Here is a 144,179-nt window from a genome sequence, read left to right on the forward strand (position 1 = left end):
AAAGCACATCGTTTGTTTCATTTCAAAGCCATTGTGGTGGTGAATAGAGGCCACAATATGAAAATTCTGTCAATGTCCCAATATTTATGCACCTGACTGTATATGAAAGCATACCACCCAACATTTTGGTTGTTAAATTTGGGGCTCTTGCACAAGGCAAAAAGGTCACATGCCACGGTGGGGATAATCCCGGCACTCCGGCAGTCACCTAAACAGACACAGCGTGCATGTGCGTGGCATCCATTCTCCTTCACCGGCATGGAGCCGTATTCAATTTGAGCGGACCCGCGATACTTTTCCGCCTCCCGGACTTTTCGCCTACTTCGCAGGCGGAAAAGTATCGCGCGCGTGCCCGCGTATCGCCTTATTCAATTTGAAAAGTACGCGAAAACGGGACCCGGCGAAACTTAAACAAGCGGAAAGTCCTGTCAGATTTGGGGAAATCAGCCTGACACCCCTCAAAAGATGCTCTGACATGGGGGTTAGCTATGGTTACCCCCGATTTGGCTTGCTGAAGGTATTTGGTGTTTTTAAACGGGCTCAATAGCTGCTAAATGGCGTTTTTGTATAAGTGGTGAAGAATAGTATTCAGGAGGGGTTTTTTTTACAGAAAATAACTTCTCAGCAAATTTAGGGTACTTGAACATGTAAGCCAACATATTTAAAAATTGCTAAAGTTCAGTTTTGAAAAACGTGAAAAATCCACCTGCAATTAAAAAAAAAAAACACCTGGGGCATACTTGGGGACCTTGGGGTGTACTTGTGTTTTTTTTTTTAAATTGACACAGTTTACCTTTGGGGGACTGTCTGGGCTGCACGGGGGTTCCCTCAATGTTACACCCCAAAACCCCAATTCTGCACTTTTTTTCGCCTATTACATTGCATTGACTTTCCGCCTAGGCGGAAAGTCTTTCAAATCGAATACGCCGATAATTTTCCGCCTGGCGAAATGACATCGGCGAAACTTTTTTGCCGATTCCGGCTTTTCGCTCCAAATTGAATACGGGCCATTGTTGGGAAGTGTTTGCCAGGGGCTGCAAGTAAAGGCTTGGCGGGCCACCTGTTACACATCATCACTGTTGGAGAAGTTGCCCATAGTGACCAATACACCCCCCCTCTCCTCTCCTCCCCCCAATGACTGGATGACTACAAATGGAGCAAACTGGGGCCCTGCATACTTCCTGGTAGCTGCCCACTTCCCCAGGACTAGCCACCTTTAGAGCTGTGGGAGATTTTCTGCAATGAACAAGTGCATTTGAACAAGACGGCTGGCAAATAACCTGCTTTGTATGTACACATCTTTTTACTTATAACTGTATTTATCTGTTTACCACAAGACCATTTGCACTAGGTGTTACTATCTAGCCCAATTTGTCAGTTGCAATCAAATGTAATTATATACAGACATGTACTGGATCTATGTGTTGATTATGATAGGGTTATCAACAAGTGATAGCTGTATTATTCACCAGCTGTATATTCTGCCAGCTGTATTGTAGAGTGAATCAAATAAACCTTGTGAGCAGAGGGCCCCGCCGATGAGCAGGATGTTGCTGTACCTCGCCGGCAAGGCACGTAATGATAAATACCAATGGCATATTCCTTTGTATCACTGCAATACTAAACTAAATATGCCAATGGTATTTAGGTTCATTGTTAAAATGGGGCCTTCACTTACAGGGAGACTTCAGAGATTAACAAATCAATTCTGAACTTCCCCAGGCATCCTAGCTGTTGCACATTGCAGTTTTATACATATAGAAGATAGAGACCCCTTCAGCAATACAAAGTCAATGAACACATTTTCTTCTCATTTCAAGATCACAGGAGTCTGAAAATCTCTAATTTAGAAACCTACAAGAAAAATAAAGAGGGGAGGAGAAATAGTGAATAGACAGATTTTAAAATAGAATAGCTTGCCATTGGGATGTAGGGACAGCTGGAATAGCAGAGATGCTGTCAGAACAGATATATAGGGTCACGCCTGCAATCTATGTTAGGCACAGCAAAAATATAACCGGATGCTCTGCGATATATAGAGAAACAAGGAAATAAAGAACACACGAGAGTTTGTTTTATAAAATTTTATTACAGTATGATACCCCTGAGAAAGGCAGCCAACAACACACACAAAGATGATTCCTAGTAAATCCTTTAGGGGTGTCTAGTCACCTCGGTTTGTAACAGCTCAGCTCATACAGTCTGACCCAGCAGGAAAAGAAGCCAACAAGAATCATCCTTCGGAAAATAATAATGAGAGGAAATAGAAAAATAAAACTATCACCCAATATGGGAGAAGAGAAAAGGAGTCAGACAAGGAAATATTGATTGTAACAGCACAAACGGACGTTTTGCATAACTGACAATTGTACAACCAGATATGAAGTTTCTTACAATATGAGAATACACAGGGTTGGCTATACAGGGAGACACGCAGAACTGCTTAGCGTCAGATTAGAGTCTTTTCTTTAAGGCAGCTACAGACCACATCAGAGACAGCCTGAGCACAACACAATGTAACTGTTCCACTTCAGGTATGTATACTGTCTGTGTGAGTAGCATGGGCACCAGTGGAGAAAGCTTGTAGCCACTTGGTAACTGTCTCTACTATTACAAGCAGTGGCAGCATAAACCTCCTACAACACACTACTCACAAAGCTTTCCACTGACATAGCAAAGATGTGTGTATACTCATTGCTTAGAAAGAACTGCCTCCTTGTAGGCAAAACGCAACTTCCTCCATGCTTCATCCTGACCTATAATTACCTGCAGCTGGAGATTGTATATATATGCAGGCAGCTTGCAGCTCACTGTGCAGGACTCAAGAGTCTATGTACTAAGAATTGGAGGGCGATAAAGTGGACGCAGATAAAGTACCAACCATTCAGCTCCGGTCACTTTACAGGCTGTGTTTGAAAAATGACAGTTGCCACTTTATCTCTCTCTCCAAGGCTTAGTACATAGGGGGGTCACAATCCTTCTAATCCTTTTCAACATCAAATAGGTGTGCTCCATTCTGAAAAGGTAGTCTAGGATTATGTCCTGTGTTATAAATGCCTGCCTGCATTCAGCGTGTTTCAGCTCCCAGCTTCAGGTAATGGTGTGGTTCAAGGTAAGACCTCCCCCCTTACACCTCCTAAACAGAGGACAAATACATAAAGGGGTTTTGCCCATAAGTGAACACTCCTTAATAAGGAATATTAGATTTCTAAAAGCTTCTATTTCACTTCTACATTTTACTTTGTTTCTATCAGCCTAACATCTGCCATTTAGCACAGAAACATGAATGCTGCTGCAATGTAACACTCCAGACGTTTCCTGCTTACATCATGCTTTATACTGCATGTCATCCTGCCAGCTACATCCAGGCAACACAGTTTCTCCAGTGCCTCAAACAAACAACAACACACTAGAAAAGCCAGATTTGTCATAGCAGAGAATGTGCAAATTCTGCCACAGAAGTGGTTCCGAGGTTTAAAAAAACCATAAAAATAAAATTGCATTAAACAAAAATAATCAGAATAGCCAACCCCATATTTCACTTCATATGTATTACAAAGTAAAAGATTAAAAAAAAAATTATAACATAGCTAAAACACATTTATTGCACTTGCAACACATTAAAATATCAGCAAACCCACGTGTTCATGTGTTTAACACTTTATGGTAGGTTACCAAGCAACATAAAAAGCACCAGATTTACTACTGACTGTTCCCAAACAATGCAGTGGTCACGATAGGTTTTGCAAATGGATAACAAAATCAGTGCTCAGTCAGGTACATGACAAACCCACAACTGCAACATTTAGTTTACGGCACTTAAAGTCTTTGGTATGAAATACTGTAATCTGATAAAGAACACATTTTGGTGCTTGGAACATAGCCCTAAAAAACCCAAAATAAAACAATAAGTTACAGTCCTTGTGCTTCTGTAACCAAGCCCTAAGCCCACCCAGGTTTCCCCAATGTTGTAGGAGTCCATTGCGAAGCACTTGTCCCGAGTCTTCAGTCTCTCTGAAGTGGCAGACATAGAGCTCTCTAAGCAGCGCTAAGCACTTCCCCTTGAAGTCTGTTTGCAAACCACCTAAATATACTGCTAGAGTCGCCAGCGCAGACAGATTAGCGTCGTCCTTTAAATACATTACAAAATAATTTGCCCTGCCCTCATTTATTTCTACAGGGGACAGTCTCTATTAATGTGCACAGCAGTTAGGAGTTTACATCCAAGATGTTATGACAATGTAACTTTATAGACTATATGCACCCGCGAAGAGAACAAAAAAAAAAAAAAAACCAGCACACGTGTGTGGAAAAGTCTTGGTTTTCTTATATGCAGTTTAGAATTATTAGCTCTGTATTTGATCCATTTTGAAAGAAAAAAAAAAATTTTTTTTTTTTTCGGCACAAAGATTTCATTTCAACTGTACACAGATTATGTCTTCAATGCAGCGCTACCTCAGCGACTGTCAGCTCATGGAGTACAGGAAGCTCAAGCATAACCAATGTGCCTATGTCACAAGAAACCCCCCACCCCTTGCCATTTTCCTACATAATTTGCATAAAACTGCATACACATTATGTGCTAAAAAGCTCAATAAGTTAACAACTTTGTTTTAAAAATACCATTTTCAACTCATTTTAACTTCAAACATCTGCTCTCCCCATACACAATTTTTACATGGGTCCACAGTTTTGGACATATACAGTCTTTTAGATTTCTCTGAGAGTCCCAGTTATATCTGAGCAAAGGAGAACCAACGCTGTACACAGTGAGGCAGCAATCCACAATGTCTGTATTCTGCTTCTCGCCTCTCCGAAGGCAACGGTGAAACAAAAACAACAAAAAAAGAAATCTGGGTAATCTAAAATCAGGTGATAACCAGCACCAAAAAAGTGGTTTAGACCAGGATGAACGAACACATGTTCCTCCCACATTCTTGTTTTGGACTATCTGAAGATTGAAGTTATGATTTTTAATTTTGTCTTAAGAGTCCTCACCATCGACCTCAAAATAGTTTGCCTTCATTGGAAGCCCAGCTGATTCAGCCACAATGTCCCTGTAGCAATGGGGCCTTTCACAACACCCAGAAACATTTTTGAAAACCGTGTGACATTTTGTCTCCCTCCCTCCCAGACTTTGTAGTGTCCACTTGAAAGATGAGTCACGACTGTTATTTCACCTTCCCTTTTGGAGATTGTTTGGCAGTGCAAGGGACGAGGCTGTATGCTCAGTCTAGGCCTCAGAGGCAGCCTGAGGTTTGAGTTCAGCTTTTTCCATAGCGGTTCCATAGGGCAAGGATCGTTTAAAGAAGCCAAGCTGTGTGGACACAAACAATACATAACTTATGTATATAAAGGCAACAACACAGATAACAAAATCACAACCAGGCACCAAATTTGCAAAAACTCCCCAAATGACCACTCAAAGCTACAAATAAGCAAATCTCTATCAAATTCCCCCCCCCACCCTGTGGTTAAGGGAAATTACTTAACACATGGAAACAACAGCATCTGGTTTGAATAGACAAAGTTTGATGTTGCAGATTTAGTTATCTTCGTTATACAGATGCTGTGGTGACAAGTGTCTACAGGAGTTACCCACTCTGCTTCTACATTACCTCCTTCACCTTCTACCATGTATGTAGCTTTATTTCCTGCCTCCCTTCAGTGTGTTCTTTGTTCATACATCAATGATTGGGCAGATAGGTGTATTTCCCATGTGTTTTTGCATCTTAGTTTGCATATATTGTACTAGGTAAGTTTTTGGAGCAAAGGAATTAGTATACAAGCATAATGATGGCATGGGGCAAGTCACTAGTACCTGTCTTTTGCCTTTTTAACCCTAGTTTCTGTACTTTTTTCCTCATTTTTGCAGCTTAGTACGCTTATAGTGTACTAGGTACTTAGAATTAGTGTTTTGGTGGAGCAAAGTTTTAAAGTCCATGCTATTTGGCGCAATTTGAGGATAGGTGTATGTGGTCACCAATGTACAGTGCCTTGCAAAAGTATTCACCCCCTTTGCATTTTTCATGTTTTGTTGCGTCACAACCTGGAATTAAAATGGATTGTTTGAAGGTGTGCATCATTTCATTCACAGAACATGCCTACAACTGTGAAGTTGTGGTTTTTTTTTTATATTGTGAATCAAACATTTAGGACAACATAACAGAAAACTTAATCGTGCATAACTATTCACCCCCTTAAAGTCAGTACTTTGTTGAGCCACCTTCTGCGGCAATTACAGCTGCAAGTCGCTTTGGATAAGTCTCTATGAGCTTGCCACATCTTGCCCCTGGGATTTTTGCCCACTCCTCAAGGCAAAACTGCTCCAGCTCCTTCATGTTGGATGGTTTCCGCTTGTGAACAGCAATCTTCAAGTCTGACCACACATTCTCAATTGGATTGAGATCTGGGCTTTGACTAGGCCATTCCAACACATTTAAATGTTTCCCCTTAAACCACTCGAGTGTTGCTTTAGCAGTATGCTTCGGGTAACTGTCCTGCTGGAAGGTGAACCTCTGTCCCAGTCTCAAATCACAGGCAGACTGAACCAGGTTTTGCTCAGGAATATCCCTGTATTTAGCACCACCCATCTTTCCCTCGACTCGAATCAGTTTCCCAGTCCCTGCTGCTGAAAAACATACCCACAGCATGATGCTGCCACCACCATGTTTCACTGTGGGGAAGGTGTTCTTGGGGTGATGGGATGTGTTGGGTATGCGCCTTATATAGCGTTTTCCTTGGTGGCCGAAAAAGTTCAATTTTAGTCTCATCTGACCAGAGCACCTTCCTCCATACATTTGGGAGTCGCCCACATGCCTTTTGGCAAACTAAATCGTGTCTTCTTATTTTTATCACTAAGTAATGGCTCTTTTCTGGCCACTCTTCCATAAAGCCCAGCTCTGTGGAGTGTACGGCTTATTGTGGTCGCATGCACAGATACACCAGTCTCTGCTGTGGAACTCTGCAGCTCCTTCAGGGTTACCCTTGGTCTCTGTGCTGCCCCTTTGATTAATGCCTTCCTTGCCCGGTCTGAGTTTTGGTGGGCGGCCCTCTCTTGGCAGGTTTGTTGTGGTACCATGTTCTTTCCATTTGATGATGATGGATTTGATGGTGCTTCGGGTCATCATCAAATATTTGGATATTTTTTAATAACCCAACCCAGAATTGTACTTCTCAACAACTTTGTCCCTGACTTGTTTGGAGAGCTCCTTGGTCTTCATGGTGTGATGCCTCTGACTTAGTTGTGTTGCAGCCTCTGGGGCCTTTCAGGAAAGGTGTGTTTATACTGACAGATCATGTGACACTTAGATTTCACACAGGTGGACTTCATTTCACTAATTATGTGACTTCTGAAGGTAATTAGTTGCACCAGAACTTTTGAGGGGCCTCATAGCAAAGGGGGTGATTACATATGCACATGCCAAATTTCAGAATTTTATTTATAAAGATTCTTTTTTATATATATTTTTCTCATTTCACTTCACCAAATTAGACTATTTTGTGCAGATCCATCACATAAAATTCAGATAAACAAAAAAAATAAATGACATGTTGTAATGTAACAAAAAAAGGTAAAAAGCCAGGGGGGGTAAATACTTTTGCAAGGCACTGTATATCCATGAATCTGTACATCATATTCTGCAGCAAAGAAATAACGGGATGTAGTTTCAATCCCGGCTGTCGGCATGCTGGCACTCAGAGTGCAGACGTCAGAATGCCATCATCAGTCAGAATCCCGGCGTCCCGACAGTAAGGGGTAGTGTTGGGGTTAGGCACTGGGGGTGGGGGGGGGGGGGGGGGAGGGTTAGGTTTAGGGATAGGATACTTAACAGGAGTCTGTATCCTAACCTTGTCAGAATGCCGGCTTCGGGATTCTGACCGCCGGCATCCCATACCAAACCCAGAATAACTGCCCGATTATGTAAGACATGGCTAGAAAACTCAGTGCAGACAGAGAAAAATAGCAATTTATGTGGTAAAAGTTGCAGAAGACCAGAGACAGGCCATCTTATATTTGCCTCAATGTACTTGCAGCTTGGATATTTAGGATAGACTTATAATAACCCCTCATAATAAAATAGTGAAACACAGCTCATCTCTTATCTGAAGGTGGGGAGGGTGAACACATCTGTGACCCATATTAGAACTCACCTTGTATAGAACATAAATAAGTAGTGCAAGCAGCAACAGCCCAATTAATATGGCTAGTATTATGATCCACAGTGGTACACCGTAACTGCTCTCTGGTTTCAGCCAGTGAATAGTTGTATTGACCTGTAAAACAGAGGTCTATGTTATGCAGGTGTTAATTTATGCTGTATATTCTAGGAAGGATACCAGCCAGTGCCCAGAGAGGACACCGAACTTTAAAGGTGACAGAATTATAGCAGTAGTGATTTTATAAGGTCAGATCAATATTAACTTTCTAAACAAGAAATAACAGTAGTGTGTGTACAAAGCACAAGGTAAAATGTCACTCTGTACATCTTATAGCCGAATGTGTTTCTGTAAGTAAACACATTGTGCATGTAGCAAGTGACTTTGGGCATCCTTATTTTGTTATTACTGTCTTTCCACACTGTAACCTGTTATCCAGCTACACCGGGTCAGATTGTGAGACGCATGTATGTATGCAGTCCCAATTACGTTAGCTTCCTGCTATTGGAATCCCCATGCGAACATCCGCTGATACACAGAGTAGGCTGCAGCTTTGCGACTGCACCGCTCCCAGCCCGCGGCTTGTGACAGCAGTCATTATCACTACTATCAGTACTTGCGCCAGCCCTGTCTTTAGCGCAGAAGATCTGACTCTCTCTGCATATGTTCATCTCAGATAGGACAACGCAGAACCAGGCCCATAGTACCTAACATGATGAGTAGAGAGCACACACTCCACTGTAATAAGGATGTAATGTTACTATATTAAAGGACTGATCTGATATTCAACCAATCTTCCACTAACTTCTTAATGATGAAACATACCTGATGCGTTCCCTGAGGATACTTAGCAGGCAGGATTTTGTATGGTAGTCGCTGAATGTGATATGCTGCTTCACACTGCAGAGCAAATCCCTGGTTCTCTTTCTAAACAAACCCAAAAACACACAAGCAATACGGCATTAGACAGTTCATATACACAGTTATCACCACTATGGGTATACAGAGCCTCATAAGTCCGACCATCTCCAGCAACAAATCATTATTCAATACACATGTAAGAGCGCCACTTCAAGCACAGAGGCATTCTGCATTCCTGCTCTGTTACAAAGGCAAGTGTTTGTATTTGGTCTCTGATGGATGAATAGAATGGCCACTTCCCTACTCTTTAAAGTCACAAATTATATTTTAACTCAATTACTTTTTAAAAAAAAAAATTTTTATGAAAAACCACACTTGAATCAGGGCAATTGATTTTTAGATTAAATTGATTAAGATACGGGAAAAAGTTACACTCTATGAACTATGCAGATTAATATTAGTGCACTTGTCATCTACACATCGCAGGCAGTAAATGTATGGCATGAACCAACATTCAGGGGGAAAGTGTCATTAGGAACCAGCATCATCAGGGTAGATCATATTCCTAGGAATACGGATTCAGCCCACAAAACGCTGTAGCTTCCCTGGCTGAATCTAGTTGGTGACAGTACTCTGATGCTAAACAGCAGAGACACTAAAGTACAGTATGACTAAAATTTGTTAAACTGACTGTCAGAAATATTAAGATAGGAAAAAAAATAGTTTTTCAAATACCTTCAGCCAATAAATCCTTTTGACACTTGTAGCTGTTTAATGTTCAGTTTTGCTACAAACTACAGGAGAATAAAGTAAAAAAATAAATATAGAATATTTTTTTCTCTCATGTTGTTTGTAGCAAAACTGAACTATAAATCGCTACAAGTGTCAAAAGGATTTGTTGGCTGAAGGAATTTGAACAACATATTTTTGAGTTTGAAATTTATTATAACCACTAGGTGGCGCTAAGAGTTTTAAATTAGACTTCCAACTCACTGAAATTCTGACCTGTATAACAGCGAGAGTTATAAAACATGTATCTATGGGAACTTATGATCACTTGTAATGAACAATGCACCCTGACTTTTCAGCAAAAACGGAAAAAAAAAGAAAAACAAAAAAAAAGCCAAAACAAAATCAAATGATACACCAACAGAAAAAATGTGCAAAAATCACTTTTTAGATGAGGAGAGTTTGGTAGAAACATGGCGTACCTGTAAGAAAGTGTTGGCCCAGACCCGGAAATGGACTTTAAGGATCGCCCGCTGCTGCTTCTCCAGTGCACCAACATCACAGCGTAGGTGGAAACAGTCTTTGTGGTGCTGATGACATTTCTACAGAGAGAGTTACAGAACTGGCTCATAACATACAAATACAGAAGAGTGTTGGCATATTACTTAAAGTGCTCACATATATTGCTAGGGTACCTGCACATTTCCAGCCTGATTACGCTGTATAGCAAGAGATATCCACTGCATATACTACAGTGAATATGCACGGGCATTATATTCAAATAGCCTGAAGATACAGTATATGACAACTCTCTCTGCAACAGGATACTATTGCGTCACTGTACGGCAAACATTTGCTAAAACAAGGAACTTTTAGACTTAGGAAATCCATCGGTTTGAATTTGCAACTACACATTCATATCAATGACAGCATGTTAGGTAAGCATGCAAGGAGAGAACCTTTGTTAGGTAAATCCATTGAATTGAAAAGGCCAAAAGCAATATTTAAATACAAATTGTAAGTGTTACTGGCTGCATGGTACAGCATTCACACCCATGAGATTTACACCCATTGGACACTCACAAGAAAATGTGATCCTCCAGCAGGGACTCGGGATGTATCTCGGCGTTCCACGTGATGGCCAGTCTTCCCTGAGTCTTGCTCCTTTGAATACGGAATACAGAGAAGTGAAAGAGTAAGAATACATAGGAACAGAGACTACACAGTATAACGCTGTCAGAAGAGCGATTACACGCATCATATTACTTACCTGCAGTTTAAGTGGATTGACAGGTGGATTAGTGTTAGTGGTACAGTTTGCCAAGCCGTGCACAGAATAGTTCATAACATACATCACATGTTCTTCATTATGCATCATTGGGCAGCTCAGTATTAAGATACCATGGCTAATCGAACTTGGGCCCAGGTTTGCCAGCTGGTAATAGAAAAGAAAAAAGTAGCTTGATGACTCTTTACACATGTTAGGTGTGTGCAAACATGTCACAGGTCATTTCTCATTCCCAACTAGTTCACGTCAAACTCTGCTTTCTCACCTCATACACGTGATTGACCTCTGGCCCTGCTTCTTCCACATGAGTGGGCTTTTTGATTGTCTTCCAGTTTGCAAGTGGGAAGATAACACTATCTGGCTTTGACACCCTGAAAGGGAAGTACAGATCAATGATTCCAGTTGTGGAGTCACTAAACAGCTCTTCACATATATAAAATCACAAATACCTCAAAAGACAAAAGGAAAACTCTCTAAAGAGGTAAATAAGGATGGTGCAGGCTGGTCTCATGTATCTGCAGAAGGGGAGGAGCTTCATGAGGCGATCAAGCAATAAATTGTACATTATGCAATGCACTCTGCAGTGAAAAACCATCCTTGGACTTGCTGAGCACCTAGATTTCAGCTGGCGCACATAGGTTTAGGTAGCAGGAAGTCCACATTTATAGAGGAGGAGCAGCAGCTTGCACGGGCAGAGGGGAGGAGACAGGCAAAGTGAAGGGATTCTTACTGAATTATGGATTGTGCATGTCATCTTACATGGTTTTGCAGAGCAGTGTACAAATGAGCTAACAGAATGAGATATTTGACAGGATGTTAAAAGGGATGTATGTGATCATTTCTGTGCTGTAGGACGCATGCCCATTTTCACTTCATAAAAGGCTTGAATCTTCCACTAGCTCTGAGCTGGCTGAGATTGGGCGTCTCCCTATGGTTTTAGTGAAACAAGTTTAGCACATTAATGTTGTAGTTCAGCAGAGAAGCAGATTTCCAGGGATTTACAGAACAGAAATCATGTATGAGGCTGAACCAAGCAAACATAAAAATGGGGTAGTACTAAAGTGATAAGAGGTGAGACTTCCATGTGAAGGATACACTTTAATAGCTCCAGTTTTCCCCACCTGTCCGCACACATTGGGGCACTCACTAGCAATCCATCCAAGTGCACACACATACAAAAGTACTGTGCTTCAAATTAGACACAAATCCATGGTACTGTGCTTCATAAATGGCCTAAATTAGTATAAATTATATGATATTTACTGTATGCCCTTTATTTAAACAACTGACAGTCGCCTTTCCGGTCTTCTACAAAAAACATTACCACTGTCTGGCTGATTGTTAATACAGTTCCAAACAAATGAAATTATGGGACAGGATGTGTGTTTTTGTCTTCTGAATAAAAGGTGGCTGAACCGCCCTGGGCCAGAGTTTAACCTAATTAGTGCTTTTAACAAAAACAAACATAAGCGGAGCCTACAGTGCCGGAGGGAAGCCAAGCATCCGAAAGGTGATAAGCGGGAGACAAAAGGTGCATTACATGAACAAGTGGTGAACCTGTCAGCAGCAACACAATATACCTATTACACTAGAAACACATGAATAAAGAGACCTGAAGAGCTCTTGTGATTTCCCCATTAAACATCATCTGAAGCTTTCTAGAATGAAATGGGAATGAATGCAAACGTTTATCAGTGTGCTGATGCTGTATATGCCGTGTGGCTCAAGATCTGGGCTGAAGTATTTTACCATGTCTAAGAATTCCACCATTCCCAATGTAACCATCACTGCCCTTGCCTGCAACGTCTGATCCTCCAGGCAGGGCCGTACCAAGAGTAGTATCACTGGTGCTGCCATCCAGAGAGCAAGGCTAAGGGCTGGGCCCCTGTGGATCCCGGTTCTCTGCAGACTTGTGACAGTCAGCACAGAGGAGTCAGAGAGAAGATGATTAGGAATACTGGCTGAGACGACAAGTTTTAGATGTGAAAAATATGCTCCAGGTCAGCTCAATGTAGTCTGTGCAGCCATCCGCATGTAGCATCCTCAGTAAGCTCCAAGTGGCTGCACTTCCCGATGCTGGGGGCTCCTCCCTCCAGTGCTACACTTCCCGGAGCTGGGGGCTCCACCCTCCAGTGCTACACTTCCCGGAGCTGGGGGCCCATCTCCTCTCTGCGCGATGTCATGCCCTTAGGGGGTGGAGGCGACAGGGCACTCTGGAGCTTTGTTATTGCTGTGGTCAAACGTTTGTTGGGGGGGCATTATGAAGGTGGCAAAGAATGGGACGGGAGATTTGTCTGGCACTGCATCCAAGACATTGCCTAAAGATCTGAAAGAATGCAAAGATTGGATGGCTGCATCACGGATCCATTGTAGCGATTGCTTCATTCATCTCCAGTTATCCGAAGCTTCTTGGTATAATCAGTCAAATCAGTATAGGAGATTCCCATTATCAATGCTTTTGACACACAGAATTAAAATTTGTAGTGAAACCCACGGAAAAACTTAATGTCGCTTTGAGTCTGAACTAAAAATAAAATGGTGACCCCCATTTTAGCTCATGGCTGGAAGCACAGGATTATTTTGGAGAATGACAGAATAATCTTACAGGAAATACCTCAAGGTAAATACATGTCCCAGATACAAAGTATGCAGAGGAAACTACAATCATTAATAAGCACACAGTGAAATCAGCAGTCATACACAATGGGGTATTGGCTGTAACAGAGAACAGAGCTAGGACTCTAGAAGTAGATACATCTGTTTACAATCAGCTAGTTGTATGATGGTTTAGGTAGACTGAAACCTGTAATTTATTTTTGTATTTAGAACATGATCTCACCATTCCAAAAATATATCACTACTGATACTGTATGTTCACTCATGAATATTGTCCAGAAGTTATATACTGCGCATTACCATACTTCTACTTAAGTTCCACACGCAAAGACATTTTCACTGTGATCAATGACCAGACGGAATGTGCCCATACTGCATGTGGCACTGAAAAGTAGCAATGTGATAGTTTTATGCCTATTCACCATGGCTGCAAATGCGGACAGAGGGCGTTTGCAACCAGCATGTGGATGTACAGTCATCTCCTGGCTGCACTACCAGACACTTTTTTGGTCTAGTAGGAATCAGCCACCCTGGCCAAGTGGCAACAGATAATGGCAGTCATGTGTAAGTAATGTGGTCAGCCAGTTCTTGTTATTAGCCCACATTACCCAATTTAACACTTTATATGCACATACAATTTCCTAGTATCTACAGTATATATTTTAAAATAGGCACTTTCATATGTTGCATTTAGTCTCCCATTGATGCTGTAGAGCAGGGGTCTTCAACCTTTGCCCTCCAGCTGCTGTGGAACTACACATCCCAGCATGCACTGCCACCTTTTTTTATATAAAAGCATGCTAAAACTATGGCAGTGCATGCTGGGATGTGTAGTTCCACAGCAGCTGAAGGGCCAAGGTTGAAGACACCTGCTATAGAGTATAAATGTATATAACCATCAGGAGTGGTGAGAGAAGTGATGTAAAACCCATTAGGTCCTGTATACTTGTCAGTAAATAAATTGACACAAATATTTTTTTGCACACAAGTTTTAAAACCCTTCGAAAAATTATGTAATTTTCATTCAAAGATCTCTTCCCCCCCTTAACAGTTATAAGCCAACTTACCCGAAAAACGATACAGACGTAAAAGCCTCTACATTAATTGCTAGCTGCACAAGTTCGCTCTGGGAGTTATTGGCGTTTTTGCTGTAAAGAGAATGGAAAGACTTTATACAGTGTGTGAAAAACAATGTGCTCTAGGCTTTGCGTAAGAAACTACTCAACAGATAATTGTCCCGAAGATACATTTGTGACCGTTATAACAATTGCTAAAACAGAGCCATCTCATTAGGAAAGTGCAGGCACCCAGAATGCAATTTCATTCTAGAGCAGTGGTTCTCAAACTTGGCCTCAGGACCCCACAGTTCACATTTTGCAGGTCACCCAGCAGGTGCACAGGTGCACGGATTACTCACTGACACATTTTAAAAGATCCACAGGTGAAGCTAATTCTCTTACTAGTGATTCTGTGAGGAGATCTGGAAAACATGCACTGTTTGGAATCCTGAGGACAGAGTTTGAGAATCTGTGCTCTAGAGCAATGTGGGATAGCTATAGAAGAAAGCTGTAACCTCCCTGGTCAAAATTCTGTGTCAGCCACTAGGTCTATAGGAGTTTTTTGCTTCTTCCAGACTGCAAACCCTTAATGGGTATATAGAAATATTGAGTTTGTTTTCTTTTATAGCCATACATTGAATTGAAAATAAGAGGATTAACAAACCATTGTATAGGCTATAAGGGTGTGCGACTGGTGCCACCACAAAGAGCTCTGTGAGCGGCACTGTTGCTGCCCCCATGGCCTTTGCTTCTGGCTAGTAGGATGCCTGGAGCCGCACCCTACAGCCAGGAACGCTGCAGCAGTGCCTCCAGTAGTGGTTTCCTTTGGACACTAAAGGCAGACACCCTTCTGTGTATACAGCTGCATGGAGCGTCTTCTAGACACCCCGTGCAGCTGCTGCATGTCTGGATGCTGGCTGGACCTGTCCCTTATGCCAGACTTCATGCACAAAGAGGAGGGGCCAGCACAGGGCGCATGTTACGGCACAGGATGCTATTGCAAGCTTGTGCTAGAAATAATAATAATAAAAAATAAAAAAAAGCTTCCATACAGCAGTAAGGTCTCACTGCTGGTAGAATTGCAAATGAAAACACATGTCATGCAAGCGTGTTTGACATATGTTCCCCTACACGTTTTTCTCAGCACTCACATGTGGTTGACAAGAGATTAGATTTTTACATGCATCTGTGACCTAACCAGAAATGTATCTCCACCACATCTCTAAACACAAATGGGCATGTTTACAGTACACTCCCAATGAAATGAATAGACTTCAAGTGTGCCTATGAGCATTCCATTCATTTCAATGGAACAAGCAGCATCCAGACAAAAAGCCTCAATTTAAATGCGAGTAATACATGGCTCTTGTGTGTCACTGGAAACAGTGTGTGTCTCATTGTCAGACTCCTTTCCATGAGTTGTACTAGTGTCTGAAATGCATGTAATTTAATATCAGTTGGCATGAGGTCTAAGATTTATCCATATTGGTGCCAGTACAGAAAAAACACCATTGCAACCAAAAACCCAACTGCTGAGTTCTAGTGAACTAAAGAGAAAAGGGAGAGTGACGTGAGAGCCAAACTACTGTTCCTTTCAGATTCACTTGATTTAGATTTTTACGTTAGCTAATGTTAATGGCGGCTTTAATACGTGATTTTTTTTGCACTAGTACCCAAGCATAAAAGTCTGACAACTTACAATATCTTATGAACTTGACATTGACTAAAATTAATTGATTTCTCTATTCACTCTAAAATAAACCTGGTGACCAAAAGGATGGAGGTTTCTAATTTTTTTTTTTAAAGTACAATAGATATTGGATGTGGGGTTAAATTAGACACAAGGGTCTGACGATGGGCTGTACACATACAAGTAATTTACATGAGGAAAACAGTCATTTTTGACTCCCACCTCTATGGGATGAGAGCACTAAGAAGCAAGGTTCTCCTGCGGTGTTAGTGCCTGAGGTTCCGATGGAACCTTGTGGCTAATTTACTTCTCCAGCACTGGACAGCGGAACATCATTTACTCAATTCAAGAAACCTAACAGCGCACAATTAAATCTTATCCAACCTGCATCAATCACAAAGATCTATTAATAAACGGATGTATATATTAGAAGGGTTGGGAGTAACAATGTCCCTCGCTAAGGCCCAAGTGTCCCGGTTCAATGCGTTTTCAACATACCTGCGAATCTGAAAGTCAAAGCGAACTTTCTGACTGGTGTCCCGAAGATGTGGCACAGTGAATCTCAGCCCACCCCAAAGCTGGAGGAGAAATTAACAGAGGGGAAAATATTAATTGACAATGATCCATTAAACAATTTGGATGTATACAGATGTAACATATTGGCAACATGGAGTCTGAGTGTAAATGGTTACACTTTTGACATGTTAAATTGTCTGTTAAATGATTTGCGATTTAAAAACAGTTTTGTTTTTTTTCCCTTTTATTCTGAACGAAAAAGTGAAATGGCAGTTCCCTCATAGGACCGAAGGGTCATTTTGAATCCATGATAATTCCCACATGGAAGACCCCAATGATGTCTCACACCCCTATAGCCACTAGACCATACCTCTAATGCATTGCATAGTGGGAGATTACTACCAACAGGGAGGCTGACAGGACGGCTTATGGAGAGAACCACAAAAAAAAGACAAAAGTAGCGATTCTACCGAATAGTGCAGGTAAAAACTTACCAGCATAAATCATACAAAGCCAGGTAATGACCCACAACAAATCATTTTATAGATTCATCCCCTAATATTTACATTATACAGTATAAAAGAAAAGATAACATAGGATTCAAGTTACTTTAATTAAATAAAAAGTCACATGAGGGCTAAAGAATTTGGCCTAATTGGAGCATATATTTCATGATTTACTTAGAAAAAGGATCATTCTTCTCTCTTTCTCTAAATACAGTACAGCTATGGATTCATTTTACTGGCTGTACTCCTGTTTTTAACCCACACTTTTCCTTTCATTCAGTCCAGATAAAGTCAATAAGTAATGGCGTTAAACATAGATTAGCACTAACTGATCTGTTCAGTGGAGAGTCACTCAGGAAACAGTGACAGCAGCAGAAGCAGAGCAAAGGGTCCGTGGTAACCAGAGAGAATGTTGGTAGCTATCAGGGCCTAGCAAGATTATTCTAACCCTAACCTCTCCCCCCAAGTGCCTGACCCTAATCCCCCCTCTAAGTGCCTAACCCCCCCTTCCAAACTGCCTACACCGAAGGGGTGCCTAACCCTAACCTCCCCCCGGGGGTGCCTAACCCTAACCCCCCCTTCCCCTAGACTAACCCTCCCGGGGGGGTGCCTAACTCCAAGTCCCCCCCTGGGCGCCCTAAACCTAACCTTCCCCCCCGTGGCTGTCCGCTCGAGGCGCCCGCCATCCCTTCGATCGGGATGCCAGGCGCCGGTCTTCTGGAGTCGGGTAAACGACAGGCGTCTAGGTCATTTATCCCACACCAGGATAAAGCAGCCGGGAAGCCAGCTGTCTGTATTAAGGCAGCCGGTTTCCCGACTGCATACCATTTGAGAGACTTCCTGTGAGTTCCCCAATACTCCTGACTCCACGCGGGGGTGATCCAATCAGTCACAGAGAATCAAAACAAAAGATCATCCATAGTGAGCAAAACACTGTAAGCTCACTGTGTACCATCAATGGTAAAAACACTGAACATCGGAAACAAACCATTGATGGTTCCAATGTGATCACGATTACAATATAGATCTGTCCCATAAACAGCCAGGTGTACAGCTTATGACCAACTGGGCTAGACAATCTTATATTCAGTCTAATATTCACATAGAAACACTAAACACTGTGGGGTAGATGGAGCAAAACTTGGAGAGCTTCTGTCACTTTAAAGGCTGTGTTTGAAAAATGACAGTTAGGAGCTAATTGGTTGTTACTTTATCGCCCTCCAGGCTTTTATAAATCTTTCCCTGTACATAGTAATAATTATTGGCTTCTCAACTTACACTAGTCATGGGTTTCATTGGGTTTCCCAGGTCACAGATCACCAAGCGGGTTTCATTCTGCAGCTCGTATCGACAAGGCAGCAAAGAGAGGTTCTGTGGAGGACACATCCATTGATTAGAGCCAAGGAGATGATAACAATAGAAATGAATAAGAAATTAGGGAGATGGTCACACACTGATAACAGATAAGAAAGGAATAGGTGCATTGTCTTATAAAGAACAGGTTGTTAGAGAAAGGATGGCGCCGGGACACAAAGTAGCCATGTCCACGTTTGGTTCTTCTATGGTCCAAGAGCAGAAGACACTCATTGTATAACAAGACTCGCACAGCTGGAGACCCTTACTTCATGGTTTCTCACTATGCCACTGTATTCTGCCTCTGTGGGCAGGATGACATAGAGCTCCGCCTCATATGCTCCACCTTCTCCATCATTCAAGGCATTGAACAGCAGAGTCAGGGAGTTCTCATCACCCAGATACACGGATTTCCGATCACTGTAAGACATATGTTACTACTACAGGAGCTGTGGAACATGTATGAACACTATACCTCCCAGGGTCATAACTCTCATTCCTGGAGGCCATGAAAAATCACTTCTAGTAATATGTGAAGAAAAAGTGACTCAGACAAGAAGATTAAAGCTAGGCTCAATGCATGAAGAACCATCCTCTGAGACACAGTCATGCGCTGCACTTCCTGTTACTCCCTGGACACAATGTTCTGAAAATACTGCACAACAGTACAGACATTTATCATTTACATTATAAAGGAAATCACTATAACTTACTAGAAATAATGGTGCACATAAAGGCTGTAATTCTGACAGCCAAATAGGCCATTTCTAAGCCCAATGAGACACAAATTATAGTGTGTATGAGCCTAAAAAAGCAGTTGATCATGATCAGCAATCTGCACAATATGAAGTTCTTATTAGTGGATACTGATGTACTGTATATGTATTTAATGTCCAATCATACTTGTTTTACCTCTGCATGATGCTTATCATAATATTTAAAGAGACATTAATACATAAATGATATCCTTTGCACATTGTGCTTAGTAATGCCATAACTCTGCAATTAAATAGGATTATGTATGAAACAAACATATACAAGTGTAGACAGGGGGCACTGTGGATGAATAAAAGCCTGTGGAATATGGGGGAAATGGGAAAATGTAATAACTCATGAGATGCAGGAAGCAGCATGAATCTGCCCAATGTTTTAAAGCAGCAATAATTAAACAAACGCAGAACCAGGTTCGTTCTTTCCCAGAATCACACTCACCTGGATACATTGAGCTTCAGATCTGGAACACAGATATTGTTAACACAATCCAGCTGAATCTGAGCCTAAGGTAAGGAGACGCACATGAGTACTGGGGTCACAAATTATGCCAAGACAGTTATGGTAACATTGCACATGCAAGGTGGAAATTATATTGATCATATATATATATATACACACACACACACACACACACACACACACATTGTGATAGGATCACTGGTAAAGTGGTCTGTGGCAGGGACATTTATCCCAGATTCCTGTCCTATGTGTTTAAAATCCCCAGGAGAAAGTCTGCAGTGTAGCAGGCTTGAGTTTCGGCTTTTTGAAAAGCCGGTTTGGGACCTGGGGGTTGTGGGTGAGAGGAGAGGGAGGGCTCCACCCAGCGCCACTCCAGGTTTTGGTTCTCGCAGCCTGTTAACAGGTTGTTAGTTTTCCACCTGAGAGTGGCCAATATAAGCCTAGTGAGTTTAGGGCAGATTGTCTCACCTGGGAGAGCAGACAGGGAGTTTGCTCAGAAACACTTGGAAAACCTATCTGAGTACTGTGCTGCTTCCCTGCTGCTGTGTGTGTGTGTAAGGAAGGAGTCCCCTACCCAGGAGAGGGACCTCCTAATCTGACTGTGTCACAACACATACATTATATATATATATATATATATACACATACATACATATATATATACATACACACACTTATTTTTTTAACCATTTCATTATTACACAAGCACAATTCTACAATTAGAAATTAACATTACAAATTTTAGCCCTGAGCTACCAAGTGACTGGAAATATCAGCACCGTATGTATGCAAGAACGGCATAACGTAGCTTGTTAGAGGAAATGATTCCCAATATTTTGGCTGAGCGCAGTGCCTCGTATCAGGTGAACTTTGCCAAGTTTTAGAGATAACAGAGACTGAGGGGTCTAGTTACTAAAGTAGTTTTGCTGTTAATCTACAAAGAACAGACAAATTATTTATTATGGAGGCCATTTATCATAAGTGTACATAATATCAAGGCAGTCACTCGGTTTTCAGTCGCAGAAGCAGTCCACATGCTTTCAATGAGGATTGTGAAATTAGCCATCTTTATATAGTGTTAGCAATTGTAGCCTATAGGCTCCATTTTCATAGTTGTTCTGCGAAAAGGGATCTTCGGATCCCTCTCTGGCAGCTTATACTTGCACATGCGCAACCCCATATCTGGACATGTGCCGTAGGCAAGGAAAATCCATACTCAGTAGCAAGGGGTGGTAGCATAAGCCATCACTTTACTATTTGCTCTTCACTGGGACGGTTTCTGATCAGAATCCCTGTCCTGAGAAGTTTGATAAATAGCCCAATGAAAAGAATTTCTTATTGCTCCAATATGCAGAAAATGTGAGAGGTTACTTCACTAATGATTAGTGTCACAGCGCCCTGCGCCGAGCACGGCCCTGATCGCATCACGTCATGCCGCAGGGGGGACCGCCAGTGCCCGGAAGAACAACAGTGCCCAGGGCATCCTCAGGATGTCTGGGGGGGCTGTATAGGTTGCAGCATCCATGCCAGGACACCGCAGCCGTTCTGAATGCAGGGTGCAGTTCCAGGCACCTTGTTAGATAGATGCAGGGATCATGGGGCAGCAAATGTCCTAGTTATGGCTCTGCTAATGATTACTTTAAGAAACAAATGAGGCTAAAAGGAGCTATATTTTAGGATAAATTGAGAAGTTTCTATGAAGTGGGATAAGGAAGGATTCTGCAGGGGATGTAGGTTTGACTTTGCAGTGACTTGTTTCCAACATATACAAGTGCAGATTAAAACGGGGTTTCTAAAGACCAACTGGATGAACTTTGAGAAGCACTTACAGATCATTAGGCACACCTGCACAGAGAGAGAAGCAGCGCGGTTTGTTAGAGAATTAGCGCAGTGGTCTGTAAAGTATTCTTACAGAGAGGTTCTATTGCATTGGTACTGCCACCCTACCACACTCCTTATCTTACGTGCTTTACATAGGTTTTGCAATGAATCCATAGGCAAGGCATCTAGCAGTAATGAGACCAATGTGATTTCCCTGCCAGCTGACCTTCTGCTCAATGTAGTTCTTAGTCTGGTAATTGAAGATTGGCAATAACCCATGAGCATCAGTAGGGGCCTGTGCATCCAGGGAGAAGTTCAGAGAGATGTAAATTGGAGAGAGCTTGTCCCGGAATTCTGTCTCATCCTGAAAAAAAAAAAAGGGCCAAGAATAAAACAAGAGTCTATATTTGACCTTTTCAGGCCTTTATATCCACCTTATGTATTTAAAAAAAAAAATACCACAGCACTCAAACTACTGCATATATGTTGACCAATCACAACCCTAACTGGTTAAAAGTAGTTACTGTCTGGTCTATGGCCAAGTACATGTATCTTGGCTTTGCTTTACTTCTGCATTCCTAACGTATATACTGTAGTTTAGAACCTGCTCACAAATATTAGTTGTTGTACATTACAAATTCTTGGCAAGTCCCTTCAACAAAACAGAATCTAAGGATGGGGAGAACGTGAACTGCACAGTTTATTTGTAGTTGTAAGAGCTGAGAGACAGAAAACTTCCAGGTTACTGAACAAAATGCAGATTATAAATCCAAAATTCTATGATCTTACAACTACAAATAAACCATGCAGTTCCCGTTCTCCCCAGCCTTAGATTTTGTACTGTTGAAGAAACTTGCCAAGAATTTCTAATGTACAAAAAATAATAAATGAATAAAATAAAAAAAAAGAAAATGTAATTTCTGAAACTTTCTGGAATTCAACATTAGGTTAAGGAGTGTTACTCAATGAAGAATTATACACAGCACATTCTGAGCTTGTATACAATACTGCATTTCATTAGCAGGCAAGAAAAGGATTTCCTTCCATGTGCAATAGATTCAAATTTACGGCTTGTGGTCCTAAAGGAGGGCAGATAATGAATTGGTTACATGCACAGGAATAGAACCGTACTTTATCAACGTATAGATTGTAAGCTCCACTGTGTCAGGGGCTGATGCGATTGGCCAAATATTCTCTGTAAAGCGCTACAGAATGTGTGCACTATATAATTAACTGGTAAAAATTAAACTCCTGGGAGACATAGCTGTCAAATTTTCCGTATAGAATTAAGTACAATCTGACAAATCACCTTGAGGTAGATCTTCATCTCACTGCATTGTTCCTGGCCGCCATTGTGTAAGAGAACACTCTGAGTCAGGTGGGGAAGGCCGGATTTCAAGAACAGTGCTCTCCTCACAGCCCCTTTCTGCTTCATAGAGTCCAGCTGCAGCTTTACGTTAATCCCTGCCAGAAATACACAGCCAATAAACTCAGGCAGTGGATCATACAACACATGGATATAGAGAGGAGAATAAATGCTATTCAGGGCAGTGTATATTTAAATGTACACACTCACCAATTGTATTTGGCACATGTTTCCCTGATGCGTTCAGGCAGAAACTAAGGTTTACACTGAAAGGAATGAGAAATGTAAAGAAATCCAGATGTGAGAAGATTTCATGAAGGCATCACATAGTAATTGGTACTGTAGGCATTTACATGTAGGTAGTAAAAAGCAAAACGCCATATTTTCACAGAAAATAAAATGAAGTGAAAGACAAAATATGACAGAGCTTATTGGCAACAGTTAAATAGTCACACATTATTTGCAATAGGTTGTGGTGCACTGATGACAAGGTCAGACAGTTCTTCTCCCCAAAAGTAATGTGCACCACCACTGCAGAACAAGAGCTACCAAAGATATTCCAATGAACTCATGTTGTACCACTACTTTAATGTGCACCACCCTTATAGGTCAGTATTTGCGTCTATATCTTGAACTGAACCAGTCATCTGCCACAAGGGAATAAACACAATTTTATAGGCTAAACCCATATTCATTAAAGAATACATTGGTAAGCTCTACAAGGCACACAGTAACATTTTGTTGAGGAGACTTTACTGAACTCTGGTGCTGTGGGTTAAGCCCATTAAAAAAGGTCTTAAGTATTTTAAACTAAGGGTAGAGATATCCACTAGAAACTTCATCAGCTGTAGAAAGGTTAAGCAGCTGTTTTAAAGACGCCTTTACAATTGCACATTCATTGAAGCCCTAGGCACACTGCCAGGCTTTACATGGTTCCCTAGCAACAGCCAAACTACTGTGTTCTAAATATATAGATTAGAAGAACATAATCAAATGATCTCAGTTAGATTCACTTAAATCCTGGATAACAGGATTGACCCTGCAACTTATCACATAAAAAGCAGAACTAATACAGTGAAGATAAATACACTTCAAAGCCTCACTGTAACTTTCCATTGACAATTAACCATGTATAGGAGTTAATAATGTGATTGAAATATATATAATAGATTCTAACATAAAATTGAAGAATACAGATACTAGCATCGTTTATTACAAACTAGCTGGAATACCCAGGTTGAAGAATGGACCTTGTAGTACATCTGCAGCCTTCATTTTTTACATTGTCCTTGCCTATAACCCCATTCCATTGATCTTGGAAAGGACTCCACTATTTGATAACATGGTTTTAGCCTTGAAAAAGGACAGATCTATCCATTTATATGTGCTTGGAGGAAATTAGTAACTGTCAGTGCAGGTGCAGTGTGACAGTTGATCCTGCGACTCACTGCTCTTGCATTGGAGCTCTGCCTGCCCCCCACTGGTACATATCAGCCTGTGCCTTTAGATCAGAACAGTTTTAGGCACTGGACGACATCCTGAGCAGAATTGCTTAAGCCTTAAACCAAAATTTCAAATCAGAGACTCCACAGCCTACTTGGTGGGCACCATGTAGACCTCCATTGCCCCAACGAAAACGAATCCTGGTCAAACTACACCACCATGCCAAATTTCGTGGAGCTAGGTACAAAACTCTGGCCATGTATAAAGGACAGTCAGACACACACTTTCTCTTATTCTATAGATATTCTGCTTAAATAAATGTGCAAATTCTTACACACATCAACTGTAATGCAAAACTGCATTTGTTCATAAATTCTTTCTGATGTTTAATAAAAAGTTCTTCACTATACAGCCATATGTCTTCTGTGACCCAATACACTGAGGCACAAAGCAATGATTACAGCTACACCAAAAAGGGCAGAAGTAGTGCAGTCTCATCTAACAATCAGTGGTGCCATTTTGATCTGTATAATATATATTATAGACATGTACATACATACATACATACATACATACATACATACAGAGAGAGAGAGAGAGAGAGAGAGAGAGAGATCATTTAACACCATTTTAAAAAAGGACAAATTCATATAAAGACAATCTACAAATATTACAAACAAACAGTCTTATTGCTTCAGGAAGAACATTAGACTCACCAGGATACTGGCATGGCAGTGCCTTCATTTAGACAGGTCTTCTCCTCTGGGTTAATCATTGACGACGAGATGGACAAAGAGGCACTGGCATGAACAATTGGACGCCCCCTGCAGAGGATGAAATTTACTTAGCACAAAGTTTTTCTCCACTAAGTCATATGTCCGATAATGATGTCCCTGTCAATGCTGTAAGATTCTACCAGAGAAGACAGTCACTGGCCACAGTAACATTGGACACAACAGCACTGGGTTAGCAACTTGTATGATCAACTTAGCTCCTTAAGAGCAAGAGGTTTTGTTGGCTTATAAATTAATAGGGTGTCCTTTAAGCAAGGGAGAGATTCATATACATTTGGTCTAAAACAATGTAATAGATCATTAGCTATGAATAAGTACGCTGCAGTTCTATTACTATGATACAATAATAAAGAATAAAAAATGATTGTTTATGTTAAAAAGAACGAATAAAGAACCATATAAAGGGGTACCATTCAAAGCCACATTGTAGGGCACAATAATGGCCACATTTGGCAGCAGGTTAGCAGTAATTACAGCTGTCATATAGAGCACAGCAAATGTACAGTACTGACAGGAAGTCTGTCACTAGGAAGTAACATCACTTGCTCTAAGGCTAGGTATATCATTAATTATTATTACAAGACATTTCCTTTTTATAGATTAAAGGTAGCTTATGAATTTTTGCATTGTACTTACCGGTACACCACTGCCTTGTCAACACCAAATGCTCCCACAATAAGGTCTAGGGAAAAAAAGAAATTAAATATACAATATGTTTTCAAGATTGGTGAATAGCACCTCCATAGATATATAATTTGACATACACTATAATCATACCACTATGGGGAAATATTGGAACCTTCTAAACAAATACAACAAACTCTGGTTTTGTGATTAATAGCAATATCGGTGCGGGACCATCTAATATTGAAATATACAATATACTTCTATCATGCCACTTCAAGAACATGGAGATGGTGGAAGAAAAAATGGATTGCCATATTTGGATTTCTTGATAGAATGTGCAAAATTAATGCACACCTACAGTTCACACAAATACTGAGGTCAGCAAAAATAGCTTCTAATTAAACAGTCGTTATTTCTGAGCTAGACTAGTTATTATATGTCAGATGAATAATTTACAAAGGTAATAAGAGTTATCCCATCTGGAAACTGTACCTGGATAGCCATTTCCATCGAGGTCTTTACCTCCTCTGGCGGAGAACCCAAAGAAAGCAGGAGCCATGGGAGAACCCCACACTCCTTTCAGTACTTGAGAAGGTTTCGCGCTCAGACCCCCAGCGTGACCATTGTAAATAAACACCACTCCTCTGTCTTCAAATGGGGCACTGACTGCAATATCTGAAATGAGAAATAGTCATATGCTTATATTCAACAAAACATATCAGACATAAAATACGTAAAACCAATACACTAGATAAATCAGAGGATCATATTATGTATACTTGACACATTTTCAAATTACTACAGGACAGGAATATGCCTGCCTGAACAATATGTATCATTTATTATTACAATATACTATAGATTTGAGAATTCACCTTGATTGGCCATTGCACAATGATGAATGCCTGCAGATATTACATGGTGAGTTTTGGCCAGATAAAACTAAACTACTGCAGTGTTTCACAACAATCAAACAGTAAATATCCGCCTTCTACTTACCATTGTAGCCATCTTGATCCAAGTCTCCTAAAACAGCAATGGAGCTACCAAATCTGGCGTACTCCTGCTGCCCCGTCAACACCAAGGATGGGATGCTGGACATATTGTAATCCTGTAGGTAGACATACACACGTCCCACCTCCTGAATTCTGCCATCATGGGTCCTCTCCATAAACAAGGGGGCTCCTATCAGTAGGTCATCTAGTCTGAAGGGCAAATATTCAAAGTTACAAAATGTTGTATTAGCACTATAACCAATTTAACTTTCATAAAATGTAGTAATTCTTCCCAGATGTAGATTGAGGGGTAGATTTACTAAAACAAGAAAATAAATAAAATTGGAGGTTCTGCCCAAAGTAACCAATCAGGTTATTACAATCATTTATATAGCATCTATTCAATAATGGAAAGCTAAAATCCTATTGGGAGAGGTTGTCCTTACAGTTTTCTTTTTTAGAGGTTTTTGTGTTTCAAAATACTAGAGGACTGTAGAATATATTGAGTCTTTTATTAATATGACAAAATCGGTCATCTTACCCATCGCTGTTCAGATCGGTGGCTGCCACAGAATAACCAAAGTACGATGCCATCTAGATACAAATAACATGTCAAATACGTAAAATCGTATGACTAATTTAGACGTCGGCTGCATTCATTCAGTCTTGTGTATGCATAAGAAAGTTACAACATTTTGGGAGGGGAATTCAGTTATTGCAGGTAATAATGGGAGGTAGCCTTAGGCTTTAAAGCCTGGAGCTATTCAATTAACCTCCCGCAGTCGCCTGATAATCCATGTTCATGCACATGTGTAACGTGCATTAACAAGGCTATCAGGTGTTAACGCACAGGATCCGTATTAAGTTCACTGACTTGTGTGTTAACTGGCAGTTATCACCCGATAACTGCACAGTTAAAGGGGATTTCTTTCCGGGGTCTCAGGAGACCCAAAAAGAAACCCCAATAAGCAGGGCTAATGGAATACGGGCGGGTGATCAATTAGTACCCGTTCAGTTAATGGGACTAATTGAATCCCGTCCTTAATGAGTTGTTCTAGCACAAAAGTGGGCATCAAAAGCCATTGATTGTACTGGAACTATGTAATAACTGATCATAAGGTGATGTTTGTTTATTACACAATGTACTAAACTACATATATTCACATTTGCAAACAATCACCCTGCAGATAAACCTTTTTTATTATGGTTGCACTGAGTACATCCTTCAAAAGGCAGTTTTACATCCTTATTTTGAAGTGATTATATATTCAGCAAAAATACTGTACTCTAAATTACAAACAGCACATTACTAATTCCAGAAAAGGTCATCAGTGTACACCATTAAAATACTGATCATCATCAGAAACTAATGTTGGCTGCTTACTTTGATTTACCAGTAGCAGAGTATTTTTAATTGGAATTTGGTACATTTCATTTCTGGGTCTTCCCAAGTCTCCATGCTGAGAAATACATTATATTTTAAAACAAATAAAAGCTCCATGTTCTTCCACTGTAATCATCCTTTACAATAAACCTCTAACACTTGTTGTGCCCAACACTGTGCTACAAACCATACTCTGAAAAAAAAAAAGTTCCTTATTTTTCACCAACTTGAAGAAGCACTGACCTGCTCTCCAGAGAAGTTATATAGGGATTTGACATTTGTCCCATTCAGAATGGTGACCTTCAAGAAACAGAAAAGCTTGTCAGTAATCATTGACCAGAGCACTCAATCATATTAGGGATAGCATTTCATTGGACGCAGCCACACAAAATAAATCTCTCAAATGGAATTACTGTGAGAGTTGTATCAGTGAGAAAAGGGTTGTCTAAAAGCATGGCCACAGACGGATGTGAATATTCAGGGTTTTCTTTGGCAGCCCTTCACTACACTGAGACACTAGTGTATAGACAAACTAGAACAGTGCAATAGATGGATTACCAGTGCTATGGGTAATTTAAAAAGAAAAAAAAAATAGGAATGGAGTGCACTATAAAAGATAGGTGATCTATGTTAAAAATCAGTCACTTACATATCCATACGTCAAGTTTCCTTTGGGGACACCAGCCACAAAATCTGCAAGGAAAATCAAAGAATGTTGTTAGGACCAGTTATGCGACATCGCCAGCAGGCACATTTAGAATAAGGACAAGATACATGCCAGACAGTCTAATGTTATGGGTCCACATCACTCACCTTCGGTGTCATCTCCACTGAACTCTCCAACACTTACGGAATAACCTGACAAAGTAAAAGTCAATAAATTGATAGTGCACTTGCTGAGGCTGGAATTAGAAATAGACACTCCACTGAAGCATACACTTATATTGTGGACAGCTAAAAGAACAAAACCACACGGCGTTTGCAGAGAACGAGAGCCCGCAGCAGTTACAAAACAGGGAAGAAACAGCCCCTCCATTGTGTGGTTCTGTCAGGCATCAGCGGCGGTTGCAGACACACTGTCCCATTATCTGCAGATTTGTATGTAACACAAACAGAGGGAAATCAAGTACTTGAGCCGAGATCCTGCTGTGTGCTACTATTGTGGTGCATGTTCTACTTCAATAGGGCAGAAGAAATGCTTTGCCTTCCAGCTTTTCAGTCTTAAATGTACAACTTGTTCTATGGACTCTCAGGCCGTGTGCACACACAGTGCCAATTGTTACTACAAAACGTCCCTGGGAGGGAGCTACAGCAGCATGGGGACAAGGCCACAAGTGTAATGGATTAAGCACCTGACAATGGTTCAAGGAACTCTGAAGTCCATTGTAAATGGATATTCAAATAAAGGTGCATGTATTCAACTTAACCTGGTTTATGGAAAAGGTTTAGCTTTTTATTTGGGTTTGAAAACAGAGCCCCACACATATCCAAATTGATTGGTGTTGTATCGAAAAAGACAAATGCTGCAAACTTACAAATTGTAACTTCTCAATATAGTACTCTAATTTGAAAGTAAATTTAAGTTTTACTTGAACATTCTAAATATTAGCACTATATTTAAAAACACATTTAATTCAATCTTAAGATAATTTGGCTGATCAAAGCTTTTAGATCAGTTTTGTAAATCTGCCTGTGGTCATCTTAAAAATGACTTAAGATATCTCTGCATTCGGTGTTAAGATTTTATTGTGTAATTCTGGTTTAAAAAGGAACTATAAAAGCTAATGATCAATTAGTGTCATTTTCATTCAAATAAAGTATGTACTACAGACGACAAACCGAACATTGCAATATTGTTTTTTTATACTGGCAAAACAACAAATTGTGTATATTATAAATGCAAGTCTAGAATGACCAGTTGAATAAAATGAAGAAGTGTCTTACCTAAGTAACTGTCATCATAATTGCCGGGAGCCTGCTTCGTCTTCATTTGTCCTTTGATCTCCAGGATATAGTATTCAGAGTAGAAGAATTCCCTGATTTCAGGTTGCGTTGCTGTGATCACCTGACCTAAAACAAAGGTGTGTTGGACATTATTTACACAAATCTGCATATTACATAATGAAAGCATAGCAATTACACATTACAAACAATGGAGAAATTAAATTTCTGAATACCAAAGAATGGTAATGCTGCAAACTGATGTGAAATCACAAAGACACCAGTTCATAGGATGTCAATTTACAAGACATGATGTTGCCATCCTCCCACCACATCTTCCCAAAACAAGCAAGACCCCAGAATTCCAAAACATACAACATACAAACTTCATTAAATTAAAAAACAACATGGAAGGTTAGTACACTAATCACAGAAACCATTACTCAACTCCCAGGGAACACCAACACCATCAGTAGCAACTCATAGCATTACCACTCCCATCCATGCCCTCTTCGGGCTGCACCATACCTGAAAGCACCAGCCAGTCTGTTTGTGCCCCCCTTCCCCACACCATGGCCTTAAACCAAACAATTCAAGATGGACAACAATCCTGTTCCCAATCATGACATCTGTCCACAACACTACCCAGGGAAGCATGCACCAAGCTTCATCAATGCAGCTGCATCTGTTTATAGTTCCAGGGCATCACTCCCCGTTCCCACCATAAAATAAGTTTAGACAACAATAAGGCCAAGTTTTGACCCCCCTCCCCTTCCCACCCCACTACTACAGTACTAGATACCTTATTGAGATGGGTCAGCATCTCGACAGAAAGATACAGAATTATGGTATAACATACCTTTGATAATTCTTTTTCTTCGAGGTCCATAGGGTCCCACAGGAATTACCTTGGGGTATATAGTTGTATCACATTCAATGCACCAAACAGCAAAGCTTTGGAGCTCCCAGCATGCACTGGTCTGCCTCCCTATATACCCCGCCCCCAGCCATTCAGTTTGTGACCAAGCCTTGCGGCAAGAGACAGTAGAGAAGAAAGAAAAATTGCACAAGAAACACTCAATCATGCGAAGAGGGAATCTGAACAAAAAGGCTTGGAGAACAGATCCGAACTGAGGCCAGGTGCGTCAGGGTGGGCGCCATGTGGACCCTATGGACCTCGAAGAAAAATAATCAAAAAGATATATGTTATATCATAATTCTGTATTTCTTCTTCGGGTTCCATAGTGTCCACAGGAATTACCTTGGGGACGTCCTAAAGCATTTCCCATACGAGTGGGGACGCTCCTGATAGAGGAGAATCCGCCGCCCAAAGGAAGCATCCTGGGAGGCAATCGTATCAAAACAATAGAATTTGATAAACTTATTCACAGAAGACCAAGTGGCTGTCTTACAAAGCTGTTCAGCCGAGGCACCATGTCTTACTGCCCACGATGGTCCAACTGACCGAGTGGAATGCGCGGTTACCCTGTTAGGGACAGGGAGAGCCGCCTTAGTATAGACTTTCAAAAATTGTCATATGAAGCCAACGAGCTAGTCTGTTTGTTTGCTGGCCAGTCTTTTTGTGAAACCCATATAACACAAACAAAGACTCAGATTTCCAGATGGAACTGGAATGGTCCATGTAAATACGAAGAGCACTAACCACATCTGAGGAAGCTTCACCTGTAGACAGGTCTGAAGACTGAAAGGCTGGTGCTACAATTTCCTCATTTATGTGAAAACAGGAAACCACCTTAGGGAGGTAGCCTGCCTTGGTACGGAGGACTATCCTGATGAAAGATCAGATATGGCGAGCGACATGACAATGCTGCCAAGTCAAACTCTGCGAGCTGAAGAGATGGTGAGGAGGTGGATGCCTTCGGAATGTAATGGCATACTCCTGAGATATCAGCTCTCGTACAGAGGTATGCGTAGTTGTCTGCTGCTAGTTGTCTGCTGCCAGGCCTGGGAGAACTGTAACAGTCGGCCTCCAACCCGACATCCTCCAGGGGGAGGCCCATCCCATCAGACAGCAGGCTTAAGGCCTGGCTTGGAAACCGGGTGCTTGGTTGCCCAATACTTCTTGGACTGCCTTCGATGAGACTGCCCGTCTGGCCAAGGACTGTTTCTTCGTCCTATTCTGTGGCCGAAAGGACAGAGGCGGCGACTGCCTTTTAAAAGCAGATGTAAATGGTAATTCAGCAATCCTGCGTCAATACCAGCTTCCCCCAAATACATAGTCGCTTCCTGGATCTGGTCCAGAAGAGACTGCTGCTCTTTTGTTGGGTTGACCATAGTCTCTCGTAGAGACACTGTCCAATCCTCCATAGCCTTGGCCACCCAAGCTACAGCCGTAGCTGGCCTGGTAATGGGCTCAGATAGATATTGATTTCAAATGACTATCAAGTTTTTTATTCGTAATCTCCTTTAAAGAAGATGCTGCCGGAATGGTACGGAATGCTACGCAACTAATAAATCTTGTGATATGAGCGTCTACTCTTGGGGGAATTTCACATTTATTGCACGCTCCTAGTGCAAAGGGGTACAGAGGTTACATTCCTAGTGGTCAGAAAAAGCTTGCTAGGAGTATCCCATGCCTCAGACATGAGGTTTGTCAACTGCCCCAACTGAGGGAAATAATCTTTAGACACAGCCTGATGTCTAAAGACCACCTCCTTAGATGTCTTTGCAACCTCCTCCTACTCAATATTGAGTACAGACCTTACCGCTCTTACCAGAGAGGGAACATCCACCAGGGATTGATGGCCCTCCTTCCCAGAGACTGGCCCAGAACTTTGAGAATCATCGTCTGACGAGAAGGTTGAGTCAGACTCCTGAGGCAACACCTGACAAGAACCTCTTTTATACCCTTGCTTTCTTACTGCCACTGGTCCTTCCACCTGCAGACAGTAGTATACTCTGGCTAGAATGAGCAGCCGCATTAATCTCCCCTAGGCTGAGATCTTGATGGGTACGCTGAACTACAAGGTAGCAAGACATTGACTAGTGCGCTCTAGTGAGTCTTACCACCCGTCCCCAGCAACAGACGACATGGCCCCGGCCGCCTTAGTGAGGAAACGCAGGACGACCTTCACCCGCAGCGGCCTCTGATGCGTCTCAACACCAGAGGCGAGGGACTGCTTTGCGCATGATTCCAAGAGTAACCCTTACCTCCCATCTCCATTATCCGACTGCAGTCCCGGACCCTCAGTGTTTTTAGGCCGCTAGCTAAGCCACTCTGAGGCCTGCAGAGAATCTCAGGGCATAAAGCGGTACTGGCTTTTCGGCGTAGGTAGATGGAGTCGCAGTACAAAGTCATTACCGGTGCTGGAACAGCTAAACTCCGAAGTTACATAAACTTAAGGCAAAACATAAAATTTTAAAAAAAAAGCTTAGGACTGCCTAGCAGTCCCGCTGTTATAACGGGTGCGTCTTGCCGCGCACCAAACAAAACAACTGAATGCCTGTGGCTGGTGGCGGGGTATATAGGGAGGAGGACCAATGCATGCTGGGAGCTCCAAAGCTTTGCTGTTTGGTGCATTGTATGCGATCCAACTACATGCCCAAAGGTAATTCCTGTGGACCCTATGGAACCCGAAGAAGAAATTGCCTATTTATCCATACAATTCACTTCAAGGAACAATGTAGAATGTACAACTATGTTATGATCCCCAGAGGTGCAATCATCCATTTGCAACTACCCTTGTCTTGATCTTCTACTTTCCAGCAGATCCCATCACTCTTGCCATTGTAGGTCTAAAGCCACTCAAACACCTCCACCCACTACCCAATGGCAAAAAACCTCTCGCAACCACCACAGGAAACCAAATCAATGCTCAACACAGGGAACATACTCCCTGTTTCTGCATTCAGTGACAAAAGATTTCTAATATCTGCTGCTCAATTGTGCTTCATCAAGGTCATAGTAATCTCTAACTTGTCCCAATTGCCGTCTGTATGGAGCTATTTTTTGGGTGTCTCCAAGCAAGGGAGCCATCTCACCCACCAATATCTGAAAGCCCATGGTATTTAAACCTGTGCCAGCTAGTTCCTGTAGTCAATCTGCTCCTCTGATCTAAGCACAAGCAGCCATCAGTTGCTTCTCCTTTGGCTCAATCAATATTTATGAGTTACCACATCGACCAGGTCTGATCAATTTGTAGACAAGAGTTTGAAAAACCTCGCCATCCAGAACCCAAACTCAGATAAGCCTCCTTCCCCTATGGCAAGAGCTTACGTTAGTCATGTCACCCTTTGCCCATCTTGGAAGCAAAGCATTGCTCCATGTTTTCTATAGAATGTCTAGCTTGCATCACACAAATGGAAAACTGAAATTGCACCCATTAGCTAAACACTGTGGTTTGAGACAATGGCCCTGATTCAGACCCACTCGCAAGCGGCTGTCCGCTCGCAAGTGGGTCGATGGTCTGCATTGAGCATGCGCACGACGGAGGGAGCTCCGTCGTGCGCATGCGCCAGACGCGACGAGCGAAGGAAAGTCCTTCGCTCGTTGTGTCTGATCAAAGGGGGCGTGCTGTCGATGTTGATTGACAGCACGCCCCCTTGGTGGGCGTGCCTCCCCGACGGGGGCGTTCCCATGGGAACGCCTCCCGTCAGAAGCCGGCCCACTGACATCACTAGTGATGTCAGTGGGAGTGATTTTGGCTCTGATAGAGCCAAAATCACTCCGGGGCTTGCGGTTGAAAACCTCAACCGCAGGCTCCGGCTCGCAGTTTCGATGGTGCCGATGGTCACGACCATCGCTTGCCATCAAACTGCACGCTCGTATAGGCTGTGGGTGGTGACCCACAGCTATACGAGCGTCCAGGAGGACGCTCCATTTTTATGTAGGGCGGCCCTCATTCAGAGCGTGCGCTCTGCTCAGAGCGTACGGCTCTGAATGAGGGCCAATATTCATAGGAATGGAACCTGTCCATTTACTAAAACAGTGATTTTACAGAGGCACTGTATACAGCTAGTGAATTGATAGGCTGTCTCAACATGAAGCCCAGCTAATTGCTGCTTCCCTTGGGTGATTCTGAGTCGTATGCAAAGTGGCCATAGTTACAGGGAGCTGCGGAAGCCCGATTCACTTCCTTCTGCTATTGAGATTCCATTCAAGTAATGCGGCGGTCTGTGCATGTGCAAGTAGAAACCTGTACCGCCCATTGATGTGAAGCCGGCCATAGCAAATGTCATCGTTAATCTGTGCACTTACACTACTCCCATGCTAGGTGCAAGAGATCTGTCAGTAACAGACTGCCCTTCCCCTTATACAGAATTGCGCCAAGCTTTAGATACACGGCCATGACACTCCCACTAGTCAGGTTGGTTATGCGTGATTGCACTATAACTGCCCCCAAAACGCCCTATTTCACAGAAAAACAGAACCAGCCAAGTTCTGGCAGCCTCAAAATAGGACATCCGCTTATGTGCATGTGCCAGTTGCATACATGCTAAGAGATGTGCAGATGTATTTTAGTTTACATTAAAAAAGCAGTATTGTTTCAAAATCGAGCGATATGCGTATGAAGGTTTTAGTAAATGGAATAAATAAGCTTACCTTGCCAGAAATAACTGCCAGGTCCGCCCAGTAATATTCTTCCGCTCTGTATAGAATAAATTAATTTAAAAAAATATATTTTAGATTATAAAATCTCTCTCTCTCTCTATACACACACACACTGCAATAAGTAGGGGTTCAATCCAATTAGGTGCGAGTTCCCTCACGGCGTGAGTAAATGTGGCTGTCTGCTGCACTTACAGTATCTCACCGATTTTGTGCTGCGAGGGAGGAGAGTTGTGGTGCCATTGCATTGGCAAGTCGCCCCCTTAGCGGCTAATTTGATTGACCCCTATATGTTTGCTCTAGTTGCTACAGCCCTTAAATGGCCTAATGATAGTAAAGTTAATGCTATGCTAATAAAAAACTCACTTTGGTAAACTCAGCAGCGAAGCCACCTTGGCAGTATCCCTGACCTGATGCAGAGTTTGAATCTAGATTGAGAAAACAAAAACAGTAGTGAAAGTCCATGGAAAATAAGAATATATGGCACATATATCGCCACAGTGTGGAGCCCGTTAGTCCTACGAACCCACCACCCACATACCTGTGCGACACGGTGAATATTCCACAAAGCTGGTGAAATTATCAAAAGACAAGTAGCAAGTTCCCACAATGTCACGATGGCTTTCTTCTTTTATTGTTCTCCAGCTGTATCTGGGTGCACAGGCCTAAGAGGAAACAACATAGTGAGGATACAAGAAGCAAGACGTCTAGTAGGAGTCGCAACCAAATCAGATATTAAAACAGTTTTGTATTTCTTTACTCCTCCATCACAGAGATCAAATGTCACATCCCAAAACAGTTAAACAAAAAATGTGCTTATATAAACCACACACATGCCCAAAAAAACACCACACCTAAACATGCAAAAACACAGTTGTGTGCGTCGACATTGCTAGCCCTGTCCCCGTATGTAATTTTACTAATATATAAATCTTTTCTGTTAGCTATGAGTCTGCAAGCAAGTGACTCATTTAGTTTTCTGCTCAGCTCAAAATTGACAGAGTAAATATCAATTTAGAAAAGAATGGAGCAGACAGCTTGCTGGATTCACATATAAAAAACACTAAGGAATTTTGATCTGCCGAGCAATGCAAAGAATAGATATAGATGTCATTTATACACACAATGTATTTAGCACCTAACAAATGTGCACGAGTGTTATGATCTGAGCGTGTCCATAAAACCCCACTGCCGCTTTTCCTATAGGATTTATTTATTTAACAGTTTCTTATATAGCGCAGCAAATTCCGTTGCGCTTTACAATTTGAATCAACATTAACATTATACTGGGTTGTAAAAGACATACATACATACATACATACATAAGGGTAAGAGGGCCCTGCTCGCAAGCTTACAATCTATAGGGATGCCATTCTACCTGCGCTGCAAATTATTTCTCTGCACCTCCCCTCACTGCTAGCACATTAACAGCATTCCATTCCAAAGCCATGTTGTAATGTATCTTACATCATCATAGGACGTGATAAGGTGATATTATAGAATACATGTATCCTAGAGCATTGGAATAGAGTGCTGTGCTTTTTCTATCTGATGTCCACTTGCAGCCATGACTGGATCCCAAGTTTTCCCCTTTAAACAGAAACATTTCCAATGCCCCCATTCCACACAGTGGCTGTTAGTTGGTTGATGCCACATGTACACAGCTCCAGTCCTGTGTGAAGAGCATGTCTAAAAAGCATACAAGAGTTTCAAGTAGTAGTGATCAGCTGTACTGCACAACACCTCCCTGCGGCCTCCGCTCATAACAGTGTATCCTAGATTAGCTCCATTTGTTAGTGGCTCATTTTTGAATAGCAATAGAAAAAAAAAAAAAGCATCTATATCCATCTATATAGTTTTGCAAGAGCAAATGGCACATACATTAACCAGGAAAACGCAACTGCTATTAAAATGTACCAAAATAGTTATAAATGGCTAAGTCATGAGTAACAGGTCAATACGTACCAGTATAGTCTGGTTATGTGACCGGACAGTTGCTCCAAACCATTGTTTAGATTTAAACTCCACCTGTTCTAGCTGTGCCGTTTTGTTACCATCCTTCTGCTGGAAGTCTTGAGCTCTGTTGCCTGTGTATCACAAACACAAAAAAAAAAAAAAAAAGGTTCAAAACGTAATCTTGAAGACACATAACAGGAGAACAAACTGCATTTGAGAACTTCCAATGCAAAATGTAAAACTTGCTGGAGCAAATTAAACCATACTGGTATACTTTGTTATAAACCTCGGTCGTCTCTGCATTATTTACTCATGCAAATACACATTGCTTTAAACCTCTTGGAAATGGCCATCATTGGACAGCGGATACACCTTCATCCATGCTAACACAAAAAAAAAAAAAAAAAAAAAAAAAAAAAAGGACGTGGGTGCTTGCGTAGTAACCGTCAAATTGGGCACAGATCCAATTGCTCGAGTTAAGTGCCCAAATCAGCCCATGTGTGGCTGCAGCATTAATACTATTAACGGCACCGATTGACTGGCAGGCAGCTGGCTCAAAAACACTGGAGCCAGATGAAACCACCAACTTTGCATTCCTTGAATTTACTGCACAAAGTATGAAACTTAAAATGCAGTTGGACATATTTCTAACAGAAAAAAGGAAGATTCATTTATTTGTATTACAGGAACAATTTCTATGCTCATCTTGCAAACTGCAGGATTAACTGTGCGGTTGAAGAAAAACAGAAATGTTGGACATTTATATATAAACTTACTGAACGAGAAGGCACACAGAACTTCTGAGCAAGAATATACATATACTGTGACTGGAGAGGGGTGAGCCATGAAGGGGGAGGGGGGCAAGGACTAGCAGAAAAATCTTGTATTTTGTGGCGACAACCTTTAATAGTAAGGACTTTGCTACCAATAGTATGCTGGTGACTGGCCAAAAACAGAACTATTACACGTAGAAGGTGCTTATCCGAAGCACAAATGAAGGGATGATGGATCTAGTACAAATGGTCTCTTAGCACAATGGGCATTTAGATTAAATGCAAGGTCTGTAACTAAAAAAATATGTTTTATTCATGTTAGTGATGACAAATAAAAAAATCCTTAAAATCAATTCTGAGTAAGGCAGGATACACAGGAGACCCCAAGTACAGACCTTTATGCATCACTTTGATTAAAGAAGATAAAAACATTCCTAATATCAGAACGGTTATACACAAATCAGTGTATTGTAAAGCTCAATGGAATATCCTGGTGCCATATAAGTAAATGTTAGCAAATGTTCGTAAACTGAAGTTTAATGCTCTGAATGCCAATGGCTACATATAGATTAGAATGGGGCCTCTGTGCAGAAAAAAAACTAAATAAACACATACAATTTTCTACCCTGCATTGATATAAAATTGTATGTGTTTATTTAGTTTTTTTTTTTTACATTTTATTTTAATTTTAACCTATACACGCTATGGCACCCAGAGTTCCCTGCTCCATCCCTGAAATTGGATGCACACAGCATTGTACCAAGTGGATGTTTTTCAAAGTTTGCCTACAAGTTTATAACGTCTAGGAATTGTTTTGTACAGGTCAGCAATAGAGTGATGCTATTGGCAAATGACAAGACACCCTAGAATATCATGGATAAATCAAAACCTTTTCAAGTCTAAATACCGAGCCTGGAAAAAAAAAGAACACATTATATATATAATTTTTTTTAAAGTAGAACCACCTTCTACACTGAGAAGTGGTACCAGTGACATCAATGTTTACTATAGAAAGATAAGATGCAGTCTGACATGAATAGCACAAAACAGCTGCCATCACCATCATCAGTACAGGTACAAGGTGAGGGGAACATAGGCCGACACACAATCCATGAAATATACTGTCCTGGCATGTAACACAATCATGCTTTCCAGACTTCAAGGAGTATTTGTTGTGCAAAAATAGATCTTCGGCTATTGCTCATTCCTTCAGCTGTCATGTAATTAACTCGAAATAGAGGTGTAACTGGAGAAATCCCATCTTAGCATTGCCTTGGGCCTGAATCATCGCCATAAAGATTTGCAATAAATGAACACCTTTAAAATGACTTCACATTTCAAAGCTTTATGAAATGTGTAAACAGTCTAAATTCGACCTGAAATTTTGCAGAGCAGGAGGGCCTCCCGAGTAATGCGCCTCCATGCCAATCACCGTGATATCACCGGTAATACACTGTGCTCATGCCAAAGTTCTGACACAAGGCGTCCTACAGCTGCACCTTCAAACAGAACAACTGGGAGGAGAGATCAGCTACTCGGGTCCCTTGATGTGGTGGCAGAGAGTGAGACTGCCAGAGGGCAGCACTTGGAATCATTATGCTTATTGGTTTAGAAGAGGGGGAAAAAAAAAAAATCTTCAAGAAGAGATTTTACATTCTGGAAATGTTCTTGTTTCTCAGTATTGACCAACTGCACACTAAGGAGCGGATGCAGAGTTGGTAGTAAAATGGTGCACATTACTCAAGTTAGGAAGAGCATGCATGGAAAGCAACACACACACACACACACACACCTCTAGATGCGGGCCCCCCAGCAGCATATGAGAATAGCTTCGGTGCACATGACCAGCAAACGATACATCTCCTAACAGGCATATATATGCGAATAATTCATTCTTTTCCCAATAGTAAAGCACAATGAAACAATGGTTAATAAATAAATTACAGCACGAATTGCAGTTCACTCCTTACTGAACTATGCTTACGAGAGAATGCCCCCCTCCTATTCCCCTTCCGTCTCTCTAGTCCTAAGGTTTGATACGCGCAGGTCAGCACAGGCGCACATAAATGCATGTTAACGTTTCAGGTCATGCGTCCTTCCCAAGGCTACGGGGAATAGTTAGTTTTAACTTAAACTGGTGGACTACTGCGCATAGTGAGATAGTTGCTGGACGGGTAACTAATGATGACTACCAGTGGCATATGCGTTAGTATCACTGAGATACTAAACAAAATATGCTGCTGATATTTAGGTACGATGGTAAATGGGGACCCTAGAGTTAAATTTATGCCTTTTGGGAGTCCCATATAAGACCATTGTATAGTAGATTCTACATACAGGTTGAGTCTCCCATAGCCAAATATTCCGAAATATGGAATAATTTTGGCATGACAGATAATGAAACCTTTGATTTTTGATGGTTCAGTGTACACAAACTTTGTCTAAAAGGCACAAATTATGAAAATATTGTATAAAATTACCTTCAGGCTGTGTGTATAAGGTGTATATGAAACAAATGAATTTCATTTCTGTACACAAACTTTGCTTGAGCCACAAAATTATTGAAAATATTGTATATGCAGGCTGTGTGTATAAGGTGTATATAACACATAAATGCATTGTGTATATTGGGGTCCTATTCCCAAGATATTTCATTATGATATTCAATTATTCCAAAATACAGAATATTCTGTACCCAAAATTAGGGGTGTGCACCGGCCACTTTTCGGGTTTTGTGTTTTGGATCTGGATCTTTCTTCGTGTTTTGGATCTGGATTGGTTTTGCCAAAACCACCCTTCCGTGTTTTGGGTTCTGGGTTTTGTGTTTTGGATCTGTATTTTTTTGAAAAAAGCATAAAAACTGCTAAAATCACAGAATTTGTAGGTTTTTCTGCTCCTATGCTATTATTAACCTCAATAACCTTAATTTCCACTCATTTCCAGTCTATTCTGAACACCTCACACCTCACAATAGTGTTTTTATGTCCAAAAGGTTGCACCGAGGTAGCTGGATGACTATGCTAAGCGACACGAGTGGGCGGCACAAACACGTGACCCATCTAGGCGTGATACTGCAGTGGCAGACAGGATGGCAGTTTGAAAAACTAGGCCCCAAACTGTACATAATGCAAAGAAAAAAAAGAGGTGCAAGATGGAATTGTCCTTGGGCCCTCCCACCCACCCTTATGTTGTATAAACAGGACATGCACACTTTAACAAATCAATCATTTCAGCGCCAGGGTCTGCCACACAACTGTGGCTGAAATGATTGGTTCGTTTGGGCCCCCACAAAACAAGCTGGCAATTAATCTGTCCCTGCACAAACTGGCTCTACGGAGGCAAGATGTCATCCTCATCCTCCTCATCCACAGATTCCTCACCCTCTTCAGTGTGTACATCCTCATCCTCACAGAGTATTAACTCGTCCCCACTTGAATCCACCACCACAGGTCCCTCTGTACGTTCTGGAGGCTGGTCTCCCTGGAAGAGCTGATAATTCATTTTGATGAACATCATCTTCTCCACATTCTGTGGAAGCAACCTCCTACGCCTTTTGCTGACAAGGTTCCCGGCTGCACTAAACACTCTTTTGGAGTACACACTGGAGGGGGGGCAACTCAGGTAAAATAGAGCCAGTTTGTACAGGGGCCTCCAAATTGCCTCTTTTTCCAGCCAGTACAGGTATGGACTGTCTGACATGCCTACTTGGATGCTGTCACCGATGTAATCCTCCACCATTCTGTCAATGGTGACAGTATCATATGCAGTGACAGTAGACATGTCAGAAATTGTTGCCAGGTCCTTCAGTCCGGACCAGATGTCCAAACTTGGTCCTGCCTGCCCTGCATCACCGCCAGCGGGTTGCATGGGATACCTAAGTTTTTTCCTGGCAGCCCCAGTTGCGGGAGAAAATGAAGAAGGAGCTGTTGATGTGTCACGTTCCGCTTCAGCTGACAGTGTGTTCACCAGCAGGTCTTTGCACCTCTGCAGGCTTGTGTCGGCCGGAAAGAGAGACACCACATAGGCTTTAAACCTAGGATCGAGCACGGTGGCCAAAATGTAGTGGTCTGATTTCAACAGATTGACCACCCAGGAATCCTGGCAAAGCGAATGAAGGGCTTCATCCACAAGTCCCACATGCCGAGCGGAATCGCTCCGTCTTAGCTCCTCCTTCACTTTCTCCAGCTACTTCTGCAAAAGCCTGATGAGGGGAATGACCTGACTCAAGCTGGCAGTGTCTGAACTGACTTCACGTGTGGCAAGTTCGAAGGGCTGGAGAACCTTGCACAACACGGAAATCATTCTCCACTGCGCTTGAGTCAGGTGCATACCCCCTCCTTTGCCTATGTCATAGGTGGATGTATAGGCTTGAATGGCCTTTTGCTGCTCCTCCATCCTCTGAAGCATATAGAGGGTTGAGTTCCACCTCGTCACAACCTCTTGCTTCAGGTGATGGCGGGGCAGCTTCAAGAGTGTTTGCTGGTGCTCCAGTCTTCGGCACGCAGTCGCTGAATGGCGAAAGTGGCCTGAAATTTTTCGGGCCACCCAAAGCGTCTCCTGCACGCCCCTGTCGCTTTTCAGAAAATTCTGCACCACCAAGTTTATTGTGTGAGCAAAACATGGGACGTGCTGGAATTTGCCCAGATGTAATGCCCGCACAATATTGGTGGCGTTGTCAGATATCACAAATCCCCAGGAGAGTCTAAGTGGGGTAAGCCACTGGGCGATGATTTCCCTCAGTTTCTCTAAGAGGTTGTCGGCGGTGTGCCTCTTACTGAAACCGGTGATACACAGCGTAGCCTGCCTTGGAACGAGCTGGCGTTTCTGAGATGCTGCGACTGGTGACGCTGCTGCTGTTGCTGCGTAAGGTGATACATCTACCCAGTGGGTTGTCACAGTCATATAGTCCTTAGTCTGCCCTGTTCCACTTGTCCACATGTCCGTGGTTAAGTGGACATTGGGTACAATGGCATTTTTCAGGACACTGAGGACACTTTTTCTGACGTTTCTGTACAGTCTCGGTATCGCCTGCCTAGTGAAGTGGAATCTAGACGGGATTTGGAACCGAGGACACACTACCTCCAGCAATTGTCTAAATCCCACTGCACTAATGGCGGATACCGGACGCACGTCTAACACCAACATATCAGTCAAGGCCTCAGTTATACGTTTTACTTCAGGATGACTGCTGTCGTACTTCATCCTCCTCGCTAAGGACTGTTGGAGGGTCAATTGTTTAGTAAAAGTAGTGGTGTTCCTACTTCCTCTCTGGGATGATGAACGACTCCCAGCAGCAGCAACAGCAGCAGCGGCAGCAGGAGGCGTAGCAATGCAGGATCCTCCGGAGGAATCCCGGATAGGAGAGTCAGTCATGCCAGTGACATGGCCTGCAGGACTACTTCCGATCCTGACTAAGGAGGAAATTGACGAGGAGGGAGTTGACGGTGTGGTTTGCAGGCGCTTGGATACAACAGGACAACGGGATTTAGGTGTCCCTGGACTGCTTACGGTCTTAGCCAAAGTTTCTGAACTTGACAGTAACTTATTATGAACGCGCTGCAGGTGCCGTATAAGGGAGGATGTTCCTAGGTGGTTAACGTCCCTACCCCTACTTATTCCACCTTTACATAAGGTACATATGGCAAGACAGTAGTTGTCCGGATTTGGATAGAAATATTGCCAGACCAAAGAGGTGGAATGTTTGGTCTTCTGCCCAGGCATGACCGTGATGGGCTTTTTCATCCCACGGACAACAACTGTCTCCCCCGGAGCCTGATTTAAACAAACCACATCACCATCAGAATCCTCCTCGCCAACTTCCTCCTCAGCGCCAGCTACACCAGTATCCTCATCCTGTTGTACTTCAACAGTGACATCTTCAATTTGCATATCAGCAAGTGGACTGTGGGTGCTCCTTTCAGCACTTGCAGGGGGCGTGCAAATGGTGGAAAGAGCCACCTCTTCCCGTCCAGTGCTGGGAAGGTCAGGCATCGCAACCACCACCACACTTGGACTCTCCTTGGGGATTTGTCATATCTTCTTAGAAAGCACAGTTCTTCGCTGTGCTTTTGCCAGCTTAACTCTTTTGATTTTTTTAGTGGGAGGAGGGCTTCCACCGTCATGTGAAGCTGAACCACTAGTCATGAACATACTAGGGATCGACCTTAGCCGTTCCTTGCCACTCCGTGTCGTAAATGGCATATTGGCAAGTTTACGTTTCTCTTCAGCTGATTTAAATGTTTTTTTCAAGGTCATTTTCCTGAACTTTGTCATTTGGGATTGTATCTGCCCTCTATTATGACATTGGGCATCGGCCTTGGCAGACGACGTTGATGGCATGTTATCGTCTATGTCATGACTAGTGGCAGCAGCTTCAGCACTAGGAGGAAGTGGTTCTTGATCTTTCTCTATTTTATTTTTATCGGAGAAAGTTTGGTCCTCCATTTATGTTATATCGATTTGATATATACGTGCGGCTAAACACAGAAAATATTTCTTTATTTTTGCTGGAGAGTAGTGCACTTTGTGGGTTACACCAGCCTTTAAGAAATGAGCCAGCCGGCTCTTTACTTATGGGACACAGGCGCACGCTTGGCGCTGCTCCTTTGTTGATGCACGTGCGGCTACTGCGCACACAATTCACAAACACAGAAAATTATTTTTTTTTTTGGTTTGGACTGGAGTGTACTTTGGGGGTTACAGCACCCTTTAATGGTCAAGCCAGCCGGCCCTTTACTTATGACACAGGCGCACGCTTGGCACTACTTTGTTGATGCACGTGCGGCTACTGCGCACACAATTCACAAAAAATATTTTTTTAGCACTTCGGGGGGGAGCACCCCTGATGGACAGAGCACCCCCTGGACAACACTACAGCACCCCTTTAGGACTGGGACACTGCACAGGACTTTGGAGTGGACACAGCCCCTATGGAGAACTGACTGCACAACACAGTCCAGCCAGCCCCTATGGACTTTGAAGTAGTGGACACAGCCCCTATTAACAACAGCAGCACAGCACAACACAGCCAGCCCCTATGGACTTTGAAGTAGTGGACAACAGCAGCACAGCGCAGCACAGCACACCACTACTCTGCACTACACTACACAGCCCAGCCATCCCTAACTCCCACCCTCCCTCTTCACTGTCCACAGCCGAGTGAGAAAATGGCGCCGACGCGGGTACCTTATATAGGTTCCAAAACCCGCGAGACTCGGAAGGCGGGATGATGACATTTTGCCTCGATTTCAGATCAGAGTCAGGCGGGAAAAGTCGAGCCTGACTCGGATCTGCCTCGGATCGGGGGGGCTCGGATTTCAGAAATCCGAACCCGCTCACCCCTACCCAAAATACCTCTGGTCCCAAGCAATTTGGATATGGGAGACTCAAACTGTACTAGATTCTGGAGTTTATGTAATAGCCTGGGAAATGCAGGCTCTGGTGACATTCTGGCAAGTCTGGGAGTATTTTTAAAGCGGCAATCATTTAAATAGGGAAAAATATGAGATATGGTAAGAACTTACCCTTGTTATCTCTATTTATACGAAGTCCATAGGGTTCCACAGGATACCTTGGGGTATAGGCGATGGCGGCAGACATCAGGCACCTCAGAGTTAATTTTTCAGCCTCCCAGGATGCACTGTGGTCCCTCTCCTATACCCCGCCCCCGAGCCAAGGCAAATCAGTTACAAAACAAGCCATAGGAGGAGAAGAAAATGAGAGAAGAAAGTCTGGAACACACAAGAATCACATTCTCACCAGAAGGAGACGGAAAAACTGGTGACCAGAACAAAGTCCCTCTGCAGTACAGGTGTGACAGGGCGGGAGTCCTGTAGAACCCTATGGACTTCATAGAAATAGAGATAACAAGGGTAAGTTCTTACTATCTCTCATATTTTCTACTTCAGGATCCACAGGATACCTTGGGATGTCCCAAAGCAGTATCCTTCAAGGGTGGAGACGCTACTGTGCTGAAAGGAGAATCCGCCACCCAAAGGAAGCATCCTGAGAGGCGAAAGTATTAAATGCATAATACCTCACAAAGGCATGGACAGAAGACCATGCGGCAGTCTTGCAGAGCTGAACAGCAGAGGCACCACGGCGAGCTGCCCACTAAGAATCGACAGACCAAGTAGAATGAATGTAAGCCTCAGCTGCTTAGTGGCAGGCCAACCCTTCTTACGGAAACCATAGAGGTCAAACAAAGAGTCCGACGTCCGAAATGAATTGGTACGGTCAACATATATCCTTAGAGCACATACCACATCCAAGGAGGCCTCACCAGCTGAGAGGTCTTGGGAAGTAAAGGCCGGCACCATAATTTCCTCAGTAATGTGGACACTAGATACGACCTTAGGTAGGAAGCCAGGGCGAATGCAAAGCACTGCCCTATCCCTATGAAAAATCAGAAAGGAAGGGCGACATGAGAGCCCCCAAATCTGACACCCTTCTGACTGAAGCAATGGCCAGAAGAAACACCGTCTTAGCTGTAAGCCATTTTAAATCCACTGAGCCCTGTGGTTCAAACGGCGGTCCTTGGAGAGCCCTCAGGACCACAGCCAAATGCCAAGAAGCCTAAATACGAAGTACACCTTGCATAAAGGTGCGGACATCAGGAAGGGTAGCAATCCTACGCTGAAACCACACTGACAGGGCAGAAACCTGCACCTTCAGGGAAGCAAGGCAAAGACCGTGATCTAAGCCAACCTGTAGGAAAGCCAAAACCCTGGATATCCTGAACACCTGAGGATCATAGCCTCTAGGTCGACACCATTCAAAGAAAGTATGCCACACTCTGTGGTAAATTCTTGCAGGAGCAGGCTTCAGAGCTCTTAGCATGGTGTTAACTACAGAGCTGGAAAAAACCCCGGACCTTAAAAGGCCTGTCTCAACAGCCACGCCATCAAAGACAGACGACCCAGGTCCGGGTAATGGCAAGGACCTTGAGACAATAGGTCCGGACGTTGAGGCAAAAGCATCGGAGTGTCTATGGAAAGACTCCGAAGATCTGAGTACCAGTGACCGCTGGGCCACGCTGGAGCCATCAACAGGAGCGTGCCTCCTTCTTGCTTGAACTTATGAAGTACTTGAGGTAGTAGGGAGAACGGAGGAAAGAGGTATGCAAACTGGAAGGTCCACCGGACCGACAGAGCGTCTACCAGAAGAGCCTCCTCGTCTCTTGTTCTTGACCCGTACATAGACAGCTTGTTGTCTTGTCAGGAGGCCATGAGGTTTATCTCTGGAAGGCCCCACTTGTTCACTAGGAATTAAACCACCACCTGGTGAAGAAATCATTCCCCGGGATGCACTTCCTGATGGCTGAGGAAGTCTGCTTCCCAGTTGAGGACTCCTGGTATGAAGACTGCAGAGACAGCTGGGAGATTGCCTTCCACCCAAGCCAGAATGTGGGACACCTGTGTCAGGGCCACCTGACTTCTGGTTCCTCCTTGGTGATTTATGTAAGCCACTGTGGTGGCGTAGTCTGACTGGACTTGCATGGGTTTTCCGTGAAGAACTAGTCTAGCTTGCTGAAGAGCTCTGAATACAGCTCGAAGTACCAATATGTTGATTGGAAGAGCAGATTCTGCTGTCGGCCACCTTCCCTAAAGAAGTGTGGACCTGTCACAGCCCCCCAGCCTCGGAGACTGGCATCAGTCATCAGCAGGACCCAGTCCGAGATCCAAAAGGGGCGTCCCCTGTTGAGGTGGGATGTCTGTAGCCACCAGGCCAGAGACAGCCATACCTCTGGAGAAAGCACCAGTGTCAGTGTCTTTATCCGATGGGGCAACTCATTCCATCTCGAGAAGATCAACTTCTGCAGAGATCTGGAGTGAACTCTGGGCATACTCTACCATGGTGAACTTCGACACTATGGACCCCAGTAATCTCTGCCGAGTGAAGGGACACTCGGCAACTCTGAAAACAAATATGAATCTTTGCCTGTAAAGCAGAGATCTTTTCCTGTCACAAAAGATCCTTCGCTGTCTGTGAGGAACCACTTCCAGTTTATCAGCCAGCCATGAGCCTGCAACACAGATATTGTCCTTTGCAGATTGCTCTGAAGTACCCCCATAAACCCTGCTAATAGCAGAAGGTCGTCCAGATAGGGTAACAGGCAGATGCCCTGCATCCGCAGGTAGGCTGCCATAACCTTGGTAAAGATCCTAGGTGCTGTGAAAAGGCCAAAGGGCAGTACCTGAAACTGGAAATGTTGATTGACCACTGCGAACCTGAGGGACCGCTGGTGAGCTAAAGCAACTGGGACATGTAGGTAGGCATCCTGAATGTCCAAGGACACCATAAAATCCCCAGGCTCCATAGCCAATACGATGGAACGTAGGGTCTCCATCCTGAACCAAGGGACCCTCAAAGACTTGTTGTACCCATTGGGTGTCAGAACCAGAAAGGGGTTGGGTGTAAAACCTGGTTCCTCTCAGAGGCAACGAAACAGGCACTATAACCCCCACTTGGAGCATAGAGTGTCCTACTTCCTGGAATTCCAGGGCCTTGTCTTGAACTAACTGAAGGCCTGTGGTGAAAAACCGGCTGGGAGGCCTTCTGCGGAAGGAGAGGGCGTACCAGTTAGAGACCACTTCTGGTCTGGAAGCCTCCCCCTGTAAGGTAGTATATGGACTGCCAACAAAAGTACCACTTTGCGATACGTAGCATTCGAGAGAACATAGGCAAGGTTGCAGTACTCACTAGGCATGTAGTGAACTACAGGAATGGATAACCAGCAGCTAACATTCCTGTGATACCACTGATCAAAGGGGGGGGGGGGGGGGGGAGGAGCGAGAGAGCAAGCAAGAGAGCGAGAGAGAGCGAGCGAGCAACGAGAACACTGCGTGAACTACCAGGGAGGGAGAATTAGCAGTTTCTCCCCACATACCTGCCTTGTGACTAACAGGTAGAGTGGAGCAGCAGGGTGTACGTCATACCTGCAGGCACAACCACATGGTAATATAGCGCACAGCATGCACTGGGTATAATGCGACCACATAGGACATACATACATACACATTATAGTAGTAAAGGAAAATACGATTCCTGTCTGATGCTTGTCAAGCCGCAGGAACTTACTGCATAAATATGGCAGAGTGCAATACCAATTCTCACAAATACGTATACTATATAAATGTGAGAAACCCTCAGTGTTCACATCACCCTCCTCTAAACAGTACTGAGCATGTGGTACATTTTAGCTGAGGAGAATAATCACGTTCACTCTTAGACAGGATGAGTGTAAACGATGTGTATGTGACGCACCACACAGAAAAACACTTTTCATTTTAACTGTGAGGCAATAAGCACCCTGCAGCACCGCACCGCAAGGGAGAGAAAGACAGGGATAGTAAAATGGCTGACAGTCAGAAGTGAAGTACAGTCAGACAGCGATAACATAGAGTTACATACAATGCAGAAATAAATCACCTGCACTACAAGCACTATGATCAACTAGGCAGACACAGAGCCTGGTAGGAAACTGCTGCATACACGGACCTCAGTGAAGGAGAGGTATGCGGGGGACCCGGACCGCGATGTCCCCTGTATCAGAAACCAGCAGCATTCGCCACTTATACAAAAAAATGGCCGCTGAGGAGCTGATAGTAGACAGGCCCGGGCGAGGAACGCTGCCATAGCCCACCAGACCGCTGTGGAAAGGCACTAAGACAGGGAAAGCACACACGCCTGGCATGCTATTAACCCCTGGAACGCTGGAGCATTTTCCATACTGCTGCAGCCCGCTGTCCCTGGTGGTCTAGTGGAAGCGGAGGATCAGTACCTTGCTCCACGCGCAGCCTGTCCCCCAGGGAGCCCCCTGCCTAGGGACAAAAGACTGTGAATCGGCAGTAATCCACTGCGGGTTCCCGCCGCTTACCTGAATCCCCGTGAATCCGGCCACAGACTGGAATACCGGGGTCCCCGCTAGCTGAGACCCTGGTACCCACCAGCATCCCCAGATCAGTAGCGGCGTCCTGGCCAGGCAGGGTGAAGGAACGGCAGCATGGACCTCTAATTAGCCTGTCCATGCTGCCCGCTCATATCACAGCAAAAGCTGCTGGAAGAAACTTCAGGGCCCCCCTCTGAAGAGGTGATCAGACTCCGAGCCGGGCACCTACGAAAACGGATTTGCTTTGGCTCGAGGACGGGGTATAGGAGAGGGACCCCAGTGCATCCTGGGAGGCTGAAAAATTAACTGAGGTGCCCGATGTCTGCCACCATCGCTTATACCCCAAGGTATCCTGTGGATACCCTATGGACCCTGAAGTAGAAACCAGGTTGGTGTTGCCTATTAAATGATTGAAGCTTTAAAAATACGATCAGACTCAACAAAATCTCAGAGCCTACATTGCGCAGGCTATTACATAAGTGTCCCATTCCAGCTGTCTATGTATCGTCACTACCTCGCAGTGATTTTTAAGATCTACTAACGAGCACTAAACAATAAACACTACTATCCCTAAATATTCTCTATTCCTGCATGAAACATCTGCTGAAATCATGTGACCAACAGATAAGAGCTGCCACTATAATCCCTCCCTCTACTGTCCTGCATTTAATACAGTGCTCTGAAAGCTGTCCTGCAGTCCTGATCCAAAATGTAAGCTTTGAGGAGGAACCAGACAGTCACCAGAGGAGCCACAGCAGCAGCTAGACATACACTACACAAAGTAAGCGGTTTCAAATGCCAGTTACAGTACATGGTGGTAGCAGAAACATTACCATAAATCGAGTGTACCGCGATGATACATAGCTTAAAATTAGTGGATGAGTGTTCCATCCATGGCTGAGAAATTGTGGGAGTAGTCAGTAACGGCATGTTAAAGATAAAGGAACTCCAAGAACTAGCTATGAAATCACTTCCCCAAGACATGGTGGCAGAGTAATATTTTAAACATACAATAGGAGAAGGCAATAAACTCTATAATAAGGGCACTTTTAACTAAATAAAACTTGTAATGTTTACAAATAAAATTGGAGAAAAAGCAACAATTAACATCAGTCATTTACAAACAGATAAACATGCAAAATATAAAAAAACGATATCCACCTAACAGGGCAGATGAACGTGCGGCCATTAAAGGGTAAACCTAAGCTGATACCTACACAAATATAAATAAACAAAACAAAAAAATTTAAATAAGTATGGTGAAATACACCGGTGACGGAATCTAGACATCAGTTGAGATGTAGATGACGGAATCCAGACAGCCGGCATCCCGAACGCAAGTATAGCGGGCAGGGTTAGCTATTAGCCGCGGGGGGTTAGGTTTAGGCACCACAGGGGGGTTTAGGGTTAGGCACCAAGCATGGAGTGTTCGGTACGAACCGGCAGGATTAGGGTGCCGGGTAGGGAGGGGTAGAATGCAGGAAGGGAGGGTTAGGGGGTTAAAGGGGGGAGGAATAGGATACTTACCTAACCCCTGTCAGGATTCTGAGCATCGGGATGTCCCAGTCAGTGTTTTGACAGCTGGACCCAGAAGTTAGGCTCCATAGTGGAACCAAAAGCTATGCTCAGAAGAACAGAATAGGACCAGTAACTAAATATTGGACGGTGCAGATACCTTGAAAAAAGTTTCTGTAACATGATCCTGCGATTGCTAGTTACGTGCATGATTACTGCTTCGTGGCTAAATGAGTATTACTGTAAAATAACATTTCAACAAATTTTCTGAACTGTTACTACACTGTAAAATATGCAGAACTCTCAAAGTTGAGACACTCATTTCCAAGAAAATAAATAAATAAGAATGTGAAGGGAAAGGATTTGTAAGGTATAGTAAAAGGAGTTTACAGTTCAGCAGGGCATAAGTAAATACAGCTTGACGCACTGGTGCCATACTGTTTACGGAGGGTTTACAACAAAGAACATTTGAATGTACCTGTTGTATCAAACTGAATTGGTGTGCAATCACTGTCATTCCTTTGCCATGGACAATAATACACTGCGCCTCCTTCAACCACATCCGCCTGGCTTGTGTTTGCCTTTGGAGCCCCAATCAGGATACTGACACTGAAAAGCAAAGCAGGTTATAGAGTCACTATTTACCAAACACACAGTTTAATGGCTTGTTGGTGGATACAAAATCGCAATAAGCACTTATTTTAAACCATCTATAGGGCTTGCTATATATAGTTCAGAATTTTCATATTGCTAGTTTAGTGTAAAACAACTACCCTGGGCAATTTGTGCAAACATCACAGTTTGTAGGTGACCGGAATAATCTGCGCAGGTAAAAGGGAATTTTCTGAACTGGAAGTCAATAAACAGCCCTTCTCCTCGGCTGATTATCCCTTTGTCATGCGTGGCTTAGTGCCTAAGAAGGCTTCTTTGATGGGTAAACAGGTGTTCAGGTCAGGATCTCATCCTCTCCTCCCACCAATTTAGTGTGCTGTATCTACACACAAGCTCTTATTAATGTTTGGAAGGTGAATGCACCTCATTGCAGCTGTTATGAGATCATGTTTGGAAGGTGATGTCCTGTGACACCACTCTAGGTAACAAAATTATTTTAAGATACCTTTGCACCTCCGTCTTCCATAGAGAACAGACTTCTAATGCAGAGTTATACGGACTTATTTCTAATATACAATTGGAAAAGGAGAGAAACGCACCGGTCAGTGACCTTCTCTTCAATACTCAAATTAAATTTCAATTTATTAGTTATTCACTAAAGAGGTGCTACCCACTGTGAAAAGACAAAGTATCAAAAAACAAGGATAGTGGTGTGGTGCACAGCACCACTATCCTTGTTTTTCGATCCTTATTTCGAATATAGTCTAAACAGAATGCAGTCCATACATACACACTTGCATAATACAAAAACATAAAGTATACAATTATCTACTATAGTGAATAATTCACACATATAACAACATTCAGGGCCGTAACTAGGGTAGTGCGACCAGTGCTGTGGCACAGGGCACCGCAAGGCAGGGGACGCTGTTTGGGCCTGTCAATTTTCTGTTTATTATCATTCTCACTTGTAGCTTCCTATTATTTTATCCCCAGCATCTCCTGGCCTCCCCCATCTCTTCCCTGGCCCTTCCCCCATGAGGCCATGGTCCTTTATGTCCCTATTTTAAAAATAGGGGGGGCGCCAATGCTCTTTCTGGCACAGGGCACCAAAAAGTCTAGTTACAGCTCTGATAACATTTGAATTATTGAAACGGCCATGAAACTTATTCAGTGTGGAGAACAGTCAGCCTATTGAAGTGCTTCAAGTCTCAGCGATATCACAGATCATCATATCTATGCATTAAAACAATATTTTCTTAGTAGATCTAACTTTCTGCAGTCATTTAGAAAATATGGATCTGCAACTGGTCAAAATGTGCTTCAAAAACTATATTATCTATTTATCAAGGGGAAATAAACCCATTTTAAATGTGGTTTTGCTTCTCCGGCTAGAGAAACTATGTGCTGGGGTTCTCTCATTCTAACCTATTTACATGTTAAACAAAAATGGAACTGGAAACCAAAGTCCAAGCTTCCAGCTTACTGTGTATGTGTAACCCAGCAAAGCCACTTCACACATGCATCCAGAATGTCTGGCCAAACGCTAATGCTCCTCTCTTACCACAGTCATCCAGCATCACCAGGGAGCAGGGATACACTCAGTTGTCCCAGTGACAATTTATTAGTAATTTGTGACATGCCGTGATAAATTGGTTACAAGTCAATGAGCGTTTGATGACACACGGGGATTCTGAACAGCAATAGCCTAATAGATAAAGCAAATCTATATTTTATTCTACACAATTTTAGCTTTTAATGGGACCATACATTCTGTAATATTTGCTCATTTGCAACAAATGACTGTGTGTATGGGACCAATAAAGCCGCCTATGGTGATCAGCATCAGATTAGGAGAGGTTATTCAGAAGGACTGGTAACTCATAGATCATATATTCCAGCCATTCAGTCCGAGCGTCAAATCTTTCAAATTTGGACAAATATATCTACATAGACCTATCCTCAAAGTACACCTAACAGGCATCTTTGGCACATTACAAGAAATGCGGCATGGCTACACTGTGGCACGCTAAAACATGAGTTGGTTTGTGCCATTCAGTACTCAGCTCAGCCTCTGGGTGGCTAGTGCACCACTTATTGTACAGTACTGTATAGCAAGCCCAGAAGTCCGACACAGTGGTTAATGAGTCACACGGATGTAACTCATTACACAATGTATCAGGATGCAACATTAAGAACACTGAAACACAGTACATTGGTGCACGCAGCACTTTTCATTTACGACAAATGGCGGGGCACAGAGACTGTGACATGCAGCAAACAGTAGCACAGCACTACCGTATAGTAAATCGTATTTTATAACCCCTCAGATGCACATTACAGATATAGGGGGAGATGCCCTAAGCCTTGGAGAGTGATAAAGTACCAACCAATCAGCTCCTGTCAGTTGACAGACTGTTTGAAAAATGACAGGAGCAGATTGGTTGGTACTGTATCACTCTCCAAGGTTTAGTGCATCATCACTTCATTTTCACCTGCTTTTGTAGAAATTAGGTTTTTGGGCCATTCATCAAGAGGGTAAAGCAGGAGATATCACATATCTCCTGTTTACCGGAATGGCCCGCTGTCCCCATACACTGCTCGCAAAGTCCCATAGGGGATCCCTCTGCCCCTGTCCGGCTCCTTCTGCTGGACGCTGGGGCTCTTGTGCGAAAGGAGCAGTGAAGCCGCTAGTCGAGACCGATGATTTTCGGATCAGCTGTCTCCGCGTCGGAGCAATGATGAATTGCTCTGGTGCTTGCAGCGAGTTAGTATGTTAATTATTGGGTTTGGACCCAGATAATTAACATAATGAATAGACCCCATAGTGAGGCATCAGACAGTAAATGTTAACCAGGTTATACTTCTTACTTGCTGCAGAACATGTAGCTTACACACAATTCATCTTTAATATTTAACACTGTTGTGCGTACAGTAATATGCGTCCAATGCTTTGCTGCCAGCAAAATTGCATCCAGTACAATGTACCCTACTTACAGTATGTGAATGCACACGTTTCATCTTCCATACAGTACTATTATCACACGGTCGGGCATCTAATACATTACAGTATACCATGCAATGAACTGTAGGTAGGTGGCAACCAGTGTATGGAGTTGCAAGCCAAACCACAGAAGGGAGCAACTGATGAGACTGTGTAAACACTAGCACAGTATGTACAGTTCTTTATAGTCAAATTTGATAAGAGGCCCAAGCACCTAAAGCTTCCAGTCAGCCAGTCTAGATAGGTTCAGTCAATTTTATTGATTTATAAAAAAAATAATTGCTACAGCTCCATGCATGGCCCAATACTGGCAGAAAAAAGTGACCCATTCAGATTGGAATTGATCTGTTGGGTGTAATACAATGGGTATGACAGTGCAATCCATTTCATCAGCATTTACGTGGCTGAATCTGTGTATAGTGGAACAGCCTTCAATATATACCTATAATTGGGACCCCCCCCAAAGGTTTGCTTAACATGGATCTTTCACAGCCGGACATAGAAATGGAGGAAGAGAGAGAGACTGGTAGTTTCCGTTATATGATCGTCCTACTCAGAAGATAAAGAGGCTGTCAGCACAATCGCTGTAGTCAGGACATATATCAATCACCTAAATATGTGAGGTAGCCTAGACTGTCTCCTCCCTGCCGGAAACAGCCAAGCTTCCCATTTCCCATGGAGCCACATTTTCAAAATCACAACAGTATAGTAACAATCAGCAACCAATATGAACATCCTTCCCTTATTAAGTCTACAGGCTCTTAGCGATGGGAAGATCTGAAAAGCAACACAATGCATTCCAGCACAAGCCATTTTCTGAAGGATTAAGCTCCCGAAGTGCATTGTTCTCCATCTCTCCCAAACAGAAGTCTCCACTGAAAAGCCGGAAATGGCATCATTATCCTATGGCGAGTGCCTGGATTTTAACCTTGCGCTCCGGAAAAGAGACGGGAGACATGGAACCCCCTTATAAAATGATGCAAAGAATTCTAGATTAAATCTGTGCAGAGGAATGTGCTAAATATTTGAGAGGAAACAAATACAATGGTTATTTCCATAGCAGTAGCTTGTCCCAAACAAATGCTAGCATTCCAGTGAACAAGTAGTTGTAACAATGCACAATTTCAGATAGCTGAATCTGTCAGCTTAAGATACTGATCCCTGAATATTCCAAAGGATACAATAGTAACTGGGTACACACTAAACGATGTGTGTACACAGGGATGCGACACCTGACCAGACATCAGATGGGCCAACATATCGGACAGTCCATACACAACGGGCGATCCAGTGCCCGAACGACCAATATGATAGGATCGCCAGCTGCATTGCCTGATCTTTCATGCTGCACATGAGATCATATGATGAGGCTGACGACCCCACGGGAGCGCGCACTACACGACGTAGTGCATGCACACTATACATTTTAACGATTTGTCATTCCGATTTGTCGAAATCGACCAAATCGTTAAAGATATCGTGTAGGGGCCATAACTTTTGCCTGAACTTCTTTTGTTTGTTTTTTTAAATAGCTCTGGCAGATTATGCAGCACTATACAGATATTTACAGAGCTAGTCATCATCACTTATGGGCTTGTTACACATGCAGAAACACTCGTTTCAAGTAGAAATGTGCAGGTTCTTTTATGCAAGTTCGGATTTATTTTATTGGCTATCCAAAACACGCGACAGCCGATAGCCAATAAGATGCCGTTTTTGAGATCCGAACATAGAGTAAAATCGAACGCGCACATCTCTAGTTTTAAGTAATGGGCACATTCATTATTAGGGGCCTGATATGGCCACCCAGTATTCAGCAATCTTGCTTGAGGGAACTGATGCTCACACCTTCCGATTGGAAATAGTACCAGAGTGCGAAGAGGAAGCTGAATGGATCCCTCCACCTCCAGGAGCCCTCTCTGGCTGCATGCATGAACTCCATTCACACATGCTCACTTACACTGATCTAGTAGTGAAAGTTTTCACTGCAGTAACTAGAGGTGAAGGTGACAGTGATAGAACTCATAGACAGCCTCATTTCAGAGCAGCAGTTCCGCAATCAGAGCAATACAGAATTGTTCCAGTACTTAAAATATCCACGGGCAACAACTCGCAAAGTGTTTGATACTTGATAATCATTCCCCCTCCCCCGATAATGAAAAGGCCCCTTAGTTATTTATATCAGTTCCTGTCCCATTACAGTTTACAGCCCGATTCCTTACCAAATACACTCTCACACACATTAGCAGCCAATTAACCTAGCAGTGCATTTTTGGAGGGTCCGGAAAAACAAGGGCACCTGGAGGAAACCTACACAAGTTTGTGAAGAACATACAAGCTCCACAGATAGGGCTCGTTACCCCAGTCATGCTAACCCCTGTGCCGGCTACTTAATGTATGTGTTAATGGCATATACATATAGGACAGAATTTCTGCATATCTCCCAACTGTCTCGATTATGGTGGGACAGTCCTGAACCCCAGGCTTCCAAAGGGGCAGAATTTCAGGCTTTGAGTGGAAATATACAGAAGTTCTAGATTGGGCCTGACCTATGAAGTGTCAATTACACACATCTCATTTGTAAAAAGGTAGGTTTCTGTGATGCAGAACATCCAGTTTTGAATTCTGCAGAAAAACAACTCAGCTAGTTAACAGCTGGGCACAGCTATTACAGAAGATAGAGATGCAGAGTATATCACCCAATATGATTAACTTGTCTCTTGGGAGGTTTACATTCACTTCAGAATTACCATTGTAACAGTTGTAAGAGCCAGGACACATTCAAAAACATCAACACACATATAAAAAAAAAGGCATCATTAGCAGAAATGTATAACATGCAACTGTAACAAATCTACATCCAGAGTGTTTATTAGAACTGTGATTAAAGTGGTGCTTTCTAGGTTAACACGGTTCAAGGGGCAAATCACCATAAAGCAGTAATACGCCCAGTCTGGTACAATGTAATATAACTTGTGCATTGACCATATGGTTAGGTCTAAAGTGAGGTGGGCTACAGGACCTCCGAGGTCACAACCATGTGACTCGCGACAACAGGGGGAGGAGCAAGGGTCAGAACAGGGGGCCAAAAGTGTGCACTTGTGGGTTCGCTTCACTCACCATAGGTTTATATTCCCCCTCAATTCCCACGTGGATAGTAAAAATGGTAGCTAACCGCCCCTGCCGTAGTGGTCACATGGTTGTGACATCAGAGGTCCTTATGCCTACTTGGATCTAGCATCAACCTTGACGATATAGGACTATAGAAGATTGTTGCATCTACAACATAAATACCATTATAGCTTCCTATCTCTACCATAATTTCCAAAAATCCATTGTAAACAACAATTATCTAACTGAATCTTTAAGTTGTGTTTCTGCTATCTAGTCATCACTCCACATTCTGTGCTCTGCAATGCTTCTGTGGTCTGGAGGTCATGTGTACGTATAGTGCTTTTCATAGACACTGCACTCATTCAGTTTTACCACTGATCAAAGAATATTGTGTTCTGTTCCAGAGAGGCCCATGATGGATTCTTCCGACAGCTGAGAAAGACTCTTGATACCACAATCTAGGGAGCCCAGCCCAAACATTTTTCTCCACAAATATATTTTCGATTATTCAGGGCCCCACTCACTAGACTGCAGAAGTAAAAAAAATGTAGAACATCCAACAGTTTTTAATTTAGCAGAGCATAGAGTTAGGACCTTTTTCACTATCTCCCAAGACTCGATTTAGTCATGGTAGTTAGTCTGTAAATAGGAATATTTCACATTTAGGGCAATTATTTGTTTTGTCCAGTTTTATATTCAGAATCATCTTGCCTGGACTGGCTAGTGGGGGGGTTAGCTTACAGAACTGTACAGGGGAAAAAAAAAAAAAAAAAATTGAAAATAAATTAATTTTTTTTTTATATTTTAGTACCCTTCTATCCTGAAAACAGACACTTTTAAGTTACTGATTGCATGGGACAAGCAGAATACTAGAGATGAGCAGGTTCGGATTCCTGAAATACAAACCCACCTGAATTTGGGGGTTACAATTCTAACCAAGGCCCGGCATGTCATCTTCCCGATGCGGGATGTTGCGTGTTTTGTATTGAGTCATCTTCCCGGCATCTGATCCTGCATTTTTTGGGATTGAATATAAAAGTCCTTCCCTTGCGATCAAGCGCCATTTCATAGAGAGGGAGAGGGAGAGGGAATTGTGGGCTGCAGCAATGCGAGTCACTTTCAGGCACTACAAAATGCTATTACGAGCACTGTGTTAAAGGGGCACTGTGTTATTAAAGAAAAAAAAATGCATTGAAGCATGGTGAGGTATTGTGTTGTGTGTTTAGTGCTTCAGGCATGGTCTTAAAAAAAGCCATTGGGAACAGTGTGTTAAAAACTCCATTAGGAAGTCACTGCCATAAGAGCACTGTGAGGCACTGTGTGTTCTTCAGGCACTGTGTTATTTAAAAAAATGCCATAGGGTGCCACTCCTTTAGGAGCACTGTATGTCACTGTGTTTTGTGTTCAGGGCTTCAGGCACTATGTTAAAAAAAAAAAATCTGCCACTGCCATAGTATCACTGTGAGGCAGTGTGTGTTCTTCAGGCACTGTGCTATTAAAACAAACAAAAAAGCGCCATATGGTGCCATCATTACTAGGAGCGCTGTGAGCCAGTTTGTTTAGTGTTCAGGGCCTTCAGGCACTTTTAAAAAAATGTTTATATAAAACTTGTGTGTCAAAAAATAGAACATAGGTAAAGAGCATACAAGCTCCACAGATGGGGCTCGTAGAAAATAGGATGCCACTCGACTTATACTAGCGGGGCTGTGAGGCAATTTGTTGTGTGTTGAGGCACAGTTCAAAATTCTTAATATAAAACTTGTGCGTTAAAAAAATATAATTTAAATTTCAAACTCAAGGGGAATTAATTAGTTGCAGTAATTTAGTTGGCTATTTGATCCCCCGGAGCTATTCAATAAGCCCTGAAGTGAGGCCGCTGGCAGCACTTATCGGGGATTTTTTTTCACCATTGCACAGACAGTGAAAAAAAATCTAATAACTAAATTGTTAACGGGTGCCATGACCCTGTTCTGTGTGTGAATGCCCGTTTACCAGTGTTAACACGTCAATTTAACGGAAGTTAAAGGTATCACGTAAAAAAAGGGAGAGTAATTGAATAGCCACAGTTGATAAGGCCAGAGGCTGCCTCCCTTTTACATCCTCCCCCGCTAAGTTATCTGAGCTAATTGAATAGCACCAACAGACTCTGGTCCACCTCAGAAATGTACTTCAGGGCTGTGTTACACAATTATGAAGGAGGGAGTACAGTGTGGCCAGCTTCTCTTGTAACCCTTGTTAGGAAACCTCTAAGTTGCTGCAAAGCAGCTCTCAATTTTATTTTTTTAATTATTCAAATCGATCACTTTTTTTTACCTCCCTTCCACTACATATTTCACTTTACTGCTCTCAAGCCTCTGAACTAGGTTTTTGATTAATGAAAAACATTCTATACTTAGCATTGTATAGTTTATATTAAACTACCACCCCGTCTGCCATTGCAGTGCCACTCTGTTTCCTAGATGTGCTAGTTTAGCCAATCAGCTCACTGTAGTCTTTGTCGAATATAGGTGACAACAATACTGTAAGCTGTGTGGTGGTCAAAATTGACTGGAAACTAAGGTTAATAATACTGTAGGTACAAAAATAGGCCCAAATTATAGGATTTTAGCAGTTTTTCAGTTTTTTTTATTAGAAATTCTGACCTAAAATCAAAACACTTAAGTGTGGTTTTGTCAAAATCAAAACATGACAATGAATTAGAACCAAAACACGGGGATCCGTGGACATCTCTACAGAAGACCGATAAAAGCAGACTGACAGCTGACTAGTGCTACCAATCCTTATTTCTCAGTCAGTAGAGGACCTATCAATAAGCCCCTTTTCGCCAGTGATCAGGCTAATGGAAATTATATATTTATTTCTTATGTTATTATTACTGCTTTGATACTTGTTAAATGGGCTTCCTCATGCAATCATACCATTTTGTGGGAGTTATTGTGCAGTATTATTGCTGGTGAAAAGTCTTCATTGTACTTGGGGAGCCAAAGGGAAACAAAAAACCTATCACCAGCAATACCACACTTTCTCCAGGAGATAGAATTTTTTTCCCCCTTAAATAAATCAGTCTCTAGATCTCTGCAGTTGGTAGAAGACATAATATTCCTATACTATGCCATTCCCCTGTTGAGATGGACATGAGCTAACAGGATTGCAATGGAGATTGTACAGCACACTGCTGTTGCAAGACATGACTATATTAATAAGCCTTGGAGATCAGGAGCCTTGGACAATATCTAATGCTGCACCTCGCTACAGGTCATGGAATTTACAGAAACCAGCTGTTTAGTTTGCATGCAGTTACTCCTCCCTTCTTTGTTGCCAAGATGAGGATAGGCATCTAGAAATATTTACATATGGAGCTTGCTTTCTACTTATGTGCCACAGTTTCACTTCAGGCTATGGTCCATGCATGAATTGGAATAAGCACATTATTGGTATGATATGCAGTCACAAAGTTGACAAATCACTTAGTTAACACTAAAATGTCGACAGTTAAGATGTTGAAATTATTAAAATGTATAAAATGTCAACATTAGTATTTGGCTTACTTACTTGAAAAAATACATTGTGGACATTTCATCAGTATCAACACACTCAAATCGACATTATGTCGACCCAATATACTGAACACCACTGGTTTCAAAATTCAAGAGTCCATTACATCACCCCTGGGCCTTGCATCCTTACTTTATTTTGTAGAACGAACAGTACAAAAATACAAAATGTATTCATCCCATGCTGTAAATATACAATGTCACTTTTTAGACTAAGAACAATAGCACTTGACAGCACCACACCTCGTCCCTTTCACCTCACCTAAAACCATATTATGGGTGCGATTCAAACAATATGGAGATGTAGCTCCCATCCTTCTCCCCTGTATCTGGAGAGGAAGTCATGTCCCTCACCCGGACCCCCCCCCTTCCACTTCCCCCCTTGACCCTATCCCCTCCCACCTCCTCAGCTACCTCTCTCCTTCTGCCTGCTCTCATCTTGCCCACCTCCTTAATATCTCCCTCTCATCAGGCACTGTCCCTTCTGCATTCAAGCATGTCCTTGTCTCCCCCATTCTTGAAAAACCTACACTTGATCCAAACATTCTCTCTAACTACCGACCCATCTCTAGCCTCCCTTTTGCCTCCAAACTCCTTGAGTGTATGGTTGACAAATGCCTTACCGCCTTTCTTTCCTCTCACTCCCTCCTTGACCCTTTTCAGTCTGGCTTACGTTCTCTCCACTCCACTGAAACTGCCCTCACGAAAGTCAGCAATGACCTCCTTGCTGCCAAATCCAAGGGCCACTACTCTCTGCTCATTGTCCTTGACCTCTGTTGCTTTTCTCAGGTTCCTCTCATGACTTCTCTTCTCCACCCCTCCTCCCCAGCCTCTTACAGTAGGTGTTTCGCCAGGGTTCTGTTCTTGGACCCCTCCTATTCTCCCTCTATACGTCCTCTCTAGGTGAACTCACCAGCTCTTTTGACCTCCATTATCATCTCTATGCTGATGATACTCAGATCTAACTTTCCTCCCCTGATCTCACCCCCTCTCTACTGACTCATATCTCCAACTGTCTCTCTTATCTTTTCCTGGATGTCCAAGCGATTTCTTAAACTTAATATGTCTAAGACTGAGTCGATCATCTTCCCACCCTCCCACATAACCTCACTTCCCACTATTTCTTTATCAATTGATGGCACAACTATCTCATCTAAGTCCAAAGTGTACGGTCTTCTAATTATCCTGGACTTAACCCTCGCTTTCAAACCATATATCCAGAACCTCTCGCAATCCTTTTGTTTCCATCTCAAAAATATTTCCAAGATCAGACCATTTCTCACCCAGGATGTTACTAAAACCCTCATACACTTACTGGTCATCTCCAGATTAGACTACTGTAACCTCCGCCTCCCCAAATCCCATCTCTCTCCTCTCCAATATGTCCTCAATGCTGCTGCTCAGCTCGTCTTCGTCCCCAAATGCTCTATATTTGCCTCCCCTCTGCTAAAAGCCCTCCACTGGCTCCCCTTCCCTTCCCTTCCCATCAGCGGTGAATGGGTTATAGCACTCAACTTTCTGGCCCAGTCCGTACTAAGCTGTCCCAATAAGGGCAGAGCTATCCTATCTAAATAAAGACAGTTGAACAACAAATAATACCTAGATGTATAGCTTATTTACTGTATTTTATGCGTGATTTTTGCTGAATAATGAGCAAGTTACAAAGGACAGACATTCAAGAAAAGAAAGGTTTATAGAAGGTCTTCACTTATAGTAACTTTATAATTTTTATTCTTCTGCCTTGCTGTTTTTATTATAAATGTTTGTATTAATCATTAAAATAGGAGGCGGCAAACATGGCACATCTTGACAAAGCCTAGCGAACATACATGTTCCTATCTGGCTTCATCTGTGTTATTTGAGGGACAGAATAATTAAATAAGGATAAAAAACTAGTGAACCACAAACATGATCTGCGAAGGAGACCAGGATACCGGCGTCGGCATCCCAAAAGTCTGGACCCTGATAAGTATTTCATTTTCCCTGGGGATGGGGTGGTTAGGATTAGGCACCCCCCCCCAGGAGGGTTAGGCACCACCGGGAGGAGGTTAGGGTTAGGCACGGGGGGGGGGGTGGGGGGGGTTAGGGTTATTCAGCCACCGGTATTTCATACCCATCCCAAATAAAGAATACATATGGCTTTTATGGATACAACTTTCCCAATTAAAGAGAGACACACAAAAAAAAATTCTGTACTTCAAACATTCTATTATATAATGCTATGCATCTTTACCATTTAGATCATATATAAATAAATAGTAAAGCCTTTAACCCAGTGGTTCCCAAACTGGGTGCCTGGCACCCTGGGGTGCCTCAGGGCACTTACAGGTGTGCCTTGGGTTGGTGGTCAAGTACCAAATAAAATTATTTGTAGTCAGTGTGATTGGCAGCCATTAGCAGTGGTTTTGCCTATCAAAAAATATGTGGACAAAAAGAAGCGCTGCCCTGTCAACCACGACATAACTGACACTAAAGGTGACATAAGCGCAATTTATTCATTTCATTTCTGCTGAATTTCTAAATAAACTTTTGCCCCAGGGGTTCCTTGGAAAAAATTATAAAATTATGATACTCTAGGGTGCCGTAATTCGAAAAAGTTTGGGAACCACTGCTCTAACCAGTTAACAGGCTAATATTTTTTCAAAAAGGTCACCAAAGTGTTTTTTTGTTTTTTTTTTTAAATGATCAAATTATGTAAATAATAGCTATTTATATCAGTATAATTTTATTACCAAATATGCAGATTTGCTTTGTACAGTATTTTCTATGAACTCAGTTGGGCATAAAAATCCCAGGAGATCATCCATTTCTAGTAGGAAAACAGTCGGGAAGCCGGCGGACGCAATGGGGGGGGGGGGGGGATGGTTTGGGGGGGTGAGGACTTGGTTTAGGGCAAGGGGGAAATTAGGGTTAGGCACCCCCCTGGGGGACTTTTGTTTAGACGGCGCGGAAGGGGGTGTTAGGTTTAGGCACTTAGAGGGGGGATTAGGGTTAAGCACCCCTAAGGGAGGGTTAGGGGTAGAATAGGTTAGTTTATACTTACCTTCCGACGTTCGGGATTTCCACCCATGTCGGGCTGCCGCTGCCATGCGGCCAGCGGTAAATCATACTGATTCCTTCTAATATACTCCAATCTCCCACCAGCAATCATATCTCATTCAAAGCCACTTCGATCAAGATTGTTGCATATATACAAAAGAGTTTTGATATGGAGACCCTTGGGTTTAAAGTACTCCACTTCCACTGTCTCCCCATTGATTAAATGGAGGTTATGGTCTGAATCAGCTCCACGTTTCCTGCCCATTCTGGTGTTTAGTCTGAACTGAACTTCTTGATCACCTCTGCATGCTTTAATGTATTGTTTTGCTTACACATGATTTGTCGATTATATATATTCATTTGCGCTCAGGTACACCCAATTATTTGACCACTAAAGGACCATTCACTATTTTGTTTTCTTATTAAACATACAATCTTCTAGCCTTAAAAGGTGCCTACACACTAGACTATATTTTACACGATTCACCCAATTTCCGACGCATCGAACAACAAATCATGTAAAATGTCCAAATCATGTGTCCACTCACAATCACGATGCCAATACACCTACCCGCTGGTCGTACATCGCATCTTTAAATCTTGCCTGCTGCAGGCAAGATCTGCCAATCTCGGACACTGGAAACAGTTAAGGATGTACAATAGATCGTTGGTCAGATAGGACACTTTTAAGCACCATATCATGTCCTGTAGTGTTGGGGAGCTGCCAGGGAGAGTTCAAGGGAAATCGGACACAATATCGCATCGTGAGCATATAGTCTAGTGTGTAGGCACCATTAGAGCACTTGAGAATATAATGACCCCCACACCACAATAAACAAAAAAAGTTTAAATTAAAATTATTTGTGGAATAAAGCATTTACTTCTGCATTCATCCCCAAAAAGGCACTAAGAGTCATACCAGTTGAAAAGTAAAAAAAATGGACCACCACAAATTACTTTTCAGGATCTGTACCAGAATTGATGGTTGCCTTTGTAAGAGCACAAACAGGGGAGTAACTAGGTATTTGAAGGCCCCATAGAAAAAGTTTGTAAGGGCCCCTATGTACCACCCAATGGTGAAAAATGTATATAAAACACATGTAATTTTGACAAGGAATATGGGTCCCTCTCAACTCTAGGCCCCATAGCAGCTGCCCCCCTTGCACCTATAATAGTTACGCCCATGAACCAGGCTTGCCGATAATCTGGCTGCCTCTTCCAGGAGGAGGCAGCCAGCTCGGCACAGCGGTGGGGGGGGGAAAGGGGGCGTGATGCGATTGAGGGCGCGGCCACATGATCACGTCATCGCGGCCCCACCGCCTCTGTACAATGCGAAGATTACAGGCATTGTGTAGCCGGGCCCACGATGACGTGATTCAGTGCGAATCGCATCATCATCTCCCACGAACCAGCCACTTAAAAGGAGTGAGTGGACGCCGGCGGGGGTATGTGGATGGGTTGTACCAGCCAGGAGACTTGCCTGCTCTTCCGGGGGGGCAGAATAGCTAATCCCTACAACAACTCACAGCCTACACTACAGCATGCTGGGATCCGATAAAGTAAGGTCACTGGCTGACTGTGTCAATATCTGCGGATCAACACAGAAGCATTAAGACTGCAAATTACTATGTTTTCCCATTTATATTATAGTTCAATACTAGCTCAGAACCTGTAAAGCAGAGAACAAAATCCTACAATAAAGCAATACAGAAAGGATATAAAAATCACAAAGGAAAATATCTTATATAAAACCAGTTAATCCATAAAAGAACAATGCAGGTTAAGAACAAGATTAATTCATAGCCAGAGGCATAGGAAAGAGGAGGTTGTGTGATGGGCTACAGGACAGGTTGCTCCAGCAGTGGCAGAGTTAAAGTCTTAGCAACGAAAACAGCTTTTGCTGGGACTAGATCCAGAAGAACAGAACTCTGCCAAAGCACACAGTGCAATGAGAGCTGTCAGGGACCATCAGTTCTGCTGCTAGGGGACAACAGAGCCCCATGCAATGGTTTCACTGCCCAACTAATCACTGGATAAACCTTCTGGTCACTGGCCCCAGTAACCACACACCTTGCCAACATACAACAGAGTTTCCATCCACACAGGCAGGATGCAGTTCTAGTCCAACCACATATGCATAAGAAACCACTGAATTGGTGATTTGGAGTCTAAACTCTTATTATTCTTATAGACAATAGACTCAATTATTCACTTTGGCATATAAATGGCAAATTGAGTCTACACAAAAATACCCCTTTTCATCTGCCCAATTATCCCGGGTTATTGCCGGGTCTACCCGGGTCACAGCTTGGTGTAGAAAGGTGCTTAAAAAATGACCCGGGTCGAGTGACCCAGGAATCCAACCCTAGTAGCTACCTGGGTCAAACCTGGGAAGGACCCGGGTAACTGTGCAGAGTAAATGGCATCACCAGGGTCACGATAACCTGGGTCATACCTCAAACTAGTGGATAGGCTGGCTTCAGTAGCACTTGGAGAGAATATCTCCAAGCGTCCACTGTAACGCTGGAAGACCCAGGTCACGGAAGACCCGGGTCCGTTGTGAATGGCTAGACACGAGAATAACCCAAGTCCAACAACCGGTGTGAAAGGGGTAAAACCCGGCTCGGGCCCAATCTCAGTGTCCCGGGTTGGAGCTGGATTTTTGGTGGAAAAAGGATAGAAGAGAAGGTGCTAATAGTATTAACAGATATAGATGACAAAAACATATCAGGACCAAATATACCTGAAGATGCAGTGGTTATCATAACTGTTGCACACAGCACTGGTGTCAATAGTTCAGATTCCTAGCCATGGCCCTATCAGTGTTAGTTTGGTAGGTTTTCCCAGTGTTTGCGTGTGTTTTCTCTGCATATATGCTCATAACGAAAGTAAATGGATAGAAATCTCCAGTTCTGCCAATATATAGGTTTGTTAGTGCCCAATTCGGAATTTAAACATGTGTCATTACCCATTTCGTCATAAACTGTAACCTATATTTTTATGACACTAAAAAGAAAACTAAAATATTGGATGAGCTCAGTACTTACAGTAAGCTATAAAAACACAGCAAAAAACAAAAGGATGATCATAATAGTAATCATTAATAATTATTTTTCATATGGCACCTTTTTCCTACTAGGACTCATTACATTACCGCAGAGGGTAATACACGCATCTTGGGTGTGCTTAGTTGTGAAGGATTACTTTAGAATGACATCAGTCCCTGTCCCATTGGAGCTTACAGTCAAAGGCCCTCATTCAGAGCCGCTCGTTAGCGGCAGTACGCTCGTTCCGAGCGATGTTTGCACATCTGCGCATGCGTACGCTTTTTAGTACGCATGCGCGAACCAGTCAGTGCGGCCGAAAATCGTTTGTACGCTATATAGCGAGTGCCTGCTATTTTGAGTGACAGAATGAGGCGTATGTGGGTGGTAACAGGGGAAGGTGCTTGAAAATGGGGAGTGGAGATCCGAACGCAGGCGTGCTTAAAGGTCAAAACGGGCGTTTTATGGGTGTGTATATTTAAAACAGCAGCGTCATTGCCCACGTCACTGGGTTATTTTAGAGCCAGAACTGCTCGCAAATTTGTGGTAGCAAACACCAACCACAAGAATAGCGAGCAGTTCATACGCTGGTCGATGTACTCGATTAATCTAATAAATAGCGGACATGACGTATGGTGCGAGCGGCCAGGGGGCGTTTTTAACAAAAAAACGAGCGTATGTTTTGCTCGTTCGTTCAGACTTAGAGGTGTGAACAGACTGCAATGTGCGTACGGATCATTTGCATAGCCACCCCTTGTTTTTAAACGAACAACCGCAAATAGCGAACGGCTCTGAATGAGGGCCAAAATTCCCTATTACACACAAAGGTCAGTTTTTGCCATAAGCCAATTGACCTTGCCAGTAGGTTTTTGGATGTACAACGAAAACATAAATGATAAAAAAAAAATATATAAACAAAACCACACAAACAACTTTTGCCATACTGCTGGATATTCTTTAGGTAATTTAAATTCAGGTTTTGACATTACAGGTTGTAAAAATAAAACCCCATATCAGCTGTACATATATGTCCCTGTCCTTCAGACACTAAATATAGCACATTGTATCTTTGACTTCAATTGCAAGGTTACACAAAATTAACACACTACAGACATCAACCATTTAACTTTCAGTGTAAACTGCTCACAGGCCAGAGACCAGTCAGGGAAAATGGTTTAATAGTCTATTATGTTTAACAGCAGCGAACATGCCACGTTCCCAACCGTAGGTCACCTGGGGACACACAACTATGAGAGTGCAGTAGTTTGGAATCCAAATAATATGCCATTAAGGGGGGGGGGGAAATGCTTCTGCCTCACCTCATTGCCATTGCTTGGCATCTATCCCTACATAAACTGTATTTCTGCCAACATGAGACATCTCATCCCCTTGTGTAACTGGCCACAGAAAACAAGCCATGATCCATCCAAGCCATTGAGACCCCGCCAGGGCTTCCTACAGCTGTTACACGCCCAGAAAGAGGCAGAAAGAACAGTTCTGGAATGCATAATAAAACTAAAACTTCAAAAGCAGCTGAAGATATATAAATAAATATCGTATACGGATTTCTTCTTCCTCCTATAAATAACTTAATTTGACAGTGTCGTAATTCATAACAAAGCACATCATATATTATATTAACTACAACTTATGTTTTCTCAAAAATATAGCCAGGGTTTTAAATAGAACTCACATTTTCTGCTCCACTTATTATTTTACCCTGATAACCCCTCTACACCTTCTTACGCTGCATGCACAATATGCCCCTTTCATCCAGCTGTTTCTGTGCAGTCATGGCAACCGCCCCAAAACACATCTTCTCTTAAATTGGTTCCAAGCAAAACATGCAGCAGAGGTCACATGTGCACAGCTGGTTTACTGGGTGTGAAGAGTGGGTGGGAAGGGGATACCGTCACACAGCAGCACTCCAGGCAACATGAGGTGTGTGAGGAATGTACAGACGCTGCACAGTCCATACAATGCGCAGTGGTGATCATTCACTTTTCAGAAAAGACAACTTTGTATCATTTCCAGTTTTTTAGATACAGCAGCTATAGTTAGATAATTCTCCCACCACACTGTGATTACAGACAGTTTTAATTTTCTTGAAAACATATGTATATCTAATAAGATGTGGGATCCCACCATTTTGTTTTGTCATTAAAAAGATTGATCAAAATGTCTTCTATTAAATGTAGTAAGGCTAAACACACACCAATATCATCAGAATAATCAGTGAGAGATTAGAGCATACAGCCCTACCACCTGTGTAGTACTGTAATACTCCATTTTATCTTTCCAATTATGCCACCTTCAATTCAGTTTGAAATAGTGACATGATCCAAAACATTCACTTTCCAAATACACCCACAAAATATGGCAATTTGATATTAGTTTTACTCTGACGGGTTTGGAAATGCCAAGTTCTTGCTAGAAGACAAAATGTATGGTATGATCAAGTTATGAAACCTGGAGAGGAATCCTTGGGCATGATTCAGAGAAGTAGGTAAACCCGATGGTTTGCGTACTACTCCGATGTGTGAACACTTCTATTTACTAAGCTTTGTTAGGCGATAAAGTGAAATGAGATAAGGTACCAGCCAATCAGCTCCTAACTGCCATTTTTCAAACACAGCCTGTGACATGGCAGTTAGGAGCTGATTGGCTGGTACCTTATCTCATTTCACTTTATCGCCTAACAAAGCTTAGTAAATAGACCCTTAGGTCCGGTGCCCATCAGTGTATGAATGATGTATCCACAAGATTAAACTCCATTAACCTTGCGGCTACGATGTAGTGGCTCCCATCATAGACTTCAATGGTGAATTCTCACCATTGATTTCTATGGGGAACACAAGCTGACCTCATTCAGCCAATCAGGGAGCTGCTCAGACGGAGATGCCCGCTGATTGGCTGGTGGCCCCTTCAATAACGGGGCACACGTGTGCCCCAGTCATTTACACGGAGCAAAGGTATGTGTACACACATACCTTTGCTCGGTCCGGCATGGATCGGTTTTATTTCGGTTTGTTATTTTAACCCTTTGGATGCCTACTTGGACAAGAGGGCGCGACACATAGGAGAGGTATGTATTTTTATTTCAGGTACCCCTATGGATTACTTCGGATAGTAGGTGAGTGTGAGGGTGCAGGTATGTTTTATTAAAATGTAACTTTCACAGTGTGCGTTTGTTTTATGTATTTCTTTAGTTGTGGAACTACAAGTGCCAGCGGGCCCGTAATGCCCCGCATGCTGGAATTTCGGTGGGGTGCCCTGGAGAGGGGGACCTCTTTATTGGGGGGTCCCCAACTCCCCAGGGATCCCCAGCCTGGGCTGACTAGCGGTCAGGGAGTAATGCTTTGGCCGGAAAAAACGGTGAAAGGTTTTCCCTGGCTTTGGCATTTCCAATCCCCCCCAACCCCGTTAGAAAGAGTCTGGTGCTGGTTATGGAATTTTCAGGGGACCCCTACTCGTTTTGTCCCCTGATTTTCCATAACCAGGCCCGGCTCTTCCAAGCCCTGTGTTGGCTCTTAATATACAGAGGACCCCTATGCATTTTGGCCCTGATTCAGAGCCGGAAGCTATTGCGAGCAGCCAGGATGATGGTCGCGATGGTCAAGACCATCGCCACCATCGTGCTTGAGACAAAACCCTTGTGGTAGGGTCTCGTGGCCGCAAGCCCCAGAGAGCTTCTGGCTCTAATAGAGCCGGTAGCTCTCCCACTGACATCACTGATGATGTCAGTGGGGCCGCCCACAAATGGCAGGCGCTCGCATGGGAATGCCTCCGTTTGTGATGCCACCCCCACGCCACGCCTCAAACGGTGCGAGCTGTCGATCAAAACCAACAGCCGTCCCCTTTTGGTGCGAGACCCAGAGCGACGGAGCGCCCGTCGCTAGCCGGGTCTCGCCCATGCGCACCTCAGCTCCGGTGTGCGCATGCGCAGTGGCCTAACATCGATCCGCTCGCGAGCGCATAGCGCTTCCGAACGGGTCTGAATCAGGCCCTTTGTCCCCTCTATTTTTAGAACAAGGTCAGGCTTTAGAAAGTCCGGGGCTGGTAAGACTTTGGGGGGGAAGCTGCACGTCATTTGACAGGGGAATTTGCAAGTAACAGCACAAACTCACACCTTTAAAAAATGCGAGAAGGTGCGAGTTTGTACGGTTACTAAAACAGACACCTTATTACATTTGGCCCGTAGTGTTTGATTAAATTAGCAGCATAGGAAACTAACAAACAGTTATGGCGGCTTTTGTAAGAGTGGGTACACACCTGACAGATCTATCTGCAGATGATGGTCGTTCATACACACTGAACAACCATCATCTGCTCCTGCAGCGGGTCGAGCAGGACTGGGGGCATAGCCTAATCGCGGGAGGTGTGGCCACACCCCCTTGAAAAAAAAAAAAAAAAACATTTCCGAGTCTGCGATGCGCACTGGGGAGGGGGGCACTGTGTACTCCTTAGCCTGGCGCACAGCCAAAGGGAGGCACGGTCAGCATGATCGCTCCCCCTCTTTGGCATAGGAGACTGCTCGGGCTGCTGCTTTAGCAGCCTCGGATAGTCTCCCAGTGCAGCCCAGCACACAGCAGCGTGTGCTGGGCTGCTGTGGATGGGGGAGCTGTGCCGGACCCGGGTAAGTAGTACCCGCTCGCAGCTTCCCCCCCCTCCCCCCCTTGTGTACGGGCGATCGGCTGATCGCCCGTACACACTTGCCGACATACCTGTTCATTGGCTGTGCAGACTGCCAATGCGATATGTCTCTGAATGACGTTGTTCACAGACATATCGTCTGTACACACTGGCCGACGGGGGCACGATATATCGGCCGATAAATTGATCGGCCAATATATCAGCCAGTTGTACCCAGCATAATACTCTTCTCTTCAGTTTCCATCTCCATGTGAAAATACTTTGTTATAAGAATTTTTAATGTAGAACATTACCCATTTACATTAAAGCAAAATCTACAAAACACAAATGAACCTTAATGGCTTTTTCACACTTACCAGCTTTTAATTTGCCGTTTAGTAAAACAAAAACAGATAAAATGAGAGTCAAAGGGTTCGATTCAATCCAACGCGAATTGAATAGCGACGGGAGGGAGCTACCAGAGCTAGTCAATTCAGTGCACTGCTAAGGATTTCTTCTCTAATCCCTCCTGGGGTGCGAGCAGAAATCTCACAAAACTCCAGACGCGATGCTGTTTTTGCCCTTAGCGCTGCGGAAACAGCATCGCACTAGGCAGTTTAGTTGGAGAATGCCAGTTCTCACAACTAAATATCATGTTTAAAGGTGCGAGGACCGGCATTCTCCGACAAAACAGCACGCTGAATTGAACAGCTCGGGAGCTCCCTCCCGGCGCTATTCAATTCACGTTGAATTGAATCGAGCCCAAAGATGCTGCTCCCACAATTGCATTGTGCCCACAGTTGTCTATTCTGCCGAAATGACTAGGAGGCTCCTGAATGTCAGAGACCTGTTCCAGACCTCAGAGAGTAGACTAGCCTTACGGATGAAATCCAGGGGTGCTTGAAGTCACGATTTGTGGTGTAAACTGTAGTGCTGCATTACAATACAGCACAAGCTGGTTCTCCTGGGTTAGTGCACGCAACCGATACAATAGGCAAAAGTGAATAAAACCTTGATCCCTAAACATGTCTAAAGCCTCAAGAAAAAGACTTTTTAGATATTTTTAAAAATTATTTTCTAACTAGGATACATGGGTATTTTAGAAATGCGTTGCAGAATTGGGCATATAAAGACTTATCATTCTAACCGATTCACTGCCAATACCCAGCTGCCTGTTTGACCTTTAACCATTGGTAATTGACACAGCTACTCTAATATTAAACTATGGACATGTCAAGACAAGGAACAGCAGATGTGTTAAACATGGAACAAGGGGATTAAACTCTCTTATGATAACGGAACATGCATTTGGTCATACTTGATTAGGAGTTATAAAGATCCAGTCTTCAGTACACATAACATACAAGAAGAATAGGATACAGAAAATATATTAATGTAACATTTTGATGAATCGTAAATGATGAAACAGTGATGAGGTTTCAGCAGTACACTGCTCAGTCCAAACTGAGTTGCAACAGACAGGAGGTGAAACATAAACATCCCCTGTCCTTGAAGGTTACAAATAATACCAAAAGCAACAGGTGTGGGGGAAACCACAGACCTACAGCAGGCAAGACAGCTTGCTACGCCAGCAAACTCTCACTGTCTAGCTCCAACTCTCACAGGGACATCTGCCTCCCCCAAACTAGTTCATTTTTTTTTTTTTTTTCAAAATTATAAAAAGAGACATGGTGATAAGATAAGAGTCTTGTTACCACTGGCAACCAGTATCATCAACTAGGGGAGTATCACTCAGCTCCCACTGAGAACTTTAATTGATAAATTGTGGTAATAGAAGGTTTTCTAGAACAACATACAAATAAATTGACCCTAAATACTGTATTAAAATTATGGATGTACAAAATATATATTATTTAATTTGTGCAACGATTTTTATCTCCACTTGAACTTAGCCAACGCCATCTGTGGCAAAATTCAATTTGGTGTGGGCACCGTAAAATGCACTTGCTCCAAGCACCATGGCTCAACGCTACACTTCTGGGTGTGATGAGGTCTGATGGGGGTGAGACCATTGTGCAGAGAAATATCACACAATTATACAGTTGAAAGTAAAGTTGTACGTCGAATAAAACTAATCTAGATACAAGAATAAAGTTCCGATGTTACAATTCGGTGTGCATGAATAAGAGATATTTAAGCAGTGGTTAGTTTGGGGACAAGGCATGAGGGGAGGTAAAAGGATATCCGTTAGATCAAGGCTCAACATATTTTTCTAAAATTTTCACGTTTAGGAGCCAAACCATTGTACCTAACCAACTTATCTGAAAATTGTATAGTACCACCACACGTTCCTTCAATACACCTCAGAGTGACTTCCCCCACATACCAAAAAACAACCACAAATGCCCCTTCAATGCATCTCAGAACCCCTCAACATGCCCATCTCTGGCACTCATTTTATAGTGTGATACACTGTAGTGCCTACAATTCATTGAGAGCCATCCAGTAGGGTCCCCAGTTATAGTATGCCATCCAGTAGGGCCCCGAATAATATTATAGAAAAAGGACTTTAAAATGAAGCCAGATAGATCAGTCACTCATTAGGTGCACAGGAGTTCAGAGCCCAACTGGTGCGCAAGGAGGTCTAGAGTCCACTACTACTATCTAAAGTTACTGAAACCTACTGAATGCCAATAATGCTTGGGAGCAGCAAGCTGGAGAAGGAAGCAGAACAATGAACATATATATTACCCACTGCTGATCAAGATCACTCAAACCTCCAATGCCAAAATGGGGGATGTCCTCATTCTGCATGACAATTGCTAGCTGCTATAGTTCGTTATGCAGAGTGGAGTTTTGTTTTTAAACAAAAACTTCCCTCTCATCAGTGACAGGACGGCATCTCAGCTAAACAGGATCAAACCATACAGACAGCCAATACTCGCAGTCGGGAACAGGGCAATACAGAAATGTTTAAGGTTGTAACTACATGGATATGATAACATTTTAATAGACTAAAATTGTCTGTCGGAACACTACAGGAAGGAGTTGTACTGTCACCTGGACAGACAGGCTCTCCCATGCCAAGGTTGGCTATTCACGGTTAAAAAGTGATGCCAACAGAAGCGGTGTGCTGTGCAATCATAATTTTGGACTCATAACTATGGGGACGTCACAAAGAGACTAATGGTTCCAGCCAGAAAAATTCATCTGTGCTAAAAAGAGTGTTATGTACACATAAGAAAAAAAAGAAAAAACACTGATCTTGATGTGCCAATGTGTGGAAGCCTCGAGCTGGAGCTCAAACGGCCATGGTTAATCCAGCCCTGCCCTTGAGAGTATTTACAATAGTCAACCAGCCAAGGAGAAATTCTTTTCCTGGGTGGTCATGGTTAAATCTTTGGCATTGCACTCGGATCTTGGTGATCCATTTTTCTCAGTTTATTCAATTAGCCTGGCTCAGTCTACATATAGATGGAGCACATTTTAGCTCCCATTCTGTGGTGCACCACGGCGGGTGGAGATGTAACAGAATGCCGTAACTCTCTCCATCCACTTCAATGACAGCTTAACACCACAAACCTCTACTCTATCTCTGTAGTTAATGTGGCACATTGGAAGAGAAGTCAGGGAGACTGGGAGGGGGCTATAACAGTAACAAGTTACCCTACTGAATGTTTTCCCTGAATTATTACACAGTACAAATTGTAACTTTTCTGAAAATACGTCACGTATGGATATGACCTGGTTAGGGTTATGCCCTAAAAAGTCTAGACAAATATAAATTCGATACATGTTTTACATCTCATTCTGAGCAAACACTTGTTGTTGCTGGAGAGGTTAGCTCTGATCTTAATCCCCCTGCTTCTCTTTAATGAATGAATGCATACCTCACAATCGTCCTTATTTTGGTAGGACTGTCCAGTGATCAGGATATTTGTCTCAGTTAGCAGTAGGTATCGCCATAAACATTTTATGTGAAAAAGGCAGACTGTCTGGAATTATCATTGGCCGATCTTGGGAGGCATGTAAATGAACCATCAAAGGGCCCAGTTACATGTATGCACTGGGAAATTAGGCAAAAATGTGCACTGTAGGAGGCATTTTTTGTGTGTTTTGAAAGTGCTGCATTTTTATCTATACAATGTAATGCTCAGGTAGCAGGCATTGATTCAGGATTAATACGTAATGCTGTGTTCAAACACAGGAGTTAAAACTTTAAAAACAAAAATGATGTGAACAAGCCTATAATACCCCTTTTACACCAAAATCCCCGGGTCTGACCCGGGATTTGGAACACGTTTCCAACCCGGATCAGACCTGGGACAACCCCCTTTTACACTGCGGCGCCGACCCGGCCTATGCCCGAGTCGGCACCATTCACACCTAACCCGGGTCAGCACTGACCCAGCTGTCCGGCGAAGGTGACCAGCGCTTTTTCCCCTCCGCGACCTACTTACCTTATCCTGTAGCGGTCCGGAGGCAGGGAGAGCAGGTGGGATGCACTGCTTCGTGCCGCTCGGGCAGGCGCTGCTTGCAGTGGCCGCTTGGAGATGATGTCATCTCCAAGCGCCACTGAAGCCAGCTAACCAGATGGCATGCGGCGCGACCCTGGTCATCGTGAGCCGGGCTGCGCCATTTACATTGCAGGGTGACACGGAAACAACCCGCGCTCAACCCTGCAATGGAGCAGGGTCGGATCCCCGGGTCACTGGACCTGGGTTGATCCGTTCACACCGACTAAATTCCCGGGATTATGCGCGTTCACGTGCATCAACCCGGGATATTTCAGTCGGTGTAAAAGGGGTATAAGAAACAGTTAATCCTATCATTCTATGCTCTTTTTTCTGCAGAAAGGCACAAGTAATATTGAGTTTTGAGAGGGAAGTTTAGCGCACCAAATATATCAAGATTAGGTGTATATTTATTATTTACTAAGCTGTGTATTCTCAAAACACTCGATTTTTGCAGAATTTGCCTGTTCGATTTAATAGGGCAATAATATTTAATGCAAAACAAGCCATACATGCCTACCCTCCCGGTTTTCGTGGAAGGCTCCCGATTTTTCAGGTAACCCACTGCACCCCCGGAAGGGTAGGCATTTCTCCCGCATTCCTAGTGAAGTGGGGAGAATTTCCACAGTGATCGCGAATCCCCGTGTAGCGGGCGGGGCTTAATTATGTGATTCTCCGTGAATCGCGTCATTTAGCCCCGCCCCTATTTAAAGTTAAGCCAATCGTGGCCATTTACCGTGATGGGGTGGGGCTTAATGACATGACCCGTTAGGCCCCGCTCCGTCACAGCCCATCTGCTTGTCCTCCCCAGGCTTCTCCCAGGGAGGACAATCAAAAGGTAGGCAACTCTGAAACAAGCCTGATTTTGCATTTACTATTCCTTCCCTTTTAAGTATGGCAGGCAAACCGTCAAAAATTGTGGGTTTTTAAAATCCATTGCTTAGTAAATATACCCCTTAGTCCATATTAAAAGACCCTTTTCCCTACTCCTGAAAAGGACTGCAGCAGGTATATTACTAGCGAGAACCAAATGCCGCCCATCATTTCACAAGACAGAGGTACTTCTGATTTGTTATTACAGCCGTCTTCACAGCTACAAAAATACTGCAAAGCACTAAAATGCATAATGGCTGATATTCAGGTTGAATGCCACAAGGAAAAACATGCAGGAACCTATAGAGGAGTTCATCTTTCCAAAAAGGGGACCATTTACAAAGTGTGTCTGGAGAATATGGGTCAAAAAGGACCTCCTGATTAGAACACAAGTCTGTAAGGAATGTTCTGCAAGAACTGACCATGTAGCTCAGGTACAGAGAGCTGGCTGGGATTGTGCTTTCAGTTTACATCCTGTCATTATTGTTGCAGGAAATGTCCAGTGAGGATACTGTTGAGAAAAACACAGACAGGAAAAGCTTGTGTTTTAACCCACTCACTGCTGGCGTGATTTTACTTAATTCTATTATCAACCTTTCCCCTCCATCAAAAACCAAATTAGATTAATTTTAAATGAAGTATTTATGTTGACAAAAGAGATATTTCTCATACAGCCAAAGAAAAATGTACGCGGACATTTAGATTTTGACAACACACTTAACACGGCCCCCACCATCCTAGCACAAGGTCCCACAATTATTACAAATATAACACGTCATCAGGGTGAAATTGGAAAATGTACCACAAATATTTCAACAGGCTGCACTTTTTCTTGATGATTTCATGTTTCCGCAACGTTCATACATTTCCTATTGTATTGGGTTATAACACGCTCATCCTAGTATCTAATGGAAAATGGCAGCACCTGAAAATGTTAAGTGCACATTATCTACTGCTAGGGGTATATTTACTAAAGTGCGGGTTTGTAGAAGTGGAGATGTTGCCCATAGCAACCAATGAGATTTGACTTAACATTTATCTAGCACCTTCTAGAAGATAATATCTAGAATCTGGTTGCTATGGGCAATATCTCCACTTCTAAAAAAAAAAAAAACACACACTTTAGTGAATATACCTCCTAGTGTAGGCAGGGCCAGCAACACTACCATTATGCAAACCTAGGCAATTGCGTAGCGAGCATCTAGAACACTCATTGAGAGATACATGAAGGGGTGCTCAAACATCGATGGAGGTAATTAGGTGGAAATCCATGAGAGTTCTAAACCTAATTACTGGAGGAATTCATCATTCCTCCTCTCCATAAGTGTCTATTCCGAAAAGCTGTCATTTTTGCGATGACAGCTTTTCTGAAAATAGATACTTTTCCCTGCCTATACTACCTTACCGCAGCTGTAATCAGTGCTGCGCATGAGCCGTTACTTACACAAAAGCGACACATGAACAGCACTGATTATAGCTGTGGTAATTCTGTGTTTGTCCGTGGAAATTAACGCAGATGCACTTAACCAGGAGATATCAGTGATATGTGTTAAGTGTGTTAATGAATACTAAAAAAAATTGTAACTAAAAGGAAAATGTCCTTAAAACCGTTATTTTAGTGTTGATGAATAGGCCCCTATGTGCTGCAGTTACCATTTCCTGCATGATTGTATGCAGAAAAGTGTTACCAATTTTGCAGCTATCACCCCTTCATAAGTGATCAGAATGACAGGGACGCTATGCGCCCGTGTTCTTCATCGCCACTATACCTAGATAGGGCCCCAAAGTGTTGTGAAAAAAGTTACGAATGGTTAGGGACACTGACCGTTTCCTCAACTGCAGTTATCGTTGCCGCACCACAGAACTGTCCCTGGCTGTCGGAATATGCAGCCTGGGACTGTGCATACAAAAGTTAAGGTAAAAGTTATTTGAATACATGCCTTCAGTAATTGGCCCTGCTTCTCCTTGATAATGGGCGAAGCAGGGCCATGCAGTTACTGAACGTTAGGAACATCTCCCCCTCAATGATTGACCAGGTCTTTATCAGATGTTTTAATGTCCCTGCGATGACATCACACACAGCACCAGCCGCTTATTTCTGGTGAAGCAGCTGCTCCTCCAGTTTGGCGATGGGCTGAAATTATGGCATTCGGCCACACATGGGTGTAGCTATAGTGGGTGCAGGGGATGCTATTGCTAGAAGCCCAGAGGATTAGAGGGCCCTGGACCAGGTTATATAGTTGCATAACAATTTTACGGATTAGCCTGCTAAGCAACTGAGTACGAACCATTGCCCAGCCTGAATGACGTGCATAAAGTTAATAGAAGTTAGAGACAGCCAGAGCTTGCGAACAACAAAAATTCATAGGCGTGTTTGTTTGGAATGCTGCGTAGCGTTACGATGGCTGATGTCAGGCCAATGTGGCCTCCAAGAAATGTACAGGATTCAACAAACAGATCGGCTGAAAACCAGTCCTTTACTGACAGGCGTGTACATGGAATCTGCAGTCACAGTACATTCTCCTCTGCAATGTCAGCCTGGGTGTACTCCTTTACAATTTCCTTACAGTCTCACCCATAGTTTGGTATTTCTTACAGCTTGTGCCATTAGCTTGTTTACTTCCTGCCAAGAACAAATTCTCTATGCAAGACAGCACACTTTGGGCATCTAACAGCATCGGTCGCCCATAGTTAGTTACGGCTCTGCAAATGGATACATTCCATACTTGCCTACTTTTGAAAAAGTATTTCAGGGAGATTGTGAAAGCAGCACCTATGAGAGCGCATTAAAGTGGACGTGTACGGCTACCTCTGAGAGGCCTGCCAAAAACGTGATTTCCATCCAAATATATGTGAGCCCCAGAGCAGTTAGATCGCCACTGACAATCAAGGAGAGTTGGAAAGTATGATACACTCCCACTAGAGCTGCAGATATACAGTTTTGATTGACCGGGATTTAAAATCAACCAGGTCCCTCAAACTGAAATAAAAACCTGCGTTCCTCTCTTGGCAGGTGGCTGTACAATGAATTGTACATGCCTTTGTTGTTATCTGGCCAGAGACCTTTTTGCTGCCCAGCCTGATTAGAAGAACCAACCGCAACAAAAACAGATTCTCATGTGATACTCTGAAAAGCAAGAAGCAAGCATGAATAATGCTGGCAGAGTGCACTATGAAATACACGATTCTGAAGTTATCTAATAGAAAAAAGGATTTGATTAGCATAATGTCACATGCAAAAAAAAAAAATATATAATATATCTCACACACACACACACACACACACTACTGTAACTGGGGGGCTGGCGATGTGGGACTAAGGGCCTGCTTCATTACGGATTGCAACCGTAATGTTTAGCAAGACTGCGAAAACATCGGTACAATCGAGTGCCTCACGCACACTTGCACAAGTTTCAACCTTACTCAGAAATTGCTAACTTCAGCGCACGCTATAAAGCCTCAGGCTGTGTACGGCATCGCAGTGGCTAATATATGTACGCCCATGCAAAGGCGTCGAAACACACTGGCACACCTGCGTTCCCCTGATCACAGCGAGACCCTGTCAACATTCTCTATGTCAACATTCTGAATGTTGAACTCATTATACCACGCCCTTTAGAACAAAGAACGCTCTTCCACATACGGCACGCAGAAGTGACAGGTGGTCATTACACAATATGTAGACTTTTTGGGGGGTTTTGCCATTTTCAAGTTTATTTTTATTGTCTTGAACATACTGAGCACACAAATATCAAATTAGTAATGCTCACAGTATTCCATTATAATGACATATACCAATTTGCTAGGTTAATACAAGGAGTTGGAAAAACAATTAAACTATTTTGTCAGGATTTATAGCAAGAAGACAAGATAACCACAGAGTAATATATCTCCATTAGTGTTGCACATACTAAAAACCTTCTCAATAAACTTATCTGCTGTCGACAATAAGAAATTCGTCCTTTACTCCAAGTCAAATATAGTAATAATAATAATAAAATTATTAATAATAATAATAATAATAATAATAATAAGTGTATAAATCATTGGCCAGACACAGCAACTATAGTGTAATATTTCAGCAAACTTCATTATAGACATAACTGTATATAAAAAAGGTGGCGTGTTTAGTGCTCCAGACAAGCTGGAGATGGTCAAAACTCTACATGTAAGGTCCATGATCACAGGCCTTGATTCAGAGCCGGACGCTCTGACAGAGCGCTCGCTCTGAATCAGGGCCGGGTTTTTTTTTTGTTTGTTTGTTTGTTTTTAGAACGGCGTCCTGGCCGCTCACATAGCTGTGGGTGACCATCCGGCTTGCGACTAGACCCTTGTGGTAGGGTCTCGTGGCCGCAAGCCCCAGAGAGATTTCGGCTCTGACAGAGCCGGAATCTCTCCACATGTCAGTGGGGCCGCCCCCAAACGGCAGGCGCTCTCATGGGAACGCCTCAGTTTGGGAAGTCACGGCCCCGGCCCGCCCACCAAAGGGGGCAAGCTGTACTCAACATCGACAGCTCGTCCCCTTTGGTGCGAGACCCGGAGCAACGGAATGCCATCCGGGTCTCGCGCATGTGCACGACGGAGCCGGCTCCGTTGTGCGCATGCGCTCTGGACCACCATCGACCCGGTTGCGAGCGCCCAGTGCTTGCGACCGGGTCTGAATCAGGCCCACAGTCCAAACAACAACTACACTCCTGCAAAATGTTGAATACAGCAATAGTACTGGTTACATCAAGATTTCATCAGAGCTGTGACCCCTCTGATTATTCCAGTTATTGTGAGCTCTATTTATTAACATTATTTTTACTAAAATAAAGTGAAAAAGGGTGTTTTCACACCCTTTTCACATTATTTTAGTTTCACCTGTAGTTACTATAGGACAATTGGAGTAGAATTAGTAAAATTCTACTCCAACCCCTAATTATCACTTATTTTTAGTAAAGCAGATCGCATTTCCCATAATTGTAATGGGAAATGTGATCCGACCATAGTTACTAAAAATAAATTGTAAAAAAATACCGTGGAAGCCCTGTGATAACAACGCCACCTGAAGGTGGCGTTATCCAGGGTCTCCCCCGGTTACCGGGCTCCTACTCTGCTCTAACAGGGAGAGCAGAGGCGGGAGCCGGTACCAGTAATCAGCTATGTGGTCTAAATAGACCGCAAGCTGATTGCTGTAAAAAAAAAAAAAAAAGAAACATTTTTTTTTTTTCTACTTACCTGAATCCAGGGACCGGTGATCGGGCCTCCGGTGATGGCTCCTCTCCGGTCAGCTGGTCTCCCACAGTGCACTGTATTTTTCCGAAAATACCGCGACTAGAGTGCGGATGGGATCCGCAGGTACAGAGCTTTATCGCAAGCTCTGTCCCTGCAAGGGATTTATAGTAAATCCCTGTGATATTGCCTGAATTCGCAATGCAAATTCACTCGGTAATATCACACTACAATCCGCATTCAATATGCGGATTGTAGTAAATAGAGCCATCCTCAAAAAAAAAAAATAAACTCAATCAACAAGTCATTGTGTTTCAGCCAATCCCAAATCAGTTGGTATAAACATTTCACCCTATTGGGATCTCATATGGATGGCTTCTCAGTTATAAACATAAAATAACATTAACATACAAAGATCACAAAAAAAAAAAATACACTTCAAATCAATTTACAACTTTCATTGCTGAATTTTATAATAATTAAAGCAGTTTTTCTTGGTACCACATCTGCTATTGCTATCCTGCTAGGATGATAGTATAGGAGAACAGCCTGTGGTCTTTAGAATGTAAGCTCCAACGAGCAGGGCCTCTTCCCTCATGTGCTTCGCCTTACTTACCATGTCCTTGTCCTGCATTGAATAAATCACTGGTTTCTTGTTCACTTGTTTATGTACTTTGTAAGGCGCTGCAGAACACTTTTGGCACATCATATTATTATTATTATTATTATTATTATTTCGTAGTGAAGCAGTCCTTGATAAATGCTTCTCCATGATTTGCCCCAGCAATGGCCATCGCATCCTGCACAGAATATTATATAGGGGGTCATTTTCACTGGACTTAGAGGGTCCTCTCTCTTTCTCAAATTTGGACCTACAGTAACTTTGGTTTGAAAAAGAGGGGGTATTACAGATCATTTCCAGGTGTATATTCCTGCGGCACAGCTGCATTTAATACAACATATACAGTGCTGCCTAGATGGACCTTGTAGAACCACAACTCCCATAATCAAGGGTTTACTAAATCTGATTACACCAATTTTGATTTGAAAACACTCCTACTGAATAAACATTAAACTTATAAAACCTAAAAAAGAAAAATGAACAGATAGAGAAAAAAAAAATATTCAGATGCAGAGTAGGGATTTATACAGTGCAGCTAAAAATAGGGACTGTCTCCTGAGACTAGACATGAAAACTATGGTGTAATTGGATTGCTTTCAGAACAAAATAGGAAGGCAATGCATTTTAATAAACCGGTTTCAAAAGATCATCTGAGTCGTACGCTTCTGTTTTGTCTGGCATTTTGTGGAGTCAAATATTTAGAAATTATTCCAATCCAAACATGTTATACTAGCTGCCCTAAGCTGGGTACACACCTTACAGATATTTGCAGATCACTCCATGTGGAGATATATCTGCAGATGATGGTTGTTCATACACACTGAACAACGATCATCTGACCGCGAGTCGCGCCACCCTTACCATTGCCTACGCTGCAAGTGTACGGGCGGTCGGCTGATCGCCCGTACACACATCGCAACGGACAGGTATATCTGCCATCGGCTGTACAGCACAGCCGACGCAATATGTCTGAACGACGTCATTCACTGACATATCGCTGGTACACACTGGCCAACGGGCACACGTTATATTGGCCGATCAATTGATCGCCCAATATATCTGCCAGTGTGTACCCAGCATAAATGCAAGATTTATTTTTCTTTTTTTTTACTGCTAAAAGTGATTATCTGTAGTCTTACAGGAAAATCTGTGCAAGTAAAAATACTGTACAAATTATAGCATGATATTTTTTTCCCCAAGCAAACTCCTGATTTATGGACATTGTACCCAACATTATAATATATTGCCAAACTCCTTCCTGTATGGACCCAACAGTGTGAGCGAGACATTAGTAATTACTAGCATTTGTCAACTTTGCTCAATCTCCTGGATGAAGACCTATAAGGGGGGGTGGGGGGGGACTAAAGAATTCGATGAACGGAGGGGTGAATTATTAAAGACCATAGGCTTCTTTATAATGGGTGTAAGGTGTGCGGTGCACACTGGCCCCTGCATCCAGGGGGGCCCAGACTACACACCCTGCACCCATTGTTGATAAATACTTACCTCTCCGTAGATTCCGATGTGCTGCTATGGCAGGCACCATTTTCCCGGAGACCTGAGCTGCGCAGTAGATTCTGGTATGAAGCCAGAACCTACAGTGCTCACGCTGACACCAGACAGAGAGGAGGGGGCCCAAACGGAGGCTGCTAATCGGCCCTCTCCTCTCTTAAAACAGCCCTGTTAAAGACTCTTGCAGGACAGATCAGTCAACTTTACACATATACTGTAAATGTGTTTGAGACACACAGACATTCTATACACCAGTCAAAGTCTTAGAACACACCCATTTTTCAAGTTTTTATTGAAATGTACCCAACTAAAATCATAGAACAAATAAGCAACTGTAGACAGCAGCGGAACTAGCGAGTGGTGGACCCAGGTGTAAAAATATGCTTTGCCCCTCCCCTCACCAGCTAAAGAAAAACAAGAAGCTGTTAGCATCTTAGCTCATCCTGTGTCTCTCCAGCCTTATCCCCAACTGTGTCTCTCAGTCTTATCCTCGCCTGTGTTGCACCAGCCTCAACCCTCATCTCTCCATGCCTATCTCCAGCCTCATCCCCATGCCTCTCCATCAGCAGCCATCAACTCTTATCCCCTGTATCTCTCAGCCTCATTCCCAAGCCCCTGTGTTTCTCAGCTTTATTTTCCCCAGCCCCTGTGTCGGTCATACCCCCCCTTGAAACCACAGCCTGCCAGCGCTTGGCGATTACATCACCAGGAAGTGCTCATGCTGTAAACGGAATCCAGGTCGGATGATCCGGGTTACCCATTATCACTGCTGGGTTACACAGGTTGTTCCAACGTTAAACCCTGCAAGCTACCCGGGTTAGATTGTCGGGTCACTCGATCCGGGAATCCAACCCTTGCCTCTTTCACACCTAGCAGAAACCCGGGTTAATCCTGCAATAACCTGGGATTTTGCTGCTAGTCTGACAGGGGTATCAGCTTCATTTTCTCCAGACCACGGACGGGATGCAGCAATAGTAGGAATGTGGTCAAACCCTCAAATTGCGGGTTTGACAGCATTTCTCATATGCACCAAGCCCCGGAATGCGATACACTCTGGGGCATGGTTGCAATAGGTAACGCCATCTTCCTGATGGCGTTACCCATAGAAGCCTATGGGTTTCTATCGGGAGAGTGCAGAGATCGTAATCCAAATCCCTACCAGCACCCCCTACAATGCGTGTATCCTTCTGCCGCCAGAGGGGTTTCTGAGTCATAGACCCGGTAAGGGATGCTCTTAACCACAGAGTGGTTCTTTGCGGTGTTCGTCATGCATACCGGCATTGGTAACGCTTGCATGCATGCGAAGACAGGCAGGATGCATCACATTCACCCCTTATACTATGCCATGTCTTCCCTCCACCATGGCATGCAACCCTTATTCCTGCCAAAGATCTTCCATCGGCCTTGGCATACACCTTTTATTTCACAGAACATCTTGCCTGATCAAGGCAAGCAGCCCTCATCTCCCACCACACGTCTTCCATGAGATGTGGCATGCACCCCTCATACTTCTTACTACATGCCTTCCCTGAGCCATACAATGCCATTAGCCCTGCACTTGGTGGTCTCCCTACTACACAGCAATACACAGCTCTGCAAGCAGAATGTTTGTCCCTCCATAATGATGCATTAATGTCATCCCCAGCCTAGGAGACGCATGCAGGAGTCTCAGTTGTGAGTGAAGCTGCCTGGTAGAAGAATCAGGTGTAGTATGTTATGTCGACAGTCACAATGTCAACATGTGATGTCTACAGTAAGCATTTTTTTCTCTCACTATTTTAGCCCTAACCCTATCTATCCCTAAGCCTAGCACTAAGGATACTTTGGAAATTGTGACTGTCAACGTGCACAATGTCAACAAAATGTACACATTGGCATTGTGTATGTCGAAATAACGTCCATGTTGACATTCAGAACATGGTCTTATTGTTAAATCATGCAACTGTCTGAATGTAAGAGTACCACTTTAGTCTTTTGTGTCGGATCACAGGAGCCCTAAACCAACATTACAGGGTAAAGGATTTCTAGGAATCACTAAACTCCGGAATTCCGCTCTAGCGAGGACACTGCAGTGGTTGCTTAGGCCTAGAATCTGCAGAAGATAAGCACACACATTTGTCAATACAAGCATATCACAGTGCTACCACTGTGTACAGAGAGCAATTACTGGCTCTTCATTTACCTTTAAAAAGTCTACAAACTAAACTTGAAAGGTTTGAAGAAAAGCAACTGCTGCTCCTTAAGGAATATGTGTATTTTCTTACGTGCAGAAGTTCTTTGCGAGTGCCAACACTTGCTGCGTTTGATTAGTTACAGCAACAAGAGCTTATAAAGTCTCAGCTAACGAATTGTACAAACATTCTGCCACAGAAGCAAGACGATGTAGGCGGGGATGTGGGTTAACCTATTCTGTTAGGAAAAGTTGAGTAGAATTGTTTACCCCATTCATTCTATCAGCAAGAGTAAAGCTGGGTACACACTAAATGTGTGTACCCAGCGATACTGGCAGCGACGGGACCTGGCATCGGTAAGTGCAGACACCCTTTCCAATGCCGGCATTGATAAACGATGCGAGGGGGAGGGGAGCCTGGCCATGCTGCATTCGGCAGCACGGCATTGCTAACGATATCCCCAGATTGAGCTGCATGTACAGACGACTGGGGATATCGTTAACAACCTGCGGGAGCGCGCATCTTTAACAATCTAGTACGTACACACTAGACGATGTGAACGATATATTGTACGATACGCTCAATTTCAGCCGGATCGTACGATATATGGTTTAGTGTGTACGTACCTTTACTATGTAAACTTTAACCAATATGATCCAAACAACACACAAGTGGTGAGCAGATATAAAAAGTTATAAACAATTAATGTGAAAAATGGTAAAATAAATACTGAGCGCTATGTGTATATGACTAATAGTAATGTGGCACCTGTGAAAAATAAAAATTGGTTAAAACAATTTTGTTTATAGCTCCTTTTGGAGAATTTTGGTGGATCCCTTTGTGGAGTGGACTAACATTTCCGCCCGCAAAAGTAGATGTAAACTGTCTCTCCCTACCTTACCCTTCCTGAGACCAACCGCTCCGTCTCCTCCACGTGCGGTGTTTCCGGATGTGGTGATGGTTGGGGAGTCGGAGAGCTGAAGCCTGGCCTTGGCTACAGAGAGCTATAGCCAAGGCCAGGCTTCAGCTCTCCGACTCCCCAACCATCACCACATCCGGAACCACCGCACGTGGAGGAGACGGAGCGGTTGGTCTCAGGAAGGGTAAGGTAGGGAGAGACAGTTTACATCTACTTTTGCGGGCGGAAATGTTAGTCCACTCCACGAAGGGATCCACCAAAATTCTCCAAAAGGAGCTATAAACAAAATTGTTTTAACCAATTTTTATTTTTCACAGGTGCCACATTACTATTAGTCATATACACATAGCGCTCAGTATTTATTTTATTATTCTTGCCATTTCTAATTGAGCAGCTGAAAACACCAGAGCGCGGTGGTACATTTATTTCTTTACAATGTGAAAAATGGACCAAATAGGATGACCACACACAATCATACGATAGTGGACAGTAGTAATGAAGGGTTCCAGCAAGCTTCCATTAAAAACTCAAGACATAGGGATCTATTTACTAAGCCTTGGATGGAGATAAAGTGGACAGAGATAAAGTACCAACCAACCAGATCCTGTCATTTTGCCTGTGACATGGCAGTTAGGAGCAGATTGGCTGGTACTTTATCTCTAGACGCCATGGTATGTTGATGTCAACTGAGTTACTTCTGGGCCCCCACCTACTAACAAATTAATCACAGTTCCCACGGCTTAATCCCAGACAGAGTTTGTAACCTGGCCTCAGCAAAACATGATATGCATTTCTGAAAGAGAAATGTGTAACTAATTGCCTGGCTAATCAAAGTGGTTCCAGCCCTGCGGAGAGCCTGAATTCCCACAGGTTTCAGGAAAACATTTCAGATAATCGAACAGCAAATACTTTCAATAGAAAAACTGTAGAGAGAAGTAAAATACTGATCAAATTAACAACTGGCACATGGAGTCATAGGGGGAAACAGATGTAACAATGGCAATAAAAAAAAAAATAAAAAAAAGGGAGAACAAGAACATTTTTATGTTATTGAAGTTGCTCAACAATAAAGAAAAAAAACACACTACACAAGGGTAAACAATTGCCAGAATGCTAACTTAGTGTGTGGATCATGTGCACAGGCCTGCTGTGCGTGTGGCGATTGTGTGCTGACAAATTCCATAGTCATGTTACGCTGAAAGTCCAGTTGGTATTTTAGAGTCATCAATTGCGTTTGAAATGCAGAGGCGTACCAACCAGTCCCAAAGCCATTTCCATAAATTAATACAGTACAATGCACAAATTATACACCAGTGGGTATTAAGTTTGACACGGTACTACAGTCCACCAACATAAGCACAATTAGTTTTACTTTAGCTACAAAACTTAGGTGTCTATTTACTAAGCACTGTTAGGAGACGTGAAAAGTGAAGAGTGAAAAGTGATAAGGTGCCAGCCAATCAGCTTCCAACTGTCATTTTTCAAACACAGCCTGTGAGATGGCAGTTGAGAGCTTATTGGCTGGCACCTTATCACTTTTCACTCTTCACTTCTCCAACACTGCTTAGTAAATAGACCCCTTATTATTGTAAGTCAACAAAATAAATGATCCCCTTTTACATGCTGGTAAACAATCCCTATTATATTTTATTTATAAATTGCTTGACAGAAATAAACTGAGACATGAAAAGGTGTTATTGGGGGAAGAAAAAAATAAAAATAAAGAATGAGGGGCCCATTTATCAAAGTTAGTTTGAGGTAAATTCCCCGAAAACAGGTGTTTTCGGGGGTTTACCTCAAATACTAAGTATCCCCCGGATGTATGAAGGAGGGACCTCTCCGATACCTGCTGCAATCCCTCCATTGCCACCAGCAGCCGCCTCCCCCATAGGTTTCTATATCGGGAATGCAAAGATAGCGTTAGCCGCTGTAGTCTATGGGGACTTACCGCATTTCAGCCGGCGGAGGGATCTCCCAAAGTAAGCTAATTAAAAAATTATTTTTGCCTAATTAGTTATTAATGAGGGTGTCCCAGTGGTTCTGAATCAAGTCACGAAATTTTTACCTTAAAATATGGATTTTCCAGAACTTTTCACCTGGTCCCTGGTCAGGAGGTGGTGAAAACAAATTTGTGAAAATTTCTATGGAAAATTTGCACATGCGATTTCTGCGGACTAATAGGATAGCCCGATAAATATTTGGTCGCAGGAGAAGCCGTTTTCCATGAAAATGCAGCTTATCACGGCTAATAGGCTAACCCCCTAAGAAAAGCATGATTGAACATATCTGATAAGAGAAAGGAACTGTTGCCCAGTGAAGGTGGTCTCCCAAAGTGAACTGGATTCACCAAGTAGGAGAGCATGACCAGGGCTTTGTTGTAAAGATTATTTCCTATTGAGATGTAGTCATTAGGTCGACATTACAAGGTTGACGGTCAACAGGCTCAAGCTGGGTACATACTGCACACTGGCAGATATATTGGCCAATCAATTGATTGGCCAATTCATCAGGTGCCCGTCTGCCAGTGCGTACCAGCGACGTCGTTCACAGACATATCGCGTTGGCTGTGCTGCACAGCTGATGCCCAATATATCTGTAGAAATATTGGGGCATCGTGCTGTGTGTACGGGCGGTCAGCCGAAACGCCCCCTGGCCAGCGGGACCCACCCCCCTCCAACACACAGATGATGGTTGGTCAGTGTGTACAAACAACCGTCTGCAAATCACTCAATCTGCAGATATATCGGTGTGTACCCAGCTTTAGGCTCCAGGGATGGGGGAGGGGGTTAGGAGGGTGAAGCTGGGTACACTGATAGATTATATTGGCCGATCAATTGATCGGACAATAAATCTTCTGCCCGTAAGCCAGCGTATGCCCACGAAATGTCTGAATGACGTCGTTCACAGACATATCGCATTGGCTGTGCTACACAGCCGATGGATATACATGTCTGCATACATACAGTATCTGTCCATTAGCAAGTGTGTACGGGCGGTCTGCAGACCACCCGCATAGATGCAGCAGCCGGTCACGCCCCCCCCCCCAGTCAGCAGGACCCGCCCCCTCCTACATGATAAAATGTTTACATGGACAATGTTCACATTTTGACCATGTCAACATTATGAATGTCAGGTCATCATACCACACCCTTCCCATTGAGAACTTTCAGGTCACAGAATAACTAGTGTCGAATTATAATTTGTTGCAAGTAATAAAACAGGCTCTGGTATCCTGTGGCTCTCCAACTATCTGACTACAACTCCTAGGGCAGTATTCAATTAGAAGCAAAAAGCGTTTTTCAGCTAAACTTTTTTGCCGATGACATCCTTTTCGCCGATTCCATTGATCCCCGTATTCAATTTCAGCGAATTTTTCGCCTATGAACACCAAGCTGAAAAAAGTGCAGAATTGGGGTTTTGGGGTGCAAAGTTGCGGGAATCACCCTGCACCCTTTGGACACCCCCCCTGATGCTAACTGCATCAAAAAAATGCAAACCCCCCCACAAAGGACACCCCAAAAAAGTGTGGGGTACAATTCAAAAACTTGCAAAATAGCCTTTTGAGGGGTTCCGTAAGTATGGGGGAAGTGTATTTTTAATTGCAGGTGCTTGCTGAAAGTGCGTTTTTGGCGCTTTTTAATGCTTGACTATAGCAACTTTAAAATATGCTAGCACCCATTTTCATGTACCCCAAATTTGAAGGGAATACTTCCCCCAAAAATGCTATTCTTCACCACTTGCTGACATACGCTAAATAGCGCCTATTGAGAACATTGAAAGACCCCAAATACCTTCAACAGGGCTAATTGGGGGTACTCATAGTGAACCATTTCAGAGCATCTTTTGGGGGGTGTCAGGCTGATTTCCCCAAAAATGACAGGACTTTTCGCCTGTTTGAGTTACGCCACGCCACGTCCCGTTTTCGCAGATTTGGAATTGAATGCGGGGACACACGCGATACTTTTTCGCACATAAAAGCTGCGAAGACAGCGAAAAGTCCAGCCTCTGACATTTCGCTCCAAATTGAATAAGAGCCCTAGTCTGTCTATTCCATATAAAGAAAATAAGGGCTGGATTATATAATACAATGATGCTATAGAACCCCTGGTCAGTACTGATCTAATGAAACAGATGTCTCAAGACAGAAGCATTGCTGGTGTTGACTGTCGACCGAGAGCTTTTTTTTTTTTTTTAAACTTAAAAATAGATAAAAATTTTACAAAAGCAGAAAAAAAAAAAAAAAAAAAAAAAAACTATACAGAGGCGAAATCACGGCTGAGCTACAGGGTGGATCACTTTCCAATTTGCTTTCTAGTTTACAGGCCTATAAAAAGCAGTTTGGACGATTGTAAACTGTGGAGTTTATGGGAAATGTGCATCAATTTCAAACACAAAAGCAGAACGCATTGGTTAAATAACTTCATCCACAAAGAGTATCTTATGGTGACTAATGGCATTTAGTATGATGCCAAATGTTACTTACGGTCAAAGGTCATACACAGAACTTTAGTAAAATGTTCTCCTGCATTAAACTACATGTCAAAGACCAAGTAATAAAGGTTAAATTATTGGTGCACAAATCCAAAGAGTGTAACATATAAGATAAAGTTAAGGCTCCAGGATGTCTTACGCCTCCATGTTGACAGTGCCCCGTCCCTCCAAAACCCAACTAAAGTTTTAAACTCTCAATACAGAGTCCTGAGGCACCCAAACTAAAAGGATGTATGTTTGTAGAACAGTTTTCCATTATTTTGGACCTAAAGGGTCACAGCAAAATTCAGATCACACGTGTGCTCCTCATTTTTTACCTTTAATATTATTGGTGCCCTGTACACAGATAAATGCCTCATAAAACATACAGTATTTTGTCATAGTATAAAAGTTAGAGAGAGTCATGTTGTCAATATAGAGAACCCACCCACTGCGCAAAATGAAAAATATTTATATTAATGGAAAATAAACGTCCCTTTAGGTAAGCAATACATAGCCTCTAGTCTAGTTGCTGGCAGGAGTCTCGGTGAAACAGAATGATGGATAGCTGGAACCTCGGAACGGACATAACCTTCCAGATGTGCAACTAACATTTTAGTGTATTTCTTCTAGATTCTGTGGACTTTTTTGCCAGGATTTCTCCCCCCCTGGCCAATAATCTACTGCTAGAATACAGCTTGTTTATTTATAATTTATGGAACCATTAATGACATTTTAAAATGGGAATTCGCAACACCCCGGTAACAAATACCATGCACATAAGATATGACTTCATTCTGAAAGAAACATTTAAGGAATGTAACTAATGCAAAGTTAATTCCCACAGCAAATAGGTTTAGCTTCATAATACTTTAATTTGATCATTATAGATTATATAACCATAGGGAGTGATTGATAGACACACTGATTTAAAGCCATTGGACAAGAAGTCCAATGAAGAAGAATCATACAAATTAGGAGTTCATACAAAGTTAAATGAAGATTCGATGCACAGAACAGGTTCCAAAGGAAAGACTACAGGTGGTCTCCCATGGTACATTGTAATAAGCAGTCATTGTAGCATTCACAGTCCTAAAATGGGCATGTTGGCTGATATGAGTAGGCTTGAATAAATTATGTGGAAGAGGACCACCATTTTTATGTGCGGTCATCGCCTGATAACCCGAAAAGTAATTACAGTTCGCAGTCATCCAGTTGCTTGGCCCCAGAGCTGAACGGCCAGACAATGCCCTTATCCAATTTGGCAACAAGTAAATGGCCAAATTAGGAGACGGATTTGTTGCCTCTGCAAGGTGGCAGAGTGGCATAATCTGCTCGTATGTTGGCAGAGAAACGCAGAATGCTTAAAGTACATTTATAAAAAGCACATTTTATACCATAGTGAAAATACTAAAGGCAGTTATTAAATATGGTAGAAGAACAATTGAAATGCTACTTCAATTTCATCAGGTACTTTAAAACTGAGAGAAGAGAATTCCCTGAAGCATGTAATTGGTCAGTCACCGAACACATCACACCTCTCTTTTTAAAAATACTGGAGTGGTTGTTTAATCTTCCTTCCTCAGTGTGCCAGTGGATAGAGGTGGAAAGTAAAAGGGAGGGGGGTTAGGAAAGCCAGAATACCTAAACTCTGAGGCCTTCTGATGGACAAATTCCAGAACTGAGCCTTTGCCATTTCTGTAGGTTCTAAATCTTCTTGATCATTCCCTACTGTTCCATAAAACACTCTACACTGGATGTCTGACCCTGAAGGAATATTTGGTTGATGATGGCAAACACGGCAGCATAGACAGGGGGGCAATGTGTAACTGCTGCAGGAATTTCTTGTCTGAGAAGGGGGGGGGGGGGAGAGGGGTATAAATCAATCATTTTATACTGATAACCAAGTCAATTTTCAAAGAAACTACAGCAATTAGGACCAGGTTCATATGTTGTATTGCTCCGTCATAAAGCCATACAGCAGTACTCCATGAGAAAGAGTTGCAGTCTTCGTGTCTCTACAAAGCGGCAGGAATACAGCCCACAAGATAAATGGCCTGGAAGGTCTGGGAAGTACCTGTGTGCGGCATTACTCATTCTCTTTACAGAGGAGAGATCCAGATGAAAACTAGGAAAAGCAGCCTAGGTATCCCAATATTTTACGCAGAGCAGGCTCACATGGTGTTCTGCAGACACATCACATTTTACAAGTTTATTCACAGACCTGTCTTTAACATCTAAAACACAACCAACACACTCTGGTCATTTAAGAATTGCTCAAAAATCTACTCCCACTCCCTCAAACATCTTATTTTATGGCCCAAAATTACAGAATGGGGTTCAATTATCCACTACCACTTCAAAGCCAGCACCCACAAGGACAGAGCCGTTCTTTATACACAGACATTCCAAATACTCAGGAAGCTTCAGTAGAATATTGTGGGACACTAAAAATGGCATATTACATTTATTAATGTGGTTATATGCACAGAGGGTTATTCAGGTCTGCCAGATTATTAATAAAAAAGTTCTTATTTCATTCTTGCATGCCACATACGCGTCCCAATGTCGACAGATGACACGTCGACATCCAATGATGACACATTCAATTATTCTAAGGAATAGGGTTAGTTTAAGGCTAAAATACCAGCGATGAAAGTGTGACTGTTGGTATTCCATATGTCGACATGTCACCTTTAGGTAAGAACTGCATCAGGCAAGTTATACTCCTAGGGTACTCAGGCTGGCACATATTTATAGACCGCCCACCTTCTGGTTCATGTTTATGATATGTTCAAATTATGCTTGCTAATTTTTCCGTGCCGCAATATATACTAATGCTAAACAAAATACAGGATGATAATATATTTTTACTTGGATATTACAATAGCATGTCTAGAACTACAAATATAACATTAGTGGCCACTAACCTATAATCTCATATTAAAGCATGTTAACACTAAGGGCCTGATGCAAAGTTAAATGTAAATTGGGCACAGAAAAAAAAAAATTGTATATTTGCCCATATGGCCTACGCAGAGTTCTAGGCATCTTGCCATGTGTCTGCTACCTGCTTGGCTTGCTGCTAGTCATTACCATCCATGCACACTTAACATATACTAGGTGCAAACATTTGTCAGGAAATAATAGACCTATCTTCACTCACTTCCAATTCTTCATATCCTGCATTTGCTCCAACATGCCCTGACTGTGCCTACCTGAGAACACCCCATTACAACCTAGTATAGATGCAATCTAGAGGTGTACGACTCTTCATCACCTGTACTTACACTCAGCTTTGGGGAATGCGCAGAGCACGAAAAAAAAATAAAAAACAAACACACACAGGGCCCGATTCATAGATGGATGCTACACAGCCGCTGCGGCAATGCTAAAGTATGCAAAAGACGCCCACTGCCGCCTTCTCTGATCCGTCCATGGGATTCGTTACGTCGCTCTGGATGCCCAGGAAAATCACACTGCTGGGGCCAGTGAAGTTTTGGCATCCACTGTAAACGGGGCCAATTCGCCCTTTTCTGGAATGCTACATATGGCCGCCCCCTGGCACCAGCAGCATGTCAATCATGCTATGGAGTTTGAGGCACTTGCAAGCGACATTGCAGCCCAGATCTGCACATGCGCATATCTAAAAATATTGAATTTACATCTCTGAATTAGGCCCACAGAACGCTTCTAAAGGTGCCCATCCACTAGCAGACATTGTAACTGAGCAGTCGTTTGTCAGTCTGCGATGAGCCTGCACTGAACTAGCAGTCATTCAGTGCAGGCTCATCAATCATCTGCAAACATGCTCAACCTGACGTTATCGTCAGGTTGACCAGCATGTTCGTACTATAATAGATGTCTAAGCGACCAACGCGCACGCACATCGCTGGTCATTTTAGACATTTTTGCAAACAATTTATGAACGATTGTTATCGTTCACTCAACTTAATCATCTAGTGGATGGGCAACTTAAGACAGGTGTGTGTTCAGCTCTGCATCAAACCCAAAAGGGCCTGTGTAGAGTATGGTACTGATCAAAAGGTTTTACCTCCCCTTGCAAGGTAACCCTGGTGGACCACTAGACAAATAGTCATTAACAGGGCACCTAAATCACTGACTGGGCGAATGTCAGAAGACACTCCATATGAAATGTATTTCTGTAGCCAGGATCTCATTCATTGCTGCCAAGGGAGCTGCAATTATAATCTTTCTGAAAAGTGGGTGGCACTGCCCACTATATACCAAGAGCAAAACTCCATGAATGTATTTTATTTTTAGTGGAGCAGTATGTGAGCAGGTGGTCATAGTGCAGTTATTGGTCCAAGTTAGAGTGTAAGCACTCACAAAGCCTAATTAATTGGCCATTCCTCCTCATCCACCGACGCATCCTCATATTATACCACTTGCAGGTCCTGTCCTTTACCCGTTATGCTCAACTTTTTGGGGGGATATTATTGCACTTCTTGAAGCTTCTGCATTTTCCATTTACTTGTTGGACTTCCAATGCTTTATGTACTATTCCCTATTATCCCACTGGATAGTGAAGCAGAATTTTGTGGCGATATTATTATTATTATTATTATTATTATTATTATTATTAATAAAAAAGTAATACCTTTGACTCAACATTTGGAAAAATAAGGCAACATAGTACACCCCTGCTTACTAATACAGAGCTGCTCAATAAAATCAAGGGAACTTACATTTTTGCATTTCACAGTGTTCTATAACATAAAAAGTATTTCTTTAGGATTTTTGCTGTGTGTGTGTTCAGATCCCCTATAAGAGCCATAAATACTGAATTAACAATAGATATTGCAGAAATGCAATATTCTGTCAATAGAGCATTTAGATTTGATGAAGAGTTAAATCAAACTTAAAATTTAAGTCTGAAACACTATTCTACAGCTTGGTTAGGATAAGGTTAAAACTGTACGTGTGTTATATAAAATATCTATTCATAAAAGGTCTAATTACAACATGAGAAATACACAGACAGATTCCAGGGACAGTACATACACATGAGCTGGACACAATCCTTCCAAACGTCATTACTCCCTCTCCATTAGGGTCTGAGCAGCACTCATCCCCTAGAGGGGTGGTACTGTACCTCCACAGGACACAGTGTAGTCTGGATTAAAAATAGCCCGGGGTAAAGCCAAAACAAAAAACCTACCACCCATTAACCTGCATGTTGCCAGAAGGGGCAGCCAGAAGCAACTGTACTTTATTCTTAACGGAGTTTATGTTCAATACAAGTCTCCACACAGGGCAGCAGATTAACCAACCTTCCAGTTATTACAAAGTCCGTCGGAATTTAGTACATTTCTGCCTCAATCTCTAACTGCAGTTACACCTAAAGCTACAGGAAACCAGGAGTTGGGTCATCACCAGGTAATGTCAACCAGATGGGCGAACAGGATCCCCTTCCCAACCCAGACACAAAAGATATGACTGCATAGGAGTTTACGACTGCCAAGCTGCAATACGAGGGGGGCTGAGACATACAAGAGTGTGAATCTAGAAAGAACAGAGAGGCGGGTGGGATAGTGGGGGGAAAGGTAAAGAGCGAGCGAATGTCTGTACTTGGAATAAAAGAGGAAGCTAAAAAAAAAAAAAAAAGTAAGGCGAGAGGAGAGCGTATATTTGGGGAGAGTCAGTGAAGGGAAATGAGGATATGGCAGGGAGTGTGTGTAGCGGAACAGACTGGCTGGGGCGGGGGGGAGTTACATAGTAGCAAAAAACGGGAGAACAGAAGAACAAAAAAAAAAAAGTTTTGAATGATACTTTAAACCGATTAAATTAAGATTAATATATAATATAACCAAGAGTTAAAGTATGCAAACAAAGCAGAAACAAAATGCAACACGCTCATCATACAGTTATAAGCGTATGGCACAGTATTATCCTACAGTCATAAGAGTTCACTTCCACTCATTTGCCAAAGGGGCTCCGGAGAACTGGAGGACGAGGACAGCCAAATACCCCGCACACACAGAGCCTGGCAGGGAGGGGGATGCCCCTGGGCTACCCCCTGGCACTCACCTTTGCCTATTGGGGAGGTAGAAATCCACCGAGAAGCCAAACAAGCTGCCTTCAGGTCCGGTATACACTGCAGGCTGCTCCACATCCAAGTTAAATCCATGAACCGAGGCGAAGGTGAGGAGGAGGCTGACTGACAGCCAGACACGCGTTTCCCCTGAGCACTGCATGGCTAGCTGATACTGTCTGCCGGATTATGGGACCATGTGAAGTGGGACCTAGGAGGATGCAAGCTCACTTTGAAACACCAAAAAAAAAAAAAAACTACTCCAATGAAGAGAATAGCCCCTCCTAAAATTAGCTTCAGGGTGTTCCCTACAGAGAGAGGAGGGGTGTGCCAGCGCAGCCCCTCTCTCTCCACCTCCTTTTTGTTCACTGAACAGAGATCCTTTTACTGCTGTATGTGGATTTAATTAGGCCTCTTGTATGTGTGTTTTCTCTTCTCTCTCATTTTGCATCTTAATAACCCAAACTCCCCCAGACCGATGCCTAACGCAATTATCCTAAACCGCTTTGTTTCTGGTAAGCTGTTAATGAAATCATACGTGTGACTGGCCGGGAAGGTACACTGATTCCACATCAAAGCCACATGGGGGTAAGGGGTGTAAAAAGACCTATAGAAATGGAAAGGTACTAATGAGAAATACAAAAGGAAAAGAAAAAACTGACTGTAACAACTCATTTCCATTTTGACCTCACCCTGGCAAGATGCTTAATAATCTTTATAAAGAAATATGCACTAGGTTGAGGGTAATTGTAATTAGTATTATTAGCTTTTATTTAGAAGGCGTCACAAATTTCTGCAACAGTGTACAGAGCGAAAATTAAAAAAAACAGGGTAAACTAGGGTGGGCCGATTACATGACTGTCTATTGGATGTAGTTGGCATCTTGGTGTGCGGGATGTCGACGGTCTTAATACCGGCGCCGAAATCCCTACAGGTTGGGATCCCGGCACCAGTATCCAGACCGTTGGCATCCCGAAGGTAAGTATCGGGGTGCAGGGGGAGGGTAGCGTTAGCTAGCGGGGTTAGGGTTAGGCACTAGGGGGAGGGTTAGGGTTAGGCACTGGGAAGGGAGGGTTAAGAATAGGGTGTGGGGAGGGGGAGGTTAGGTTTAGGGTGTGGGGAAGGGGAGGTAAAGTTTAGACACTAGGGGGGGAGGGTTAGGAATTGGGAAGGGTGGGTTAGGGTAGGGGTTAGAAAACTACTCACCATTGAGTCCTATGGGTGTCGGGATTCTGGCTGTCAGGATGCCGCTGTTGGTATTCTGACTAGCGGCATCCTGACAGCCGGGATATCATACCCAACCCCTGTCTATATGTAATGCAGTAAGTGTACAGTAAAGTAATATTGATCTTCCCTAGATTGTCATTATTTTGGCCATGTGCATTTGGGAGATATGGGAAAAATTTGCGCAACAGCAGTAAAAAAAATTTGAAAAAGCGAAGTATGCGCAGTCAAGCCAGAGACGCCGGGGACCAGGTAAGAACATTGCTGCTGCGGTGTCTGCCTGTTACCATCTTGCCCACCTCCTCAATCTCTTCCTCTCATCTGACACTGGGCCTGATTCAGAGCCGGACGCTCTGACCAGAGCGCTCGCTCTGAATCAGTGCCCTCCTACCTTAAATTGGAGCACCCACAGCTTATGCGAGCGGCCAAAAAGATGTTCGCGATGGTCGAGACCATCGCGACCATCGGGCTTGAGACGAGACCCTGCGGTAGGGTCTCGTTGCTGCAAGCCCTGGAGTGCTTTGGGCTCTATCAGAGCCAAAAGCACTCCCACTGACATCACTAGTGATGTCAGTGGGGCCGGACCCAGACGGTAGGCGTTCCCATGGGAACGCCTCTGTCTGGGCAGCAACGCCCCCGGCACGCCCACCAAGGGGGCGTGCTGTCACTCACCATCGACAGCATGCCCCCTTTGGTGCGAGACCCATAGCGATGGCTGGCCGTCGCTATGCGGGTCTCGCGCATGCACACGACAGAGCTCCCTCCATCGTGCGCATGCGCATTAGGGCACCATCGACCCGCTTGCGAGCGCTCGCGAATGGGTCTGAATCAGGCCCACTGTCCCCTCTGCATTCAAACTTGTCCTATTCTTAAAAAAGCTACCCTTGATCCTAACACTCTCTCCTACCTTTTGCCTCCAAACTCCGTGAGCGTATTGTTTACAAACGCCTTACCACCTTTCTTTCCTTCCACTCCCTGCTTAACCCATCCCAGTCTGGCTACCATCCTCTCCACTACACTCCATGAAATTGCCCTCATGAAAGTCAGCAATGACCTTTTCGCTGCCAAATCCAAGGGCCACTACTTTCTCCTACCTTTTGCCTTCAAACTCCTTGAGCTAATTGTTTACAAATGCCTTACCACCTTTCTTTCCTCCCACTCCCTGCCCTATTCCAGTCTGGCTTCCATCCTCTCCACTGAAACTACCCTCACGAAAGTCAGCAATTACCATCTTGCTGTCATATCCAAGGGCCACTACTCTATGTGCATTCTCCTTGACCTCTCTGCTGCTTTTGACACTGTGGACCATGCTCTCCTCTTGCAAATCCTTCACTCCGTCCTACCTTTTTGACCATTCCTTCTCTGTCTCCTCTCATGATTCCATCCCCTCCCTCCATTTCCACTAATGGTAGGTGTCTCCCAAGGTTGTGTTTTTGGACCACTCCTATTCTTCCTCTATAGGTTCTCTTTAGGTGATCTCATCAGCTCTTTTGGCCTCCAATATCATCTCTGTGCTTATGATACTCAGATCTCCCTTTCCTCCCTTGACTTATCTCTATGCTGATGATACTCAGATCTCCATTTCCTCCCCTGACCTATCTCTTCCTGGATGTCCCAGCATTTTCTTAAACTTAACATGTCTAAGACTGAGCTGATCATCTTCCCACCCTCCCATATAACCTCACTTCCTACAATTTCATTATCCTTTAATGGCACAACCATTTCCTCTAGCCCCCAAGTGCGCTGTCTTGGAGTTATCCTTGACTCCTCACTCTCCATCAGACCACACATTCAGTCCCTTTCGCAATCCTGCCGTTTCTATCTCAAAAATATTTCCAGGAATAGGTCCTTTCTCACCTGGAATGCTACTAAGACCTTTATCCACTCACTAGTCATCTCCAGATTGGACTACTGTAACCTCCTCCTATCTGGCCTCCCTGACTCCCATCTCTGGGCCTGATACAGAGCCGCTCGTAAGCGGCTGCTCGTTCGCTCCGAGCGATGTTCGCACATCTGCGCATGCGTATGGGTCATAATGCGCATGCGCCAACCAGTCAGTGCGAGTGCCTGCTAATTTGAGTGACAGGATGAGGCGTTTGTGGGTGGTAACAGGGGAAGGTGTTTGAAAACGGGGAGTGGAGATCCAAACGCAGGTGTGCCAAACGGTCAAAACGGGCGTTTTAAGGGTGTGCATAATTAACAAAGCAGCGTCATCGGCCACGTCACTTGGTTGTCTCTTAGCCTGAACTGTTCGCATGATTGCGGTAGGAAAATCCAACCACAAGCACTGCGAGCAGTTCAGATGACTTTCGATGTACTCGATTAATCTAATAAATAGCGGAGATGACGTATGATGCGAGCGGCCAGGGGGCGTCTTTACAAAATAGCGAGCGCATGTTTCGTTCGCTCGCTCAGACATAGAGGCGTCAACAGACCGCAAAGAGCGAGCGCTCAATTTAAATAGTCGGCCCCTTTTTCGGAACGAGCGAGCGCAAATAGCGTCCGGCTCTGAATCAGGCCCTCTGTCCGCACCAATCTGTGCTCAATGCTGCTGCTCAGCTCATCTTCCTCTCCAAATGTTCAACATATTTTTCCCCTCTCCAACAAGCCCTACATTGGCTCCCCTTCACTTTCAGAACCCAATTCAAGCTTCTCACATTCTCTTACAAAGCCCTCACCCAATTCTCTCCAATTTACATCTCTGACCTCGTCTCCCTCCACATACCTGTTTGCCCACTTTGCTTTACAAATGCACGTCGTCTCTTCTGCCAACTGATTACTTCCACTCGTGTCTCCACTCCAAGATTTTGCTTGTGCTGCTACTTACCTTTGGAATTCTCTCCCCCTCTTTATCAGACTCATCACCTCTACTAATCATTTAAGGTGCATACACACGTAACAATTTTTTTGAACGATTTGTCGATGACGACGTCGTTATCTTTAAATTGTTCAAAAAAGTCGTTCAGTTTATGTGTTAGAACGATGAACGATAATCGCAAATGCGCACTCCCGTTTGTAGTTTGTAGTTATCGTTCAACGTCCATTTCAGACTGTCCAACATGACGATTTTCATTAATGGAAGGAACATTATTCGTTCATCGTTCAAAAAATCGTTCATTACACTTCAAAAAATTGTTCACTTTTTCAAGGGAAAATCTGCAAGAAAATCTGACAGAAAATCGTTGGTTACAAAATCGTTACGTGTGTATGCACCTTTTCTCCTAATTCCCCACAATGGCACCTAACAATTGGTTGCTGGCGTCCTGCTGCTCATTTAAGTGTTATGATCGCTACTGTAGCAATGTTTATAAACCTTGTTCTTGTCCTATAAACCTTGTTCTTGTCCTATATTGTTTTGTACTGTTAATAACTGTTTTCATGTGTGCTCATTTGTTTATGTAAGGCGCTGTAAAACCCTTGTGGTGCTTCTAAATAAAGTATAATAATAATAAATTCGCTAAATCAGGTCCATAGTAATAATTATATTTTCTTAGTATTATTAACGTCATTATTGTCATTGCTCTTGGTTTTGTGCATGACCTCTTGTCATCATATAGCAGACACAGATACTAAAGGAAAAATGCTTCCCTGCTAAATGTTACTGTATCCATAATAAAACAAATCAGTGACATCGTTGTGTTGTAACCACATAGTAGGTCATTGTTCTGTGAATGGAAACTTGAATGGAGTAATAGCTTTCAGACATTCTCTGCATATGGCAAGAGGGACAGCCAGCCCCTGTACTTATCACACTGAAGTCAGATTGATGCATGACCAAGATTACTACAGTGTTGGCCTTTAGCACAAGATAAAAAGGAGTGCAGATGTCAGAGATAGTGGATCTTTCTTGCAGTGGATAGGGAGATAACACATGGCTAATCCCAACTGTAAATAAACTGCATGAACACACGGCTACTAGACATGGACATCAATCTCAAAACCGTAATGCAAAAGATAATCACCTAGTTCTGCGTTTGTCTGGGACATTGTGCACTAATAAAAATAATGTATTGTTTTGTATTCTTGTCCCATCAGCTCTAATTGTGCAATATAAATTCCGGGAAATGTGAATTTAAAAAAAGGATAAAGCAAAAGCAGAACACAGACTATGAGGCCTTTCTATAAAGGCCCTTTCTGTGGAAAATCCTCAGAAATATACAATTTTTCAAATTAAAGGACCCCACACATGGAGCGATATAGCGGCGGATCCGATGGTTTTGAACGATATTGCCGCTATATCGTTCCACGTGCGGCGCTGAGCGCTCCTGTGGGGTCGCTCCTCAGATCTTTCTGCATGTTCAATTGATCTGGGGGATCAGCGCTATGTGGGTGGGGGAGGGGAGTGCTGGCATATCGGGCGGTCGGCCACCGGATTGCTCCGTGTGTGGGGACCACCCTATATGTCAGCCGTCGGATCTGCCGTTGCATCACAAGGTACATATCGCACCGTGTATGAGGCCCTTAAGTTTCCCACTGATGTATTAAGAGAGTATCAGAGTTATCTGAGGTGGTCCCTTTATTTTCCATTACCACAGCAGTCCACATAGCAACCGCTCTGGAAATGGCCACTTGCACATGTGCGGCACAATGGCTGCTTATATTCAATTGCTCTGTCTAGTCTGAAGCCAGAAATAAACGGATCACATAAGTGTCCACTTTACATTTTACACTTATCATGGACGGGCACCTATATTGTAATGGAACAATTACATGAAGGAGTTTGGATGTGTTGGGATATGAGGTGGATTGAGGAGGTGAGTCATATGGGTGCAGGGGCACTAAAAGGGGGAGGGGGGTGATTACCTCGGCCCAGGTCTCTGTAGGGGCCAAGGATTGCAGGTAGGCATAGCTACGCCCTCAGTATGCCGTGGCTATGCCCCAAGGAGCTCGTTGCTGTAAAGCATTAAAGAGATCTACGAGATGAGGGGGCAAAGCCATGTCCCCTGCTGTGACCATGCCCCTCACAGCATGCGGGTCCGCCAAAAGTTTCAGCGGCCCTGTATTGGTAGCAGGGTCAAAGCAGCAGTAGGCATGGATCACCCCAGCTTTATATCCTGTACTACCATGCTCGTGCCAGAACTATGGGCCTAATTCAGAGCCACTCGCAAACTGCTCGCTGGTTCCCTACTCCGCACGCGCTGCGTCTGGCGTGTGCGAGCCCCGCTGAGCGACTGAGCTTCAGTTGCTGCGGGACTCGCTACAAGACGGGACGGCTGTCGATGGTGAGTGAGGAGTTGTGCAGCACCCTACTGCAGGTGTACCTGATCCTACTAAGGGTCAAATGTATATGGATGTACTTGCGCTCTAACGTGGTGTGGGTGTGGGGAAGGTGGGGGTTGTGTGCGGGGGTGTGGGTATGTATTAAAGAGTAAAATGGTGGTGTGATGATGGAAGAGGATAGGTGGACAGAGATCAGGATGTGATGTGAGATTGTGGTGTATGCAAGGGGAGGAAGTAAAAAAGTTATAGGTTTCACAGACATATATCGGGTGTACACGCCCACCCATGTACTATAGATATATCTATCATTGAGTACCCAGCTTAAGGAGAATCCACCCAGTGATCTTCCCGCTTGTAGAGTGAGAGTATGTGGTGACAGCAGACCGCAGCCAGTCGCTGGGAGGTAGGCTCAGCAGTGCCGATAAGCTGTATAGGTGAAGACCTTGGCAGTATTGGCCGTGCCGGGGACATGGATGGGTCTGCAATCAAGGTATTATTGAGAGAATATTGCAGGGTACATCGGAGTGTGGGACAGACAAAGGACACGAACCCTGACGCGTTTCTCTGCCGTCAGACCTGGCAGTTTCCTCAGAAGGGTAAGCTTTTTAAAATTAATATTTTAATTGATGTATTATTTTCTTTTGATACTGATTTTCTTTTGATACTTTGATACATTCATGAAAGTTGTAAAGTGCGCACTATGAATGCACTATACATGAAATATTGTTAATACTGTGATATGATGCCTGGCTCATACTAGTAATAGTAGGGTATAAATTAATTACACTGCCCAACAAAAAAATGTGTTCAGTTGCCGATGGATATTGAATGAATTTAGGGTATTTTGGGGTTTTTGATTTAAACAATTAAAGTAGTTTTTGCGAGTTGGCTCTAGTTCTTGAGGTAATGGATACTCTCAAGCAATAGGGAACTTTGGGCCTGATTCAGACCCACTCGCGAGCGGCTGTCCGCTCGCAAGTGGGTCGATGTTCTGCACTGAGCATGCGCACGACGGAGGGAGCTCCGTCATGCGCATGCGCCAGACACGACGAGTGAAGGATTTTCCTTCGCTCGTAGTGTCTCTTCAAAGGGGGCGTGCTGTCGATGTTGACTGACAGCACGCCCCCTTTGGTGGGCGTGCCGGGGGCGTGCCTCCCTGATGGGGGCGTTCCCACGGGAACGCCTCCTGTCAGAAGCCGGCCCACTGACATCACTAGTGATGTCAGTGGGAGTGATTTTGGCTCTGATAGAGCCAAAATCACTCCGAGCCTTGTGGTTGAAAAACTCAACCACAGGCTTTTATACGCAGTTTCGATGGTTGCGATGGTCAAGACCATCGCGGCCATCAAACTGCACGCTCGTATAGCCTGTGGGTGGTGACCCACAGCTATACGAGCGTCCAGGAGACGCTCCATTTTCATGGAGGGCGGCCCTCATTCAGAGCGTGCGGCTCTGAATGAGGGCCTTTGCTATAACGTGTGTGTTTTGCTTGTTTCTCGTCTGTGTATCTCAAAAATGAGAGCCAATCTAGCAAAACCGATGCCATATTCATTGTAATATGATTGCCAGAAATATTAGTGTTGATCAGTGTTATTGATGAAAATCACACCAAAACTATCCCATTGATCACAGACATAGATGATGAATTTCATCAAACTTGTGGACAATGGGCTTGATTCAGAGCCGGACGCTATTTGCGGTTGTTTGTCCAGAAAATAGGGGTGGCTATTCAAATGAACCGTTCGCTCTTTGCGGTCTGTTCACACCTCTATGTCTGAACGAGCGAACAAAACTTGCGCTCGTTTTTTGAAAAAATACGCCCCCTGGCCGCTCGCATCCTACGTCATGTCCGCTATTTATTAGATTAATCGAGTACATCGACCAGCGTATGAACTGCTCGCTATTCTTGTGGTTGGTTTTTGCTACCACAATCTTGCGAGCAGTTCTGGCTATAAAATAACCCAGTGACGTGGTCAATGACGCTGCTGTATTAATTATGCACACCCTTAAAACGCCCGTTTTGACCTTTAAGCACGCCTGCGTTCGGATCTCCACTCCCCGTTTTCAAGCACCTTCCCCTGTTACCACCCACATACGCCTCATTCTGTCACTCAAAATATCAGGCATTCGCTATTTAGCGAACAAACGATTTTTGGCCGCACTGACTGGTTCGCGCATGCGTATTACGATCCGTACGCATGCGCAGTTGGGCAAACATCGCTTGGAGCGAACGAGCGGCCGCTTACGAGCGGCTCTGAATCAGGCCCAATGTCAGGTTAATTTTAAACATATGAGCTGTTTTGGTTTGGTGCCATGCACACCTGCCATGGCATGTGCAGCATTTAAAGGGAGCTATTAGGTGAGTGCAACAAATGGGGGGCAGTTGAAAGTGTGTGCATTTGTCCTGCCACCCTGAAGTAAAATATAGTGAGGTTTTAATATAGGCAATGTTGTAATAAAACACAAGGTAGAGATCCTCTGCCCCGACGGTTCACCTGAAGGCTAGGGATGGACATCGGAAACCGATAGTTTGCAACCATCGATGTTTCCGATTCGATGGAAGTACTCTTTCCATTGAATACCGGACATTCAATGGTTGCCAGCCATCGGATGCAGCCTTCCGATGCCCATTCGATGGCTGGCTGTGGAGGTGAACACACACCGCTGCTCTGCTATGCAAAGCAGCGGGTGAGCAGCAGGAGAGTAGAAGCTGTGCGCATGCGCACAGCATCTATTCTCAGTGTAGGGGGAGCCCAGGGGCAGCCCAGCATCTCGGAGAGTGCTGGACACACCCCCCAGTGACGTGGCAGGGGAAGCCAGGAGGCTTTGCCCCCTTTCCATGCGCAAGTATAACCATTGAGAATGGATATATAATCACATGGTTGGGATGCATCACTTGATTTGATGTCGGTAGCCCGATTCAATGCTGGGCTTACGATGTACATCCCTACTGAAGGATGCACTCTAATGGCAGCTCGTTATCCGTCACTACCAGGGCCGGATTATAGGGAGGGCGAAGGGGGCGGTCGCCCCGGGGCCCTCACACATAAGGGGCTTCCACACACTGCCCAGAGTCGCCGCTGCTATTAACAGCATTTAGCTGTCTCCGGCGCCGGCGCCGCTATTCTCATCATCATCATCATCTCGTGAGACTCTGACTGTAGGAAGCTCCTCGGTGGCCGCAGTCAGTGACAGTCAGAGGGAACCGAGGCGCCGCTCCTATATAAAGAAGAGTTGAGTCATGGTTCAATCTTGGTACACCTCAGCGGTGCAGAGCGCTGACAGGCAGGTACTGTAGCCCTTAGTGTGTATAATATATATATATATATATATATATATATACACATACAGTATATACAGTCAGGTGCATAAATATTGGGACATTGACAGAATTTTCATATTTTGGCCTCTATTCACCACCACAAAGGCTTTGAAATGAAACAAACAAGATGTGCTTCAACTGCAGACTTTCAGATTTAATTTGAGAGTATTTACATCCAAATCAGGTGAACGGTGTAGGAATTACAACGGTTTCTATATGTGCCTCCCACTTTTTAAGGGGCCAAAAGTAATGAGACAAACTAAACAATCCTAAATCTAACTTTCACTTTTTAATACTTTGTTGCAAATCCTTTGCAGGCAATTACAGCCTGAAGTCTGGAACGCATAGACATCACCAGACGCTGGGTTTCATCCCTGGTGATGCTCTGCCAGGCCTCTACTGCAAATGTCTTCAGTTCCTGCTAATTCTTGGGGCATTTTCCCTTCAGTTTTCTCTTCATCAAGTGAAATGCATGCTCAATCGGATTCAGGTCAGGGGATTGACTTGGCCATTGCATAACATTCCACTTTTTAGCCTTAAAAAACTCTTTGGTTGCTTTTGCAGTATGCTTTGGGTCATTGTTCATCTGCACTATGAAGCGCCGTCCAATGAGTTCTGAAGCATTTGACTGAATATGAGTATATAATATTGCCCGAAACACTTCAGAATTAATTCTGCTGCTTTTGTCAGCAGTCACATCATCAATAAATACAAGGGAACCAGTTCCATTGGCAGCCATACATGCCCACGCCATGACACTACCACCACCATGCTTCACTGATGAGGTGGTATGTTTTGGATCATGAGCAGTTCCTTTCCTTCTCCATACTCTTCTGTTCCCATCACTCTGGTACAAGTTGATCTTTGTCTCATCTGTCCATAGGATGTTGTTCCAGAACTGTAATGGCTTTTTTAGATGTTGTTTGGCAAACTCTAATCTGGTCTTCCTGTTTTTGTAGCTCACCAATGGTTTACATCTTGTGGTGAACCCTCTATATTCACTCTTGTGAAGTCTTCTCTTGATTGTTGAGTTTGACACATATACACCTACATCCTGGAGAGTGTTCTTGATTTGGCCAACTGTTGTGAAGGGGTTTTTCTTCACCAGGGAAATAATTCTTCTGTCATCCACCACAGTTGTTTTCCGTGGTCTTCCGGGTCTTTTGGTGTTACTGAGCTCTCCGGTGCGTTCTTTCTTTGTGAGAATGTTCCAAACAGTTGATTTGGCCACACCTAATGTTTTTGCTATCTCTCTGATGGTTTTTTTTTTTTTTTTTCAGCCTAATGATGGCTTGCTTCACTGATAGTGACAGCTCTTTGGTTCTCATATTGAGAGTCGACATCAACTGATTCCAAATGCAAATGTCACACCTAGAATCAACTCCAGACTAGGGATGTGCAGGCTCGGATAGGTTCGAGTTTGCACGTGGAGTTCGGATTTTTCCCTCCAAAAAAACGGAACTCAGAACGAGGCAAAACGTCATCTTACATGGACGAACATCATCATTCCTGGACAAAAGACCAGGAATGATGATGTTCGTCCATGTAAGATGACGTTTTGCCTCGTTCTGAGTTCCGTTTTTTTGGAGGGAAAAATCCGAACTCCACGTGCAAACTCGAACCTATCCGAGCCTGCACATCCCTACTCCAGACCTTTTACCTGCTTAATTGATAATGAAATAACGAGGGAATAGCCCACACCTGTCCATGAAATAGCTCTTGAGTTGATAGTCCCATTACTTTTGACCCCTTAAAAAGTGGGAGGCACATATAGAAACCGTTGTAATTCCTACACCATTCACCTGATTTGGATGTAATTACCCTCAAATTAAATCTGAGAGTCTGCAGTCAAAGCACATCTTGTTTGTTTAATTTCAAAACCATTTTGGTGGTGAATAGAGTCCAAAAAATGAAAATTCTGTCAATGTCCCAATATTTATGCACCTGACTGTATATACACATACAGTATACACATACAGTATATAATATATATATATATATATATATATACACATACAGTATATATGTGTGTGTATATATACACACACACACACACACACACACATTGGCCTTCATTCAGAGGCGGCCGTACGGTCTACGACTGCATGGCCGCCTCGATGTTTGTCAAGTGCGCATGCGCACGAGGGAGCCAGCTCCTTCGTGCGCATGCGTGAGACCCACTACGACCGACAGCGCCGGTCGTAGCGGGTCTCTTTCCAAAGGGGGTGATCTGTCGATTTTGATTGACAGTTCGCCCCGTTTGGAAAGCGTGCCGGGGGGGGTGGCAGCCCAAACGGAGGCGTTCCCATGGGAACGCCTGCCGTTCGGGGGAGGCCGGGGGGAGGCCCCACTGACATCACTAGTGATGTCAGTGGAGAGCTTCCGGCTCAGACAGAGCCAGAAGCTCTCCGGGGCTTACGACAAGTGAGACCCTACCCTAGGGTCTCGTCGCAAGCCCCGATGGTTGCGATGGTCTCTGACTATCGAGACCATCACCCTAGCGGTCGTTAGAGCTGTGGGTGTAAACCCACAGCCTAACGACCAAAACAGAGGCGGGCGGTCAGGATGCAAGCGGCCGCCCAGTTTCTGAGCGACCGCTTGCATCCTCCGACCGCCTCTGAATCAGGCCCAGCTCCTTCGTGCGCATGCGTGAGACCCGCTACGACCGACAGCGCCGGTCGTAGCGGGTCTCTTTCCAAAGGGGGTGATCTGTCGATTTTGATTGACAGTTCGCCCCGTTTGGAAAGCGTGCCGGGGGGGGTGGCAGCCCAAACGGAGGCGTTCCCATGGGAACGCCTGCCGTTCGGGGGAGGCCGGGGGGAGGCCCCACTGACATCACTAGTGATGTCAGTGGAGAGCTTCCGGCTCAGACAGAGCCAGAAGCTCTCCGGGGCTTACGACAAGTGAGACCCTACCCTAGGGTCTCGTCGCAAGCCCCGATGGTTGCGATGGTCTCTGACTATCGAGACCATCACCCTAGCGGTCGTTAGAGCTGTGGGTGTAAACCCACAGCCTAACGACCAAAACAGAGGCGGGCGGTCAGGATGCAAGCGGCCGCCCAGTTTCTGAGCGACCGCTTGCATCCTCCGACCGCCTCTGAATCAGGCCCATTATGTGTGTGTGTACATACACAGTATATATAGCTATATATAGTCATATATACTATATTTGTGTGTGTATATAAAAACACTAATCCACGGCACTCACCATTCCTAGATTTGGGGTGCAACATGGTATGTGACCACATTGTTTAAATAGAAATCACAGGGGCTCTGCACTCACCATAATAACTAGCAATAATAATAATAAACATAATAAACAGTGGGGTTTTGGTTCATGAATTGATCAATGCATTTAAGCTTGCAGCCCCCGTCACGGGACCCCACTTTACTGCAAGTCCCTACTCTATTGCTCAGAATTATAACGGACATAGCCATCACATTAGTGTTAAACTCAGGGTATGCTATCAAGGTTTAAAGCTCGCAGCAACTTTGCTTTTAAATGTGAGACAGTTACCAAGCACACCTGTTGCTAAGCACCTAGGAACAGCTGACACAAGTTAGATAACTAGTTAAAAGGGGCGCATGAGAAAATGTGATCACAAAAATGATTTCGATTTCTGTGTGTGTGTATATATATATATATATATATATATATATAGTGTGTGCTTTTAAATATATATAATGTATATAGTGTGCTTATATATATATATATATATATATATATATATACATACACATACACACACAGTATATGTATATGTGTGTATATACACACTGACACCTATATATGAGTGTGTGTGTGTATAATTATATATACAGATATACTGTGTGTAGAGATATATATATATTCGGTTACATAGAGGTCCCCGCAAGTTTGTTGCCCAGGGGCCCCCACAGACCTTAATCCGGCCCTGCTCACTACTGACACTGACACTAGGGGGGAAATTAATCAGCTTCTAGCTAGCATTTATGAAGCACAGTCTATAAAATGATAGGTAGAAGCTGATTGGTTGTTATGGGAAACTTTTCCACTTTTACTACAGATGTGCGTTGACTCCCGTGTTTTGGTTTTCGATCTGGATTAATCTGTGTGTTTTGGTTTTGCAAAAGCACCCTCAAGTGTTTTGCTTTTGGATCTGATTTTTTTTTTTAAATATTTTAAAAAGTTTTTAAAAACAGCTAAAATCATATAATTTTTGCAATAAAAACCTGAAATTCGGATTTAAAATCCAGATTCAGAATCACTGGAAGATCAGAACCGCGACCTGGATTTACCCGGATCTCCTTTCGGAGGTTAGAACTGTGACTTGGATCTGTACGATTTCATGAAATTTGGGTGGATTCGGATTTCTGGAGAACCCAACTGCACATCTCTACTTTTTAGTTTCCACTTGATGATTTCCTGAGCCTCTGCTCTTATTTGGAATATAAAGCTCTGTGTATGGCTCAGCACCTTGTGGTAGATAATGCTTCAGGTGTGCTACTTTGGTTTTGTAATGCCCTATTCTGTGGTCTACTTTTCTACTTTCAGGGGCCTATTCATCAACACTAAAATAAAGTTTTTAAGGACATACATTTTCATCAATTGCCGTTATTTTAGTATTCATGAACACACTTAAAACAGGAGATATCACTGATATCTCCTGGTAGAGTCCGCCTGTGTTAATTTCCACACTCCTCATACATTCGAAATTTGATGGAGTTTACTGTGAGGTGGCGTATAGCATTTGACATTTACCTGTGTCAGCGTGGGCATTCCTCCTCTGCTCCCTCCGGCGCTCCCTGGTCTCTCCTATGGCTCCGGTGGCTGCTCTGACACTGTGTTCTCAGTTTAGAAAAAAAAACCTTTTTTTTATATTTCTAAACTTTACTGTGTTCTGCCTGGAGAACACAGTGTCAGAACAGCAGATGGAGCTGGAGGCGGCTGCAGCGCGCAGGTAAGTTGGGGAGATGAGCGGAGGGGGGAGGGGGTTGGGGGACACAAACAGAATTACCGCAGCTGTAGGTAGTACTGCGCATGTGCTGGTTTTACTTATGTAACAGCGCATGCGCAGCACAGATTCCATCTGCAGTAAGGTAGGACTAGGCAGGGAAAACGATTTATATTTTCTGAAAAGCTGTCATCGCAAAAATGACAGCTTTTCGAAATAGATAGTTATGGAGAGGAGGAATGATGAATTCCTTTGGTAATTAGGTAGAACTCCATGCGAGTTGTAAACCTAATTACCTCCAGAGAAATTTTAGTTATGATGAATAGGCCACTTAGTCACTAATCCACTCTGACATAGGACCAGGGATGCTGATATTCTGGCTGCCCCTTCTGGGAGGGAGCAGCCAGATCGTCAGTGAACGGGGCGTGGCTGGAAAGTTCGTGGGTAGAGCGGGGCGTGACCATGCGATCACGTAATTTTGGCCCTGCCCCCGCTACACAATGCTTTCCAGGGGGCTGGGAGCGGCACCCGATTATCGTGAGGCTCCCGGCCGAATCGGGACGGTAGGCAAGTATGCATAGGACCAGTGAGATATGGGCACAACACTTGGAAGTGCTGCTGGAAAACATAATAAAGCCCATCACTTGAATAAACTACTACTATGTTTGTGTCTAGCCCTAAGGGGTGGATTGAAATAGCCGCGAAAAGCCGAGATTTGTGAAAAGCGAGATGTTTTCGCCTTATTCACGTGTTTTGAGGCAATGTTTTCACCTGCTTACTGAATGCGTGCACCCGCTTTTCGCCCTATTCAATTGTAAAACAGACAAAAACGCATATGGGCGAATGCAGCGAATAGCGGAACCTGCGAAAAGGTCAGTTTTTTTGTGGGGAAATCAGTCTGTACCCCCAATAAAGCCTAACTCACCCAGGGAATCAATGTAGAAGTGTATTATTAGCCATAATAAAAGTGATTAGGGATCTTATCTTATTTTGAGTGAAAGGGCTGTTTTATGTATATTTGCATAAGTGTAGAAAAATTATATTAATTAATGTCTTTTATGAAAAATAATTGCTGTAGTTAAATTGGGGGTACATGTAAATGGGTACTAGTACATCTTGGGGTTTGTAAAGTGCAGAATAAAAAAATGTTAAAAATACACCTGCTGCAGTCTCCTGCAATCCTAAAAACACGTCCCATCCATTGAGCACCCCAATATACCTAGCCAATTACTTTAACCTCATTTTCAAACACTTTTGCATTTTTACCCCAAAAATGACATGTTATTTTTTTGGGGTGAATTAAGATATTTTTTTTTTAGCCTTATTCATTGGGGGGAGATGTCCAAAGGGTTCCGAACCAAGCCCCCCCATTTTTACTCAAAAATAGGGATTTTGCACTTCTTTTCTCCTGCCTTTTGTTGGAGAAACTTTTTATGCCTGTTTTTGCCTATGGAGTTTTCGCCTAGGCGAAAACGTCCTGGAATTGAATAGGGCGATACTTCAGAAACAGGTGAAACCGTGCTTCGGCAAAAACGCAGATTTTTGCCTCTAATTGAATACGGGCGTAAGTTCTAAAACCTCCCAAAGGGCCTCCAGTAAAGGTGCCCATACATCTGATCCTGCGACGCGATCAGAAATGCCGCTCTGCCAGTGGAAACGCCAGCCGACCAACATCGATGTTCAACGAGCCGTCGCAGGATCGCGCAACATTTGCCATGTTAAATGTCCCCGGTTTGACGATCGTGATCATTTTTTGATTGCGATCGTCAAATCAGGAAAATCCAACATGTTGGATTTCTGCGATCCCGTGATGCCGGGTTGCAGCTTCACGGGAACGCGGCAATCCATCGCTGATGGATGGGCTCCATTACATTACCCTGTGTATGTCCATTAAATGGCTGGTGCTTAAATTAAAATCACCTGGAATTTCCTAGTGAGACAAAGGAAGTGAGGAAGCCTTGCTGTCAAACGAAGAAGTGATAAAATGTAGCCTTAATCAGCCTAATCTCACATTAGTGTCTGACTATTATACCACTCAGCCTTATACTGTAGTTTGTGTCTGGAGAGGACAATGACCATGAATGAGACACAACTGCATGCAATCATTGCATGGGGCTGAATCACCTAGCAGTGAGCGATCTCAGACACTTTGATGAATCAAGCTCCTAAAGTTAGACCAGGAAGCTGTATTTCATGTGTAATAAAATAATATGCTGAATTCTTCTGAGAACCTAGTTCTGAGGAACAGCAAGCAGGAAATGCCATACAGTTCCTTTGTTTACCAGCATGTTACAGATAGAAATAAAATGAAAGGGAAATACTGTATATATATATATATATATATATATATATATATATATATATATATGTATATATACAGTGTGTGTGTGTTTTTTTCCAACCTCTCGTTTGTGCACTTAAAAGTGAACTGTGAAAGTACAAACTACACAGCCAGAATTCCTGAAATTTAGTGGCATTGAACTGTAGTGCACAGTATCTCTCACACACTCCTATCCCACTGTGGTGTGTTTATCCAAATAGCAGCATGTGTTCCACTGCCCATTACCAGGAGAGCAGTGGGCCAGCAATGGGATTGGATTAACCCCTGCTCACCCATTAAGATTCTGTAGCACTACTAGCATGCCTCTTGGAAGACTTCCATTAAAATAAGGCACTGTGCTTGGAAAAAAATGTCCATATGTTTAAATAAAGGAAAGACTAAACAGTACAAAATTTATTTTTTCAGTTACATGTTTTCTCTTTATAGTGAGCCAAATACAAAAACAGCAGCAGGATTTACAAGTACTCCATTGTATGTAGAAAAATGATGTATAAATCTCCATTATTCCAGGCTCTAACATGTTCCAATGATAATATACTTGGCATCAGAGTTTCCTGGCATCTTTTTCAATACATCCATCAGACCATGTTTTCCGGATAGGCCTTATGTTGGGTCATTCTTGTCACCTGCATTATATAGTGGTATTCTTTATAAATTAACAATGTTTGAGCACCTGGCATCCCGGTTACGAAATACCATAGCCCCGAAGAGCTATTGTCATTGTAATTTGCACTTGATCCAGAGCCGGCCCTAGGCATAGACAAACTAAGCAAATGCCTAGGGCATTTGGAATGCCTAGGGGAATCCAAGCCCACCTAGGGCCGGCAGAGGTATGGGGCAGGCACAGACGGGGCACCTGCTGTTGGCTGGGTAGAGACTCTGGGCATGATTCATACCCGCTCGTGAGCGCTGAGCACTCGCAAGCGGGTCGATGTTGGCCCAGTGCGCATGCGCTCGACGGAGCCGGCTCCGTCGTGCGCATGCGCGAGACCCGGATAGCGACGGGCAAGCCGTCGCTCCGAGTCTCGTACCAAAGGGGGCGTGCTGTCGATGTTGAGTGACAGCACGCCCCCTTTGGTGGGCGGCCCGGGGGCGTGGCTGGCCAGACGGAGGCGTTCCCTACCGTCTGGGGCCGGCCCCACTGACATCACAAGTGATGTCAGCGGGAGTGCTTTCAGCTCTGATAGAGCCGAAAGCACTCTAGGGTTTACGGCAACGAGACCCAACCACAAGGGTCTCGTCGCAAGCCCGATGGTCACAATGGTCAAGACCATCGCGACCATCTTCCTGGCCGCTCGCTATAGCTGTGGGTGGTAACCCACAGCTATGCGAGCGGCCAGGAGGCCGCCCTAAAAAAACAGGGGGCCGGCCCTGATTCAGAGCGAGCGCTCTGTCAGAGCGTCCGGCTCTGAATCAGGGCCTCTGGCAGCTGCTACGGCCATGGCGCAGTGTCCACGATCAGAGCTCAGCTGATCTGTACTGTGCTGGGAGAGGGGTGCTGTGCTGTAATCTGTGCTGGGAGAGGGGTTTTGTGCTGGGAGAGGGGTTCTGTGCTGGGAGAGGGGGTGCTGTGCTGCAGGCCCGCTGAGAGCCGCGGTGGGCCCGTGTAATAGGGGGTGTGGCCTAATCACGGGAGGCGTGGCTACGCCCCCTTCCCGAAAAAAAACAAAAGATTTACAGCACCCTGGGGAGGGGGGCGCTCTGGGCCCCCTCAGCCCTGCTCAAAGTCAGGGGGGGCGCGATCAGTGTGATCGCTCCCCCCCACAGGCATAGTAGACTGCTGTGGCTGCTTCTCAGCAGCCACGAGCAGTCTCCACTGCAGCTCAGCACACGCTGTGTGCTGGGCTGCTGTGAGGGAGGGGGAGCGGTGCCAGACCCGGGCCCCCGCCGGTCCCCTCAGGAAGCCCGGCAATGGTAATCTGTACCCGTTCCCCCCCGTCTCGGCGCCCCTGCTGTGCTGTAATCTGTGCTGGGAGAGTAGTGCGGTGCTGGGAGAGGGGTGCTGTACTGTAATCGGTGCTGGGAGAGGGGTGCTATTCTGTAATCTGTGCTGGGAGAGGGGTGCTGTACTGTAATCTGTGCTGGGAGAGGGGATCTGTGGTGTAATCTGTGCTGGGAGAGGGGATCCAGTGCCAGATTAATGTCCACATGGGCCTGGAGCTGAAATTTATGAAGGGCCTAATGCGTGTCGCTGCAGGGGGTGTGACAGTCGCTGCAGTGGTGTGACTAGTGATGTGGGGGAATGACCTGTGTGGTGTGGGTGTGGTCTGCACAGGGGTGTTGCCTGTGTCATGGGTGTGGCTATAGTGGCGCAATTACAAGAAAAAGTTGCTTTCTGTGTGAAATGGTATGAACTCTGGGCCTGATTCAGAGCGATGTTCGCACAACTGCGCATGCGTATGGGTCGCAATGCACATGTGCAAACCAGTCATTGCGGTTGGAAATCATGCGCTCGTAAAACAGCGAGGGGCTGCTAATTTGAGTGACAGAATGTACCGTTTGTGGGTGGTAACAGGGGAAGGTGCTTGAAAACGGGGAGTGGAGATCCGAACGAAGGCGTGCCAAACGGTCAAAAGGGCGTTTAATGGGAGTGCATAATTAGTAAAGGAGCGTCAGCGACCACGTCACTTGGTTTTCTTTTAGCCTGAACTGCTCGCAGTGATTGCGGTAAGAAAAACCTACAACAAGCACTGCGAGCAGTTCAGACTCCTTTCGATGTACAAGATTAATCTAATAAATACCGGAGATGACGTGTGATGCGAACGGCAAAGGGGCGTCTTTACAAAATAGCGAGCACATTTTCCGTTCGCTCGCTCAGACATAGAGGCGTCAACAAACCGCAAAGAGCGAGTGCTCAATTTAAATAGCCGGCCCCTTTTTTGGAACGACGGTCCGCAAATAGCGTCCGGCTCTGAATCAGGGCCTCTATTCTCTGTCTTTCATTAAGTGTTAAGGTGTGTAAACACAGGTCGATTTTTTGGATGACTGAACTAAAACGATTTCGTTATCGTTCAGTCGTCCAAAAAAATCGACCAGTTTCAGCCCCAAAACGATGAACGGCAAATACCAATGCGTGCTCCCGTTTGTAGTTGGTAGTTGCCGTTCATCGCCCGAACCTCCTGTCCAAGCTGACAATATTGTCAGGTTGAACATATACAGGGATGAGGAAGGGAGCCCGGCACTGAACAAAATCGTTCTTGATTTCGTTCAGTGTTTGTCCTCAGTGTCGATAACCACACTGAGCACACCTCTGCCGGGGACACACAGGACGATTTCGTTCGGGGTGAAAATCGTCCCGTGTGTACGCACCTTTAGAATTTTTGAAATTGAAAAAAAACAAATTGTTCACTGACCATTGTCATATTTCTAGAAGTATTCATCCCACATCCTTCGTCACTACCGTAAATTAATACATGAAATGCCTTCTTTAGCTGTTCCTTTTAAAAAAAATAAACATCTGCAATGATAATACTGGACTATGGCAGTAAGGGCTACCTTACTGCTCTGCAGCTGTACAAGCATGAGGGGTTTGCATTATGTTAATTAAAAAAAAAAAAAGTTTAAAATAAAAAAATATTTAAAATGTAAAAAAAAAAAACCACATAAAAAATATATATATTTGTTATTTTTTATTTAAATGTAATCTGTTATTGCCATCCTGAGATAGTGCTAATAGAACAGGTAGGGCGGGATGTGCTAATGAGGAAAATGCGGTAAAACCCTGAAAATTCAGATTTTGGGGGTTTTACCGCATTCCCTATATGTACAAAGCTCGATGGGTAATGCCATCTTTAGGTAGCATTACCCAATAGAAGCCTATGGGCTTCTTATCGGTACGCACGTCCTTGGGAAGGATCCAGTCGGATGCACATACATACAGCACGACCATGCAGTACAGCTGGGACTCGGAGGAGCAGCATGTGACGGAGAACTGCACAGCACAGTGCAAACTGGACAGACAGCAGAAGGGATGGGATGGTGAGCACAATGGAGGGGGGTAATCTTAGGGGTCGTTCATAAACCAATTTACTGGGGCCCCTATACACCTTAATCCGGTGGGATGTAGTTATAATCCTGATGTGCAGCATCCCAGCTGAAGATGTCCCAGGACACCAGAATGCCACTACCCGGCTACAAGACTGGCCCTGGAATACCGACAGGAGGTGACATCCCGACGCCGGAATCCCATCATCCAGGATGCTGAATGTGATTATAGCGGGGCTGGTTAGCACTTAGCTGTAGGGGGGAGGGGAAAGGTTAGGTTTAAGCGTCACAGGGAGGGTTACGGTTTGGCACCACTGGGGGTAGGTTAGGGTTATGCACCACCGGGGGAAGAGTTAGCGGGGGAGAGGGGGAGGGTTAGGGTACTTACTGGTACCTGTCGGGATTTTGAAGATCGGGATGCCGATGTCGGTCTTCTGACCAGCGGCATCCCGTCCGGTGGTATATCATAATGATTCCTGTATATGTGTGTATATATATATATATATATATATATATATATATATATATATATATATTAGGGATGTGCAGGCTCGGATAGGTTCGAGTTTGCACGTTGAGTTCGGATTTTTCCCTCCAAAAAAACGGAACTCAGATAGAGGCTAAACGTCATCTTACATGGACGAACATCATCATCATTCAAACTCGAACCTATCCGAGCCTGCACATCCCTAATATATATATATATATATATATATATATATATACATACACATACACACACATATTTACATACATACACATATAATATCCACACATACATATTTACATACATATATGTTATAAACATAATATATAGATAGAGAGACAGATATGAGATAGATAGATAGATAGATAGATAGATAGATAGATAGATAGATAGATAGATAGATATGAGATAGATAGATAGATAGATAGATAGATAGATAGATAGATAGATATGAGATAGATAGATATATAGACACACACACAGACATTACACCCACCTCTGGTTATATATACTTTCATGAGTTTTCTGACTACTAGTGTCTGGCTGCAGTGTCCCAGCTCATTTGCCAAGGAGGGGTAAGGGGTCAATGGGCAGGGCTTTATAAGACACAGGAGCAGGCACAACTTGGGCATACCGGAATATGCAGCGTAAGTAGGTGGGGCTTAACGCAATTCATGGGCGGAGCTTAGTGCATCTCAGAATAGACTGCCAGCCAGCCTGGGGGCGGAGTTTCAGATTTTCCAGGGGCGGAGCTACGAGCAGGCCAGATCGTATGCGGGACTTCAGGGGTGGAATGGGAGATGATGATTCTGACAGCAGAATGGATGGGGAGTCGGAACGCTGTGGTGGTGACAGGAAAAACTTTTTTTTTTTCCTGTCAGCTGCAGCCTGTACTGCAGTAGGTCCTCTGGGCCTATTTTCATGGGGCGGCCTGGAGCTGTAGCTCCACCCGCCCCATTGTTAATCCGGCCCTGAGGGGATCTGTGCTGTAATCTGTGCTGGGAGAGGGGTGCTGTACTGTAATCTGTGCTGGGAGAGTGGTGCGGTGCTGGGAGAGTGGATCTGTGCTGTAATCTGTGCTGGGAGAGGGGTGCTGTACTGTAATCTGTGCTGGGAGAGGGGATCTGTGCTGGGAGAGGGGTGCTGTACTGTAATCTGCTGGGAGAGTGGATCTGTGCTGTAATCTGAGCTGGGATTTGGGCGCTGTGCTGGGTGATGGGTGCTCAGCACAATGGGAGAAGAGGCCTCAGCACAGTTAGACCACACCCCTTCCATGAGGTCACACCCCTTTTCAGGATCCAACACGGGGGGGGGACACACACTAATTTGGCCAGGGCTGGCTCTGACTTGATCATTAGTGACTACGATATCCCAACCACACCTAGCCCCTCAGATTAATATAAAACTCGCCTGTGTAACCCAATCATGTGCAACAGGTCCTAGGGCTTTATGCAGCTATACAAGGCTTCACCTTCAGCTCCCACTTCATTCCTCCTTATGTACTGTGAGCCTTTATCTCTGCTTTATGCTCCTTCAGCTCAGCTTTTAATTTTTTGGATTCTGCTCCTCTGGAATTCACTCACAGCTTCAGCTCTTATTAAATAAGATTGGTGAAGTTCAGCGAGTCATAAAACACAGACTAAGCGGCCTATTTGTCAAGGGTTAATTTAATAAAATTTTGTAGAAACTGCAGTTTTCACAGAAATCTCCAGCAGAAGGTTAATAGAAAACGAAGGTTGCCTAGACATGAGTGAAATAAGAATCCTGGGTTTTTGCTGATTGGCTGTCTTGACAGCCTTGTTACTAGGCAGATTAAATGGTTAGGTGTCAGGTGTTTTGTTAGCTGGCCAATGCCTGGAGTTGTGGGTGTGCCTGTGATATCAGTATAAAAGAAGTGATTGGCATTTGATCTGCCTCTTTGGTGATTTCTGGAGTACAAGCTAAGTGTCACACCCTTTGTTTATTGGTTCTATTCCTTGTCATTGTATTCCTTTATTTCCATTTTCTTTGCTTTAATAGCCCTTCTCAATCATGCCCCGTCCCAAGAGGTCTGCCACCCTTCCAAGCCGGCTGGCTGAGTTCTCACACCCACTCCAGGCGGCCCCTGCCAGCTCTCCTAACCGCCCACACTCCCCCCCCATCTGGCCTCCCCGTTTCTCCCTCCCAGCGCATCCTTTCCTGCCCTCCTGGTTCCCCTGGCGGCCCCAGTCCAGCGGGCAGTAGCGTGTCCGCTTCCCCTGCCGGCACCCCCCCCTCCCGCTGGGTGAGCCTACATCACCAGCGGCTTCAGGTCCTTCTGTGCTGCCCCCCCCCCCACTGGTTTTTTCCCCCTGGATCAGGCCGCGGCTGTGGCTCCTCCGGTCCTTCCTCCTCCGGCGCCCGCCCCCCCCCCGCTGTGCACGGCACCACATACCAGGCGGCGGCTGTGGCTTCCCATGCCCCATGCCTGCGGCGCTTACCTCCCAGGGTGTTATATCACCCTTCCATGCCGCGGCTCCGCTGGTGCCCGCTCCTCCGGCGCCTGCTTACCCCGGTGGCCTTTTCCCTGATGGTCATGCCGCGTAAGCGGCTTCATCAACCCCCGCACCTTTGGCGCTCGCTTCCCCCGCTGGTTACAGCGGGCGGGGGATTGCACACTTGACACCATCCCCATGGCCCCCCAGTCCCGTTTGTACGGCGGGTCCGGCGGCCATTTTAAATTCGGTGGCCATTTTGGGTCCCACTTCAATGGTGGGATCCGGCCCATATTTTCAACCTCCTGCCACCTTTGTCACCACACAAGACGGTAGGCAGCGTGCCCTGCCTAATGTGATTGCCCCCCACTCCATTTTCAGTACCCCTCTCTCTCAGCAGATGCTCTGGTTGGCAGGATCATATACGACCACTTCCGTAGTTGGCTCCCACCTCCCCCCCTCTGCTTCCTTTTCTTCCTGGGCTCATCCTTCTTGGAGTGCTGGCCCTGCTCCGCCCGTCATTTCTTCTGTTTCCTCTACCCCCATTTTTCTGTTTATCCCCCGTATGTTTCTCCTTCTTTTCCCCCTGGTTATCCTTATTGGCAACCCCCCCTTTTACTTCCCCTTCTCCCTGGCAATCCTTCCCTCCCACTGCTCCAGTCATTCAACACCCTGTTTCCAGCACTTTTTCTCACCCACCTCTGGTGCCCATGCCCCCCGTTTCCACCTTTGCTGTTACTGCCCCCCCTTTTTCTGCTCCTTCTATACCTTCTTCCTCTATCTCTGCCCCCCCTTTTCCCACCCCCCCCATTCCCCCCCGGTTTCTTCCCAGCCCCCCACTTCTTCCGTTGTCCCCCCTCGTAACACTGCCACCCCCCCCAACCCCGCTCTCGGTCCCACCAGTTCCCGTTTCGGTTCCTCAAGTTGTTGTTCCAGTTTCAGATATGTCGGCGCCATCGATCATTCTGGATATCGTGGGGGCTGTCGCGGTTCCTGTTCCTGTGCGTGTGGAGGTGGACACGGAGGCGGCTCCGCTGGACCCTGCACGTGAAGTTTCGGGAAATCTTGTTTCACAGCCAGGCACTGGTGAGTATGACACATCCTCGTCTTCTTTTTCTGCATCATCCTCTCATTCGTATGGTTCCCCGGGGCGCCCGCGCAAGATTGCTAGATTAGTGGCACGGCGATTGGCTAAGAAGACTCAGAGCAGGAATAGGACAGGTGAGGCCCCCGTCCAGGTTGAACCACCGCCTGGAGCGGATTCCGTACATTGCGCGAATACTGCGGTTCTCCGGGGGTTGCGCAAAAGCGTTAGAGAAAGAATCCGTAGGGGTAAGTTTATTGATTTCTTCACCCTCACGGACGAGATGAAGAAGGGACTAACCCAGGCTAAGAAACCAGGAGGGATTGGTGAGGATAGTTACTGCGGTTACAATTCCTGGCTAAAGGGCATGCTTATTTTCTCAGCGTGTTATTTAGAAATGCGACCGGAGGAACATCAGAATGTTATCAGGTACATTTACTTGGTGCATGATATGTTCTCTCGGTCACGGGGTACATCGTGGAAGGATTATGATTGCCAGTTTAGGCGTAAACATGAAGGTAGTCGGATAGTCCCTTTGGTGTTAAAGATGTCGAAGTTTCGCTCGAGGTTTCACAGCAGCGTCGGCCTCTTTCGGACGCAGCGCCCCCCGCAAGGTTGCTTCTGTTAGGACTGGTGCGTCGGCGGTGACGAGAGGAAAGTGTTTCGCTTTTAATGACTCGAGGTGTTCTCGTGGCGCCTCTTGTCGTTTTCGTCACTCCTGTCGCATGCAATGGGGAGCACCCGGCCAAGGATTGTCGCCGTGGCTCCGGAGCCGCGGTGCTTGACAGGGTCGATAACTCCAAGGCGGCTAGTTAAAGCTAGGTCACCCATTTGTTTGCCGGAGCTTTCTAATTGGTTAGCTCGTTATCCCGATAGAGAAGCTGCCGCCTTTCTGTGGGATGGTTTTAAATTCGGCTTCGGTTTACCTATTTCTGGCCCTCTGCACATTATTTTGCCCCGCAATTTACGTTCGGTCCGGGAATTCCCTCAGGTGTTGCGAGCTAAGGTGGATTCTGAGGTTTTGCTGGGTAGGATGGAAGGTCCTTTTTCTTCTCCTCCCTTGCCGAATCTTTGCATCTCGCCTTTGGGGGTGGTCCCTAAGAAGGTGCCCGGTAAGTTTCGGCTTATTCAGCATTTATGTTACCCTCATGGTAACTCGGTTAATGATGCTATACCCGATTCGGCTTGTAGTGTGGTTTATCAGTCGTTTGACGATGCATTGGGTTTGGTTCGTAGTTTTGGTGTTGGCGCTTTGCTGGCGAAGTTAGATGTTGAGTCCGCATTTCGCTTGTTACCATTACATCCAGACGCAATGCAGTATATGGGTTTTAGACTTGGGGGTAATTTCTTTGTAGATAAATGTCTGCCCATGGGCTGTGCGGTCTCCTGTGCCTATTTTGAGAAGTTCAGTTCGTCTTTGCATTGGTGCATAGTAGCAGGCACGGGTCACATCGGTGTTGCGCATTACCTGGACGATTTTCTCTTTATAGGTACAGGAGGGAGCGAGGTTTGTACGGATCTCCTCTTTTCCGCTACAGCTTTGTTTAGAGTTTTAGGGGTTCCTGTTGCGCATGACAAGACAGAGGGGCCCTCATCTTGTCTTTCTTACCTGGGTATAGAAATTGACACGTTGGCTGGTTGATGTCGTTTGCCGCACGATAAGGTGCATAAATTGCTTGATCAGATTGTGTTTTGTTTAGGAGCAGATAGCATAAAATTGCGCGTGGTTCAATCTTTGTTGGGGTAATTTAATTTTGCCTGTCGCATAATTCCCATGGGGAGGGTTTTTTGCAGAAAGTTGGAGAGGTCCATGGCCGGGGTGAGCCAGCCGCATCACCACGTTCGTTTGTCTTCTGAGATTAAGGAGGATCTTCGAACCTGGGCTAGTTTTCTGGTTCGTTTTAACGGTGAGCGCATTTGGCCTGCTGCTCCAGTGTCGAATGCCACTTTACAGCTTTTCACCGATGCGGCTGGGTCCTCCGGTTTTGGGGCCTTTTTCAACGGGGAGTGGTGCGCAGCGTCCTGGCCTCCTGATTGGCGTTTAGAGGGTCTTACCAGTAATTTGCTTTTGTTGGAGCTTTTTCCCATTATAGTGGCAGTCGAGTTATGGAAGGAGCGTTTGGTTAGTCAACATGTAGTTTTCTGGTGTGACAATCTAGGCATATTTCAGGCCATCAACAATCAGCGTTCCTCCTCTCCCCCGGCCTTGCGACTCCTTAGGCATTTGGTTTTGCGTTGCTTAGAGTTTAACATTAGGTTCCGCGCGCGGCACGTCCCTGGGGTCCATAATGCGGTCGCGGATGCATTGTCCCGATTTCAATTCTCCCGTTTCCGTTTGCTGGCGCCGGCGGCTTCTGCAGTTGGGTTACCTTGCCCTCCTTTTGTATGGCAGATTATCAGGCCGGAATAGAGGGCCTGGCGCAGAGGTCGCTGGCTCCCGCAACCCGGAGGGCTTATGCTGCATCGTGGCAGGATTGGCAGGCTTTCTGTTCACAAAGCCCTTAACCGGGTAAGTCTCCCTCGGAGTTGATGTCTAGGTTTGTGTGGGGACATTACCAGCAAGGTCGTTCCAAGGCTTCCATGACTTCGGCTCTGGCGGGGATTTCCTTTTTCAGTAAATTGAGGGGTTTACCGGATCCCACCAAATCGTTCATCCTTTCTAAAGCCCTTAAAGGTTGGGCCAAGGAGTTTCCCGCCAGGGCCGACTCCCATAGGCCTATCGACCTTCATCTCCTTGTCCGCTTGCTGGGTGTAATGGATAGTGTTGCTTCGGATTCTTTTGAGGCTTCGTTATTCCGATTAGCTTTTGCAGTTGCGTTTTTTGGGGCTTTCAGGGTCAGTGAGATAGTAGCTTCCAGCAAGTCCTCGGTGTCATCAGGGTTCATGTTGGGAGATATTGTGTTTCAGGAGTCATCCGTTTTGTGTAAACTGCGGTTTTCCAAGACGGATCAGTTAGGCCGGGGCAGGTGGGTTACTTTACATAGACACGATGACGCTTCGGTCTGCCCAGTGCGGCTCGCAGCTTTATATATGGCTGGGCGCCAAGCAGGTGGTGTCCAGTGGCTGGTGCACTCAAATTTGTCTCCTCTTTCTAAGTTTCAATTTGCTGCTGTGCTTCGGCGTAGCTTAGTGGCGTTAGGCTTAGATGGCGCTAGTTACGGGACTCATTCCTTTACGATCGGTGCCGCCACTAGTGCAGCTGTTGCAGGAGCGTCAGCCAGTGACATTCAAAAGATCGGGAGGTGGAGGTCCTCTGCATATAAGACGTATGTTCGCTGCGACAAGCTGTAGGTGCGCTCCTGCGACAACCCGAAAACGTTGTTTACCGTCCAGTTAACGAATGGTTAGCATTCGATAAGTGGGGGTGTGAAGGAATTTTTTAGTTTTTCCTCCCGGGAGCCATCATCTGGCCCAACTTGGTTCACGGGTACGGTTTTTTAGTTTTTCTCCTTCACTCGGGTTACTTGTTTCCCCATTGCATCCTGGCTAGTTTAGTTGCTATGTGTTAATTTTGTTGTGTGCAGTTTGGTTTTGGTGCGGTGGCTCATGGTTAGGGTGTTCTTTCCTTACAGGGGAAGACTTTGGAGAAGAGCAGGTTTGGCTGGTCGGCCATTCCTATATTTATTGGGCTGAACGGCATGGTTTGGCTAGAAGGGCCAGTGAATTGTTGGGTGGCAGGCATGTTCGCTGGATAGGTGTGCGTGGCTTGCTGTGTGCATCTGTGCGTGGTTTGTTGGTGGAGTCTGCAGCAAAATGGGGTGTACCTGATTGGTTGGTCCTGCATGTTGGTGGGAATGATCTGTGCAAATTGAAAGGTTTGGAGTTGTCATTTCAGCTGAGAGACTTGATTGATGCAGTTCGCTTGTTGTGGCCGAATGTGCGCATTGTTTGGTCTGACATAGTGCCGCGACTGGTTTGGCGTGGTGAACGTGACCACAAGGCTCTGGATAGGGCTAGACGTAAGGTCAACAGGGCTTTGAATAAGCATGTCTTGTCATTTGGTGGCTTGGTAGTCAGGCATAGCTTTTGGGGTTCGGATTTACCTAGATTTTTTCGCCCAGATGGGGTTCATTTTAATAATTTGGGTTTAGGGTTGTTTATTAAGGAGTTGCTTGCCTTTTTGGATTAGCGTTTTTTTCCTTTGGTGGCGGGCCAGTTTCAATTTGGGGCTGGCTTTGGCGGGAGAACGCTGCATCTCAGTGGCTTTATTGTGACGCAAGAGAGCGTTGTGAGGGCGCTGGACCTCGATGTAACATGACGAATCTGTCCTCCTCGTACGAGGGGACCCGAGCGCTTTTTTACGGAAGCGCGCGGAGTAGACTGGCCCAGGAGGGAGGCGAGACCTTCATGGCGTAAGTGCGTCTTTAGGGGGAGCGTTCTAGTCGTTCCCCATTTAAGTCAGTTTGAAAGCTGGAACTGAGTATGCAGCGTCTCCTGGCCACCATGGTTAGGTGAATTAATTAATTAATTAATTAATTCAGAAATAAAAGCTGTGACCTTTTATCCAAGCTGTTATGGTGTCCGTCTCTTTCTTTATTAGATAAGTTAAGTGCTTATTTAATTAAGGTTGGTTAAGGTATATAATTAGCAATAAGCCAATGGAGATCTTATTCGCACTGCAAATGTGAAAGACTCCTCCAAAATTCCAGGGAAGTAACTGTCAGCAACCTCAATATTACGTAACCTCTTCCACAGAGTGCAGTACCAGCAGCACATCTGAGGCAGTCTGTCTCCAGGCCCATAAAGAGCTGGTCCGGGCCCCGATTATATTCCAGGGCATGGTCTAATGGCAGGAGGCGTGGCCTTAGGATATAGGGGGGCTGCGTGCTGGGAGGGGGGGGGGAGAGGCACTGTGAGCCCCTTAGCCAGAGGCAAATCTACCCCCGCACACACAGAGGAGACTGGTGCTGTTGCTCTGCCGCAGCAGCCTCCTTAGCCCCACTGCAGCCCAGCAGGACCACTGACAGGTAAGACTCTTAAGAGGGAGGAAATGTGGGGGCGGCAGCGGACCTCGGCCCCTCCAACAAGCCCAGGCCAGAGAAATTAACACCCGCTCCCCCCCTCTCAGCGCCCCTGTCTCTCAACAGCAAAGAGCAGCTTACATCACTAAAGCAAGGTAAAGAGTTTTTAGACAGGCCCTCTGATGCACATTAAAAACAAGAAGCACAACATGTTATTTGATGGAAAGCTCCCTACATAATTGTGTTGTTTCAGCCTTACACATACTGTATCTTTTCATAAACTGGTGGAAAATCTGGCCACCCAGAAGTCCTATTGCTTTGTCAGAATTGTTTGATATATCTTGTAAAACGTAAATGCCTGCTGATATTGCAGATTAGTGTCTTTCTTTAATTAGATGTATCGTTTTAACTTATTACTGCAATTAAGGGTAATTTATGGCCCCTTTGAATGTTAGAGATCCCCACATCCTGGGACATATTTATTTATTAACATTATTTTTTACTAAAATAATGTGAAAACTGGTGTTTTCACACCGTTCTCACATTATTTTAGTATCACATAAATTTATTAAAGGGCAATTGGAGTAGTTTTCGTGAAACATTACTCCAATCCCTTCAATTCACATATTTTTAGATAGCAGATCGCATTTCCCATACTTGTAATGGGAAATGTGATCTGCCCAGATTTACTAAAAATATATTGTGAAAAAAATACCGGGGGAAGCCCTGTGATAATAACACCACCTGGAGATGGCGCTATCCTTGCTTTCCCCCTGTTCCCCAACTCCTGCTCTGCTCTGACAGGCAGAGCAGAGCTGTATGCCGGAGCCCCCTGTGATCAGCTTTGTGGTCTAAAAAAAATAGTTAAAAAAACCCCACTTACCTGCATCCAGGGATTGGTGCTTTGGTGAGGTCCTCTGGGGCTCTGGTCAGCTGGTCTCCGGGCTCCTGCACTGTGACCCTGGTCAGCTGCTGCATAGAGCAGCTGACTGGGGTCGCAGTGCAGGAGCCGGGAGACCAGCTGACCAGAGTCCCAGAGAGAGGACCTCACCGGAGCACCCATCACAAAGGTAAGTGTAAGCTGAGGGGGCATGGGGGGCGCGACAGGGGGCGTGGGATGTTTGCAGTAACTGGCGGCGGCACATGCACAGACACATTCTCCCTGTATTTTGAAAAAAAAAAAATACAGAGAGAGTGTGAGGACAGGACTGGCAGGGACAGCTCTGTCCCTGCATGAGGATGTTAGTACATCCATGTGATATTTCCTAAATTCAAAATGAGAATTTAGTCGAAAATATCACACTACAACCACATTTTAAATGCGGATTGTAGGAAATAGGGGACACAGGATTTAAACAATGTAATTTGTCCATCTCTGCCCTTATCTATTACTAACTTGGGTTCTAGCTTTAAAGAAGCCCAACTCAAGCACGTGAGCTCTCTGTGAGAAGCCCGTCAGCTGTTTCACTATTTAGCACATAATTGTAACGGTGGGCAATTATCCTGCTGTGAATTATTGGCATCCACCTCACTAATTACTGGTGACAATCAATACAAAGGAGATGGATGTGACAGACCCAAAATGAAGCATTTGGTTAGACTACAGCCACAAAGATAGTACAGGCAGTACTGGAATGTAACAAATTCCGTGAGTGTGGCTTTAGTCCCGTACCAATATGCTTAGATAATAATAATATATTTGTTTATAGTTATACTACTACAGCATGTTCTAAGTTTATCTTTTTAGAGCCACTCTTTGCGGTATATTTACTAAAGTGAGAGTTTTTAGAAGTGGAGATGTTGCCCATAGCAACCAATCAGATTCTACTTAACATTTCACTAGCACCTTCTAGAAGATAATACTAGTATCTGATTTTTTGCTATGGGCAACATCCCCACTTCTAAAGACCCGCACTTTAATAAATATACCCCTTTGTCTCTCAGTTACGTGTGCAGGTTTTTTCTTTCGTTTGGTATATAGAGCTGCAGTCATATTTCACAAAGAGAAGCTGTGTCATACCCAAGGACAACTACAATACAGTATCAATAAATAAAAATAACTTTTCCTGCTCATTTATGTGACTGAAGACCACATAAAGAAACTGGAAAAATTACGGATCCTATTTAGAAAACCCTTTTACATGATATTTGTTTTCATTTATTTATAAAGGGCCACCATTTCTTGCAGCCATGTACAGAGAAAATTAATCATTCATAGCTGTCCCTGCCCCATTAGACCATACACACACAATAGAGTTAATTTTTTCTAAATGCCGTTTCCGCATGAATACCTCACATTTAGGGGCATATTAATTGTCGAGTTGATATATTCCTTTACTACTGGAGCAATCCAGCATTGCTCCGCTGGGGGACAGCTGATCCAAAATTCAGTTGTCCCGATAATCGATAATGCTGCATACATAAGGGATGATCTGTTCAACGATCTCCCTTGAATTTCCCGGTGTGTTGGATGAATGATATCATTCATCCTACACATCCACAATATCACCCACGACCAGGGCCGGATTAAGGGGGGGGGGGGGGCGACAGGGGCGGTCGTCCCTGGGCCCCCCACACAGAGGGCCCCCACACAGATGGCGTTTGTTCACGAAGCCCCATTCTTTCCTATGGGAAGGAGGTGTGGGGTTGCAAAGAGGGATCCGAGCTCGGATCCTTCTGTTACCTCCTGACTGTGTGACCTTTGATTGTGCGCATGCGTGACCACGATCGGCTGGGTAGTGTCCGTTAAGTACTTCTGTAGCAGTGTTTCTGATCACGGGGACAGCTGATTTTTGTAGCAACTGTCGCTGCACTAGTGCAATATTGAATTGCGCTGGTACTTAAGTACTGCAGCAACTCGTGGCGAGTGGGATTCTTAATTATTGTGAGCAGCCCAACCTCGATGATGAATAGGTCCACAGGTCTGTTGAATACTTACTATTTTCTTGACTTTCAATGATTTTGAGCTTGTACAGTAGGTCTCACTTCTCTGAAAGAAGTATCATAAACATAGTCAGTAGTTGTGACTGTCACATGTGTATAGGAGAAAAACAGAGCAGTTATTCCCTCTAACAACTGTGAGATCTCCCTGTGGCCTGTAGACTACACTGTACTTATACACAACATCCTCAAACTTGGCATGTAAAGTTCTTTAAATGCATTCTATGAAATTCCTGTCATCTCTCCAATGACATTTCCAGCTTTTCCTATTCTCAGCTCATCATATGGTGAATGCGTGCCTGAGATGTCTAATAAATAGTTTTCTGTTCCTATTGCCTAGCTTCTTTATCAGGCATCATTAAAACACTGGCTGTACTACTGAGAATTTGTGAGAGTCCCTATTTTCTCTGTATTCACCCGCAGCTCTACTAAACACACCTTGTTCCAAAGTTCCCAAAGGGGTTCTCACTAAATCTTACTACTTAAAGACAACTATACAGCCTAGCTTACTATATATAAACGCTTTGATTTGAAACCTTACTTCACTATATATTTACCAATATGGGGTAACACTGACTTTATACCGTCACTTACCACCCATCATTACTCTATGTGGCTCCACAAAGGGATTGCAGCAATTTGGGATATCTTTGACCCTGGAAGCACTCTATGGCCCTCATTCAGACCCACTCGCGAGCGGCTGTCCACTCGCAAGTGGGTCGATGGTCCCCACTGCGCATGCGCACGACGGAGGGAGCTCCGTCGTGCGCATGCGCGAGACCCGAAGAGCGAAGGACTTTCCTTCGCTCGGAGTGTCTCATCAAAGGGGGCGTGCTGTCGATGGTGACTGACAGCATGCCCCCTTTGGTTTCCAAGGGAACGCCTACCGTCTGAAGCCGGCCCCACTGACATCACTAGTGATGTCAGTGGGAGTGATTTTGGCTCTGATAGAGCCAAAATCACTCCTGGCCTTGCGGTTGAAAAACCCAACCGCAGGCTTTTACTCGCAGTTTCGATGGTCGCGATGGTCAAGACCATCGCGACCATCATCCTGCACGCTCGTATATGCTGTGGGTGGTGACCCACAGCTATACGAGCGCCCAGGAGGACGCTCCATATTAATGGAGGTGGGCACTGATTCAGAGCGAGCGCTCTGGTCAGAGTGTCCGGCTCTGAATCAGGGCCTATATTCCTTCCGATAGCTTAAGGAGCGCTATGCTTTTCAGACAATATATTCTTAGTAAGCTGCCCCCACCACAATTAATGGTGCGTACACACGGTACGATTTTAACAATATCGATCAACAATAAATTGTTCATATACAGTCAGGTGCATAAATATTGGGACATTGACAGAATTTTCATAATTTGGCCTCTATTCACCACCACAATGGCTTTGAAATGAAATAAAACAAGATGTGCTTTAACTGCAGACTTTCAGATTTAATTTGAGGGTAATTACATCCAAATGAGGTGAACGGTGTAGGAATTACAACGGTTTCTATATGTGCCTCCCACTTTTTAAGGGGCCAAAAGTAATGGGACTATCAACTCAAAAGCTATTTCATGGACAGGTGTGGGCTATTCCCTCGTTATTTCATTATCAATTAAGCAGGTAAAAGGTCTGGAGTTGATTCTAGGTGTGACATTTGCATTTGGAATCAGTTGCTGTCGACTCTCAATATGAGATCCAAAGAGCTGTCACTATCAGTGAAGCAAGCCATCATTAGGCTGAAATATCAAAACAAGCCCATCAGAGAGATAGCAAAAACATTAGGTGTGGCCAAATCAACTGTTTGGAACATTCTTAAAAAGAAAGAACGCACTGGAGAGCTCAGTAACACCAAAAGACCCGGAAGACCACGGAAAACAACTGTGGTGGATGACAGAAGAATTATTTCCCTGGTGGAGAAAAACCCCTTCACAACAATTGGCCAAATCAAGAACACTCTCCAGGAGGTAGGTGTATATGTGTCAAAGTCAACAATCAAGAGAAGACTTCACAAGAGTGAATATAGAGGGTTCACCACAAGATGTAAACCATTGGTGAGCCACAAAAACAGGAAGACGAGATTAGAGTTTGCCAAACAACATCTAAAAAAGCCATTACAGTTCTGGAACAACATCCTATGGACAGATGAGACAAAGATCAACTTGTACCAGAGTGATGGGAAGAGAAGAGTATGGAGAAGGAAAGGAACTGTTCATGATCCAAAACATACCACTTCATCAGTTAACCATGGTGATGGTAGTGTCATGGCGTGGGCATGTATTGCTGCCAATGGAAATGGTTCCCTTGTATTTATTGATGATGTGACTGCTGACAAAAGCAGCAGAATGAATTCTGAAGTGTTTCGGGCAATATTATATGCTCATATTCAGTCAAATGCTTCAGAACTCATTGGATGGCGCTTCACAGTGCAGATGGACAATGACCCGAAACATACTGCAAAAGCAACCAAAAAGGTTTTTAAGGCTAAAAAGTGGAATGTTATGCAATGGCCAAGTCAATCCCCTGATCTGAATCCGATTGAGCATGCATTTCACTTGATGAAGACAAAACTGAAGGGAAAGTGCCCCAAGAACAAGCAGGAACTGAAGACATTTGCAGTAGAGGCCTGGCAGAGCATTACCAGGGATGAAACCCAGCGTCTCGTGGTCTATGCGTTCCAGACTTCAGGCTGTAATTGCCTGCAAAGGATTTGTAACAAAGTATTAAAAAGTGAAAGTTAGATTTAGGATTGTTTAGTTTGTCCCATTACTTTTGACCCCTTAAAAAGTGGGAGGCAAATATAGAAACCGTTGTAATTCTTACACCGTTCACCTGATTTGGATGTAATTACCCTCAAATTAAATCTGAAGGTCTGCAGTTAAAGCACATCTTGTTTGTTTCATTTCAAAGCCATTGTGGTGGTGAATAGAGGCCAAAATATAAAATTCTGTCAAAGTCCCAATATTTATGCACCTGACTGTAATTCATTTTTATGCAACGAACGACTTCCCGCATGGACGATAACGATCAGTGGCGGATTTTGCCTAGGGGGTGTGAGGCTGCAGCCCCCCCCCAGTAAAATCCACCACCTCAGTGTAGTCAGTGCAGTCCGTGACTGCACTGGCTACACTGTGACTGGCAGTGGCTTCCTATTGCAAGCGCTACCTGCCAGTCACATATACAAGCAGTCTCAGGGGGAGGTGTCTCCTCCCCCTGGGACTGCCAGTCCAGGCTGCTATTAGCCGCTACTCTGCCTTCCTGCAAGCCCTAACCGGCTCCTAGGGGCTGCAGATGATACAGCTCATTGGATGCCGGTGGCATGCACGGCTCTCCGCCGCTAGTGCGCCTCCGCTGGACAGATAGATTACACAGGCGCCGGGACCCGGCCAGGACTGGAGCAGTGGGTTGAGTAATTGCACCCTGCCTTCTTCTCGTTTTCAGCGGCTACAACCCCCCTCATCTAAGAGGGTAGGAGCCGCTGCTGATAACGATATCTATGGTCGTCCGCACCTTCAGGCCAACTTGGACGATTTCAACATGATTTGCATGTTAAGGGATAACTTAATTGAATATCTATCAGTGTGTGCACCCAAAATCGCTTGCCCTGCACTACAGACAGTTGAAGGAAAATCTATCAGCGATATCGTTGGTTGTGCCGTGTGTATCACCATAACTCAACATAAATGCCCTCTACACTCTTTGTTTACACTTATTAACACACGCAAATTTAAACTACACTTTTTATATGATATTTTACCAGAAAATATAACAAAATGATGGTGGAATGTATGGAGGCCTTGGCAAAGTGACTTCCCTGACTTTACTGATACTGACCGTGTTATGTCTGTCACTGTACCAGTTATGTGTCATATTGCTTCTGCCAGACTTCAGGAAGTCCACATTAAATTCCTAAACTGAGCTTATGGAGGGAATTCAATTAGCCGCGATAACCCATCCTCGCACGTTAAAGTGCATAACTGAATATCAGGTGAAAAAAAGTTTTACCCAATTCAATTAGCCCGCAAGTTAACGGGCGATAATTCTTCATGGGATTTAACGCAAATTTCTTTTCACACCTCCTGAGCAGTTGAAAAGTTGTGGATAATCCCTATTTTAAGATAAAAATGTCAAGACTTGGTTCAGAACCACTGGAACACCCTCCTTAATGACTAATTATTAGCTTAATTTGGCCAATAATGACGTGTCATTTTTGGGGTGAAAATGTGCAAAGTGCGGGAAAATGGGTTATTTGATGTGGGACAGGTATATGGGGGTGCTATATGAATGGGACAGGTATATGGGGGTGCTATATGAATGGGACAGGTGTTTTCAATATTACAGGTGGGTGTTAGAGGCATATTTTGAAGTTTTTTTTTAAAGTGACTTAAAATAACATTTATATACTTATAGCATTTTTATGCACCCCAAATTTATTTTGCAGAAAAAAACGAAATTTCTATCATTATTTGTTTTAGAAACATGCATAAAACAGCCATTTGACACAATTTTAGTAAACCAAATACTTTTATTATGGCCACTAATAAACTTCTATATTATCCTATATAAGTTGCCTTTATTCAGGGGGAATGATTTCCTCATTTTCACCTTTTTTGGGGGAATGATTTCCTCATTTTCATCTATAATTATCGTGTGTAAAACCTGCAAAAATTATCGCACGAATGTCGGAAGACGACTTTTCGAACTGAATTGTGTGAAAAACGGGAGCGAGCATGCAGGCGAAAAGTGAAATCAATGGGCGATAGGTTCCATAAGTTAACACTCAAAAAGTTTAAGATTTATCACGGCTAATTGAATTCCCTCCTACAGTATATCTCTCATGCTCAGAGACGGCATATGTTCTCGGTAGAGCCGGACGCTTGCCCAAAATGTCGCGCCTCCTCAGCTACATTTATACATAATGTCACTGACTGAAAAATGTCTCTCTCTCCTCACATTGGGACTGGTAATGTCCGATATGCTGTCCGTCTTATATTTTGATAGATGCACAGCAGTGATAGATATTGAGAAAGGTACAGCAATGTTTCATATAAAATGTCATCTATAGATTGACTATATTTACCCGCTACCTTTCTGAAGGAATTCGATAAAACAACATGTTCTTTGCTCCGAAATTCATCATGATTACACAGTTCGGTTAATATTTATTAATAAATACCAACTATGAAGGAGTAGGTGTTCCATTTGATGTTCAGTGGTGAAACTCCAATTTACTATCCTTTTCTCATATATGCAACTAAACTTCTTCTCCATCTTTCTGGTCCTCCCCCACTTCCCCACTCTTCATTGTAATGGTGGAGGATCCCTAAGCTGTTAACTGTATAAACAGATCCAGTATACACTGTAGCTTTATTAATCCCATTAGTGCTCCATCCTACTGTGTTTTTAAATTAGACAATATACTTAGCTAAGTGTACACTATTGCTCCTACAAAGCCTTTCTGTTTGCTTTTGTCATGTTAATATTGCAGTTCTTGTTACCCTTTTGCCCTACCAGGCCTTGCCTTCCATTATATTTTTGCACTGATTTATTCTAATAATAATAATTATTTAAAAAAATAAAAAGCCCACAAACAAACCAAAAAAATATTATCTGTATAAAAACCGACACCCGTGTGCCTGTTAATTGCTCAGTTTATGCCCCCGGACTGTTTACATGGGTTGTGTAATATTGTTGTTCTGTAAAGACCAGATTCATGCAACTTCAAGGTTACTCCATTAACAACTCTCTATTCAAATGATAACACTGGAAGTGTGTTATGTGCGATCCACTGAATATATTGTGCTGTATTAGGTTGAAGTCAACCTACATCTTATTAAGGCATTATAAATTGCAAGGCACTTATATGTGAAAACTGCAATAAAAAGAAGAATGTTCCCTATATTGCAGCAAAAATACTTATTTGCGGGTGATAGCACATCGGTGTCTCTCGTTTAAGAGGACTTAAAGCTCTCTATGGCCAGGGACCAAGGTGCATCCAGACTCTGTCTAATTCACGCCTTTTACACACAGACTACTTGTCTCATGCATATGGCTTTGACAAATGTTTTGGGGAACAAGAAATAAAATAAATAAAGATTGTTTTCGTGCATCACAATACAACATGTAGAGACTTTGTAAAGTTACATATTGGTCGATGAAGTTTAATGAAGAAATAGTATTCTCAACTAATTAGCACCATGGTTGTTGATACTACCCCTACTCCTTCCCAACTACATACAACTTAATCAAACATTTTTGTTTTAGGCCACATTTTCCCAAACCCTGCCATTACAGTCCAGGGTATAAGGAGATTAAAATTTTTGCTCTCAATTAGATACAAACAGGACTTTGACTAGGCCACGCCAAAATCTTAATTTTGTTTCTTTTGAGGCATTTAGAGGTGGACTTGCTCCTGTGCTTTGGATGGTTGTCTTGCTGCATCGCCCAAATGTGCTAGGGTTTCAGATCATGGACTGATGACTGAACATTCTCCCTCTGAATTTTCTAGTAAAGAGCAGAATTCCTGATTCAGCCAATTATGGCAAGTCGCCCAGGTCCTGATGCAGCCAAGCATCTCCACACCACCACGTTACGACCACCATTGTGTTTGACTGTTGGTATGTTGTTCTTATTGTGGAATACTGTGTTAGCCATGCCAGATGTAATGGAACCCATGTCTTCCAAAAAGTTTCATTTATGACTCATCGGTCCTCAGAACATTAGCCCAAAAGGCTTGGGGTCATCAATGTGTTTTTTTTTTAGGTATATGTGAGATGTTCCTCTTGGTTAGCAGTGGTTTTCGCCTTGCAACTCATGGATACCATTTTTGCCCTGTCTCTTTCTTATTGTGGAATCATGCACTCTTATTTGGGATGGGCGAGGCCTGCAGTTCGTTAGATGTTCATCTGGGTTATTTTGTGACTTCCTGGATGAGTTGTCAATGTGCTCTTGGAGGAATTTTGGTAGGTCGGGTCTCCAAGGTGGATTCACCACTATTCCACGTTTTCACCATTTAGAGATAATAGCTCTCACTGAGGTTTGCTGGAGTTCCAGAGCCTTAGAAATTGCTATGTAACCCTTTTCCAGATTGATATATTTCAATAATTTCTTTCTCGTCCCTTCTGGAATCTCCATTAAATGCAGCATACTGCGCTGCTTGTTGAGACCTTTTAGCCAACTGCACATTGCTGGAAAAGTTCTATTATAGAGATGTTTATATTCAACAGGGCTTTCGGTAATCAAGCCTGATTGTGTCTAGTCTAATTAAACCTAATTATCAATTCAATTTGGTTCATTAATTGAATGAGTAACTAAGGGGGCAGTTACTATTTCACACAGTATATGGTAAAAATGACAGTAATTACTTCTGATGTGTGTAAATCAATCCTTTATTATGAGTTACAGTGCTTTTGGATTATTCTCATATCTTAGTGTATGATAAATAGCAGTGATTTGTTCTTATTATACCTGTACCTGGAGCCAGTAAGTTTGGGAGGAGGAGAGGAAAAGGGGAGGGGAGGGGCAATGTTAGATACAGGGTGGGGGGGGGGATTGACGTGACTATGGGTAAAATATATTTTTTGGGATTTGTCTTTTGGATTGTGTGATATCAACCACCGTTGTATCCACATTGTAGCAGAGGTGAGGGACGCCCACCTACTGGTACCGATCTACTGCCACTGGGACTGATCATTCCATTTCACACACACAGGCTACAGAGAAACCTACATAATACCCCGACATCCCCACCTAAGATCCCCCTTTTCCCCCTCCGCTAGTCACCTCCTTCTCCCAGACTTACCGGCTCCAGGTACAGGTATAATAAGAACAAATGGCTGCTATTTATCATACACTAAGATATGAGAATAATTCAAGAGCACTGTGACTCATAATAAAGGATTGATTTACACACATCAGAAGTGATTACTGTCATTTTTACCATATACATAGAACACCAGTTAGAAGTGTTTCTACTTCAGGGTCCATAGGGGGTCCACAGGGTTGACCTTGGAGTATAGCTGGATCTGGATCCACGGGCACCACGCAGTTAAAGCTTTAGCTGCTTTCAGGATGCACTGGGTCCATCCTCCTCTATTCCCCACCCCCAAGCCACAGGCACCTCAGTTTTAGTTGGCGCCCGGCCAGAGTTGGGTCACCCTTAGCGCCGGGGGCTGCTTAGCAGCCCCTAGGCTTATTTTAAGAGTTTTTTTTAAATTTTATTTATTTTTTAACTTACTCTTCAGAGCGGCAGCGTCGGACTGTCCATTGGACGTCCAAGCTGCCACTCCTACACCCCGCCGGCACTGCAACGCCAGTACAGATCTGGGGATTGCGTATGTACTAGCCGGATTCTGGAGGAATCCCTAGGCTGCTGCCAGATCGCCGTGGAACAGGTAAGACGCGGGTCACCCGTGAGTGTAAATGCAGTCTTCAGCCTACGATCTCTGGGGACAGACCGGAGGCACTAGCTGTGGCGGCGGGCTCCCCCTCCATGGAGGCATACCCCGCGGGTCCACTAGACCACCAGGGATAACAGCGGCAGTGGGAGCTGGCATCCCGGGGGTTAATTGCTAGCCAGGGGAGGCAGCCTTCCCTGTCTAGCGGCTTCTCCCCTCAGCTCAGCTCGCCTTTCCGCTCGGGTCTGGCGACACTGAGCTGCTTCCTCCTTCGGCCACTCCTCCTTTGAGGTCTCCGGCCGCCATCTTTTCTCATAGTGGCAGCGCAGATCTCTAAGGCAGCGTGCGGACCGGTTTCCCTGTATACCTCTCCCCTGCTACGTACACAGCACTATAGCCTTCCCATACACTGAATCTGGGCAGGTTGATTGTAGTGACAAGGTACAGTGAGTATTACTTTCTGCATTGTATGTGACTTTTGCTAGTGCTAACTGTGCTTTATTTCTAAATACTGTCAGTCAATACCTATCCCTTTCCTTCTCCTACGGCCTTGGCAGGTGTGTGTGGGAAGGGCTTTTCTTGGATCTCACTTATATAAATTCATGTATTTGTGAGGTCGGTCACATACAGTTGTGTGCTACACGGTGCCATATCTGTGGACCTCTGTGCTGCATGCTTGTGGGTGAGCCAGGAGTGTGCCACTGGACTTCCCTATTGTGTTGATATATATATCTGTATATATATATATTTTATCATGTCTGACAAGGAAGTTGAGCGCTCCGCGACTCCCACTCTGCTTTCCTGCAGACGCTGCGTGTCAGGGGTAAACAAGGAGGATTTATCACAGTATGGACTGTGTGGGAGGTGCCATCATGGTTTTTTGAATCCCCCAATTTTGGGACAGGACCCTCCTTGGGTGGTGTTTTCTCAGGTGCTGGCTTCCATCGCGGACCGTCTGGCAGTTCCGATTGCTCTCCCCCATATGGGGTTACCCCAACCAGCCATCTCCCCTTCTCAGGGTATACTGCATTTATTGCAGTCTCCCCCTGGGCCTCAGACTGTTAATCCATATACGGGGTTCCCTATGTATATTCAGTCTCCTCCAGTGACACAGCAGTCCGTTATTCCCTTTCATGGTTTCCTGCAGGCAGGTAAACCACCATGGGTGGATGTGTTCTCCAGTTCAGTCCAGAGTTTGGTGGCCTCATCTTCAGCCCTTCAAACTATGCTATGGAGTGACAAGCCTCAGAAGGCTTCTAAACGCCCTGTTATGTCACCCCAGTCTGCACAACTATCAGACTCGGATGTGTCCTCGGATGATGGGGAATTGTCTGAGGACTCTGACTCGGATTCCCCTGTCCGGGAGGTGGAAACAAAATCTTCTATTAATGTGCCGGCAATGTTGCGGTCCATTCTTGATATAGAGGATGACGCTCTGGCCCCTAAATCCAAGTATCCAAATTTTAAGCAGGTAAAAGTGACTTCGGCTGTTTTTCCTCTATCTGACCAGCTGACTGATCATATGGCGGAGGCCTGGCAGTCACCTAGTAAAAGGTTCCAGCCGCAAAAACGTTTGGCATCTAGTTATCCATTTCCTGCAAGTCATTGCAAAAAGTGGGAAACCCCGCCTGCTGTGGATTCTCATGTTACTCGCTTACTCAAGAGTGCTACCTTGCCTATGCCTTCCATTTCATCCCTAAAGGTTCCCACAGACAGGAAAGTGGAGACTTATTTAAAATCAATTTATTCTCTCTCAGGGGTGGTGGCCAGTCCGTCCAAGGCCATCTCTTGGGTGGCTAAAGCCATTGAGAGCTGGGCCAATCTAGTTAGTGGGACAGATAAGGGATGCCGCTTCCTATATTGGAGAAGCGACTTTGGATGCCAGTCTTCTGACTTCCAGAGTATCGGCTGCAGCGATGTCTGCTCGCCGGTCTTTGTGGCTACGTTCTTGGAGAGCGGATGCGGATTCCAAGAAAGGCCTGGAGGCCTTACCCTTTAATGAGGAGATTTCGGGCCTGATTCAGAGCCGAACGCTCTGACCAGAACGCTCGGTCTGAATCAGTGCCCTCCTCCATGAAAATGGAGCGGCCTCCTGGCCACTCGCATAGCTGTGGGTGACCACCCACAGCATGTGTGAGCATCCATGATGATGGTTGCGATGGTCTTGACCATCACGACCATCGGGCTTGCGATGGAGACGGAGCCCTGGAGTGATTTTGGCTCTATCAGAGTGGGGCTGGACCCAGGTGGTAGGACCCATGGGAACGCCTCCGTCTGGCAGGCACGCCCCCGGCACCCGCCCTCCTTTGGTGCGAGACCCGTCACTCGCCGAGTCTCGCGCATGCGCACGGTGGAGCTCCCTCTGTCGTGCGCATGCGCAGTGGTCGAACATCGACCCGCTTGCGAGCGTCCTGCGCTCGCGAGCGGGTCTGAGTGACCCCCTTTGTTCGGCCCAGACCTGGACAAAATTGTTGATACCCTGGCAAAGTCTAAGGGCCTGATTCAGAGGCACTCGCTATTTGCGAGCGCTCTCTCTGAATCAGGGCGGATTTGTTAAAAGAAAAATCCACCTCCAGGCCACTTGCATAGCTGTGCATGACCATCCACAGCTTTTGCGTGCGGCCTGGCGATGGTCGCGATTATTGCGACCATCGGGCTTGTGACGAGACCCTTGTGGTAGAGTCTTGGTTCCTGCAAGCCCGAGTGAACTTCCTGCTCTAATAGAGCAGTAAGTTCACTACTGACATCACAAATGATGTCAGTAGGGCCGCCCCCAACAAACGGCAGGCGTTCCTTTGGGAACGCCTCCGTTTGTCCAACCACCCCCCCTCCCCACCTACAAAGCAGGTCGAGCTGTCAATCAACATCGAGAGCCGCCACGTTTTGTAGCGAGCCCCAGAGCGAGTGAAGTTCTCACTCGCTCTGGAGCTCACGCACGCGCATTGGGCACTGGCCAACCGTCGGCCCGCTTGGTCTGAATCAGGCCCTAAGTCTGCTTTTTTGCCATCGGCGGCTGCGCCTTCTAAGGCTAGGACCTCGGCCTTTCGGTCCTTTCGTACTCAAGGGAGGTCCAAGGGTCAGTCCTTCCCAAGACAGTCGACAACCAAGGCCGCCCCTAAACCATAGAAGCAGGCCTGGTGCGCTAGACGCACTGCTTCCAAGCCAGAGGATAAGCCTTCAGCCTGATGGGACTGGCCTCCCTCTGGGGGATCCCAGAGTGGGAGGCCGACTTCTTCAATTCGCCCAGTGCTGGTGCAATACAACCACGATTGCTTGGGTACGAGAAATGGTTTCTCAGGGATACGCCCTTTCCTTTCATCACAGACCCCCCTACGAGTTCTTCTGCACAAGTCTTTCTCAGCACAAGACCAAGGCCTTGCAGATTCAGGGAGCCATACAGTCCTTGCTGAAAGCAGGGGTCATTGTTCCCGTTCCGCTTTCTAAACGCG

The 144,179-nt window shown here is 44.2% G+C and overlaps 1 protein-coding gene across 1 annotated transcript; it reads right to left on the reverse strand.

Moving 5' to 3' along the window:
• Positions 1-2,075: 2,075 nt before the first annotated feature.
• On the reverse strand, positions 2,076-99,692 carry ITGA5 (integrin subunit alpha 5). Its single transcript, XM_088469208.1, has 30 exons — positions 99,391-99,692; positions 52,563-52,693; positions 37,916-38,037; positions 36,492-36,615; positions 36,317-36,378; positions 35,945-35,990; positions 30,385-30,510; positions 29,254-29,298; positions 29,090-29,133; positions 28,684-28,740; positions 27,598-27,650; positions 27,061-27,266; positions 26,554-26,736; positions 26,071-26,116; positions 25,357-25,464; positions 23,408-23,463; positions 23,141-23,295; positions 22,058-22,195; positions 19,990-20,054; positions 19,047-19,197; positions 18,703-18,795; positions 16,901-16,980; positions 14,722-14,802; positions 11,304-11,409; positions 11,021-11,185; positions 10,834-10,914; positions 10,233-10,352; positions 8,986-9,087; positions 8,155-8,277; positions 2,076-5,317 (listed from the first exon to the last, which is right to left on the reverse strand). Exons 1-30 carry the CDS (start codon positions 99,555-99,557, stop codon positions 5,234-5,236), a joined length of 3,120 nt encoding a protein of 1,039 aa, XP_088325334.1. The 5' UTR covers positions 99,558-99,692; the 3' UTR covers positions 2,076-5,233.
• Positions 99,693-144,179: the final 44,487 nt, after the last annotated feature.

The sequence above is a fragment of the Taudactylus pleione genome, unplaced genomic scaffold (genome assembly GCF_031769625.1).
Source record: "Taudactylus pleione unplaced genomic scaffold, aTauple2 ptg000089l, whole genome shotgun sequence".
NCBI lineage: Eukaryota > Metazoa > Chordata > Amphibia > Anura > Myobatrachidae > Taudactylus > Taudactylus pleione.

Excerpts from the sequence above, each read along its gene's own strand:
- ITGA5 (XM_088469208.1), bottom strand. The coding sequence starts at position 99,557 with ATGCAGTGCTCAGGGGAAACGCGTGTCTGGCTGTCAGTCAGCCTCCTC. Across the intron at positions 25,465-26,070 it reads GACAAGGCAGTGGTGTACCG|GGGGCGTCCAATTGTTCATG; the intron begins GTAAGTACAATG and ends CATCCTCTGCAG. Across the intron at positions 20,055-22,057 it reads AGAACTACATTGAGCAGAAG|GCTCAGATTCAGCTGGATTG; the intron begins GTCAGCTGGCAG and ends TCCTTACCTTAG.